This window comes from Cryptomeria japonica, chromosome 7 (assembly GCF_030272615.1).
Source record: "Cryptomeria japonica chromosome 7, Sugi_1.0, whole genome shotgun sequence".
NCBI classification, from domain to species: domain Eukaryota; kingdom Viridiplantae; phylum Streptophyta; class Pinopsida; order Cupressales; family Cupressaceae; genus Cryptomeria; species Cryptomeria japonica.
In genome coordinates, this window is record NC_081411.1 from 603,541,808 (window position 1) to 603,685,986 (window position 144,179).

A 144,179-nucleotide genomic window follows, 5' to 3' on the forward strand; every position below is an offset into this window, starting at 1 on the left:
TCATAATTATATTCAGATGCTCAAGGGAAGGATCAATAGAGGATAAGTCCTTCCACTGGCCTAAATTCTAGTAGTCAGCCACAGTAGTACCAAATTTTTCCTTATACTGATCCTGAAACTTGCCCCAATCAGGATTGTCACTAATGGGAGAGTCTAACAACCAAGTGTCTTCCCAAAATTTAATGAAATTACCCCTCCCCACCTTCCATTTCACTCATTTGACTATTATATCTCTAGTTCTAGTGACATTTTTCCAGATGTTGGAACCAATCGAAATATCTTCAGCCTTGAGGAAACTATGAAGGGTAGGGAGTTGTTTATACTTATTGTCCCATATCAATTTCCATTCTCCCTCAGTATTATAACCTCTCCATATATGCTTAGCCATGAGAAACTCATTCATATCTCTGATTCTTCTAAGACCAAGGCCTCCTTTTCTTATAGGTTTGCACACCTTATCCCATGCAATCAAATACATTCTCTTCTTTTCCTCAACACCAGTCCAAAGAAAGGTTCTTTGAATTTTTTCAATAGCCTCCGCAAACTTAACAACGATTCTAAAAAGACTGTTAGCATAGAGAGGGATACTCTGAAGAGTAGATTTCAGAAGCTGGACCTTTCACGCTTGGCTAAGAAAAGAGCCTTTCCATCCATCTAACTTCTTATGAAATTTATCCACAAGAGCACCCCAGAAGGTATCAGGAGGCGCCTGACATAAAGGGAGCCCAAGATAGGTGGTAGGGAGATTCCCAATTTGGCTACCCAAAATGTTACTAATCTTTGTCTATCTTCTCTCTGGAGTGTTTATGAAATAAACAAAACTTTTAGACCAGTTAATCAATTGACCAATAGCAATCCCATATATGTCCAAAGTTTTCTTTAAGCTTCTAGAATCTTTCACAGAAGAATTCCCCATTATAATTGAGTCATCCACAATTTGTTGATGAGAACAAACTTGGTTAGCAAATGAAGGTTTAAGCCCTCTAAACTCTCCCTTCTCAACTAGTTTTCCAATAAATCTGCCCAAGCATTCCGCCATGATTATGAAAAGAACAGGGGAGAGAGGGTCCCCCTATCTGAGACCCCTGGAGGACTTGAAAAGGGGGGAAGGGGACCCATTGACCAGCACAGAAAAAGAAGCAGAGGAAACCAATTGCATAATTAAACTAATGCTTCTAGAACAAAATCCAAAGGCAGAAAGAACAGTCTGCATAAAGCCCCAGTCGACTCTATCATAGGCTTTAGATAAGTCAATCTTCAGAAAGAAACCTTCTTTTTTAGCCCTAGAAAGAGAATGAATGTTCTCATGGACCGTGATTATCGAGTTCAAAATTTTCCTACCAGGGACAAAACCACTTTGCTCGGGAGATATGATAGAGGGGAGAAAAGTCAGAATTCTAGAGGTCAAGACTTTAGAGATAATCTTGTACAAAGAATTGCAGAGGTTGATAGGTCTAAAAAGATCCATGGAGTCATCTCCCATCTTCTTGGGAATAAGAGCAATGAAAGTACCATTCAATTCTTTCAAAATTATCCTAGCACCAAAGAATTCTTTCATAGCACTAGAAACATCCCTTCCAACAATATGCCAATACATTTGAAAAAAGAACATATGGAAACTATCCGGGCCCGGGGCCTTATTACCTTCAAAAGAGTTGACAGCTTTCAAAATCTCATCATTAGTTGGGATAGCAGTAAGATAGGAGTTTTGATCATCTTCCAAGATAGAAGGGATGTTGTCCATAAGGTCCCTTTGAGCCTGAAGGTTTAGGTTCTGATCCTTAGTCAAAAGATTGAAGAAGAACTCCAGGGCAGTCTTCCTTATAGAATCTTCATCATCAATAGTTTTTCCATTGACTTTAAGCTGAGAGATCCTGGTGATAGCTTTGTGTTTCAAAGTGGACATGTGAAAGTATTGTGTGTTTCTATCCCCCTCCTTCAGCCAGATGTTTTTCGGCCTCTGTTTCTAGAAAGTTTCTTCTTTGGCTATGATGTCATGATATTTCATAAGAATCTCGTCTTCAACCTCTCTAGAGACATTGTTGTAGCCATTATTTTGAATCTCATATTGGATATCTTTCAGATCTAAGAGAATGACGGCGTTGGAGACAAAAATGTTCCCAAAGGAGTCCTTATTCCATCTTTTAACATTGTCTTTCACAAACTTCAACTTTTTGACCACCTTATACATAGCATTTCCTTCAACTCTAACCTGCCACCAATCCTTGATTTTTCTTTCAAGGTCTGGGTGTTTGGTCCACATTCTTTCAAATCTATAAGGGAAATGCCTCCTTCCCTGCTTGGGATCAATAGTAAAAGATATGAGATAATGATCCGACCCGACCCTGATATGAGCAGATAAAGAACAAAAGTAGGAATTAAACCAGTCATGAGAAATTAAATCTCTATCAAGCCTGACCTGAATTAAGTCTTCACTACTCCTTCTGTTGGTCCAAGTGTATTTAACCCCTTGCAAGTCCAGATCATGGAGAGCATGGTTAATAATGAACTCCATCAAGTCCAATCTGTTGTTCAGATTGGTTTGGCTCCCTCCCTTCTTCTCATTTTCTCTCAGAAGGGTATTGAAATCCCCCATGATAATCCAACTATCTTTTGCAAACTTACTTCTGAGCGAGGATAGGTTTCTCTAAAAAACACTTCTACCAGCTTTGGTGTTAGGGGCATACACATTAGTCAAGACCCATGAAGTACCATCTTTCAAATGCTTAAATCTAATACAAGCCAAGTTGTTATCTTGAATCAACACCTCTCCCTTAACATTATTATTATTATTCCAAAAAGTAGCTATACCCCCAGACACCCCTTCAGAACTACCACCACTAACTCCCCCATTACTGAACATTTTCAGACATTCAACCTTCTCCCTAGATATTTTGGTTTCCTGAATCAAAATAATATCCGAGTTTTTCTCTCTACTCATACTTTTTATTAAATCTTGTTTATGAGGATTATTCAATCCTCATATATTCCAAGAAATAATCTTCATGATTTTTTGGAAATATCTGCTTCAAAGATGGCTCTTTGAGTGCCATCTGCTAGATTCTTGCTAGTTTCCATGGTCCTCTTCTTTGCATTTGAATATCTTACAGGTGATGTGTGCTGAGCCCCCACATCCCCTAGTCTACTTCTGGGGTTTCTGGTAGTCAGATGGTTATTATAATTATTATTGTTTTTTTTTTGTTCTTGCCCTTTCTATTGTCCTCCAATATTTCTTCCTCTGCCTATTTTGTCCCACTCTTTCTCAGAGCCTTTTTTATGTCTTCTTCATTTCCCCATATTGGAGAATTTTCATACGGGAAAGTCAGCTTGACTTGGGCCGGAGAAGCCATAGATATCTTTGAGAGCTCTTGCTCTAGGATATTATCATGTTGAGCATCTTGAAACCAACTTACTCCATTTTCTAACCCAAAAGAAATTTCTTCTTTGTTAGGAACCTCTCCCTCCTCCTTATTATCCTTGGTTTGACTATCTCCCTTTTCCATCTGACTACTTTCCCGCTTCTCACTCTCAACTATATTATGATTTGTCATGTCCTTTTGATTATTTAGGTATTTACATTGTGAGTTCTTCTCTCCATCATTAGAATCCCTTCCACTTTTCTCCTGCTCATTTTCCTGTTGGGAAATCTCTTGCACTCCATCCACCGTTTCATTTCCCGATTCCCTGGCTAGTTCCTCCTCATTTCTTTCAATCTGGGATTGTTTCTCCTGATCCAAACCATCAAAAGTAGAAGCTTTCAAAGATTTTTCTATATTATTATCTGGGTTCATTTCCACCTTTTTCCAAACCTCGGTTTGGGTTTGAGGTTTGGATTCTTTGATTGGGCATTTTTTAGCCCAGTGCCCAACTCTCTTACAATGAAAATAGGCAAAGGGAATAGATTCGTAAACGATTTTTTGCATCCATTTGCCAAGTTTTGAATCTATCTCTATCTCCTCTGGCATATCCGTATCAGGCCCAACCCCTACACAGATTCTGACATAAATGAGTCTTCTTCTGGACGCTATCACCGGGTCAATGGAGAGAAGCTCCCCGAAAGCATTAGCTATCCCAACAAACACATCTTCCTCCCAAAATTCCATTGGAAGACCTGGAAGCTTTATCCAGACAGGCACTTGGACCACAAACTCATCATCCAGAACTGAGTTAGGGTACCATTTCTGGATATACATTATATATTTACCTATCGTTTAGGTTCCATTGCAGAGGATTTATTTGCAGTCTTCCTCACATGGGAAGGAAAAGGAGAGACAACCTTTATTCATAGCTACCACATCCACCTGGCCTTTCAGATTCCATTTTCTCAATGAATCCACGAACAACCTCAATGTTAGGTCTCACCCCAATGAATTTGTCTATCAGGGTACTTTCCATCCGAACAATATTATGATCTATAATTTGATTAGGAATGGAAATGGCATACTTTCCTTGAGAAATATTCGAGATATTTTTGACAGGAGGCAAAGTCGACTTACCTTTGGGTTTGATGCCAAACAGAGAAGCCCTTTTACCAATCTTCTCAGGCCTATCACTGTCCAAGGGTCCATCGGATCTGGGACTCCCACCTGGGCCCCTCAAGTCCAAAGGGGCATCGAGTTCCTTATCATCTGATCCATCCCCCTCCAACGGGCTGGAGAATCTGCCTACTACTTGTTGTTCTGATGCTGCTCTAGGTCTCTCGCTCAAAATATTTAAATTTTGGGCCTGTTCATTCCCTTTGTCCGCTCCGCTCCATAGTTATTTAGTGCTTTGTGATTTGTATAGCAATTTTGTTACTATATTGATATTTATAAATATAAAAAAATACTTTTGATATAATTTTAATTTATTTAAGCACTTAAATTTTAGAAACATCATGGAATTGAAAGCTAAAGTTTATATTATTTTATTGTTAGGGGTAGAGGTCAATTTAGTTTAGGTTTTAAGGTTTAATTTGGTTTAATCAAGTAATTTATTTTAAGTAATTAAATTATAAAAAATATCATGGAATGGAGAATTGAATATAAAGGCAACAAATATATATTTTTTAAAAACAACAATTTTGTTGCTATATTGATATTTGTAAATATGAAAAGATACTATTGACATAATTTTTTTTATTTTTAAAGCAACTAAATTTTAGGAAAATCATAAAATTGAAATATAAAAACATCTTTATTCTCTTTCATTAGTTTTTAACATAGCTTCAAAGAAACATTTCATATATTTTTTCAAAATAATAATTTTATTACTATCTTCATATTTATAAATATAAATAGATAATTTTGATATAATCTTAGTTTATTTTAAATCATTAAACTATAGAAACATCATAGAATTAAGAATTGAATGTAAAAGAAACAAATAGATATTTTAAAAATGACAATTTTGATACTATATTGATATTTATAAATATGGAAAAATACTTTTCATAATATAATCTTAATTTCTTTTAAGTAATTAAATTTTAGAAACATCATGAAATTAAGAATTGAAAATCAATAATTAGTATTTAGAATTTGTATGATGATAATAACTTTCCAATTAAAACAATTTAAATTTTTGTTTGAAAGAATGAATGAATTTTTTTAATATGAGCATTACTATTCTATTGAATGAATATTTTAGAATAATTTTACCAAAAAAAATTGTATGTTTTTTATGTTTTACTTGTGCAAAATTTTTATTCGTTTTTATCTAGATGTTGATATGTTTCTTGATTGAAGATGAAAGCGATCATTATCAATTGCATTTACAAAATCAACATTATCATCAATTATATCTATAGAATCAAGATTATTACCAATTACATCTATAAAATCAAAATTTTCATCCAAGTTTCTCAGTCTTTCCATATTCATGCATATAACAAGACTTGATTAAAAAATAAAAGTTAAGTGCTTTTTCTAAGAAGGTGATATTTTTTACCTCTTTGCTAAGGAACTTCCACTTGCAAGATATGCTATAATACAAATGACTATATGATTATAAGAGGAATTAATGGCCTTCTATGCAATTAAATTAAAATATGTTTTGATTACCTTCTTTGATTTTATCAAAGATCATCACACACAAATAAATTTTTAGTTGTCTTTGGAAATGCAATTCTAAATAATAATAAAAGACCTAAGCATATAAACTATCTTCTCAATTTTCCTATCACTTTTCAAAAGATATAAAAAAGAGTATAATGATATTTGTATAAATGCATTGGTGACAGTTAGAGCTTTGTTGGGTCTGTGAGATGTTATCTCTCTTTGTCTCATCCCCACCCATAATGCTTGAAAATAAAATAAAATATTAAACAAAACAACATATATTACTCTTGCTATGTTGTTAAATCAGGCTTAGAACCCCACTTTACCAATCAATAGAACAATGGTCACCTTGTATTCTTCCTAACCCTCACCCTATGTTTTAAAAGAAACAAGTTTAGCAATGTTAAATTGTTCCATCCCCACCCATTACGTACAATAAATTTATATTGTCTCATCCCCACCCATTAGATTGTCCCATCCCCACCCATTATGTATAATTTTATAATTAATCAAAATATATTTAATAAAATATAATAGATTTATAAGAATTAGAATCATATTTAACATTACAATTGCAATTATGTACAAAACTAAAAATGCAAGTTGTTGAATGTTTAAATAAGGATGAGGTCCCCCACTTGTGATAAGTCAAAAGTATTTACCCCTCTTAAAATAAATAATTAAGTCAAGAGCCTTCCTACAATGGCACCAAAAATATTGGTTAACATTTTAATTTTTGAGTAAATTTGGCATCTATTCTCATGTTTACTAGTTGGTAGTTGATTTTTAAGAAAAAATCAAACTTGGGTAAAAGCACAAAATTGTGTCACGTTTCAGGTCAACTTATAGTACATGTCAATTTAATTTTTTCTAACTAAATTTTTTTTTTAGTTAAACATATGGTCTATAGAGATTCATTATAGCTATCTTATTTATGGGCCACAATTTTTCCAATAAGAATTGTCTACTAAATGTCTATTTTATATCACTTGGGTTTAATTACCAATTTTTTTTATTTTTTATTTTTAAAACTCGATGTTTCAACAACTCCCATTCTTATAAATATTATTTTTTTGAAATGTAAAAATATCCTTTTATAGATCTATAAGTGAATTTTTAAAAATATTATTTTTAATTGAAAGTAGGTCGTTAGCACTAAAATATAAGGTTGATTATCTTGTAAAGGAAAACTACTAAATTTTATTTAAAAAATTTGAAAAAAATAAATGTACTAGAGAAAATAGTCTATGTGAAGATGATATAATTCTTTTCTAATTTGGATAAATAATTAAGAAAAAAGGTGGCGCCAAATGGAAAGAGTTATATTTTAGTACACACAACTTTTCAAATTTATTGAAAAATATATATACATAAAAAAAGTTAAAAGTAAATTTTTGCACTAAAGTTTCAAGTTATAAAATACACAAAAAAATATACATTTTATTAGTTTACATCATTTCAAAATTCAAAACATATATTTCATGTTTTGTTCGTTCATTTTACAAAGTTGAATCAGCATTGGTCATTTCCTTTATAAAAGTGTGACACACCTTTGTGCTTTTACCCACTTGCTTACATGAGGCGAGTTGGTCGGCTGAGTTGACAAGTAGCTCGTACTATGCTTGTTCGCATGAGATTTGGTTGGCAAAGTAATTGTTATGGTGGTGGCAAAGTATGTAGTGGTTTTTGCAATTGTAGTGTACCCATAAATGGTTCTCTTAGATGAAATGACTCTAAAAGAAGAAAACAAGTAATATATTTTTCACGCAGGTAGGTATCTTAGTGATTTTTGCAAAGAAAATCATGCTTCATATTCATGCAAGGAGAACAATGGATATTGACCAGTATTTAGCATTGTGTGATTTCACATTTTGTCTTTGCAGCTATTGTATTACTCCTAAATCATTATTTTTTATTTCAAAATTTGCAACAATAATCCTCCTCCTCCTCCATCCTCTCTGATTTGCATTCAAGATGCTCTCAAAGTTGTCATGGATAGGCCAAATTTAGAGGAATCATTGCTTAGAAATAAACTTAATATGCAAATCCAATACAAAATGCATGCAAAATGTGAACAGAATAAACATGCAAGCAAAATGCTACGACTACATAATATGAACATAATAGATTGCATACTTGATGCACTAGAAGATTTGAAATGTGAATATCATATCATTGTCGAGGTTGCATGAATTCACCCACAACTGCAAACACAAAATGTGAAATCATACAATGCTTAATATTTGTGGTATCTAGTGTTCTCCTTATGTGAATAAGAGGCAAGATTTTCTTTGTGAAAACTACTAATATAGGTGTGAATAATATATTACTTATTTTCTTAATTTAGCTCATCATTTCATCTACAAGAACCATTAATGGGTACATTACAAATGCAAAAACCAATACATCACTACTGTGCCACCACTGTGAAAACTACTTGGCCAACCAACTCTCATGGAAATAGTGTAGCACTCTACCTACCAACTCATCCAACCAACTCACCTCATGCAAGAAGGTTTGAATTTTTCTTAAAAATCAACTGCCAACTCAACAAATAGGGGGAATGTTGGTATTTTGGCATGGTTTTGTCATTGATGTCAACACCTATCAACACTTATCAACTCTAGCACCTTGGAGGATCAACAATATTCACCGGCAAGCAAGTGACTTATGCACAGTCACCGATATCTGGTACACCGACAGGATATAATGTTCACCGACACTTGGAATGATATGGAAAACACCCGGTTATGTCGAAGACATTGTTTAGACACTTTGTCTTGGAGATTTGTTCATTGGCATATTCGTATTTGCATATTTGTTGTTACCAACAAATAGGTCTAGGTTATGCACCGACAAACTTATCTATTCCAGATCAGCACGACACGCTTTGGAGATGAATTTGTTGTTATTGTAAATGCATTAAGCCGACATGTTGAATCGGATATTACATCGGCTATTGATTTACTTGTAATGTTTTATTATAATATCTTTTAGAGCCGACCTACTAAAATTGGTCTTAGGTTATGGTATATATGTAAGAACTTATTTGTAAGATCGATAAGTGATAAGGATAAGGAATTGTAAGAAGGTATATGCGAGAATAAGTAGAGCTATACACACAAACATCATTTGAAGGTGAAGCAAGGTATTTGTAAAGATAATCAGAACTACACCGGTACTGAATCCAACATATGAAGATGCTATTTTGAGCAGTACATTCATATTAGATTTAACCATCCAATTGTAGTTAGTGTGACTCCTATTTGTGTTTGAGTAGTGACCTCTAGGTGCTTAATCTTTCTGCATGTGCAGACCCCATTTGTATACACATACTATCTACAGTAGTATCATCTGATTGTGAGTAAGGTTTCCCACCATGGTTTTTCCCCTTACAGGGTTTCCACATACAAATATTGGTGTTATGTGTTGTGGATGTTATTGTCTTTTTGTTTCATGCATTAATCTTTACCGGTACTGTAATTAACTGATAAACTGTCTACTGGCATAAAGTTTGGTTTACCGGTATTAAGCATTAAGGTTCGTAAAATTGTTTTTGGTTTGAATTTATTTGACAACTGATTCACCCCCCCCCCCCCCCCTCTCAGTTGTCTCGGGGACCTAACAATTGGTATCAGAGCTTAGTCCTCTTTTGCAAAAGTTTAACAACTTGAGGAGATCCAATGTCTACTAACTATTTCAGGAAGAACAGTCCTAAACTTGATGGAACCAACTATGGCATATGGAAGATCAGAATGGAGACACATTTGAATTGCATTGGAAAGGACATCTGGGATGTTACAAAGAATGGCTATATCGCTCCTACTCGAAGTCAGCCTAATCCACCTACCTTAGAAAAAGATGAGGAAAATGATTGCAAAACAAGAGAAGCACTTTTGAGCGCATTAATAGACCAACAAATCATGGGATTATCAGATAGGTCTACTGCTAAAGCTATTTGGGATCACTTGGAAACATTGAATGAAGGAGATTCCACAGTCAAAATTGCAAAACTTGAAAGCTTCTGGGTCAGGTATGAAAATCTGAAAATGGAAGAAGATGAAAGGATTTCTACTTTTATGGAAAGAGTAAATGAAATTGTTTTGGGTATTAAATGTTGTGGAGGAACCTTAAGTGAAGATGAAATTGTTTTAAAAGTTTTAAGAGGATTGCCACCGACATATAAAATGAAAGTTACTGCTATAAATGAGTTGAAAACAATGCCTAATACATCAGTAACTAGGGATACATTGATTGGAAAACTTTTAGCTTTTGAAATTGAGGAATTTGGCCCTGTTGCTACTATAAACATAGATTTAGCTTTTAAGGCATCAACATCATCTGTACCATCATTTGATAAGTCTGATTGGAAAGCCTTTTATACAAGAGAACTTGAGGAAAGCAGGAGAGAAAATGAAGAACTTGAAGAACTTGAAGCACTATTTGCAAAAAAAATGCCTAAAGGTCCAGTTGGAAGTAAGTATAAAGGTAAAACACCTTTTAAATGTTTTAACTGTAATAAGATTGGTCGTATGGCTTCAAGATGCCCTTATAGACATGCTAGACTAAGAGAAGAAGCTAGAAGAACATACAAACCTAACCCTAAATATCAGAGATACAAATTTAAGAAGAATAAAGATAAATCTTGTTATCTCGCTGATGAAGGAGTCACTGATGATTCTGATGAGGATTCGATAAACAATGGATGGGTTTTTGTTGCTATAACAGAAGATCAACCGACACCTACTGTTCAATCGGTAGAGCAGGCCCTGGTAGCTAAAGTTGAAGTTAAGGATGAATGGATCATTGATTCAGGATGTTCATATCACATGATTGGTGATAAAGGTAAATTCTTAAACTTTCAGGAACATAATGGAGGTCTGATAAGATTTGGAGATGACAAAGCTTGTTTAATCAAAGGAAAATGTACAATATCTCTTGATGGAAAACATAATACTGACAATGTTTACTATGTAGAAGGTTTAAAGCATAATCTTTTGAGTGTTGGTCAATTAGTTGAAAAAGGATTTCAGTTACAATTCAAGAATGGTAAATGCAAAATTATGAACCGAACAGGTTTGGAAATTGCAACCGGTAATCAAACTAGAGGTAATATCTTTCATTTGAATAACAGTGAAAAGACATGCTTGATTGCACATATTGATGAAAGTTGACTATGACATAAGAGACTCTGTCATGTAAATTTTGATTGCATGGTAAAAATCAGTACTACTAAGGCAGTTAGAGATTTACCTAAAATTGTCAAACCTCACAATCCGGTATGTAAGGAATGTCAATTTGGAAAACAATTTAGAGCATCTTTTAAAAGTACTCCAGAAAAATAAAATAATGCTCTTGACTTAATTCATATTGATTTATGTGGTCCAGCTAGAACTAAAAGCTTACAAGGTGATAGATATTTCATGTTAATCATTGATGACTATTCTAGAATGTGTTGGGTTACTTTTCTCAGAGAAAAATGAGAAGCACTTGGAAAGTTCAAACTATTCAAAGCAATGGTAGAGAATGAAACCGGTAAGAAAATCAAATGTCTGAGATCAGATCAAGGAGGAGAATTCACATCTAAGGAATTTAATACATTCTGTGAAGTGAATGGAATCAGAAGACAATTATCAGCACCCCAGACACCACAACAGAATGGAGTTGTAGAAAGGAAAAACAAAACTATCTTGGATGCAGCCAAAAGTATGTTATCTGAAGCAAATCTACCACATGTATATTGGAGAGAGGCAATAAGCACAACGGTCTACACATTAAACAAAGTTCACATCAAAGGAGAAACCGGTAAGACCCCTCATGAACTATGGTTTGGTATTACTCCTACTCTTAAATATTTCAGAATATTTGGAAGTAAATGCTATATTAGAAGAGATGAGTATATTGACAAATTTGATCCTAGAAGTGATGAAGGAATATTTCTTGGTTATTCATCTAAGAGAAAGGCATATAGATGTTTTAACAAGAGATTGCAGAAAATTGTTGAGAGTACAAATGTGAAGATTGATGAAAAGTTTAGAGGAACTTCAAGGTATATAAACTATGAATCGGGAACAAAGATACTGACAAATGAACCTACATTGAATCCACCGATACAGAATGAAGATCCAGTTACACCGGTATCATCTGAAAATTCGACTGTAACTGGGGAACAACAACAAACAAAGACACCCCGATATGTAAGACTGAATCACTCTGAAAATCAGACAATTGGAAACAAGTATCAAGAAGTTATGACAAGAGGAAGACTGACAAATGAAGACGTATGTCTTATTTCTCAAATAGAACAATCATCAATTAATGAGGCATGTGAAGATAAACACTGGATTAAAGCTATGGAAGAGGAACTAGAACAAATTGAGAAAAATAACACATGGACATTAGTTCCTCGGCCTAAAGACAAAAATGTGATTGGAACAAAATGGGTATTCAGAAACAAACTCAATGAAGATGGTAAGGTAATCAAAAATAAAGCAAGACTAGTGTGTAAGGGATATTCTTAGAAAGAAGGAATTGATTATAATGAAACCTTTGCACTAGTAGCTAGAATTGAGGCAGTCAGATTATTCTTGGCTTTTGCAGCACACAAGAACTACAAAGTATATCAAATGGATATTAAATGTGCATTTTTGAATGGAGATCTTGAAGAAAAAGTTTACATTGAGCAACCTGATGGATTTTCTTTGACAAATAACAAAGATATGGTTTGCAGGTTAAGAAAAGCTTTGTATGGGTTGAAGCAAGCTCCAAGAGCTTGGTATGCTAGATTGGATAAGTATCTTTTGAAGATTGGATTTTCTAAAGGTAATGCTGACAGAAAATTATACTTCAAAGTGACTAATGATGACATTTTGGTTATAGAAGTTTTTGTTGATGATATAATCTTTGGAGGAGAAGATGAATTATGTAAAGACTTTTCTATTGAAATGCAACATGAATTTGAAATGTTTATGATTGGAGAGATAAAATTCTTTTTAGGATTGCAAATTTTACAGACTGATAAAGGTATATTCTTGAGTCAATCCAAATACTTGAAAGAGTTACTAAATAAATTTGGGATGAAGAACTCTAAACCGGTAAGCACACCTATGACTACAAATGACAAATTATCACTAAGGGATGAATCTACACCTGTTAATCTGACTAGGTACAAATCTATGATAGGAGGCCTATTATATTTGACACAAATAAGACCTGATATTATGAATGCAGCATGTATTGTTTCAAGATTTTAGAGTAATCCTAGATAAAATCATGAATCAACAGTAAAAAGGATTTTGCGGTACATACAAGGTACTACAAATCTTGGTTTATGGTATCCTAGAGATGAAAACTTTGAATTATGTGCATACACAGATGCAAATTGGGCAGGAGATGTGGATGACACAAAAAGCACCACCGATGGAGCATTTTTTCTTGGAAGCAGATTAATTTCTTGGTTGAGTAAGAAACAAAGTTGTACATCTTTATCAACAGCAGAATCAGAATATGTTGCAACAACAACTAACTGTACACAGGTATTATGGCTTAAGCAAATGTTGAAGGACATAAAGGTAAAATGCAAGGAACCTATAACTATCTATTATGACAACACTGCAACAATTGATATATCTAAGAATCCAGTATTACATTCTAAAACCAAACATGTTTCTATCAAATTGAATTTTCTGAAAGAGAACGTTGAAGCAAAATAAGTAAAACTGGTTTATGTGAACACTAAAGAGCAGATTGCAGATATTTTCACTAAACCTCTGCCTAAAGAGACCTTTGAATATCTTAGAGATCAGCTTGGGGTCATACCCCCATCGGTAGAAACTTAGACAGTTGATGTTTGTCATCAACCGACAGAATTAATAGAGAAATCTTTTACTTCGACTTTGATGTAGAGAGCTACTTCTCAGGGGGAGTAGTTGACATACTGAATTGGTTGGTATTTTATATTTGAACCTAGAGATTTTGTATTGGCTTTGGCATTTGATGTCAAAGGGGGAGAGATATCTATGGAAAAACACATTATCTTTTGGGGAGAGATTATTCATTGGGGGAGAGATTGTTACTTTGGAGAGATTGATTCTGAATTTTGATTTTTAGTTATGATCTCTTTTTGGGAGATTATTGGTTTATTTATATTTGGCATTTCTGTTTTGGCACGTTGATGGTTTTTCCATCTTGTGTTGCCATCAATGCCAAAGGGGGAGATTGTTGGTATTTTGGTATGGTTTTGTCATTGATGTCAACATCTATCAACACTTATCAACTCTGGCACCTTGGAGGATCAACAATGTTCACCGACAAGCAAGTGACTTATGCACAGTCACCGGTATCTTGGTACACCGACAGGATATAATGTTCACCGACACTTGAAATGATATGGAAAACACCTGGTTATGTCGAAGACATCGTTTACACACTTTGTCTTGGAGATTTGTTCATTGGCATATTCATATTTGCATATTTGCTGTAGGTCCAGGTTATGCACCGACAAGCTTATCTATTCCAGATCAACACGACACGCTTTGGAGATGATTTTGTTGTTATTGTAAATGCATTAAGTTGACCTATTGAATCGGATATTGCATCGGCTATTGATTTACTTGTAATTGTTTTATTATAATATCTTTTAGAGCCGACCTATTAAAATTGGTTTTAGGTTATGGTATATATGTAAGATCTTATTTGTAAGATTGATAAGTGATAAGGATAAGGAATTGTAAGAAGGTATATGCAAGAATAAGCAGAGCTATACACGCAAACATCATTTGAAGGTGAAGCAAGGTATTTGTAAAGACAATCAGAACTACACTGGTATTGAATCCAGCATATGAAGATGCTATTTTGAGCAGTACATTCTTATTGGATTTAACCATCCAATTGTAGTTAGTGTGACTCCTATTTGTGTTTGAGTAGTGAGCTCTAGGCGCTTGGCCTTTCTACATGTGCAAACCCCATTTGTATACACATACTATTTGCAGTAGTATCATCTGATTGTGGGTAAGGTTTCCCACCGTGGTTTTTCCCCTTATAGGGTTTCCATGTACAAATATTGGTGTTATGTGTTGTGGATGTTATTGTCTTTCTGTTTCATGCATTAATCTTTACTAGTACTGTAATTAATTGATAAACTGTCTACCGACATAAAGTTTGGTTTACCGGTATTAAGCATTAAGGTTGGTAAAGTTGTTTTTGGTTTGAATTTATTTGACAACTAATTCACTCCCCCCCCTCTCAGTTGTCTCTGGGACCTAACAGGGAATAAATGCCAAATTTATTCAAAAATCAAAATGTTAACCAATACTTTTATTGCCATTGTAGAAAGTCTCTTGGCTTAATAATATATATCGAGAGATATCCTTCTCAAGGTGTTTATTGCATTTTACAAATTGATGAAAATAGGCACCTCGAGAAGGATATCTCTTGGCTTATTCTATATATATATATATATATAGTTAATTAGTATTAGGGTTAGGTTGTACTAGGGTTAAGGTTAGCGTAAGTGTTAAATTCTAGGGTTAGGATATATAATTAGAGTTACAATTCAAATAGGGTTAGAGTTAGAGATTAATTAAGATTTAATTAGGACTAGGTTCATTAACTAGGTTGAAGTTAGTAATAAAGTTAGTGTTAGTGTTAAATAAGCATAAAGACATAATTAGGGTTAGAGTTAGTTTTTATTAAAGTTTAATTATGGTTAGGGTTTAATTAGAGTTATAGCTAACATTAGGATTTCTATTAGAATTAAAATTAGAGTTAGGGTTTGGGTCCATTCTATTTTTAATGATAACTCTACACCTAATTGGGTCATAACTATACTATACTATTAATAGAAAATTGTTTAAAAAATACTATATTATTTATATTGATTTATTTAATGTCTTCTATGTTGCATTGCTACTAGCTTATACACTGAAGACATATTATACTCACATATGGATGCAAAAATGCTCATCAATAAAACCTAGAAGCATTTAATTTGACATGTTTGTGACACTTAAATGCACAAAAAATAAAAAAATATTGTATTATTGTTATTTTAATTTGATTTAATTTATTTTCTCCTCCCATGCACTCAATTAACTAATTTTTAATTATTAAATGCTAGTTATATCTTCACTTCCACCTCTTTTCATCAATCAATTTGTCTATCTCCAATCAGTTAACTTCATAATTATCTTAATATAATATTATTAATTATGGGGGATTGAAAGTTTCCCTACATAAATCCATTTTTTTGAGAAGAAAGAATATAAAATAAAAATATAATAATAATAATACATTAAAACATAATAATATAACCATTTAATAATAATATTTTATTTTAGTTATTATTATTATTATTTGATGGAGGTCCAGACGTGTGAGCACAACAACCAGCAAGGGCATGAAGCTTGTGAGCACACTAGCCTAGCGAGGGCCTTCACAGAGTAGTTTTTTGCCACTTGATATGTGGGCACAACCTATAGGTTGAAACCTCTTTGATTGGGAGCTAAGGACTAAGAGGTATCCATCCCACCCAATTTGCTCGGGGCGTGATCTCAACCTCATCCCTTATGATGTCGGACTCTTGCGCTCTACAAGATTTGATCCTTGATGGACTCATTTATGACCATTCAAAATCACTAGAAGACCAAGGGCCCATTGACTTAATATTAATTTTTAAGTGGAATAATAACCAAATATGATATCTTTTGGTGTACTTTATCTATATTCATTTAAAGATAGGTATGCTAGTAATATATATAAAATAAGCTGAGAGATATCCATTTTAAGACACCTATTGAATGATACATTGATTAAAATAGATGTCTCATAAAAAAAATATATCTGGACTTATTTTATCTATTATTAAATATATATAAACTAATTTAATTCCATTTCTTTTAACCTTTTATTTAAACAAATGAGGTCCACTTGATATATAAAATTATTCAAAGGAAATGATCTCCAATAATCTCTTTAACTAGGTAGGTACCTTGGTGTCCTGCATGTTTACCTCTTGTGTTACTTGTGTCCTAATATGATTAGAGCTCATTTGCCAAGGAAGCGCCATTCTAAGAAATATTGTTTATGTTTATGTTTATGTGCACTCTGTTCCCCAAAATCGTATCGTGACCGTACGTTCAGTTACTCCTTTTCTTTATCGCTAATTCTCGAGAACTTGCAGTCGCCCGCACGGAAAATGAAAGAAAAGAAAATGAAATCTTCAGTTATGATTGTATATGTACACATTTATGCATGTTTTTCAGGCTGAAAAAAACCTGTTGTAGCCAGAGCAAGAGCAATGGCGGAAAGAGGAAGAAGCAGAAAGCCTCCAGAGGAACCATGGGACTTTTCGCCCATTTACACCAGCAGTTATCACGCCAATCAGCTTCTGAATTGTAGACCAGTTGACGGGTGGCAATGCGGGGGCTACATACCAGAGGACCGGCCTCTGGCCAGAAGTCGCGAGAATGCACTTTTGTCCGCCAGAGTGTATTTGCAGCAGGACGAGGCGGCTGAGTTCAGGTGCTCAGACGACCGCCGGGTAAGCGGGTCTTCTTCTCACGGTAAAAGGGATTTTGGAAGGAGGTTGAGTTATGTGCAGGGTGAGGGTTATTTCACTCGGGATTTTCAAAACCAGAGGAATTCGAGGAGCTGTACTGATGACATTGCTCAGCCCCCTTTCAGCATTTTCCCTGCGAGAGAAAATTCTGAGAAAGTTGATCAGCCAGCTTGTTTTAATGGCGACGATGATGATGAGCTGGAAGAGGGTGAGCTCATTCCTTCACCTCCGAGGTCGTCTTCTTTAACAAGTTCCGACCCTCGACTTCAGACTGAAAATGAGGATGAGCTGGAAGAGGGTCAGCTGGCTCCTTCACCTCGGAGGTCGTCTTCTTTTTCAATTTTCAACTCTCCACTTGAGACTGAAATTGATGATTATTTGGCTCAAAATCTGTTATTTTCTGGAAACTGTAGGGAAAATTCTTGTGCTGCTGATGCATCGCTGATGTCGAGGAAGAGGCTTAAGCGCTCTAGAGATTTCACCTCTTCGCAGTCTAAGAATGGAAAAAAGGCCAGGGAAAGGGAATCTCACGTTATTGTTCTCTGTGGCCAAGGAAGCCAAAGGCAGCGACAGCAGAATTTTCAAAGAAACAGCAATAGTAACACCCACAAAGACCATGAAGAAAATGATGGCAGGAAGGCGGGGTTGATGCTGAGTTGTGGTCTGGATACCGCTTTCGAGAAAGTTGGGCCGGAGCTTAATGCAACTGTGGCGGGGAGAATATATAGCAACTTGGATGAATTGGGGAAATTCAGTAACATTTCTGCACCAAGAAATGTTGGAAATGCTGCCTTGAAGGAATGGAAGCCACTGCAGAAGGAAGGTCATCTGGGCAAAGACAAATCCATAGCGTGTGGGAAAGATGAACAAGGTGTTAATAATGGGGGTTTATCTGAGATGCCAGGAGGGTCTTTGCAAACTTACCGAGTTGCTCACTGTTCCAAGGTTGAGGATCACTGTAAACAGCAGCACGATTTTTCCGCTTACAACGATGTAAGGAGCGAGGTGGACCTTTCTTCGTGTCTTCAGCAGGCTCCTATGGCTGCTCAGAACTTTTTATGTAGTAATTGTGAGAACAGTAAAGGTTTTAAAGAAAATACGGGAGGCTGTTCTGGCACAGATAAAGAAATAGAAAACACTGAAGATATGAGAAATTGTAAAGATTGTGGTTCAATTAATAAGGTGGATGGAACCAAGGGAAAGATGGCAGGGGCGATTACTTCTGTTGAAGCAAATGTTTGTGTGGCGGACCACTTGGGAGTGCGTTCTTCTGGTTTGCCTGTGAAACATGTTTATCCCGACATTGATGTCAGTTTTCCTTCTGTGGCCTCTGAAGACATTGTTCCATTTCATAAATTTATTTCAACAATAAAAGAATGTGATCTACTACGAGATGATTTAGCTAAAAAAAGGGAATTAGGAAGGCCATGCTTTACTGAAGCGACTAGTGTGTCAAGTTTTGTTTGTATGAGTACTGGTGTAACCAATTCCACAGAATTTTCGGATAACCATGACATTAATTCCGAGGCTAAACGGGTGGATTTTAAAACAGGCACGTTAGCCTCAGATTCTCTCGTGGGTAATTTGAATGTTCCGCAGATTGATAAGATGCGATGCATTACGGGGCCAAATGCTTTCAGAGCTTTGAGGGATAACGGTTTGGAGAATGAGGCACAATCCTGCATTAAATTCTCTGGCACCTATCCTAGTGATCGATTTAATTTTCATGATAGTTCATGGAAGAAATTAAAATCAGGACATAACCCAAACTTGAAAATCAATCTCACCCGTGGGTCCAGCACTTCTGGTTCTAATTTTGCAGTGGTAATGAAGCACAAGTGGCAGAATACCGCATTAAGATCAGAAGTGCAACATAAACTATCTGCGTCTCCAAGTAAAAATGTGCATCATAATAATGAGGCATCGCACAACTTCTGTCAAACACAAATACCTCTGAAGCCTTCTACTTCGAGTTTACAAATTCGGCCAAACATAGCAGGTGGTTTGTTTAATAGTATCAAACCTTGGACTTGGACTAGGAGCAATAATATGATTAAACCTCCCGTTAAGGCACCTAATGCAACATGTCTAATGGCCAAAGGACCATGTATTGTCACCGGATCACAAACTGCTACTTATGTTCTTAAAGGAAACACTCTTTTAAGGGCTGCGGAGCCCACCATGAGTTTGCATGACACAAAAAGGAGTGTCTCTGGATGTCTTACAACGGTTCAACAATATCATGTGGAATCTTCTTATACAAGAAATCCATCAACAACGAGGAATGTAGCCAAAACTGTGCCTAGTACCATGACAAAAGTCGTGTCCAATCTCGACATGTCCAAATCGAGTATGGAAAGTTTCCTCCCTCCCGCGGCATCATGTATACCATATGGCACAACATTGCCTGTAACTTGCACTGGCTCTGCTACATCTTTAGCTGAAGCAATGATGACTGAAATTTCCGGGGAAACAGGGGTCCTACATTCTAGACTGTCTGTTTCTGATGCTGTTGATATTAATTATAGAGATTCACAGGGAAAGGTTTATGCTAGTGTTGGCTGCCATGTCACAAGTATTCCTGATAGCTACATACTACGGGCAAGAAGAACTCAAAGTGAGGATTTAATGTCAAATTCCAAATCAGGAATGATAGATCACTTGAAGGGAAAGTCAAACCATACATTTTCTGCTCCAACTTGCAATTCTGAAGACTCAATATATTTCATTAACGAATGTAGCCAGTTACAGTTGGCTAGTCATGGACAAGATCACCACCATGAGAGGAACAGTTACGAATTCTTTCAGAGAAGCAAGCTCACAGACCAAAAAACTGTGACATCACTTAAAGTTTTAAAAGAAACCAGCTTACCTGAATCATTGCAGAAGCGCACCCTTAAAGCTCAACAGAATCATACAAATTTTGTGACAAAGCTTCATAGAGGTTTGGTCTGCCATATTTCATGCAATAATCATTTTCACTAACTTTTTTTTTTTCAATTTTAAGACGAACGCTTTCAAATGATTCCTCAAGAAGAAGAAGGAGACAAGAATATATCACGAGCACGTTCAAGTTGGACTAGGTTTCATTTGGAGATTAATACTTAGGCTTTTGTTTGATTGATCATATGTTTAGACCGAGAGGATCCTCTGTTTGCAAAGTATAGACATGAGAGGCTAGTAAAGATGAAGGTTAAGGTAAGTTTTTAGGTTACCACAAAGTGAGACACCAATTACCCACTTATGAAAGCCCACAAGGGGGTTGTTTTGGATTTATCTTATGCATTTTTCAACTAAATGCACAGACCCAGCTCCCCCTCCAGATTCAAGTCTCTCCCTCCTGTATGGAGCACACATGCCTTCACTGTTAGGTCTACTCAAGTGGTACATAGGTTTAAAATAACAATAAATTTTCAAATTTCAGGATTTCATATTGTAAATCAATAAGCTATGTTTTGTTATTCTTTTTCCATTCTAAATAAGCGACCTACAAAACTTTCCCATTACAAATATTGCTGATGTAAGCGAACAAAGGCAACAGCTTTTAGTATAAGGTTGTCAATCATTGTTTGAGCTTCTGTGGAATATATACCTGATTTCTCGTTCAAATTGTCATAACGTTTGAAGTTTTTCCCTTATAATATTTCTTTAAGTAAGTTTTAATAAGTATGCTAACATGGCCGGCTTATTGGAGATCTAGTGTAGTCAGTCTGCCATTCTCTGTTGAAATTTTTGAATCTCTTTTATATCCTCCTAAGCCATTTCCCTAAGCTTTCTTTAGTTTTATTGTATTGTTATCTCAATCTCTAACATTGACATAGACCATAGCTTTCTAGAAAATGGCTGGTTTCAAGTTTGGATTGCAAACTTGTTGAGTTGCCGGGTATTTGTGAGTGTTTTTGCTTTGTGAGTACTCACAGGTTCAACCCACCAAAAGTTGATGCTGAGTATTTTGAAAAATTTGCTGAGTACTCGACAATTCCAAGTGAGAAACTCACCGTAGATGAGGCAAGTGTCAAGATTACAGCAAAAATGTGGGTTAAACACTCCAAAAACACTTGTTTTTGACATTATAAGCATTGCCTTTTGCGTTTTAAAAAATTATGAAAATGGTGTGTGCCATGAAGGTTTTTGTGGTTTTGAAGGTCTGGTGCTTTGACCCTTGACCTTGCTGGGGGTGTTGCCCCTAGACCCTTGAACCCATTAGAAGAGTTGTCCCAAGTCCTCCACCAAACTCATTTGATACATCATGTAGTTGTAGTTTGCATAAAAGTTATGTTTTTTCAAAAATTTAAGTGCTTTTTAAGTAGCTAAGTTTTTGTCGAGTACTCTCTGAAATGGAAATTTATAGATAAATATAGAACAATACCATAAGGTAACTTTTAACATCAATAGTATAGTAGTTCTTTTTCAATATGTACAAAATTTATAGATAAATACAAAACAATACCATGAGAACAACCGGTCCAGCATCCATGCTATAAATCATGTTAGGTATTTAGAATTTTAGTTGATAGGCATTGGCTAAAGACCTTGCAAATATCAGATGAAGGGATATGAGAATAGATGTAGAATGCTGTGCTTGTGATTTTTCTTCAAATTTTTCGAAGCATGTAATCAAACTATATTAAAAATGTTTAGGAGATAAAGTCAAAGGGCAAGAAATGTATAGAGGGTAGATTCTTTCAAATTATATAATGAATGGTTGTGTCCTATAAGATTTACAGTTTGTTAAGTGTTCGCTGTTTCTGCAACGTGTCCTCATATAATATCATTGATTTGGGATCGGCTACATGTTAATATCAAATTAGTCTTTATGATCAAATAATGCAATGATGGTTGTCTACATGTTATGCTTATTGGTGATATGCTTGCATGTAAACCATTAAAAGTGTCCTTGAGGATGATGTACAAATTGGGTAGCATTTCGGAGATGATTGATCATGACACCAATCCAAGTGTGTTGTATGGGAACCCATTTTATTTCTTTCTTTTGATCATGATATCTATGGAGATAGAAAGAGAGAGAAGGTAAAGATTCAATCAATATTTAGTATACGACCACTGGGCGAGAAATTGCTCATGATCACAAATCAAGATTTGTCTCCTCCTTTTAGATCAACATTTATGGCAGATCTACAAATGAAGTGCATGCTAATTCAATTCACCGATCTATATAAATTCATAGGATTGAGACATGTTGCAATGCCCCTCCAAGGAATCCCCAAGGACATAAGCCTTGAAATCATGGAATGTTTTTCTTTATTGAAACAATTCAGATAAACATTAACATCTTTCAAAAGATTGCTAGCACATACTACAAACATATCACTGTTAATGTACTGTAGCAGCAGGAGACATCATTATTTCCTGCGATGGATGTGTATTTGTCTTGATTGATTTTGTACCTCTCCTTTTATTTGTTTGACAATCTTTATTCAGCGGGTTCTTTCCAAGCTGGAAGCTTTTTGGTTTCCTCATCTACCGTCACCGACCTCATCCTGGCTGGCAGCGTTTCTTTTTCTTCCGTTGAGGTTCATTGGCTTGTGGTCTATGTCGGTTGTGTAACTGACATCTTCTTTAGTGTTTGGCCTTCCGTCTTCTTCTTCGTGAGCTACTTCGGGTCATGTCTTGTGCTATTTATATATATGCCGAGGGACGTAAAGAAGGTGATCAATATTCTGATTTTTGATGATTATTGGTGAAAAAGCTCAGGACTTTGCTCCTGTGACCTTGCATCATCTTCAGTCTTCTGATATAATTATTTATGTTCAGTTGTGTTCATTGGTGTATAAAGATTTGATCTCTTATCATCTTCTTCAACTTTATTTGTAAGCAGTATTTTGATAGTCTTCTTCCATTTTAAGCATTATCAATCATTGTTAGATGATTGTCTACTAAGTGTGAGAGTTTTGTACTCATCTCGAGCATTCAATAAAATCTATTTTTTGGTGTGGCTGGGTTTTTCACCCTCAAGTGGAGGGTTTTCTCAGGATAAATTGTTGTGTATCTTGTTCTCTTAAGTTTTCTTAGTTACTATTATCTGAGTTTGTAGCTTTCTGGTTCTATTTTTAACATGGTATCAGAGCGGGTATAAAGAAAAGATCCAGAACCAGATTGCTTAGTTTTGAAATTTTCTTTATTTGAAGCTCGAGTCTGTTTATTTCAAGTTTTTCCATCATGGTGAATGGACTCAAAGTTGAAGACAGATTGGATGGTGCAGCCAATTGCACTTCATGGAAATTCAGGATTCTTATTGTGCTAGAAGAGAATGATCTTCTTAACTATGTGAAGTCTGTTGTAGATGAACCTTCAGATGACACCAAGAAAGCTCAATGGAGGAAGAATAATCTCATGGCTAAAAAGATTCTAATTGATTCTGTTAAGGATCATCTAGTACTTGTTATATCCAAGTTGAATTCAGCCAAAGATATGTTCGAGTGCCTTCAAAGCTTGTATGAATTCAATAGTACTAGTAGAGCTCTAACATTGAGACGTCAACTCCTTCATATCAAAATGGCTAGAGGTGAATCTGTTGTTTCTTTCTTTATGAAGATTATAGAATTGAAGGATCAACTCAATGCTATTGGAGAGCCTATTGAGGATAAAGACTTGGTTATGCTGGCCATGAATGGCCTTCCTCACTCTTGGGAATCTTTCATTCAAGGGGTTAGTGGAAGAAATGAGCTACCCAAGTTTGATCGTTTGAGAGCTGATTGCATTCAAGAGGAATGCAGATTGGAGGCAAGAGGAATTGAACGTAAATCTCATCATGAAGAAGATCATGTTCTTGCTGCCCATACGTCTAAAAGAAAAGGAAGCAAATGAAACTTCAAAAGGAACAGAGATAGAAATTCTGATTCAGCTCTTGAATCTAAGAGAGGAAAGGACCTCTCTAGAGTACAATGCTTCAGATGTGACAAGTTTGGTCACTTTGCTAGAGAATGTCCTTCTAGACCCAAACCACAAGCTGCAACAACAAATGTTGAAAATGTTTCTCCTCATAGAGAGTCTAGTGAAAATTCAGAGGGGTTCTTATTTAATTTTGGTCTCTCCAGTAATATTCCTATTGAGAGTGATACATTGCTTATTGATAGTGGAGCCTCCCGCCATATTACTGGTTATCGTGAACACCTCTCCAACTTGAAGGAAAAAGATTCTCATCTTCAAGTTATCATTGGTGATGATGCATGTTATTCTGTGAAGGGTGCTGGTACTACTTCCTTTCAGTTGGATTCTGGTATTCCTCTTCTTTTGAGCAATGTTCTCTTTGTTTCTGGTATTAAGAGGAATCTGATTTCTATTTCAGCATTAGAAGACAAGGGTTATCATGTTGCTTTTGTTGATGGAAAAGTTCTTGCATGCAAGAAGATTACCAGCATTCAGTCAGCTCATAAGATTGGTGTTCGACATGATAGTCTTTACAAGCTTTCAGCCCGTCCTATTCAAGCTTTAGCTCATAATTCTACAAGCTCAAGTGAGCTGTGGCATAAAAGATTTGGTCACCTAAATTTCAGAACTTTGTCTTCAATGGGGAAGGTGGTTGTTGGTCTTCCAAAGCTGAATCAAGATCATGAAGGTGTCTGCAAGGGATGTGCTCTAGGTAAGAATGTTAAGAGTACTTTTCATAGTAGTGAAAATAGAGCAAAGGATATTCTAGAGTTAATTCACTCTGATTTGTGTGGCCCTATGTCAGTTGCTTTTCTTAGTGGTTTTTGGTATTATGTTACCTTCATTGATGACTTTTCTCGTAAGTGTTGGATTTATTTTCTTGAGTCTAAAGAATTTGATGAAGTGCTGTCCAGATTTAAAGAATTTAAAGCACTTGTTGAAAATTTATCTAACAAGTAGATAAAGGTTCTAAGATTTGATAATGGGGGAGAATGTCTCTGGTTTTTTTCATAACTTTTGTGTTGAAGCTGGGATTAAGAGGGAGTTCTGTGTCCCTTATAATCCTCAACAAAATGGTGTAGCTGAAAGAAATAACATTTTGTTGAGGCAGCGAAGGCTATGATCCATGATCAGAGTCTTCAAACATTTTTATGGGCAGAGGCTTGCAGGACAGCAGTATACATTCAAAATCGTAGTCCTCATCAAATCCTAGACAACATGACTCCAGAAGAATCTTTTTCAGGTATCAAACTAGACATTAGTCACCTCAGGATTTTTGGATGTCCTATCTATACTAATGTTCCAAAAGAGAAAAAAACTAAGTTAGAACCTTCAGGAAAGAAAGGCATCTTTGTTGGGTATAGTGAATCTTCAAAAGCATACATAATCTACATTCTAGGTCAAAAGCAAATTGAAATCAGCAGGGATGTGTCTTTTGATGAAGATGTAGTGTGCAAGAAATCCAAAGAGTCTAACATGGAGTCTGATAGAGAAGACTTTGAGCCTCCTCAAGACATAGATATGGCTGATCCGGATTCACCTTCAGAGATTCAGAGGGAGAATACAGATTTAGAAGACTCTGTTGATCCTGTTGATCCAATTGATTCTATAGATACTTCTGCAGGTCCCAGTAATATTCCAACTAATAAGAAAAGACCATTGTGGGCTCGACACACTATGGAAGAGGCTGAAAAATATGCAGCCCCTCGTGGCACCTTCAGAGAGAGTAAAAGGCCTCGTAGGTTTGTAGGATATATAGCTTTGATGAGTCACTTTATAGCATCCGAGCCTTCTAATTTTGAAGAAGCCTCAAATCAGCAAGTGTGGATGGATGCCATGATGGAGGAGTATCAATCCATTATAAAAATGATGTGTGGGATATTGTTCCTAGGCCCAAAGGTAAATCTATTGTTTCCTCTAAGTGGCTGTACAAAATTAGACATGCAGCTGATGGGAGTGTAGAAAAATATAAAGCTAGATTTGCAGCTAGAGGTTTTTCACAAAAGGAAGGCATAGACTATGAAGAGACTTTTGCACCTGTAGCACGTTACACTTCTATCAGAACTATTATTGCTATTGCAGTTGTTAAAGGGTGGAAATTGCATCAGATGGATGTAAAGACAACTTTCTTGAATGGTGTAATTGAAGAAGAAGTTTTTATTGAGCAGCCAGATGGATTTGTGATCCATGAGAAAGAATCACATGTATGCAGATTGAAAAAGGCCTTGTATGGCCTTAAGCAAGTTCCACGTGCTTGGTATGAAAGAATTGATCGGTATTTGTTGAGCTTGGGTTTTCTCAAAAATGATGCAGATCCAAATATCTATTTCAAGGTAATTGATGATAAAGCCGTAATTTTAGTTCTATATGTTGATGATTTATTTCTTACTGGAGAGGATGATCTCATTGCTAGATGTAAGAAAGAGTTAGCTTCTGAATTCGAGATGAAAGATCTTGGTTTGATGCATTATTTTCTTGGTTTAGAAGTGTGGCAAAAACCAAATGAAGTCATATTGAGTCAAGGGAAATATGCCATTGACATTTTGAAAAAAATTGGTATGTTAGATTGCAAGTCTATGGCAACTCCCATGGAAGCGAATCTGAAAAAGCTACATGAGGTTGCAGCTAGTTCAGATTTAGTTGATCCTACTATGTATAGGCAATTGATTGGATCTTTTATGTATTTAGTCAATACAAGGCCTGACATATGTTATGCTATTAACACTCTTAATTAGTTTACAAGTGAGCTTAGACAGATTCATTTTGTTGCAGCTAAACATATATTGAGATATGTGCGTGGTACAGTGGGATATGGTCTGAAATATACTTCTTGTGGAGGTGATTCAGACTATGCAGGATGTGTACCTAACAAGAAGAGCACTTTTGATTGTTGTTTTAGCTTAGGTTTAGCTATGATTTCCTGGTGCAGCAGGAAGCAATCATGTGTGGCCCAAAGTACAGCAGAAGCTGAATATGTTGCAGCTGCTACAACAGCTAGAGAAGCAGCGTGGCTTCGCAAATTGCTTGTAGGATTGTTTGGATAGCCTTTGGAACCTACAGTGATTCATTGTGATAATTAAAGCTATGTGAAGCCTTCGCTTAATCCTATTTTCCATGATAGAACCAAGCATGTGGAAATAAAATATCACTACTTGAGAGATATGGTTCAAAGGAAAGTAGTGGAGCTCAAATACATTTGCACAGAAGAGCAAACATAAAACATTCTTGCCAAGCCACTTCCTAGAGTGAAATTTTTTTATTTTCGAGACAACCTTGGTATTGTAGAGATTGATGCTCTTGTTGAGAGAGAATCTCAGCTTCAATGAATCTTTTATATGTTGTTAATGAATTCTTCTCTGTGAGAGAGAAGTTCAAGGTGCAATCCCTTGTAATGCATTTTTCTCTGTGACGGAGAAATTTAAGGTGAAAGCCCTTGAGGGTCTTTTTCACTTATGGGAGTAGCCAGAGTGAATGTCATGTTGAGAGACTCCATGACAACATCACGTTGAGTGACTCCGTGATGAGAGCTTGTGTCATTTCACTCATGGGAGTAGCCATGGTGAACATCATGTTGAGTGAATCCATGATGCGATCACGTTGAGAGAATCCGTGATAAAATTTTGATTTCTTCTTTCACATATGGGTGTAGCCATTGTGTTTTTTACATTGTGAAATTTCATCTTTTGATATCTCCTTTGCTAAGAGGGAGTGTTAATGTACTGTAGCAGCAGGAGACATCATTATTTCCTGCGATGGATGTGTATTTGTCTTGATTGATTTCACGCCTCTCCTTTTATTTGTTTGACAATCTTTATTCAACGGGTTCTTTCCAAGATGGAAGCTTTTTGGTTTCCTCATCTACCGTCATTGACCTCATCCTAGCTGGCAGTGTTTCTTTTTCTTCTGTTGAGGTTCATTGGCTCTTGGTGTACGTCGGTTGTGTAATTGACATCTTCTTTAGTGTTTGGTCTTCCGTCTTCTTCTTCATGAGCTATTTTGGGTCATGTCTTGTGCTATTTATATATATGCCGAGGGACATAAAGAAGGTGATCGATATTCTGATTTTTGATGATTATTGGTGAAAAGCTCAGGACTTTGCTGCTGTGACCTTGCATCATCTTGAGTCTTTTGATATAACTATTTATGTTCAGCTGTGTTCATCGGTGTATAAAGATTTGATCTCTTATCATCTTCTTCAACTTTATTTGTAAGCAGTATTCTGATAGTCTTCTTCTATTTTAAGCATTATCAATCATTGTTAGATGATTGTCTACTAAGTGTGAGAGTTATGTACTCATCTTGAGCATTCAATAAAATCTATTTTTTGGTGTGGCTGGGTTTTTCACCCTCAGGTGGAGGGTTTTCCCAGGATAAATTGTTGTGTATCTTGTTCTCTTGAGTTTTCTTAGTTACTGTTATCTGAGTTTGTAGCTTTCTGGTTCTATTTTTAACAATCACATCCTGTCGTAACTTGACAACGCACAAGCGGAAGGCTTTAGTTCCAAAACACCAACCAACCATGGGGGAAGGCTTTGAACACCTTAGGAATGATCAACAAGGCGTTGTGACCCTTACAAGACTTCACAAGATTTTACAAACTCTTTACTAGACAATCTTGACCATCTCCTTGATCCTAGGTGTGATGATTGGCCTTCTATGAACAAGCCTGATGAGCCACCAAAATCATCCAAAAACTTAACCAACTTATTTTGAAAATCAATACAAGCCCGACGAGCCTCTAACTAATTCATACCCAAATGATCCCATAGGACCCCAAAGTTGGAATGTGTAGGTCAATGGTGATGGTGAAGGTGCCCAAATCCAACACACAACCACGAACTAGGGAGTCTATAGACACCTTGGTACCAGTAGCCAACTTCATCTACCAACTATCACTTTGCTTTGCTGCCACAAGATTTCAACACTCCACAAGGAATGGGGAAAGAGAAGAATTTGAAGCACCAGAATTAAATAGAATGGAAGTATGAATCCTACTCAACACACCTAATGACTTAACCTAGTGCCTTGATGCTCAACTTGACAGTCATCAACTGCTGCAAATACTTTGTGAGATTCCCTAGCATCCCCTACAACTGGCTCTGAAGCCACTTGTCTCTACTACTCCCTACAATTGACCTCTTGGGACAATTCCTAAGGTGTTCAAAGCAAGGTTACTCACCAAGATATGGGACTTGAAGAAGAGGATGATCATCAAGAGATACCTTTTGACACTCACCCTTAGCAAGGTCACTAACTGAGATAGAAAACATTTGACAACCTTGTTGCATGCTCCACTTTAGCCTAGCCAAAATCATATGAAGGGATTGTTGGAAACTTGAGTTGTATTGAGTTGTGTTATCATTGATGAAAACCTTTTTGGTGTTGTCATTGATGTCAGCATGTGTTGAAGATGGTCCAAAAGTGAGTGTTATGAGGTTGTTGTGTGGTCTGATGGTGATGTTGAGGTGTTTCCAGAAGGCTGGTGTAGTGGAAGTTTCAATATGCAAGAAACAATATTTATATGCATGAAAGAGTTTTTAATGTCCCAGTGGAAGAATGCTTTACATTCATTCGGATTGTGAAGATTATGGATTGCAATTCTAGATATAATGTTTATGATCTATGTATGTTGCACTATCAAGTTTTTAGGTCCTTTGTCGCTCAAATGATAGAGTTGGTTGTTGTTTGTGACAGTGAGGTTTCTGTCAGAATTGGTTTGGAGAATTCTTGTTGGTTCTTTGATATATGGAATTAAGTGTTGCAGCTTGGAGGACATGTCATTTAGTTTGTGCAATGTTCTAGTTCAATTTTCTAATGCTAGTTTTATTGGCAAGTGGAGTTATATTGTTTTGTGTTTAGTGTTGTTAGCTAATTTGGATTTCAATTGATTGAGGTGGTGTATCTTATTGGGATCATGCTCTTTTAGTTCGGATATGCATTGGAGGTTAAGTTTGGATGTTGATATGGGTCTCACCATGGTGCGTGTAGATCCGCATTGTGTATTTTGCATTGGAGGATATTTTTGGGCCAATCGATTAACTTGCTTTATTGTTTATCTACATGTTTCATTTGGTGTTGACCTTGGATGATGTGTTAGTGTATGTGGTTTGTTGGAATTGACTTAGAAGGATGTGTTATGTTATGTTTGGGCCCCCTCTATCTCCTAGAGTGGACCACACATGGTATTATTGGTCTAGGTGACTTATTTTATATAATATTGTATATTCCGTTTGTGGCTGACCTAGCTAAGAGTTTTAATGAATTATCTTGTATATATAGATGTGCGGTTGTATGAGTTGGACATGGGATGTGTGTGAGTTGATGTGAAGTGGATGTGAATAATACGCAAACAAATTTGGTGTAGCAGAAATGCGAAAGTTAGTTTGTGAAGAGCTTTGAGATAGTGATTGATGTTAGATGTGTTTGCCATGATATTGGTCGCTTGACATAGTGGTTCAAGGACAATTTCATGATCAAGAAATCTTGTTCATTTGAATTCATTGATCCTCTACACCTACTATAAGGTGTGTTCCTTTTGGCAGTTTGTGCAATCCTTTGTATCTTGCCCTAAGGTTGTGTGCCTTGGTCTTGCAGGTCCTATTAAGGGCAGTGAGCTCCTTGGCCTTGAGCCTAAACATTGTAAACAGTTATTCATATTGTGAGTGTGATTTTCACCGTGGTTTTTCCTTGTTTAGGGTTTGCCACGTAAATCTGCTGTTCATGTGTTTATTGTGTTTGTTCTTTCATGTTTCATAATTGCAATAATAGGTTAATTGTTGTTTGATGTTTAAAAGATCAAAATTAGTATATTTTGAGGTCCGGACTAATTCAGCCCCTCCCCTTTTAGTCTTGTTGTGTGTTGAATAGGGATATGGGTCTCTGGACCCTTGAAAGCTCTACTCTCTCACCAAAATTATCCAAAAACTTAACCAACTTTGCAAATCCTTACAAGCCCGATGAACCTCTAACTAATCCATACCCAAGATGATCCCATAGGACCCCAAAGGTAGAATGTGTAGGTCAACGGTGGTGGTGAAGGTGCTTGAATCCAACACACAACCACAAACTAGGGAGTTTACCACCACCTTGGCACCAGTAGCCAACTCCACCTACCAACTATCACATTGCCTTGTTGCTACAAGCCCACAACACTCCACAAGGAGGGGGGAAATAAAAGAATTTGAAGCACGCGAATCAAATAGAATAGAAGTATGAATTCCACTCAACACACTTGATGAGTCAACCATGGTGCCCTAATGCTTAGCCTGACGATTATCAACTACCGCAAATACTTTGTGAGATTTCCCAACATCCCCTATAGCAGGCTTTGAAGCCATTGTCTCTAACTACTCCCTGCAACTGACCTCTTGGGACAATTTACTACTATGTGGCCTTGCTTGCCATAAGAGTAACATGGTCCTCTACTTTGTCCATGTCCAGGTGTAGGGGACTAATGAAAACTACCTCTACTTAAATTGTGTTGACCACTATGTGTAGGACGATTGTGTTGTGTGCCCTTGGCATGATGCCAACTGCCGTCTTTGACATTCGGAGTACTAGAACCTCACCCACCCTGAGCGGTTTGAGAAGACCTTTGTCTCTGTTGTTGCTATGACTTGATAGGGGGTGCTAAATAAGGAACACAGTTTGCCTCAGACAAAACTAAAGAACGAAGATCACCGGAAACTGGGACATAAATACAACCACGATGTCACAAAAGCCCCATCTGATTCCAAAGAGTGACCTGAAAACCTGTCCTCAAGGGCTCTCCTAGACTCAATATTTGCTCTCACCTCTTGATACCAAGTATCACTAGGAAGTGCCTCATGAATACGGCTCTGCAAATTGACACCAAGGGTAAAAATTGAGATCTCATGCCTCCTACTCAAGGCATTTGTGACAACATTCTTCTTCCCTTTGATGTAGTGCACACCAAAGTCATACTCACACAAAAACTCCATCTAATGGCGTTGTTGGGCATTCAAGTTTGGCTGAGTAAAGATGTATTGTGGACTATGATGGTCACTATGAGGCTCAAATCGATGACCCAAGAGAAAATTCCTCCCATGAATAAGCATGTGTACAACTGCTACTAATTTCAAGTTGTGAGTGGGGTAGTTCAAATCGTTATTCTTGAGCTTACATGATTCATGCAATCACTTGGCCCTCCTGCATGAGAACTGCTCCCAAACCTTCCAACAATGCATCTGTGCAAACATCAAAATTTGCTGCAAGATTTGGCATTGCTAAGATAGATGCACTAGTCAAACACTCCTTAAAATCTTGAAATTCTCCCTTGCACTTCTTTGACCAAACAAACTTCTTCCTTACCTCTAAAGAGAAGTGATAGGATGAGCCAACCTAGAGAAGTCTGTCACAAAGTGACACTAATAGCTTGTCAAACCCATGAAACTACTAACTTCAAAGACGCTTAAGGGTGCTGGCCAATCCATAATAGCTTGAATATTTGAGGTATCCATTGAGATAACCTTGCCAAAGATAATGTGGCCCAAATATCTCACCTCACTTTGGAAAAACTCACACTCCGCCAAGTTGCCATAAAGTTGATGGTCACGAAGACATTGCAATCCCTGATGCAAGTGGACCTCATGTTCCTCCACTGTCCTCGAATAGACCAAAATGTCATCAAGGAAGACAAGGACAAATCAATCAAGGTAGGTGCAAAACATTCCATTCACTAAACTCATGAAAATCGATGGAGCATTCATTAACCCAAATGGAATCAACTTGAACTCATAGTGTCCATAATAGGTATGAAATGTCATTTGATGAATGTTAGCCTTATGAATGTGAAGTTGATGGTACCTTGACTTGAGGTCAATTTGGGAGAACACCTTGGCTCTCCTCACTTGATCAAACAAATCATCAATCCACAACAAGGGATACTGTTTCTTCACTGTCGCCTTACTCAATTGCCAATAATTTATGCACATATGAAGAGATCTGTTCTTCTTCTTCATGAAGATGACTGGTGCTCCCCAAAGGGAAACACTAGGACGATTATTTCCCTTGTCCAACAACTCTTCCAACTTGTTGATGTGTATTTTGTACACGACCAAACACAGAATAAAATACCTAAAGGTACCTTATCCTCTCTTGAACAAAGTTCCCGACTGCTGAAGATCTCGCCGAAGGATCAGTCGAGGCAACTCCAAGGTTCTGCTTTGTAGGATCTCTACTCGTGGATAAGCTCTCCGTGGTATGATGTGATTTTGCTAGAATCACAAGGGGACTTACACTCAATGACCTAAACGTCTGATTTGCTGGAATCCCAAGTCCTATTAACTAACTGGAAGACAAACAAATGACAAAAGATGCAGGGTTCAGGACGTCTACTCTACTACCTAGAATGCAAAAAAATGGATGAATGACTAGGTGGAGTCCTATTGGGCTGGGTCTCACCATCAGGTTGAACAATTCAACACCAACTCAGTGCGATCTTCGAAGGGATGCTTCCAATATGTTCAAATCGTACACCATCTGACAATGATCACCATTCAAGATAATGCATGAACAATAGACGTGTAACGACTTAAGATTAAGCTCATTTTATGCTAGTTGACCACGCAGGGCGCACTTACCATTAGTAAGAGGCTAGTGGTATGGACTAGACAAATTCCACACAGGTGCATTCAACAATTTTCTTCACTCAATTTAATCATCTATCATCAAAAATGAAGATTCAACAAGAGACCATGCACATTGCAAAGAAACAACATATTCCACCATATCTTCAATGAAAAGAAGTCTTTACAATTAAGGCAACAATGTCTTGCCTTCTCTTTTTAATCTACTCTAATTGCTATTCTACTATTCTGGCCTCTATTACTAACTATCAACTATTAGCTATTATTGACTAACTATTAGCCTTTACAAATGAGGAGCCAGGGCTTATATAGTGCCCACAATACAATTCAATGGCTTAGATCAATTTGAGATCAATGGCCAAGATTTTACAATGAAACCCTAATTAGGGTTTGTTACAACAAACTCAATTCTGGCCAATGAAATAATTGCATTATTTGGACACATGTCTTCTCTGGAATATTCGACCAATGGAGAATCGGGGTAGGTACATCGAAGTTTGTGCCATCTCCCATGAGTCGGGTACATTGAATCTGGACACGCTGAGGTGGACCAACCCGACTGGAGGAGTGATGACTGGGATGCCACCTTGTCCGACACTTGGTTGATGTTCAATTTGGTGATGTTTAGAAGCTAACTTTAATTAACTCTTCTGAAACTATTGGCTTCTTCAACGGACCCTTGCTTTAACCTTGTTTGTCTTTGATGTGCAGGATGGATGGTATACCTTTCCTTCAAATGCTGGACTGGAAGAGGTCGTCCTTGATGATGCTGAGCTGGAGAAGGCCGTCCTTGATGACGCTGGACTGGAGAAGGTCGTCCTTGTTGATGCCGGACTGGAGAAGGTCGCCTTTTAACTGCAAGACAAACAAAAAGATGATTAAGGACACATGATAAATTCATTTCAACATAGCATTTTCAACTTAAATCATCAACGAAAAGATATCAACATGAAACTTGCCCAAGATTTTCTCCAGGAACAAACCCTATAAGAATTTTGCCCTGGACCCTTTGGAAGGGTCAGGAGCGAAATTCCAACTTTAGCTCAAAATTCACATTTTTGAAGGTCAAACATCTTTCCAAGGCATTCCAAATAGCTTTTCTCACCCTAGTCCAGGCCTGACTTAGCACAAAATTTGGAGAAAAGGATGGTTTTAGTGTTTTTCGCTCTGGAACCTTTGGAAGGGTTAGGAGCGAAATTCCCATTTGGCTTCAAAATTTGCATTCTTGGCGACCAAAATTCACTCTAAGGCAATCCAAATGACTTCTCTCACCCTTGTCCAGGTTTGACTTTGCTCAAATTTTGGAAGAAAAGATGGTTTTTAGGATTTTCGCTCTGGACCCTTTGGAAGGGTCAGGAGCGAAAATCAATTTTAGGCTCAATTCCTTCATCTTTCATGGTTTCTAGCAACTTAAAGTCACTCTCAGGGGCAACTTCTCCTTGAATTTACCTTAGCCCACACTTGATCTAGCAAAAAAAATTGATAGCAAAGAGAGGTTTTGAGAAAATTCGCTCTGGACCCTTTGGAAGGGTTAGGAGCGAAAATCTCATTCTTGACCCAAAATCATCATTCTTTCAACTTGAAACTTCTTTGCAAGGTAGAATCTCATCCTTCATTGCCCTAGGAACAAGGTTTCATGTCCAAGAAAGGTTAAAAAGTAGGCTTATAAGGAATTTCGCTCTCGACCCTTTGGAAGGGTCAGGAGCAAAATTTCCTTTCCTGGCTAAAATCCTTCATTTTCACAACTTCCAAACACTCTCAAAGGCAAGATCATGTCCATTTCCCCTTTCAACATGCTTTGGACATCACAATTTGGTCAAATAGGGAAGGAAATGAGGTCTAGGAGGATTTTTGCTTTGAACCCTTTGGAAGGGCCAGGAGCGAAAATCATGATTTGGGCTTGATTCTTCCTTTTTCCAACTCAAAATCACCTCAAGAGGTAACTAAACATCATCCTTCACCCAAGGGATAAGGTCTTAAGCCAAAACAAGGTCAAAAGAATAGGCTTGCAAGGAATTTCACCTTCTTGGCTAGAATCCTTCATTTTTTTAAAGCTTTCAAACATTTCCAACGTCCAAACATGTCTACTCTTCCCTTCAAAATGCCTTGCAAATCAAAATTTGGTCAAATAAGGCCAGAAATGAGTCTTAGGTTGATTTTCGCTCTGGACCCTTTGGAAGGGTCAGGAGCGAAAATCTTGATTTAGGCTTTAATTGCTCATTTTTCAAACTTAAATCTTCTCCTGGAGGCAAATATAGATTGTTTTCCACTTGAGGAACCAGGTTTTAAGCCCATTCAAGGTAGCAAATGAGGATTATAGTGAATTTCGCTCTGGACCCTTTGGAAGGGTCAGGAGTGAAATTCCTAATCTTGGCCAAAATCCTTCACATTTCTACATTCCATCACCTCAAAAGGCAGAGACATGTTATTTCCTTCCCAAATTCGCCCATGGAACAAGGTTGGTATCCAAAACAAGGGAGCAAATGAAGCTTATGAAGAATTTCGCTCTGGACCCTTTGGAAGGGTCAGGAGTGAAATTCCTATTTTTGGACAAGATCCTCACTTTTCAAAACACTTCTCAAGGCAAGAATACATCAAGACTCACACACAAAGCCTAATAAACCAACGCCCATCCAAAACAAGGAAGGAAAATGAGAGTTATAAGGATTTTCGCTCTGGACCCTTTGGAAGGGTCAGGAGCGAAATTCCTCTCCCAGGCTAGAATCCGTCATCCGAAGGTCTAAAATCTCCTCTCCAAGGCAAAGTTGCATCAAACCTTCTCAATTATGCCTCAAAAGTCTTCAAACTTGGTCATGCTAAGGAGAAAAATAGAGGAAATAAGAATTTCGCTCTGGACCCTTTGGAAGGGTTAGGAGCGAAATTCACCTTAGGCCATGATCCTGATTTCATTTTTTTGCATTTCTTCATTCAAACAAGTGCTTTTGCCTTCATTCAAGCCTGGGAATGCGTTAGTTCTAGGTTTTGGTCAAAGTAGAATGTCTTATGGAGAATTTCGCTCTGGACCGTTTGGAAGGGTCCGGAGCGAAATTCGCTTTGGACCCTTTGGAAGGGTCAGGAGTGAAATTTGACATTTTGGACTCTCTGTCAGGATCATTTTATGGAATATAACATTTAACACTTATACTTTAAGTTATATTCCATATATACTTTCAAGATGTTTGAGAGTGGTTTCGGACCTCCAGGAGTTATATTGCAAAATCTAGTTTTTGGAGGATTCTTCAGTTTTTTAGACTTAGTCAAATTTCAGGATTAGGACATTCTAGACTTGGCCAAATTTCAGGATCAGGACATTCCAGACTTAGCCAAATTTCAGGGCATTTGAAGATCCGGATGACATTTCAGACTTCATCACTCACCAACTCGACCCAGCTCGGACCTTCAGGAATGATATCCACTCACAAAGCAAGACACAATTAGCAACGAGAGCAAAACCAGGCCCTAAGGAAGATTCTCAAAGAAACCCTAATTCTGGGCCCTGTGGACTCACCCTGGCTCAAGCAAACCCTGTAATCCAATGATCCCCTCGACAGCACTCATCCTGCAAAGGCTAACAGACAAAACCCTAAAAGACCTAGAAAACAAACCCTAGAAAGCAAAAAGCAGGGGTCCTGTTGTGACCATTTCACACATCGCCCCATTAAAATGGGGACCCCCTCTTTTTGCTCGGTTTTGCCTGTTTCTCTCTCTGCTTTTAGGGTTTTGGGTTAGTGAGTTAGTCGTCTAGACTGGGGTTAAGCCTTAGGGTTTCCGTTTTGATGTTTTCAAGCCGGTGTCTAGTCCAAATTTTGAAGATTGTTGAGCTTCCTCTCGTAGGATGCAATTTTGAAAGAAGGTGAATCTGTCAGGGGGTCAAATGAGTTTGTCTAGGTTCAGTCAGATTTTCGAATGCAAGTCCAAATTTTGCCTAAGTGTTAATGATGGAATTATGAATTTTGTCCGGGTGATTTTTGGCTAATTTTTGAGAATTTTGATAATTGAGCCCGAGCATTGGAAATGGCCTAATTTTGCCTTGTGAAGTGACTGAAGTCTTAAAATCTTGGTATTTTGGCCTATGGAAGTGAAATCGCTCTTGTCCCTCAGCCAGGGACCAGGGCGAAAATGATATTTTATGCATCTTGGTTATTAATTTATTTCATTTGTCTTGTGCAGGGTCGCCAGGAGATGCAGTTGAACACGAATTGGAGGTTTTGAAAGATTTTTGAGACTCAAAATGGCAAATTTTTAAAGTTTAAAGTCAAATCGCTCCTGTCCCTCAGTCAGGGACCAAGGCGAAATGACTTACTTAGACCATTTTTGACCTCATTTTGATCAAATTGAAGCATCAAGGACGTAATGGAAGGTGAAATCAACATGATAGAGCGCCAGGATTGAGTCGTTTGCAATAAAAGTTGAACTTTTGCCCTCAAGGACAAAAATCGCTCCTGTCCCTCACTGAAGGACCGGAGCTTGTTTCTCAAAATTTCACTGTCCTTGCAGGACCAAGGCGAGTTTTGGATTGGAAGAGGTAAAGGAGGACATCTTTTGTCCATTGAATATAATTTGAAGAAATTTGCAAACAAGGAAACATGCTATGAAGACAAATCGCTCCTGTCCCTCACTGAAGGACCGGAGCTTGTTTCTCAAAATTTCACTGTCCTTGCAGGACCAAGGCGAGTTTTGGATTGGAAGAGGTAAAGGAGGACATCTTTTGTCCATTGAATATAATTTGAAGAAATTTGCAAACAAGGAAACATGCTATGAAGACAAATCGCTCCTGTCCCTCACTGAAGGACCGGAGCTTGAAATCCAAAATTGCCTTGTCCTTGAAAGATTTGAACGATTTCGCGATTTGAGAAGAACAAGGGAGGTACATTTTACTCGTTGAATATAATTTGATTGTACCTCGAAGAAGAAAATTGGCCCTAGAAGCAAAATCGCTCCTGTCCCTCTGCCAGGGACCAGGGCAAATTTTAATGATAGCTCCCGTCCCTCTCTCAGGGACCAGAGCGATTCCTCCACAAGACAAGTTTTTGGCGAAGTGAAATGGGTTTTTAAGTTTGAGGCAAGTAAAAGGAGGCACAACGAATCTATTGGAGATCATTTGAAGATTGCAAGATACCAAATGAAGCCCATATTTGCCTAGGCGCTCCTATCCCTCTCCAAGGGACCAGAGCGATTTCTTCTTAAGACAAATTTCCCACCAAGTTGGAGCAAGTCGCATGTTAAAGATAAGTGAAGGGGAACATAATGAGTCCGTTGAAGACAAATTTGAAAGTTGGCAAAGCACGAATGAGCTTATAAGTGAAAGTTCGCTCCTGTCCCTCAGCCAGGGACCAGGGCGAAATCAAGGCTATCTAATATTCCCCTCCAAGTTTAAACCACTCCAGGCCAAGGTATCAGGGGGCAATGATGTTTGGAACGCCTCGAAGAGAAACAAAGTTGCAAGGACCGCGAAAAGTGATGGAAATGGTCAAGTTCGCTCCTGTCCCTCTCCCAGGGACCAGAGCGAAATGTCTAAGTATGCTTAATTTTGAGGTGCCACTTCCATTTCAAATGTTCAAAAAGGAGTAAGGAACACCATTTTATACTTTGAAGGCAATTGCAAGTTGATACGAACAAGGATTAGCCCAATGAACAAAAGTTCGCTCCTGTCCTTTAGTCAAGGACCAGGGCGATATTCATAAAATCAATCCTTTTCTTCCTAGATCACGCCAAGGCAAAGTTACACAAGGTTGAATATGTCCTTGGAAGGATGATGGACAAGGAACCAAACGTCAAAAAGTGATTAACTTGAGCAAGGATGCAAAATCGCTCCTGTCCTTCAGTCAAGGACCAGGGCGATATTCATAAAATTAGTCATTTCCTTCAAAAGCTTCGTCAAGCCTAGGCCACACAAGGTTGAAAATGTCATTAGAAAGGTGATGAATGAGGAGTTAATGTTAAAAGTTAGACAATTTTAAGCTAAAATACAAAGTTCGCTCCTGTCCCTCAGTCAGGGACCAGAGCGAAAATGGTCTAGGAGGCATTCGTTTCAAAACATTGAATCAATCAAGCTCAAGGTTCCTATTTAAAATGCCAGTTTCAACGTAGAGGAAGTGGTTTTGAACGTGAAAATCAAGTTTAAAAAGCTAAGGCGCTCCTGTCCCTCTCCCAGGGACCAGAGCGATATGGTTTGTATCCCTTACATCTCTCATGTGTTTGGCGCCAATAAATTTTGAAATACATTAAATGCTTAATTTCGATAAACCTTGAAATATTTAATTAAAATTGGCATTTAATGGGTGCGCACAAGGTATTTAATTAATTAATTTTGCCTTTTAAAATCGAAATAATTAATTATAAAGGCATTTTAATTAATCAATTAATTAAATAAATAAAATTGGAGCGCTTGGGTTTTATTTTCTATATTTTACAAAGTCGGCCTCTATTTTTATTTGAAATTTATTTATTATTTGCCTATTTTCAAAAGTCGGCCTATGGGGGATTGAAGAGGTAAGCGCTTATATAAAGGGGGTGTGATATCTCATTTCAAATCATCATTTAATCGTTCATTTGCATGCGATTTGGAGAAGACAAGGAGAAAGTGCGAAATCTCATCAAGGAAGGGTGCAAATTCGGTTAGAGGTAGAGCGAATACTCTATCATCACGTTGGAGACCCCAAAGGTGGTGAAATTAACTAAGAAAGGCGCCTTTGCTAGAGGAGGACCACATTGAAGACTTCAAACTTCGTTTTTGCCTAGGCGAATTTCCTTATTTTGCATCTTTTTAGAGTTAGCTCTCAAGTGAGGTATGGCAAGATCTCCTTTGTCCAAATTTTGAATTTTGATCGTCATAGTCTTAATCTTAATTTTGAATTTTGAAATTTTGAATTTCCAGTAGCTCAATCGTATTTAGGAAATGATAACTCAAGGACTTATCATGAAGTTTCCTAAATTCAATCTTTAATCTAATTTATGTTTATACATTGCAAAATCTATTTCTTATTATGAAATGTTGTGTAGGTGTTACAATGGCGACCCCAAAGGCAGGAGCATCCACCAGTCGTCCAGCTCTCATGAAGGAAGATCAAAAGAACGAAGAATTGGAGACCAAGATCGTGTCTAAGTGGAGCCACATTGGAGATACTAACTTGGGGAACTTCAGTGTGAAGAGGTTTCGAGAGGTCCCTTACATTGGCAAGCCATCACCTGTCGCAAGGAGAATAATTGAAAGTGGCATTATCAAGGCGGCCGGCTTCCCTCCAGCAATCCAGTGCCATGAGTTGATGATCGAGTGTGCTCGCCATTATGATCCACAGTCCAGATCGATAGTGTCCAAGGAAGGAGACACTTTTGCTTATCTTTCAGAGGAAGCTATCAGTGAAGCTCTTCACTTGCCAAAACATAAAGATATGATTTATGAAAGCTTAGAAGGAGCCAGGTCCATGTACGAAGATGATCCAGACACTTGCCTAAGCATCATCAATAAGAGCTGGTTACTCAAAAGTCGTCCTCGCCTGAGCAAGATTCCGAACACACCACATAGGATCGACTTCCAGGAGGAGTACAGAGATTTGATAACATTACTCAATCGAGTTACAGGGGCTCCTCAAGCCTTCTATTTTGAGAAGTGGATGTTCTACTTCATCCAAGTGATAGTTCAGGGAAAAGGAACAATCCATTGGGTTAGAATGATTAGCCATTGCTTGGACGTACAGTTAAGGAGATTGAAGGCTACCAAGTCTTTCCACATGAGTTCATACATCATATATGCCTTGATCAGGAGCTTTGAGTATGCAGGACTACCTCACAGAGGAGTGATCGGAAGAGGGCCCGGGGAAGTCAGAGTTTGTGATTCCTATGTTCACTTGCATCATCCGCCAGGAAGTAACTACAAGTTAGTCAATGATACCTTCACGATGAACATCACCAGGACATTGCAAGGCGGGATTCACAATCGGCAAGCCATCACCTGTCGCAAGGAGAATAATTGAAAGTGGCATTATCAAGGCGGCCGGCTTCCCTCCAGCAATCCAGTGCCATGAGTTGATGATCGAGTGTGCTCGCCATTATGATCCACAGTCCAGATCGATAGTGTCCAAGGAAGGAGACACTTTTGCTTATCTTTCAGAGGAAGCTATCAGTGAAGCTCTTCACTTGCCAAAACATAAAGATATGATTTATGAAAGCTTAGAAGGAGCCAGGTCCATGTACGAAGATGATCCAGACACTTGCCTAAGCATCATCAATAAGAGCTGGTTACTCAAAAGTCGTCCTCGCCTGAGCAAGATTCCGAACACACCACATAGGATCGACTTCCAGGAGGAGTACAGAGATTTGATAACATTACTCAATCGAGTTACAGGGGCTCCTCAAGCCTTCTATTTTGAGAAGTGGATGTTCTACTTCATCCAAGTGATAGTTCAGGGAAAAGGAACAATCCATTGGGTTAGAATGATTAGCCATTGCTTGGACGTACAGTTAAGGAGATTGAAGGCTACCAAGTCTTTCCACATGAGTTCATACATCATATATGCCTTGATCAGGAGCTTTGAGTATGCAGGACTACCTCACAGAGGAGTGATCGGAAGAGGGCCCGGGGAAGTCAGAGTTTGTGATTCCTATGTTCACTTGCATCATCCGCCAGGAAGTAACTACAAGTTAGTCAATGATACCTTCACGATGAACATCACCAGGACATTGCAAGGCGGGATTCACAATCGGCTATCTCAAGATGCACAAGAGCTTGTAAAGAGGTACGGTGCATGGTTTATCCAATTCCAGAAGTTTACATATATTAGAGTTCATGGATGTCCTTCACCTCCCTACATGTTGCCAAGATATCCGACAGACAGAATAGTGTTACTTGAGGTAACAAGACAGTTGGCAGCTTATGTGAAAGCATTCAGACACAGACATGGAAATGGAGTTCCTGTGCCTATCATATTAGGGAATTCAGTTGAGGTATGTCCTAATGCTCTAGCCATGGATGATGCAGAGAAAGAGTTAGCTTTATATTCATTTTCATTCTTTGCCTTGAGAGAGAGCTTTGATCCATATGGGTATATAGAGGAGACAGTCGGAAGAAAATATAAGCATGAGTTTCAGATAGAGGACTTTGTGATGAATCTCTTGGATGACCTTGAAGTGAAAAGAAAGATGCATTCTAGATTGCCTTTAGACTTTATCAGAAAATGCAAAATTTACAGAGTGGCCGACCAAGCTCAGGATAGTGGTAGACATCTCCAATCATCTTATGATCGAGAAAGCAAATCAGTGAGGCTAGATTGGAATGAACCCGAGGTTGTGGATCTAGATGCTTTGATGGCTCCAGTCTTGTCTTGTACTCGCAGATGGGTTGATGTGCAGCATCAGAAGTTGAGAGAGCAAGGCATATCTATGACTTTCACTTTGGAAGAAAGACCCGTTGAAGGAGGAGCAAGTGTAAGTGAGGGTAATCCTAATCCCAGAAATGCAAGCGAAGGCAACCTTCGAAGCGTAAGTGAGGGCAATCCCCATCCAAGAGGCTCGAAGAGGAAAGAGAGACCTGAGAAAAGAGAATCTTCCAAGGAGAAGCAAGAGGCCAACCGAGATCATTCATCCGGCACATCTTCTCAACCTGAGAAGAGGACACTTGAGATAGAGGAGTCTATGGAATCAATGGTACAGAACGATAAAGAAGGACAGGCACCTCGAAGATCACCAAGTGGGTCTCTCCAAGCTAATGAGCTACATGAAGATAAGGAAGATAATGAAGTAACATCTCCTCTCTGAGAAGAAGAAACATTGCCTAATGAGATACAGGTTAGAGAAACAAGATCTGCCATTCCAGATTGGTTAAAAGAGAGACTAACAAGGGTGATTGTGATAGAGGACGAAGATAATGTGATTGATTTAGAGAGCCTTGTTCGAAATTCTCAGGAAGTGACAGAAAAGAGGAAAGCCACCAAGATGTCCAAGATGATCAGAGATGAGACAGGATCCAGGAAATTGCAGATAGCTACACCAGCAGTGGACAAGTATGAAGGTGAGATCCTCGCAGAAGAATATGATGTAGAGACATTTGAGCTTGGTCCACTCACAGCCGAGCAGACACTAGATGAGGCCACCGATTCATTTGAAGCATTGAAAGACAAGCTTAGGGAAGAAATGGAGAAAAATAGAAAGCTTGAGCGAGAGGTCAGTGCTTGGAGAGGCTACTTTAGCCATCTCAATCAGCCTTTGAGACGTCACGATCCAGCAGTATCTCCTACACAGGCACTTCCCCTTGAATCAGTTGGCGAGCCAGAGAGAGTCAGAAGTTTGGTTCAGCTTATGAGCTCTTGGATTGACAAATCCCATACAGTTGCTATTGAATTTGCAACAAGGATGATGTAGACCATTCACCGAGCTATTCAAGTTCTTGAGGTCATCCACAACCTAATGATAACAGTAGCTGCTTTTGCTCATACTAAGGATGTTATCATTCCTGTCCTGCAAGTAATCAGACAAACATCAAGGAAGGTCCTAGCCCAAGAAAAGATAATGGATGGAGGACCTCATAGTTTACTTCAGTGGTCGACTTTACTCCAGATGAAGGAAGTTCTCTTCGAGGACATCAGTAACAAATGCAATCAAGTTGAAGAGATTATCCATCCGATCCAGGACAAAGTGTTCGAAGTATTATGTGCTATTCTTGGCAGGAGGATTGCAGTTGAGACAGATGTGGATTTGCAAGAATTAGAAGATAGAGTCAAGGTCATCTTTTGCAAAGATGAGAATGATATTACAAATGAGCAACAAGATCAGATGTTTGCCACCATGCTCCTGATTGAGAAGATCAAAGAACTTGAACCTGGATGGGACGCTGCTCTTCTCAAGGCTTTCGATCAGGTCATCCACTTGGAGGAACGAATGAAGAATCTTCCCGAGATTCCAATTGCTGAGATCGAAGGAATCGTGTCTAGATTCATTGCATATGCTAAAAAGGAGCATTGGAAAGGGAATAAGATTCTAGAAGAAAGGTTGTTATAGATGATGTGGCACCTTAATTGTCATTGGTCTACATCTCCTAGATTTTCGTGCCAAATTTAATATTTGGCTATGCATTTAATATTGTTCAGTAAAAAAGGGGCTATTTGTAATAAACCCTAATTAGGGTTTAGGTGTCATAATCTTGGCCATTGATCTTCTTTTTTGATCTGGACCGTTCATTGTAATTGAGGATGCTATATATACCCTCATTTCTTTTCATTTTGTAACTAGAAAACTAGAGATTAAGGAGAAATTAGAAAATTAGAGAGATATTAGAGATTAGCAATTTGATTTGTAGCAAGATTGAGCTTTGAGGAAGGAATTTCAAACAATTGTTGTTCATGATGGCTTTGAGATCAATAGAATATTGAAGTTATGGTGTTTTATTGCAATTCTTATGGTTATCTTCATGGTTGTTCACTTTCTTGAATCATTCTCAATCAAAGTAGTATTTTAGTTTGAAGGATAAAGTGTTGGACTTGATCGTCGGTGAGATTCACTCTCCAAACCACTAGCTTCTTGCTGATTGTAGGAATGCCTTGCGTGGTCAACTGGATAAACTTGAATCACTTAAACCTTCAATCATTGTTGTATCTTGGATATGTGCCTTTGTGGTAGTATCTATGATCCTTAATGAATTGAAAAATCATTTGTTACCTTAGAAGATCGCATCAATTTCAATTGAGTTGTTATTTTATGGCAATATTGAAGTTGGTAGAATCTTGCCAAGTCTCGTCCACATTGAGTCATTCTTAGGGTTAGATTAGACTAGATCTCTTGCAAGCCCTACTCTTTTGATCTTTTTGAGAATTCGTTTAGTTTAGGAAATTCTACTTCGGAAACGTAAGGCCCCTTGATGACACAGCAATCACAACGACCATTGGTGCTTATCCACACGTAGAGACCCTACTTAAAAGAACATTGAAGTCACCCTAACTGATCCTTCTTGCGATATCTTCAGCAATTAGAGATTTTATTCAAGAGAGGATAAGGTACCCTTGGGTATTTTATTCTGTGTATGATTGTGTACAAAATACACGTCAACAGGTCCCCATTTGCAATGGGGCGATGTGTGAATACGTCACAACACAACTGTAGATGAAGCTCACCAAACTCCTAGGTGGTAATACGATACGATGCCTGAGATATGGGCTCTACTCTAGGGACAAGGTTGATATGAAAGTTTATATCGCACTTTGGTAGCATACTTGGGATTTCACTTAGAAACACATTTGCAAAATCTTGAAGAAGAGGATGATCATCAAGAGATACCTCCAGACACTCACCCTCAGCAAGGTCACTCATTGAGATAGGAAACATTTGACAACCCCATTGCATGCTTCGCTTTAGCTTCTTAGCTGAAATCATATGAAGGGATATAGGTCTTTGGACCCCTGAAAGCTATACTCGCTTACCTAAATCATCCAAAAACTTAAGCGACTTACTTTGGAAATCAATACAAGCTTGACGAGCCTCTAACTAATCCATACCCAAGACTATCTCATAGGACCCCAAAGGTAGAATGTGTATGTCAACGGTGGTGGTGAAGCTGCTTGAATTCAACACACAACCACGAACTAGGGAGTTTGCAACCACCTTGGCACCAGTTCAACTCCACCTACCAACTATTGCTTTGCCTTGTTGCGACAAGCTCACAACACTTCACAAGGAATTGGGAAATAAAAGAATCTGAAGCACCGGAATCAAATAGAGTGTTTGTATGAATCCAACTCAATACACTTGATGACTCAACCACAGTGCCCCAATGCTCAACTTAATGATTATCAACCGCCGCAAATACTTTGTGAGATTTCCCAACATCCCCTAGAGCAGGCTCTGAAGCCGCTTGTCTCTGACTACTCTCTACAACTGACCTCTTGGGACAATTTACTACTATGTGGCCTTGTAAGAACCCAACTTGGCTCTCCTCTGCTGATTGTTTCTTTTGAATGCAGTAGATTTGAATTTGTTTTGGTTTTTGAATGTTTATAGATTTTTTTGTGTTTTTTGGTAATAATGAGCAATGATACAATACTGAAATAAACTCCTATGCTTAAAATAATACTGAAACAATAATATTACTACTGGAATTAATTTACGAGACTATCAAGGGAATGTTGTTCTGTTTTATGGCCAATATGCCTGGGAAACAAATTTATTACAATGTAAGATAAAAAACCTGATTTTTGCTGTCCCAGTAGTTGAAAAATCTGCAAACTGCAAACAGTAATTTTTTTGAAAAAAATTACTGTTCACGCGGCAGCAGTCCGTACGGCGGCACTATTCACGTGGTACTGTTCACGCGGCAATGTAGCAATCCGTACGGCGGTACTGTAGCAATCCGTACCGTACTTGTTAATCACCAAAATTTCTTCAATAAATCTGCAATAATTTCTCGTGAATTTATTCTTCAATTCTGCGCAATTAGATGCAAATAAGACCTCTGAATGAAGTCTTCCTGAAACCAAATATCACTGAATATTTCATCAGCTCAGATGGTGAACATTGAAGCAACTACGTCCTCCAATGGTGGCTGAAAACCCTAGTCTCCAGTGCAAAACCCTTTCAATTTCACAATGTCAAAATAAAATAGCCATGCTCTTCTTTCCAAACTCAACGCTATATATCCTTTTTTGCAAGTCGTACCCTAATCCTCTTAATTACAATTTTGCTTGTAATTTCATTTAATTTCACTTTGGGTGTCAAAACGATTTTAATCATTAAATGGGCATTTAATTTTAATATTTCAATAGTCTAGCTCTGATAATTTAATTAAAAACATGGCCCCGTCTAATGATGAGTTGACCCTCAAGTTAAGTGATTATAATATAAAGTCACTTTATAACTTTATTATTAAATCACTTAATAATAAATGCTAAGTCATTCAAACTTGTCTAACTCCACAAATATTTTGAATTTAGCTATGCCGTCTGAAACTGGAGCTCACTAGTTGACCACCCATATGACCGTGATGTCTGCTAAAAATAGCAGGGGTCCATCTCCAACTGCTAAAAATAGCCTGGCCAAGCCAAACTCAAAGCAAAACTCATCATAAACAAACTTTGGCAACCCAGAAGTGTACTCTGCTCTGTCTCCGGAAGATCTCCACGCCAAGGTGACCCTCTATCCAATTCTACTAGCCTATGAGGATCTTTGATAGGCTAATCACAAGCTAGAGTGATGTCTCTAGCTAGAAGGGGACATCACAGTCCGCCCTCCCTGAAATTGCTTGTCCTCAAGCAATCTCAACTCTGGATGCTGTAAAATCTCCTCGCTCTCCCAAGTAGCATCCTCTACTGGCAAATCCTTCCACTTCACCAAATATTCCCGGATGGTACGTCTCCTCAAGTTCCTTTCTCTGAAATCAATGATAGCCTCCGGTATCAAAACAAGTTTTCCCTCATCATCCAGGGGTGGTAGTACTGTAGAAGGCACAATATGATGTCCTAGCGCCTTCTTGAGGCGTGACACATGAAAAACGTTGTGCACCTTGCTCTCTGCCGGTAAATCTAACTCATAAGCCACCTCTCCCACTTTCCTGATAATCCTAAATGGACCATAGTATCGTGGCTTAAGTTTCTCGGCACCACTCTTCTTGAGAGTGGATTGACGGTAAGGCTGCAACATAAGATACACCATATCTCCAACCTCAAAAGTCCGCTTAGTCCTCTTCTGATCTGCATACTGCTTCTGCTGATTTTGTGCCTTAGTTATATTATCCTTGAGAGTCTTAACAATGTCTTGACTCTCCTGTAACAAATCACCTGCACTGGGCACTCTACTGTCACTCAAAAGCAGATCCATAAAATTGGGTGCCTCATACCCATACAGGGCCATAAAGGGTGACATCTGAATAGACATGTGATAAGTGGTATTGTAGCAATACTCACAGAGATAAATCCACTTTACCCATGCCTTCTGTTGCCCTGCTATATAATTTCTGAGATATCCCTCCACCCATTTGTTCACTATCTCTGTCTGACCATCTGTCTGAGGGTGGTAGCTAGTACTCGGAGTGAGCTCTGTCGCACACAACCTGAATAGCTCCTGCCAAAAGTGACTCATAAACCTGCTGTCCCTGTCACTCACAATGCTCCGAGGTAAGCCATGTAATCTAAATATCTCCTTGAAGAACAACTTTGCCACCTGTGTAGCAGTGTATGTAGCAGTGATCGGAAAGAAGTGTGCAAACTTCGTAAGGCGATCCACAACCACATATATGCAGTCCCTGCCTTGGGCCCTAGGCAGTCCTGTGATGAAGTCCATAGACAAACACTCCCACTTCCTATCAGGAATCGGAAGTGGCTGAAGTAAACCGGCTGGATAGGAGTGTTCTTGCTTATTCTGTTGGCAGGTGGGACACTCCCTAACATACTGAAGTACCTCTGCTTTGAGCCCTTTCCATGTGAAGCGCTCTCTAATCTGCCGGTATGTCTTGTAGTAACCGGGATGTCCTGCCATAGGTGAATCATGAAAAGATTTCAGAACCATCCTCCTCACTGCTGATCCTGGAACCAAAAATATTCGCCCTTTGTAAATGATGAGCTCATTCACAAGGGTGTATTTGCTGTCCTGAATATTCCCATCTATGAATCCAGCTGCCCAAGTATCCTTTGCATACTCTGCAAGGATCAAGTGTCTCCAATCCTCCGATATGTCTGTCAATAAGCTCAAATGGGGCCGACGTGATAAGGCATCAACAACTACATTCTGTGTCCCCTTAAAATATGTAATGTCAAAGTCATAGGACTGTAACTTGCTCACCCACTTTTGCTGCCTATCATTGAGATCTCGCTGCCCCAAAGAGTATTTTAGGCTATTATGGTCGGTTTTGATACAAAATTTGCTACCTACCAAATATTGCCTGAATTTAGCCAAAGCATGCATAATAGCTAACATCTCCTTATCATATATGCTGAAGCTCCGCTCTGGCCCTCTCAATTTCCTGCTCTCATAAGCAATAGGGTGCTTCTCCTACATAAGCACCGCTCCAATGCCCTCCTCGGAAGCATCACAGTGTAGCTCAAAAGGTTTGCTGAAATCTGGTAATGCTAACACTGGACAAGAAGTCATCAACTCCTTAAATTTCTCAAAACACTCCTGTGCCTCAGGAGTCCACAAGAAAGCTCCCTTTCTCATCAAATCTGTCAAGGGTGCTGCATGCCTAGAATATCCATCCACAAACCTCCTGTAGAAACCACATAATCCCAAAAAGCCCCTCAACTGTGTAAGGTTCACCGGTGAAGGCCACTCCACAATGGCACGAATCTTTTCAGGATCCATGCGTACGCCCTCTGCACTGATGATGTGACCCAAGTACAACAACTCTGTCATGCCCAAATCACACTTTGACTCCTTTGCATACAAGGACTCTCTGCCCAATATATCCAACACCGTGTCAAGGTGAACCAAGTGCTCCTCCCAAGATCTACTGTACACCAAGATATCATCGAAGAAGACAAGTACAAATTTCCTCAACTGAGGATGGAAAACCCGATTCATTGTTGCTTGAAAAGTAGCAGGTGCGTTAGTTAGCCCAAATGGCATAACTACAAACTCAAAATGGCCACAATGACATCTAAAGGCTGTCTTCTCAATGTCCTGCTCTCTAACTCTGATCTGGTGATAACCTGATCTCAAATCTATCTTTGAAAAGAAGCAAGCTCCATGAAGCTCATCTATCAACTCATCGATCTTAGGAATGGGGTACCTGTTTTTAATTGTCTTCCTATTAAGCACCCTGTAATCAATGCACATCCTCAATGTCCCATCCTTCTTCTTCACTAAGACCACTGAAGAAGCGAAAGGAGACTTACTTGGTCTAATGTGGCCCATAGCAAGTAACTCCTTTACGGTTTTCTCAATTTCATCCTTCAACCTCTTCGGATGCCTGTAAGGTGTAATCATGATGGGTTTAGCCCCCTCCTCTAACTCAATGATGTGCTCAATACCCCTGTCTGGTGGTCTACCTGGTGGAATGTCACTGAAAACCTTAGAGTGTTTAACTCTAAGCTCCTGAATATCAGGAGGATATTCAATCTTCTGTTGTCCCTCCTGTGATGGCATCAACATGCACTCTGCTGCCCACTCTACCTGATCATGTCGAATCAATCTAGCCATCCTCCGGAAAGAAACCATCCTGAGATCACTGTCCCTGATTGCCTTAAGAATATGTGTCTTCCCATTCACTTTAAACCTCATCTCCATCTCCTTGAGGTTAAGAGTGAACTCCCCAATATCATGCAACCAACTCATCCCAAGGACTATATCTGTATCTCCCATAGGCACAACATAGAAATCTGCCTTAAAGTCATAATTATTAACTTTCAATGGGAGTCCAGTGATCTTACGATCACATTTGAGGACATAGCCATCAGCTACCCTCACTCTAATTCCCCCAAACTCCTCTGTTTGTATGCCACGCTTCTCCACCATCCTAGCATCAATGAAATTATGAGTGGCACCTGTATCAACCAAAGTTATGACTCGCTGTCCAGCAAGCACTCCTCTCATCCGGAATGACCCTTCCTGCCTAATACTAGTGAGACGAGCTTCCCTAAGTTGCCCATCTCCTTCCCCATCCTTGGACTCCATTTTAGACAAGTTTTCAGCCTTGTCTTCCTCTTTTTCACCATCTATTTCCTCTATATCAGACTGCTGATCTGAATTATCTGATTCTGATTCCTCATAGTATGCCCACATAACTCTGTTAGCTTTGCCCTTTGGTCTAAGAGGACAATCATGGTTTGCATCATAGGGTCCCTTACAGTAGAAACATAATTTTTTCTTCCTCAAATCATTTAATGTTTCCCTGTCAAAAGGTGCTGGAGTTTTATCTTTAGAATCATTTTTAAAATCAGTCCTCTCTGGTTTTTTATAAAATGGTTTGTTATCCTTACTAGAAGATGCTCCTTTGGACTGAAATTTGTTTGTTGGGACTGCATGTTCCATACTTCTTGCCTTTTTCATAGCTTCCTGTAAAGAAATAGGATCAAATGCCTTTATCCAACCTCTCAGTGGTTCGGATAGGCCCTCAATGAAAAGAACTATCAATCTACGCTCTGAAATGTTTGGCACCATGACTGCCAACCGCTGAAATTCACCAATGAAATACTCCAAGTTGCCTGTTTGTTTTAGTTGTGCTAAGTCCCGGAAGTAAACCTCTGGATCTTTCTTGTCAAATCTTTCAACCAACCTATCCACGAAGTCCTGGTACTCTGTCACCTGATTATGCTGAAGTGTTACCATACCATGGTACCACCAGTCATGTGCTACTCCCTCCAAATGGAAAGTGGCGTATTTGATAGCTTCAATCTCTGTCATTGGCCTCAGTGCCAAAAATGTGTCAAGCTTATGAATCCAAGCTTGAGCTGTCATCTTACCACTCCCATCAAATGTAGGCATAGTAAGCTTGCCTGTAACCCTATTTAGCTCACTATTTTGACCTCTAGGCCTCCTATCCTGTTTGAGTGACCTGTAATGCTCTCTCCTCTGATTAACAAACCTCTCGAATGTCATCCTCTCTCGCACCTGTGGAGTTAATAAATCCCATTCGTCATTCGCAGCCATGAGGATATCTGCGAACATCTCCTCTCCTGGTTCTCCTGTAGGTGCTACCTCAGGCTCATCTCTAATGAAGGTAGGAGGTGTAGGCCTGTCTGCTGTCCTGGAATGAGTCCTCTGAGCTCTAGGTGACCCCACTGCACTCCTGTTATCCCCTTGCTCCTGATTTTGTCTGTCTTGTGGGTTCATGCGCTCAATCATGGTGGTGAGTGCCTGCAAGGCCTGAGACATCTGCTGCTGTCCTGTAGCCATTGCTCTGAAAAATTCCCTTGTTTCTTGCTCCTCATTCCTATTGCCTCTAGGTGGGCTACCCCCTTGCCTGTCACCCATGGTGCCCGGCTGCCTGTCAAATTCTTGTTCCCTGTCAAACAAAGCTCGCCTGCGAGTGTAATATCTGTGAGAGCCAACCTCAGGCGGCTGCATGTGATTGCTAAACCCTCAGGGTGGCAGGATTTAGCTCTGATACCAATGTAAGAACCCAACTTGGCTCTCCTCTGCTGACTGTTTCTTTTGAATGCAGTAGATTTGAATTTGTTTTGGTTTTTGAATGTTTATAGATTTTTTTGTGTTTTATGGTAATAATGAGCAATGATACAATACTGAAATAAACTCCTATGCTTAAAATAACACTGAAACAATAATATTACTACTGGAATTAATTTACGAGACTATCAAGGGAATGTTGTTCTGTTTTATGGCCAATATGCCTAGGAAACAAATTTATTACAATGTAAGATAAAAAACCTGATTTTTGCTGTCCCAGTAGTTGAAAAATCTGCAAACTGCAAATTTTAATTTTTTTGAAAAAAATTACTGTTCACGCGGTACTGTAGCAGTCCGTACGGCGGCACTATTCACGTGGTATTGTTCATGCGGCACTGTAGCAATCCGTACGGCGGCACTGTAGCAATCCGTACCGTACTTGTTAATCACCAAAATTTCTTCAATAAATCTGCAATAATTTCTCGTGAATTTATTCTTCAATTCTGCGCAATTAGATGCAAATAAGACCTCTGAATGAAGTCTTCCTGAAACCAAATATCACTGAATATTTCATCAGCTCAGATGGTGAACATTGAAGCAACTACGTCCTCCAATGGTGGCTGAAAACCCTAGTCTCCAATGCAAAACCCTTTCAATTTCACAATGTCAAAATAAAATAGCCATGCTCTTCTTTCCAAACTCAACGCTATATATCCTTTTTTCCAAGTCGTACCCTAGTCCTCTTAATTACAATTTTGCTTGTAATTTCATTTAATTTCACTTTGGGTGTCAAAACGATTTTAATCATTAAATGGGCATTTAATTTTAATATTTCAATAGTCTGGCTCTGATAATTTAATTAAAAACATGGCCCCGTCTAATGATGAGTTGACCCTCAAGTTAAGTGATTATAATATAAAGTCACTTTATAACTTTATTATTAAATCACTTAATAATAAATGCTAAGTCATTCAAACTTGTCTAACTCCACAAATATTTTGAATTTAGCTATGCCGTCTAAAACTGGAGCTCACTAGTTGACCACCCATATGACCGTGATGTCTGCTAAAAATAGCAGGGGTCCATCTCCAACTGCTAAAAATAGCCTGGCCAAGCCAAACTCAAAGCAAAACTCATCATAAACAAACTCTGGCAACCCAGAAGTGTACTCTGCTCTGTCCCCGGAAGATCTCCACGCCAAGGTGACCCTCTATCCAATCCTACTAGCCTACGAGGATCTTTGATAGGCTAATCACAAGCTAGAGTGATGTCTCTAGCTAGAAGGGGACATCACAGGCCTTGCTTGCCATAAGAGTAACATGGTCCTCTATCTTGTCCATGTCTAGGTGCAGGGGACTAATGAAAACTACATCTGCTCTAATTGTGCTGACCACTATGTGTAGGACGATTGTGCTGTGTGCCCTTGGCATGATGCCAACTGTCGTCTTTGACAACTGGTGTACGAGAACCTTGCCCACCCCGAGGGGCTTGAGAAGACCTTTGTCTCAGCTGTTGCTGATGACTTGATAGAGGTGCTTTGAAGTGAGATGTGTGTGGAAAACATATAGAAATTTATCATTACTACACTAGCAGATTCAAGCATAAAATAGAGCAGATCTTAAGGAGTATATTTGCAGATTTAATGAAGGGATTGTGAGGAATGTTAGAGTGAATTTAATGGCAGACATTATGGCAGATTTATGGGCAGTATTGTAGCAGATTTGTGAATAGACTTATAGTAGACCTTGAGGAGAAGAGAATATCATAAAGAAGGAAGTACATAGACAAGGCAGATTTGTAAGGAAGATATATACATGATCAAGACAGATTTGTAAACTAAAAGACACACCCATTCAAATAGTTGTATCCTTTATAAGAGATGCATCATTTCATGAAGACATAAAAAGATATAAGATTCGAGTGAGATTTGTAGAGATAAGTGAAAGTGGAGAAAAAGATAATACACATACCAGCAAATTTATACACAAAGAAGATATAGATCATTCAATATGCAGATTTGAAAGAGAAAAATATGCATGATTTGAGTGAAACAATGAAGTGAATATAAAGAACACTCAAAGAGATCAAGTGTGGAGAGAATATACAAACATGTGTTGAATCAGATTTGAGCAGATTTATAAAACATATATGAGAGATCTATAATGGATATATATGTGCAAAGATAAGGATAATATATTGAAATAATATGCAAGTGTGTGTGAACATACAAGCATTTTTATATTATTGTTAATGAGAAGAAGAGAATCATAAGGTGAATATATGTAGGAGATAAATAATATCATCATAATGTCCATCATTTGTTGAAGGAGTAATATAGAAGGTAGTACTTTGCTTTGGAAGTAGGTGCTTCCTAAAGGAGAGATTGTTGTCTATCTCTAAGTTGGTGCTTAGCACTAGGGATTGGTGCCTACGGGTTGAGAGGTTGGTGCCTCTAGTGGGTTGGTGCTCACAAATCGAATGAGGGGTTGGTACCTCTAGTAGATTGGTGCCTACAAATTTTTTAAAAAGAAGATTAATAAAAGCAATATTTTTGTCGTAGATTTCTCCTGTAAGTGTTTCCACATAAATATTGTATGTTATCGTGTTCTTCTCATGTGCATGATTATCGATGTGAGTAAATGATGTTATTGTGATTTATAAGTTTTAATTGGTAAAAGTGCATTATATTGATTCACTAAGTAGGGAGTAAACTTTCCAATATTTTTAACATTTTAATCAAGTCTATTTTTCCAAGATACCGATGTGTTAAAACCTTAACAAAACCAACTATTTGACTATCCAAAGAAAACATTCAATAGAAGACTGAAAGTTGAAACAAAAGCATGAAAAAGCATTACAGTGGAGGGACTATACAGATCTAGAAGGCTGGCCTCTAGAATGATCAATTGTACCAACTGCTGCTCTAGTTGATTCAACCCTTTCTACCACTCCAGCTACATGCAACAGAAGACAATTGACCCCACAAGCCTAGTTTGTTTATTCTTTCTTTGCATAAGGTGACATAGCTGCAGTCGGTTGTCTCAGATAGGAGAAGTGAGAAACTTGTCTTGAACAAGAGCTACATGTGATGTCCCCGATATAATTAAATAATGAATCTAATTACTTTATTATAAGGCCCCAAATTTAATAACAAATCTTTCGGGCCCTTTTATTTAATTAGATTAGGCAAGTTTTGGTTGGTTGTGTCGGCCCGTTTGTAATCCTTTGGGAAGTTTCCTGAAGCCCATATATATGGCCGTGTTAGTCATTGTTGTAGGTATGCGAATTTTGGTATTTTTTTCTCTCTTGTGTGAATTCTTGTTGGAGTTCTGGTATCTGCCATTTCGGAGGTGAAAGACCCTCCCTATTGGGTATTTGTAGTTTCGGTGAGATTCACCCCTCAGCCTATTCTGTTTATTTGTACTCATTCTGGATCTGGCAAATCTTGAATCTCATCATTGTTTATCACTCCAGTTGCATATCTGTTAATCCGATACATGCACAAGGAATTCCTAATATTCAGAATTTATTGCTTACGGAAGATCAACCCTTCACCGCACATTCACTGGAGCACACCGTACGGTTATACCACCGTACACCTCACACCTCCACCGTACATCCCCACCATACACCATACTTCCACCGTACACCTCTCACTCCACCGCACATCTCACCAACCCCACCGTACGCCATACCTCCACCGTATGCCATACCTCCACCGTACACCCACCGTACCTTACCACCGTACACCATCTCCTACATCCCCACCGTACATCATCTCCTACATCCCCACCGTACACTCTTATTTGCACCGTATGGTTCCACCCCCTCACCGTACTTAGCACACTCACAGGTCACCTCCACCGTACGCCCTCACCTTCACCGTACGGTCACACCTGCACACTCTCCATATTGCCGTATATTGGTAGGGGAACATTACAGTGGTATCAGAGCTTGTGATCTTCCCAGCTTGTTGTGTAGTGGATGCAAGTGTACACGAGAAGGAGGTACCATTCGGCCGATCGAATGGGGGAACCACAGGATCCTGCAAGAGAAGTCATGGCACTATTAAGGGAGCTAACCAAAAGCCAAGCTCAGCTCAACGACACCCTAACCAGAGGAAAACAACGACAACAAATCATGGAGGAAACCTTACGACAATTGGCCTTGGGAAAAACGTATGGAGAATAGAATGGATAGGGCGATGATTCGGTCACGGGAAGGTCAAACGTCCAACGCTCACATTCACGGCCGCTGATGTTGACTTTTCCTTAGAAATCAAAAGCGCCACTTGGGGAACAAGAGCCCACCTTTCAGGAGATGCAAGCACAATTGAACCAAGATTGGAGGGATGCAAATCTCGAGGGGGACATATCCTTCAAGGATTATGTGGAGCTCCGGATGAAATACTTGGGCGGTAGAAGTCGGGGCCACTATGGACACTATAACCATGACATCAAGCGGAAGGTTGGCAAGATCAACCTGTCATCCTTTGATGGGGTCGGAGCGACCTCGGCACGAGCTTGGGTTCAAAAAGCAGATACTTACTTCGAACTCAACCCGATGCCTGAAGATAAAGCTATCAAGTTTGCAGCACTCCACCTGGAAGGGGTCGCGCATGAATGGTGGCATCATGGAATGGTCACTCTTGGCCATGACCAGAAAACCTCCTATGTCGAATTCACAGAGAAGCTCATAGATCGATTTGACGGGAAGGATCCAGAACTCAATTTCAAGGAGTTGGCGCAACTAAAGCAGTCGGGATCTATGGACAGTTACATCATAGAATTCCAGAGACTATCCGTGTTGGTAACTGACATCTCAGAGCGGAAATTGGTGGTCTTGTTCATGGATGGATTTGATGGAACCACTGAAAGGTTGGGTGAAAGGGTTCAACCCCAGCACGCTCACGGAGGCAATAAAAAAGGCCCGTAACATGGCAACATCTTCTTGTTCCAGAAATTTTGCACATACCAAACCACCTTTCGTTCCGAGGGAGAAGGATAATAAACCCTTTCCGAAGGGGTCATCACTCGATGAAGCCACAAGACAGGAACTCAGAAGGAAGAAGCTTTGTTTCACCTGCAGGGAACCATGGGAACCAGGACACCGATGTTTGGGCAAAGGAAAGATTCACTATATTGAAGTGATGTCCGATGGAGAAGAGGAGCATGAGGAAAGCGAAACCCCAAGGGAAGAATCTACTGAAGAAACCAGCGTGGCGGAGAGAATCTCCACATTGGTACGGAGTGGTGGCGTCATTGCCACACTGGCAAGTACCCCAAGGTGCAGTGTATTTAGAGTACGTGGTGCACTCCAAGGGCAACGAGTTCTTGTTATGCTCGACAGTGGGGCCTCGCTCAACTTCATAAACTCATCACTCGTCACCCGAAGGGGTTTGTGTACAAAGGAGCATGAAGGGTTCGATGTCAAGGTGGCAGGAGACAATCTCCTATCATGCACTCACCTGGTTCCGCAACTAAGCATCACCATGGGAAATTACACGATGACCGACGATTTCTTTGTTGTAGATCTGGATGAAATGGATGTCATATTGGGCATTCAATGGATGGAGACCCTCGACCAGTACACGCAGAGCTTCAAAAGGATGGAGTTCTCATTCGAGGTGGATGGTAGGAAGGTGGTTCTCAGGGGAATGTCGAATGGCAGCCCGAGGGAGATTTCCGCCAAAAGGATGGAAGCCATCTTCAGACATGATGAAGTAGTCTGGGCAGCACATTGCTTGATCTCAACAAAACCTGTGAAAGAGCAACCGACTTACTACCAGGATGAGGGACTTCAGTCGGTTCTGGATGAGCATAGTTTGGTCTTCGCTGATATTCCACCTAGTATACCCCCACACCGAGGGTTTGAGCACACCATCGAGTTGGAGGAAGGAGCAAAACCCGTTATCACCACACCCTATCGCCACCCGAAGAAGTTCAAAGATGAGATAGAGAAAACGATCTAGGAACTCCTCGATGAAGGATGGATCCGGCCCAGTTCTAGCCCCTTTGCATCCTCGGTGGTATTGGTGAAGAAGAAGGACAAAACTCTCAGAATGTGTGTCAACTATCTTGCACTAAACAAGAAGACTATCGAGAATAGGTACCCCATTCCCAGGATCAATGAGCTACTGGACGAACTACATGGCGCAATCTATTTCTCCAAGATTAATCTCCGCTCCGGCTACCATCAGATCCATATGAGGGAGCAAGATGTGGAAAAGACAGCCTTTCGCTGCCATTACGAACACTATGAGTTCTTGGTCATGCCGTTTGGATTAACCAATGCTCCGACCATTTTTCAGTCCTGCATGAACCACATCTTCAACAAGCAACTGCGTAAGTTCCTATTGGTATTCTTCAATGACATACTCATCTACAGCAAGACCTGGGTGGAACATGTGGGGCATTTGGATGAAGTATTGGGGGTTATGGAATCACAATCACTGTATGCCAAAGGGTCTAAATGTGAATTTGGAATGACTGAGGTCCTGTACTTGGGTCACGTCATCAGCGCCCAGGGGGTACAAATTCACCAGGAGAAGATTCAGGCCATTTTGGATTGGCCTCCACCCAAGACTCTCTCCGAGCTGCGTGGATTTTTTTGTTTGTGCAGTTATTATAGAAGGTTTGTAAAAGGATTTTCACAGCGAGGGGCACCACTGACAGATTTGACAAAGAATGGATCTTTCCGATTGAATGCGCAAGCGCAACAGACCTTCGACAAATTAAAAGAAGTTATGAGTACATGTCCGGTTCTGGCACTACTAGACTTCTCTCGCCCTTTCATCCTGGAGTGCGATGCCTCGGGGGAAGGCATTGGAGCGATATTGATGCAAGACCGTCACCCCATTGCGTTCGAGAGTCGGAAGCTCTCGAGAGTTGAGCGGTTGTATTCCATCTACGACAAGGAGATGCTCGCCATCCTACACGCACTGACGAAGTTTCGGTAGTACCTTGTCGAAGCAAAGTTTGTTGTGAGGACAAACCACAACAGCTTGCGATACTTCTTGGAGTAGAGGGATCTGAATGAACGACAACAAAAATGGGTGAGCAAAGTCCAAGCGTTTGATTTCGACATTGAATATGTGAAGGGGAAGAATAACGTGGTCGCTGATGCCCTGTCAAGAAGGCCTGCCATATGTTCTTTATCTCAGATTTCGACGGACTGGAAGGAATACCTGTTGGTTGAATAATCCAAGAACACTTTTGCCTACGAACTGATGTATGGTCATGTGCAGGATGACCGATACAAGGTGGTTGACGACATCATTTATTACAAGGACATAATTTATCTGGTACCCGAATCCAAGATGAAAGAAAAGATTCTGAAGGAATTGCACGATTCTCCCTTGGTTGGACACCCGGGATACTTGAAAACCTACAGACAGATCTGTGAAAGGTTTTCCTGGAAGGGGCTTAAGAACGACGTCCTGCAGTATGTGCGGGAATGCTCCACCTATCAGCAGAACAAATCTAAGCATAACCTACCGGTCGGATTGCTGCAACCACTGCCAATTCCCGACCAGAAATGGGATAGCATCTCAATGGATTTCATTACTGGACTCCCCAGAGTGCAAGGAAAGGATTGCATTATTGTCATAGTTGACCGATTGACCAAATATGCACATTTTTTTGCCATCCCCACAGGATATCAAGCAGTTCAAGTAGCCGAGTTGTTCTTCCCTGAGGTGTTCCGCCTACATGGTTTACCACGAAACATAGTCAGTGACAAGGATAGCTGTTTTCTGAGTACCTTTTGGATGGAGTTATTTTGGCTGGCAGGAACTGAGTTGTCGCCCAGCACAAGCTACTATCCGTAGACAGACGGACAGACCGAGATTGTGAAGAAATGGCTGGAGGGTTATCTCAGGAACTACGTCTCAACTCAACAGAAGGCTTGGGTTCGCTGGTTACATTTGGGTGAACACTGTTACAACACCACTTATCACATGTCGATAGGCATGCCACCTTTCAAAGCACTATACAGTTATGAACCTTCTTCATTTGTTGACCTGGCATTGGGATACAGTCGTGCACCGATGGCCAAAGATTGGCTTCAGGAGAGTTTAGACATCCTGACATCTCTCAAAGACAACTTGCAGAGGGCTCAGAACCAGCAAAAGATGTATGCTGACCGACACCGGATTGAGCGGAATTTTGAGGTTGGTGATCTGGTTTACCTTCGACTTCAACCGCACAGACAATCCTCCTTGAAGACAAGTGGTAAGGAGAAGTTGAAGCCATGTTTCTATGGACCCTACAGGGTGGTTCGGAGAGTGGGTCAAGTTGCATACAAGTTGGAGCTTCCTGAGGGGAGTCGGATTCACAATGTTTTCCACATGTCATGTTTGAAGAAGGTCGTCGAGCAGCGCGTCACAGTGTCCAAGGATCTGCCACCCATCGACGAAGAAGGGAAACTAATTCTAGAGCCGGCGGAGATCATCGATGTCAGAGAAAAGAGGTTGAGAACATGCACAGTCAAGGAGTTCCTTGTACGCTGGAAGAATCTACCCATCGAGGATGCCACCTGGGAAGGTGAGCAAATTTTGGGGCATCCAAGTCTGCAATTGCTTGAGGGCAAGCAATTTTTGGCTCGAGAGGACTGTGATGTCCCCGATATAATTAAATAATAAATCTAATTACTTTATTGTAAGGCCCCAAAACTAATAACAAATCTTTCGGGCCCTTTTATTTAATTAGATTAGGCGAGTTTTGGTTGGTCGTGTTGGCTCGTTTGTAATCCTTCGGGAAGTCTCTCAGAGCCCATATATATGGCCGTGTTAGTCATTGTTGTAGGTATGCGAATTTTGATATTTTTTTCTCTCCTGTGCGAATTCCTGTTGGAGTTCTGGTATCCGCCTTTTCGGGGGTGAAAGACCCTCCCTATTTGGTATTTGTAGTTTCGGTGAGATTCACCCCTTAGCCTATTCTGTTTATTTGTACTCATTCTGGATCTGGCAAATCTTGAATCTCATCATTGTTTATCACTCCAGTTGCATATCTGTTAATCCGATACATGCACAAGGAATTCCTAATATTCAGAATTTATTGCTTACGGAAGATCAACCCTTCACCGCACATTCACTGGAGCACACTGTACGGTTATACCACCATACACCTCACACCTCCACCGTACATCCCCACCATACACCATACTTCCATCGTACACCTCTCACTCCACCGCACATCTCACCAACCCCATTGTACGCCATACCTCCACCGTACATCATTCCTCCACCGCACCTTACCACCGTACACCTCTCACCACCTACACCTTCCCCACCGTACACCATCTCCTACATCCCCACCGTACATCATCTCCTACCTCCCCACCGTACACTCTCATTTGCACTGTATGGTTCCACCTCCTCACCGTACGTAGCACACTCACAGGTCACCTCCACCGTACGCCCTCACCTTCACTGTACGGTCACACCCGCACACTCTACATATTGCCGTATATTGGTAGGGGAACATTACACTACAACAGAAATGTCACAAAGCTGCTCCACCCTAGTTGTAAGAACATTAAATCTTTGTTCAAGTTCTCGAAAGATAGAAACTAATCCTCTAAAATCTACTCTCATGACATTAATAATGGAATTGGATTCTCATAAAATGGAAATGAGAATGAAAACCAACATGCAGGCAAAAAAAAAAATTTGTACTACATGCCCATTTTCAAATTATTGGAGCCCAAAACCTCTAAAATAGTCACTCGCCCCTTAGTAGCATAGAGGAAAAATACAAAGACCCTCCTCCCCACCCCTTTAAACAAAACTCAAAACACTATTGGGCCATAGAGGATGACTAGCCATTCCCAAGATGGTTGGAGGACGGCTTGACGTCCCTAATTTTTGGCATTGATTGGAGACTGTGGGGGGACATTTTTGAGGCATCCCCGAGTCCTCGAAACGTTTTGGGATGGGGACAAGTCTCTGGGGAGCATTGATATTTTCAAGTTCCAAAGTTGGTATTGTTACTAGATTTTCACCTATAGGCTCAATTAGGTAGAGCCACTAAGTTTTTGAGCAAGTGGTATTTCATAGCCTCTCTATGTTGCATTCAATTACAAAGGAAATAGCCTCAAAAGATTGCAAAGTAAAATCATTTCATTGATATAAATGTACGAAGCATAGACACATTAGGCAAGTCTTTCTGAAGAGATGTAATCTTTATTAAAATGATGGAATCCATGTCTCACACAAGGAGCCGTGAGACTGACTATATACATCTGATACTGGTGCAAGAAAGAAATACATAAACATGTATGCATGAGTATAAAAGAAAAGAGAGCATGTTGAGAGTGGAACTAGTCATTGCTTGAATGACTGGTACAGTTGGAGTAGCCTTGATGTTGCCTTTGTATTGCTGCTTCGTCCTTGTTTGCATTTGCTTTCTAGTATCTGCAAAAAATAAAATATGCAATGAGTTAGAACATTTTGTTCTAAGCAATGGCTGATTACATTCCTAACATGTATACTAACACATGCATGTATATGTAGTTCCTACATGCATCAGGTGCATATAATAGCATCACGGAAGATCTCGGAAGAAGCAAATATCAAATCAGAAGAAATCAAATGAATCTTATTTCTAACTTGTTTGCTTCATGTGCAGCTACAGGATACGTTCATTATTTGTTAGTCATCAATTCTATGGGTGGGGTTAAATGTGGCTCCCACAAGGGTTGAGCCCAACTCATATGAAATCAACAAAGGCATGCAGTCATATCTCAGAAAATGTTACAGACAAGAATCAAAATCAGTATGGACAGCAATCATTCACGCCACATGTCACATGTCTCAGAAGATGTATGCAAGGATGTATATATGTCGGAGTAATCTCCATTATGCAGTGAATAGGGCAGCGTAGTGTAGCACAACATGATGACAATGCTTTCATGCATGAGGAGTGTTGTCATGCCTTCAAAGGAATGAATATTTCAGTAAAACATAGTGGAGATTATACTACGAAAAATCTGGCAAATACTACAATGCTCAAGATTAGGTTTTCTTATAAGCCACAAGTACATAGTCACAGACAATTTACAATCGTAAAAAGAATGCCTTGCAATATAAGTAACAGAAAGGAACATCTCAGCCATCACATAACATTATGGCTATCATGAAAGCCTGACAAGCATCACAAAGAAGTGTACATCTTTATAATCTCATGTTAAAGACTTCAAGATGCAGAAGAACAGTAAATGAGCAAGTTGTTGTTATATTCAAAGCAAAAGTAGCAGCAGCAATCAATGTATGGTAGTAAGAAGTAATGCTTTCATCTTTCAGCTACAACAGACGTGAAGGGAGTTCATGCGGTCACATATGGCATATACTTCAAATTTCCCCCAAGCAAAGGGTATAGAACAGCAAAGAACCATTTTTATCGCAGTTATATGAGAAATGGAGAAGTATTTGTTAATAAATAATGAGTTACAACAGTCATATAAGAGACTTATAGCAGCCTTCAGCCTCACGAAGATAGTGAAGTGTCACAGCAATATCAATTTGAGCAGCAGGTCTATGAGTTATGAGTTGGCACAAAGTTGTTTTATAGTGAATATGTTCCATATTCACACTAAACAGGGCAGTCATTGAGTATGCTTTCGAGATGACTTATTAACGAAAGATCTCATGCAAAGAGCATAAGTTTTCTAATAAGGGTTGATGTAAGGGGACAGTGCATTTAATATATACATTCATAAGCTCAGTAGGAGCATATTATAAAGCCAAAATACAGTGATTATAGTCCCAGCCAAATAGCCACTTATAGTCATGAGTAATAACCCTGCAAATCACTGGCAAGAGCAGTCACAGGCAGAAAATAACACAGTTAAAGATTTATAGCTGTCCTAAAGTAGTAAATAAAGAGTATTCTCAGATATAGCGGCAACCTCCATGATCAAAGGACAGTGACCAAGGAGATAAGAAGATATCTTGTGACTGTCACAGGGACCAAAGACAATAACGTTGACATCCAAAATCACATATTTGTTTTTTTAAAAAAAGGACTGAGATTCTAAATCATTAACAATCGACAAGTCTCATGGTTGCAGGGTACAAAGCAAATAATGATCTTTTTATATAAATCAACTAAAATAGCAAGGTTTCACATAAGAGAATTCGCCATAGTGATAATGCTTACCATAAAAAAAAGAGAGGCCTGCACTCTTTTCTCCTCAAAAATGTGAAAAAGTCTAAAAGAGTGTTAAAAAAACCTTGCGATTTCTCTCTGTGGAAAGGATCAGACATGGAGCAAGGGAAGAAATCACGCCCAACACACACAGGAAAATATGAGCAAATATGCCCTTCAAAGATGTCGACGTCTGCATTTTTTTTCTCTCAAAAACAAAGTGCTCAAACCGAAGAATGCTCCCATGGCGACACCTGTGCAGCCTCTATAATCAAAATTTGCCTTGCATCTTCTGCATTTTCTCCCAGAGATGGCTCAAATTTCGCCCAAACCCTAGTTTGTGGCACTCGGCAGAGGTTTCCAGCGACAGAGCAAATGTGAAAGTATCGAATGAAGGTGAAATGAAGAGTTTTAGGGTTCTAGTTACCCTATATGCATTGATCATTACATTGGCATTTTTTTTGCCTTTGTTCTATTTTATTTCCCCTCTCTTATTTGCCCCGTGAAATGCCTTAGGGGTTGAAAGGAATGTATTTTATCCCCTTGTCTATGTTTGCTAAGTGATATATTGTTTTTATCACTTTATATTGGTTTTTTGATATAATGTTTATTAAGTGATATTAATGGTCACTTAATAAATATTTCTTTCATGAAGACATTAGAGCATAGGTCCTTTAAATGAAATATATAATATATATTAATTAAAGCATTTAAAAAAAAATTCATTTAATTAAATAATTTATTTTATTTCATCTTTATATTTAAAATCAAAATACTAATAAATGGAATAATAGAATGTTTGTTAAAGTGATAATAATAAGTCACTTTATTAAATAGTTTTATTATTATTACATTTATTAGCATTTTTGACTTTAAATATAAACATGAAATAAAACAAATATTTAATTAAATGATAAATTTAAAAAAATCACTTTATGAGATATATTTTTATTTTCATTTAATTGGGAAGTCAAGGGGGTATATCTTGCATTAATGAAGGCTTGTAGGCTTGTCAGGAGATATTTTGGGGCATTTATGGTGCAATTAAGAGCTTTCATGGCAGAGCATGGGGTGGCTTGACTTTTAGTTCAAGTACTTTCAGTTTTACACTTGTTTTCGACCCTAAAAGTGAGCTTTTTAGGTTGAATTCAACCAAGTGGTTAGGGTTTGCTTGGTGGGATGCAACTGTTGGAAACGACATATATTCTTCCTTCCTTCTTCATTAAGGGGGTTCTTACTTGTTCATTTTCCTTGGCAGACTATAATTTCATAATTCTTTCTACAAAAAATGAATGATTTTGTAACACATTTTCATGAATAGTACAGATTGGTGATACCTTTTTGCAGTAACAATTAGCTCATACCTTCCCATTTTCTTCTGTTATTGTGGGTCCTTATTGTTTAGTGCAGGGTCTTGTGAGATTCTTTGTCCTTGGAGCTGTATTTTTTCATGTTGGTACCTTTATGCAGGAACATAATCATTTGCAGGTTATAAGCTGTTTTTCAGTAGTTATCAGTTTTAGGTTGTGAAATGGTTCTTTCCTCTTAGGACTGTGATTATCCAGCCTCCATATAAATCACTGATGCAAAGGTTATCTTTTTCTGGGTTGTGAAAGATAACTTTATTATTACTGTCATATTGTGTGTCACTCTTTTTTGCTTTAAGTTTTTTCAACATATCGTCTGGCATCACCTTAGGGTTAGATTTTAATTTTATGTGTCCTCTTCCTTACTCTTTTCTCTGGAAAAAAATTGTTAGTTTAGGTGAAGTACTCAGTTAAAGAACCAACTTACTCTGGAGGTTCACTTCTTTTTTAGGTCACCCATAGCCTTGAAGTGTTCCCATGTTTCAATAGGTAGCTGAAGTTCACAGCTTTAGTTAGGGTGCTGACTTTATTGATAACATGTATTGTGTTTTGACATCTGGTCCTAAAAACAAAAGAAATGCCATGATAACACCTAATTCTGCACCCAAGTTAGACTTCACTACAATAATATTTTAGTTCCCTTGGAATTTCTGAAGGACCTTCAAAATTTAATGGAGGTGTGTATAATGTAGATTATAAGGTGGAGATTCTCAGATTCCAAAGGATACAACCATTGTTCTAGAAAAGTAAAAGCCCCATATAACTTCTAACACCACCATAGATATTTAGTAAAGGAATGTTTAAATAATAGATCTACATGGAAGAAAATTCAACATTGCTAGGAAAAAAATGTTTGAAATTTCTCTGCATGTTCAGATTAGGCAGCATTTATTCCTTGCTCTTTAACATTTAGAAAAGTAAAAGCCCCATATAACTTCTAACACCACCATAGATATTTAGTAAAGGAATGTTTCAATAATAGATCTACATGGAAGAAAATTCAACATTGCTAGGAAAAAAATGTTATCCCCACCTAGGATAAGAGGGATAGTAGCTGAGAAACACAAGGAAAATCATGTTTATTCCAGGAGAGTCAAATCTACTCCCCCTGCTCTTGGAGCTCATACTACCCCAAGAGTTTTAGTTACAATGGTTCGTGCAAGAAATCAGCCATTTGTGGCATTTAACCAAGGCAGTCCACTTAATTTAACTCAACATGATCCAATTCCTATTGCTGCCTTGAAGAGTTTGCTTTTAATGGTGAAGATCAGACTACTCCAGCAGAGCATATAAAAGATGTGGCAAATCTGTGTGGTGTCCACCATGTGACAGAGGTGATTGTTGCAATCAGACTGTTAGCAGCTTCCCTCAAAGGGAAGGCTTTGCAGTGGTTCAAAAGCCTAGCAGTTAACTCCATAGACACATAGGATCATTTAGGGGAGGAGTTGTGCAATTTCTTCGAGGACAAATCAGACCATTTGTCGCTAATGGAGCAGCTGTCTACAATAAAGAGAGCTCCTCATGAGGTTATGTTAGATTTCAGCCATTGTTTTTAGAAGACTTGGGATAGAATCCCACAAATGGTAAGACCTATTGGTGACCATGCTTTCTTGTATTATTTAAGAGCTTTGAATAGTGATATCTTGGTCATGGTGCAATCAATGGGAGACACTTCTTTACCCCAAGCCTATGCCATAGCTATTAGAGCTGAGAACAGTCTTATACAGGCTGGTAAAATTGCCCCAAGACCTGCTCTACCAATTTTTGCTACTATTCAACCACCAATAGCAATGCAAGTACCTCCTTTAGCTGTTATCCCAGCTGTACTAGCATTGCTAGCACCAAGTTCTCAGTCTGTTAGACAAGAGAACACCTTTCCAACACAATCCAATGATTTAGAAGAGATTAAGGGATTGCTGCAAACATTTGGCAGCGAGATTGTGAATCTGAAAAGGCAGCAAAACCAAAATTATAGGCCAAATACAGCCCCTTATCAGGCCCCTTTCTAGCCAAACAGACCTCAATACTAGCAAAATCTTCAAGGCCAAAGACCATTCATGAATCAAAGGCCATTTCAGCCTTATAATCCAAATGCTTGAAGTACCTCGAAAGAATTGGTCCCTACGCAAAACAGTTTGTTGCATGAACTTGAATGGTGTTTTCCATGCAATCTACCTAATGATCAGGCCACCAGTTCTAATGGTTTTATCAACCAAGCGCTTATGTTACAAAGTGCATCTGCTGTTCAACAAGTTTCAATGGATGATACAGTAGAACAAAATGCATCCCTATACTTGGATATGCAAGGAGAAGTGTCCCTTCTTAACTTTCAGAGGGAAGAATTTTGTGGAATGAACAACCCACAAGCACCAAATCAATTACATAATGATGTTGCAACGTACACGAGGTCAAAAAGGAGAGTTTTGGATGATGGACAGCAAGCAGACAGTGGTGTTTCTCAGCAGAAGCACATTCCAAACACCCACCAAGGGGCTGCTAGCTCATCTAATGGACAAAATATCCCATTTTTTGCAGCAAATCAAGCTGCAGAAAGTACAGAACAGCAAAAAGATCCAGCACAACCAGCGCCTGTAAAAGAAAAAAATGTTGTTCAAAAAATTCAGAACAAGGTAAGTGTAGCTACCTTTAATATCATTGATCATATGAAAAAGGCTAATGTTACTTTGTCTATGTGGGATTCATTAGCTATCCCTGGTCAAAAGAGTTTCCTACAATCAGCCTTGTCAGATGTCAGATTGTCACATGAGTCCACCAATGAACAATCTAGAGTGATGCTTACCAATGTTTCCAAAACAAGTATTGAACAACCGGGAAAGGAAGTCAAGCCACCTCCTTTTTATGTGTCTCTAATCATTGGTAAGCACCTAGTCCACAATTGCATGATAGACTCAGGAGCTAGTAGCTCCGTAATACCCAAACAAATAGATGACAAGCTAGGAGTTGAGTGTAGTCCAGTTGGATGGTATTGCTGTTAACATAGTTGGTGTCGTCAAAAATCTGAGTTTGACATTACATGCATGCCCAGGTTTTGCTATTCCGCAAGATGTCTATGTCATTGACTTACCTCCCTACTTTGCTATATGTTTGTCCTGGGATTTCATTGCCAAGATCGGTGGGTATTTATCTTCAGATTGGTCCCACATGTTTTTCAGGACAAGGTATGGCACTAATGTTACTATTAAGTCAGAGGCTATAGCAAATGATCATATAGAACCTTATGTACCCCCTGCCATAAATGCTAACTTGTTTATTCTTGACAAAGAGGAATATCCTATGCAAAAGAATTGGATACACAGGTTGATGGTATTCCTGACATGATATTGGATGAATGGGCAGCTGAGAATAGTCAAGATTTAGTGAACAAACAGCTGCAAGAGCTTGGTTTTGGTTTCTACTTGATTCACGAACTTGATACCTTGCTTCCCAACTTGGTAAAAGTTGAAGTTTAGCAATCAGATCAGCATGATAATGAGGTTTGGAAGTTATTTTTTGATGGTTCTAGGAGTTCAAATGGTTCAGGAGGAGGTTGCATGCTTGTATCTCCTCAAGGGGAAAATATTATTCTTCTTTCACGTTTTCATTTAGCTATACTAACAATACAACAGAGTATGAATCGCTGGTTCATGGCCTATTATGGGCAAGAAAGAAGAAAATTAGATGTCTCCCAAGTTTTTGGAGATAGTGAACTCATTGTGAATCAGGTGTGAGGCCTTCATATCACGGAAAATGATGTTTTGAAATGCTATAAACATAGGGTCTGGGAGCTGATAGAAGAATTCTATGCATTCAATTTGTTGTCTATTCCGAGAGGTAGGAATAAAAATGCTGATAGACTTGCTGCCATAGGAGCACAGTATGATATCCCCGATAACATGAGTAGTGACAACGAGTAGCAGTATGTGAAGGTTGTTGTTAGACCTGCAATCCCAGATAATAATGTTTTTTGGCAAGTTTTTGAGAATCACCAACAGATTGTAAACTTTATAAGGGAAGAAGCTGAGTTTTCATGCAAAAATCAGGACAGATTCCAACAACAATATGAAGATCAGGTCATACAGCTGAAAAGTAATAAGTTGCCCAAGGGATTGGTCACCTTGGAATCCATCTTCAATTCCGACGATCAAGTCAGGAAAGATAGGTCCAGCATTCAAATTTGATCGGGACCACTATGAAGAGGTTGAGATTTCAAAAGGTAAACTTCTTAAACTTGACAAATTTCGTATCAAAGTGAAAGATCCCTGATGGATCTCTTTTACCAATCTGCTGTAATTTTTATTTATTTAAATTGATTTTTCCTGCTTATTAATATTTTCTTTCAGAAATAGACAGAAGTTGCAGGAGGGTTGAATTCTTTTTGTATTTTGATGATTTTTCAACAAGTAAATAATGAAGTACAAGTACGTGAACAAAGTATTGAAAATGAAGTTCATATACAGCCAAAACAAATTCGATTCAAGGCAGATTTCTGAATATAAAATCAAATATTTGACCAGATGAAGATTTCCAATAATTTCAGGAAGATTACAATCAGGAATAATTCCAACCTGGATGCTGAAAGAGTAACATAACTAGGAATGAAGTTGTGGCAAGATTCCAGCCCTCCAAGTGCTGCACGTGGGAAGGAAAGTGGCTGCCAGGTACAGCCGTACGGCTGCCAAGTACACCCAACTGGTTAGAAACCCCAAACCCCACGCTGAACTTTGTCAGAATTGCTGAACCTCCAGAAAGAATGCCGTACAATCTCCAAGATGCTAATAGCTGCAAACAAATCCAAACCACTGTATTGGGGGCTACGTCCCAAACAGGCAAGGCATTGGGGTTGGCGTCCCAGATGCTGAAAAGCTCTTCCAGAGCCAAATCTCAAATCCAAGATGTAAAATGTGTAAAAGATAATCATAGAATGAAGCTCCTATCCCCTTATAACCCCTCTCAATTGCAAATCGAACCCTAATTGTCTCCAAGTGGCGTGGTCTAGTGGAAATGTTATAATTTCTTATTTTAAAGTGGTCATGTTACTAGAAAATGACCTTTTTCCCCATAGACAGAAATCCGCTCACTGAATTGCCCTGAGACCAAAGAGAAAGATTTAAAGAATTTCAAGATCTTTCCAACGAGCTATCACACAATAGGATGCGCATCCAGATGAGACCAAAAATCCCCTTATTACTCCAAAATGGCTAACAACTTAGCCTTATTTAATTATTAAACGCTAACTTAGGAAATATTAAAAATATAACCCAAATAGCCACAAAATGCCCAACTGACATTACAAACCCTAAAATCATCCTGTCACCTGTCTGTGACTGAAGTCGGAAATCAAGGATTCACTGGTAGTCTCATCCCTAAAATCTAGGGATGTTCCTAAAATTTAGGAAACAAGCCCAATCTCTTTGAAACTGAAACCATCTAAAAGGTCATGAATAACCTCACGACTGGCAACTGTCACGACCTCCTAAAATTTAGGGATACCCCCTAAAATCTAGGAACTGCTCCAAACTGGCTCCAAACTGCCTGTAAAGCCAAAATCCAATCACTATATGCACTGAATGAGTCCCAATCAACCTCTGCTAGCCTACGAGACTCCAATGATAGGCCAACTCCTCCGTCTCCGATGTCCACTCTAGAAAGGGGACATGACACAAAGGAAAAGAAGAAGCTTTTATATCCCTTTGTCAAGAATTTAATGATATATTTGCTTGCTAATATTCTGATTTGAGGGGGTTTGACCCTAAGCTTGCACAACACACAATAGAACTCGAGCCTAATTCCAAACCAGTAAGACAAAAACAGAGACCATTAAATCCCAAGTTAGAGCCCCTGATGAAAAAGGAATTAGACAAGCTGATTGAGAGTGCTATAGTTTTTCCCATCTAGCATACTTCATGGGTTTCAAACTTAGTTCCTGTAAGAAAGAAAAATGGTGAAATCAGGCTCTGTGTAGATTTTAGAGACCTTAATCGAGCCTCACTGAAAGACCATTATCCTTTACCTTCCATGGAGAAGATTCTGCAAGTGGTTTCAGGTTCTGAAATGTTTTCTCTACTGGATGGTTTTTTTGGTTATAACCAGATTTTAGTCAAAGAGGAGGACCAATATAAGACAACTTTTACTACTAAATGGGGTACCATGGCTTATAGAAAGATGCCTTTTGGGTTATCCAATGCAGGGGCAACTTTCCAGCGAGCCATGGATATGGCTTTTCAAGGCTTGATGTATAAAATAGTACTGGTTTATTTAGATGATATCACAGTTTTTTGAAAGGAAGCAAAGGATCATCTAAGTCATTTGAGGCTAATTTTCGAAAGGTGCAGGGAATTTGGTGTGTCACTTAATCCCAAAAAGTGTGTGTTTGCTGTCCATGAGGGCAGATTGCTTGGCTATGTGGTCTCCAAACACGATATTACTATTGATCCTGAGAGAATAAGTGCCATTTTGGCCCTTACTTTACCAGCACACAAGAAGGGTCTGCAAAGTTTCATTGGAAGGATTAATTTTGTCAGGAGATTTATCCCTGATATTGTAGATTTGTTAAATCCTCTAACTGCTATGTTGAGGAAGAATATGTCTTATAGCTGGACTAAGGAGGGCAAGAGGAGCTTTGAGATGATTAAAGAAGCATTGGCTGCTGCTCCTACGCTTGTGAATCCTGATTTCTCTAAGGACTTCACTTTGTATGCCTATGGTAATATTGATTCTGTTTTTGCTATGTTAGTTCAGCAAAATGATGAGGGTTCGGAGCAGCCTTTGGCCTTTTTCAGCCAAACCTTAAAAGATTATGAGCTGAGGTACACTTTTGTTGAGAAACATGTGCTCGTTGTTATAAGGAGTTTAAAGAAATTTAAACACATGTTGTCTAACAATAGGATTAATTTGATGGTTGCTCATCCGAGCGTAAAAGAGTTTTTGTTGAGCAAAGATTTCAATGATAAGAGAGTTGGCTGGGTAACCAAGGTAATGGAATATGACGTCAAGATTCAGGTTACCAAACTGGTTAGAGGCAAAGGTTTGTGCCAACAACATGCCGATGGCATTTCTAGAACACCAAAGCATGAACATGAGGCTGTTCTAACACTTCAAGATGACGAGCAAGCGAATGTTTTAGCTCCTACTGCTGATTGGGTGCAGGAAATGGTTCATTTCCTGCAAACTGGCGAATGTCCTACGGTTTTGGACAAAGCTAAAAGAAGGTATTTCAGATTGCAGTCCATACCTTATGCACTTCTTAATGGTGTCCTATTCCGAAAAGATTTTAATGGTGTATTGTTGAGGTGTATTGGGCCTGACCAAGTAGAGAAAGTTTTGCGTGATTTTCATGAGGGATCAGCTGGAGGCCATTTTTCACCAAGAGCAACAACTCTTAAGGTGATGAAGGGTGGCTATTATTGGCCCACATTATTTAGAGATGCGCATGTATGGGTTAGGAAGTGCAAAGAATGTGCCGTGTTTGCTGGCAAAGAGAGGTTGGCAACTTTACCTTTGTAGCCAATTCAGGTTGAACAACCCTTCATGAAGTGGGGTTTGGACTTTATTGGGGTGATAAACCCTCATCTAGTGCTGGCCATAAGTGGGTACTTACAGCCACAGACTATTTCACCAAATGGATTGAAGCAGTGGCAATCAAGGAGGCCACTGAGTCCGCTGTTCTAAATTTTTATGAAGATCTGGTTGCCAGATTTGGGGTTCCCGAGTCCATCATTTCAGACAATAGCCTCGCTTTTGTTGGTCTTAAAATATCTGATTGGGCAATCAAGAAGGGGATCTACCTAAATACATCCTCCAACTACTATCCGCAAGGCAATGGCCAGGCGGAGTCAACCAATAAAAATTTGATCAGGATCATAAAAAAGACCATGGAAGGTAACCAAAGGATCTGGCATACTCAATTGAAATCAGCCTTATGGGCTGATAGGATCACTCCGAAAAGGTTCACGGGGAAGTCACCTTTCATGCTGGTGTATGGTAGGGAAGCAAGGCTTCCTATCTCATTCGATCTTCCAGCACTTGATTTAGCCAATGAGCTGGACACACTGGAGGAACACCTTTTAACGGTGAGATTAGTTCAGTTGTTTGAGCTAGAAGAAACTAGGAATGATGCTATAACGAAGATAGAGCAGCATCAGGCTCAGATGAAGAGGTCTTTTGACAAAAGAGCGCCTCCAAGAAATTTCTAGGAAGGAGACAGTGCTGAAATGAGACACTCTTAAAAGAAGGCCTGGAAAGCATTCCAAATTCGATGCATTTTGGAGCGGGCCTTACATCATTTCTGAATGTAAACAACACAACATTTTCCAGCTCTCCAAGCTGGATGACAATATGGAGCCAATCCTAGTCAATGGGATTCACCCCAAGCATTGCTTTTGAGGTATGATCAACATCCTGTATATACTAGAGTAGGTTTTTGGTGCTAAATAAGTGCTGCCACACAATAGATTAGTTGTTGTTTTGTTTTCCCTAAGCACTTCGTGCGCAGTTAGTTGTTAGTTGTTTCTGGTTTTGTGGAGGTAAGCTGCTGTAAGGTGCTACGGTTCTGTAAAGTAGGCACCCATCATACGAAAGAGTGAATCATAGAGTCACTATCACACATCATGCATGTCTGCATCACAAAACACTAACAACTCTCAGAGTTTTCTAAGGTGTGTTTCATAGGAGGTACTTTGTTGCTGCTCTGTCCTAATCTATCAATTACACATGTAGGATTCATGACAGTAAGCTATCAGGGTCACTGCCATAAACCACACACCTATATTCAATAGGTTATTACAGTTTTAGAAAAGGAAAGTTTTTGTAGTGCTGTGAATGTGTTTTTCAGCTTTCAAAGGGTTACAGTGACTCTGTGCCCAATGAAATAGTCTAAGGCAACTGGTCATGATGTTTAGCAGGCAAGCATATAGAAGAAATTACCAAAAATGTTACCAAATTTTCACCTACAGGCTCAATCAGGTAGAGCCACTAAGTTTTTGAGCAAGTGGTATTTCATAGCCTCTCTATGTTGCATTCAATTACAAAGGAAATAGCCTCAAAAGATTGCAAAGCAAAATCATTTCATTGATATAAATGTACTAAGCATAGAAAGATTAGGTAAGTCTTTCTGAAGAGATGTAATCTTTATTAAAATGAAGGAATGCATGTCTCACACAAGGAGCCGTGAGACTGACTATATACATCTGATACTGGTGCAAGAAAGAAATACATAAACATGTATGCATGAGTATAAAAGAAAAGAGAGCATGTTGAGAGTGGAATCAGTCATTGCTTGAATGACTGGTACGGTTGGAGTAGCCTTGATGTTGCCTTTGCAAAGGTTATCTTTTTCTGGGTTGTGAAAGAGAGCTTTATTATTACTGTCATATTGTGTGCCACTTTTTTTTGCTTTAAGTTTTTTCAACATATCATCTGGTGCATCACCTTAGGGTTAGATTTTAATTTTATGTGTCCTCTTCCTAACTCTTTTCTCTGCAAAAGCATTGTTAGTTTAGGTGAAGTACACAGTTAAAGAACCAGCTTACTTTGGAGGTCCACTTCTTTTTTAGGTCACCCACAGCCTTGAAGTGTTTCCATGTTTCAATAGGCAGCTGAAGTTCACAGCTTTAGTTAGGGTGCTGGCTTTATTGATAACAGGTATTGTATTTTGACATCTGGTCCTAAAAACAAAAGAAATGCCATGATAACACCTAATTTTGCACCCAAGTTAGACTCCACTACAATAATATTTTAGTTCCCTTGGAATATCTGAAGGACCTTCAAAATTTAATGGAGGTGTGTATTATGTAGATTATAAGGTGGAGATTCTCAGATTCCAAAGGATACATCCATTGTTCTAGAAAAGTAAAAGCCCCATATAACTTCTAACACCACCATAGATATTTAGTAAAGGAATGTTTAAATAATAGATCTACATGGAAGAAAATTCAACATTGCTAGGAAAAAAATGTTTGAAATTTCTCTGCATGTTCAGATTAGGCAGCATTTATTCCTTGCTCTTCAACATTTAGAAAAGTAAAAGCCCCATATAACTTCTAACACCACCATAGATATTTAGTAAAGGAATGTTTCAATAATAGATCTACATGGAAGAAAATTCAACATTGCTAGGAAAAAAATGTTTGAAATTTCCCTGCATGTTCAGATTAGGCAGCATTTATTCCTTGCTCTTTAACATTTAAATTTTATTAACTGTTTTTGAAAAGTAGCTTGCTTGTGTACATTAAAAATATTGTCTACGACAGCCTTTTAAAGCGATACAGCATCTTGAAACTTCTATTCATTATACCAACCTGAAATTGTAAGGATTCATTCAAGCAGTTTTCCTTTGGATTCTTCTTTAAACCCATAGTGTATTTACCAAGTGAATGGCAATAATCTAAACTTTTGTGTTTAACCCAAATAGCTTGGTTTGCCAGGTTATGACAAAAGCACGAATTAGACGAAAACTCCAAGAAAGAAGTCTTGTCTTAGTGTAGAACACAAATTCAAACTTTTACCCTGAAGATGATAGCTCTTTCTGCTCTTAAAAAGAAAGTATATATCAAACATTTTTCCTAAGATACTGTTGCTTGCTTGCAGTTTTGAAGCAGAAAAAATTGGCCACTTCACTATCATTACAGGGTCCAACTCTAAATACTGGCTATCCTCAGTCTCCAAGATTGACACTATTCCAGAGAAATAAGATAGTGACATCTCTTCTTCCATGGAAGAGACCTGTATATGTAGCAGCTCATTCAAAAAGAATCAAATATGTATCTAAAGTCAGAAAAGGTTTAGTGCATATACTTGCAAGGTTTGAAAGTGTTGCATTTCTATATCTGTTCTTATATCAAATGAGTATCTCATATATTTTGCAATGAATCTTAAGAGATGAATTTAGTTCTATCCTGTGAACTTTTACAATCAACAAAGTAAGCAAGCCATGTGATATACTGGTTCTTTATGGTTTCAGTAGGAAGTTACAGTGCCTTCAAAACAAACAAGCTCATTACTCAAGATCAGTTGATGGGTCCTCTTTGCACCACTCAGCGGCTTCAAGTCTTGGAGGATCTAGCTTAAAATGGAATCAGTTTAATGATAAACACTGTGAAAAGGATAATGAAGTAAGTTGTATTTTTCTTGTGTGCTGATGGATTAAATTTTGTCAGGTATTCAGATAATTAAGTCCTAGTTTTTAGTAAGCATCAGTAATGATATATGTTTGTCATACCTGTTTACTAGGAAAGTACTATGTCCACTGCTGCAGTAGAGAAAGGGAAAAGAGAGGATAAAGATGATGTTTCACAGGATGTAGTTGTTGATGCCAAGGAGAAAACAAAAAAGCATGTTGCTTGTAAGGATTACCAGAATGTTGAACTACATGCACACAAATAATGAAACCTGCAAACTTGCATTTCTTTGAGCTTCTTCTGGATGCTGTTCTTTTAAAATTTGTTTATCTTCTGATGTGTGCACACAGTTTCTATGTTTATTATGTCTTGTTATTCTATATTCTTGATTTGTTCTCTCATAAAATGACATATCTTGTTTAGGATAGCATGGTGTCTTTGCTGGAATGTTGAACTACATGCACACAAATAATGAAACCTGCAAACTTGCATTTCTGTGAGCTTCTTCTGGATGCTGTTCTTTTAAAATTTGTTCATCTTCTGATGCGTGCACACAGTTTCTATGTTTATTATGTCTTGTTATTCTATATTCTTGATTTGTTCTCTCGTAAAATGACATATCTTGTTTAGGATAGCATGGTGTCTTTGCTGGTTTGTGTCAATATAAGATGGATACATTCAAGAAGGCACTGAAAAGAATGATTTAGTTTTCTGTTTTTTAAGTGCTTATTAACTTCAAAATCTTGAGCTTTTATTGACTTTTACTTCCATCTTCTTGAGCATGTTTCCTGTCCATGTATACTTAATTTCCTGGCTTTTGAACTTTGAACTATAATTCTCTGTTTCGTACAATTTGACTTTGTTGTGCAAATCAATTTTTGAATAGTTAGATGTTAATTTTGGGGAATTGCAGATGAAGGATCTAGTTGCAACAGTGACACTCTGCATACTAGATGTACAACTAGTACCCCAAGAATTTTCACTTCAAGGAGGCTGTCAACTAGTGGTTTCAAGTAAGTGAAGTTATTTTCTGAACGTAAGCATACATCAAAAAAGATATTTGAAATTATGTCAGTCTTTTTTTAATTTGTGAAAATAGTTAGTCATTTCCTTTTTTAAAGTAATAAATCTTATATTAATTACATTAATGAAAAAAAAGGTTACAACAGCTGAAAGTAGTATTAAAAGGATTTCTTTCTATATAAGCAAGGAAAGTGAGTACCTAAGCTTGAGACCCTATGGGCAAGGGTTCAACATCTATATAAATTCTAGAACCACTCAAAATTTGCTTAGCAAGAAACACCAAATCTTGCTTAAAAATTTTACTACTTGTCTCAATAGAGTGGGGTAGCATCCCACAAACAATGAAAAATGATTTGTACTACCAATTTTTATAACCTTGATTTTATGACTAGATGGTTTAGCAAAGCCTTAAAGAATCTTCCGCCACTCCCCACTACCATGCCCCCCAACTGCATTTTGAAGCATGTTGCTATCACAGTGTTATGCCATGAATACCTTTACCGTTGCAGACACATCTTTTGCCACATAGCTGTAGAACTCTTCCCATTAGTCTATTTCCTGTGTTGTTGTGTAGCTAGGCCGGATCCCTTCTAGGGCCGACCTAGTGCACAAAATGCCAAGTGACTTGTCGGCCTTGGCATTTGAATATCTCAGTTGTATGAGTTCAATTTGGGGCAGGCCCTATTTGGGAAAACCACTTGTGTGTAACTTGTGATTAAATTAAATGTAACTTGCAACTAAGGGAGACTCATATGTAACTTGTAATATATAAGTCTAACCCTATCCTTGGCGCCAAAAGGATATGGCCGACTTGAGGTCCATTAGGAGGTATTGATTCATATATATGCAAGGTCATGAATTGAATAACATGAAGGACATGTAGTGTGCTCAGGGGTGATGATAAGAGATTATCGTCTATAGTTGGGAAGGCAACAGATCTGATGTTTGCCTATGGTTAACGAGCACTACCATAAAATCAACATGGTATCAGAGCGGGTTCCTTCTATAGAGCCTAACCGCTTGAAGGTAGATCTTGTGCTTTTGTGAGGGATCTGAAAACAGAGTTTCATAGTTTGGATTATGTGTATGTCTGGCACGCTTTTTGTGGTTACTGGGGCGGTGTGCGCCCTGGGAGTACAAAATTGCCATTTGAAATTTTGAGCCCAAGGCTTTTGCCAGGGTTGGAAACTACCATGGAAGATCTGGCTATTGATAAGATTGTTAACAATGGTGTGGGCCTCGTTCTGCCGGAGCGTGCTGCGAAACTTTATGATGCATTGCACTTGTATTTGTCCTGGGCAGGGATCGATGGCGTGAAGGTCGACATTATTCATATTTTGGAGTTGCTGAGCAAGGGCCTTGGTGGGCGGGTGGAACTGGCTAAGGCTTATTTTAATGGGCTAAGCGAGTTCATGAGGAAGTACTTCAAGGGAAATGGAGTGATTGCCAGTATGGAGCACTGCAACAACTTTGTGTATCTGGGCACTGAGAAGATCACCCTCGGCCGTGTTGGACGAATCAGAGATTCCATTCAAGGAAGGAAGATTGCTTGCACTTCTTCGCAGAGGAAGAATCAACATTCAGGGGAATTCTGACATATCGTTGGAAGTAATCTTGGACGAAGAGGTCAGGAGATTGATTTTAGCTCTAGAGGGAGCTTGTTGCTTTAGCTTTAGAAGAAGCCTGACATTTCACCTTTAGAGGGAGCTTGAGGAAGCCTAACATTTCAGCTTTAGAGGGAGCTTGACATTTCAGCTTTAGAGGGAGCCATGTCATCATGAAAATTTTGTTAATGAGTTCTTCTCTGTGAGGGAGAAGTTCGAGGTGCAATCCCTTGTTAATGCATTCTTCTCTGGGAGAAGTTTGAGGTAAAAGCCCTTGTTCCACCCTCTGCGAGTAGGTATGGTGGATCCACCCTCTGCGAGTAGGCATGGTGGAGATGCATTCTTCTCTGGGAGAAGTCTTGTTGACATGTTTTTTATGACTACGTGGAACACAGAATAAAGTTGCCTAACGGTCACTTCACTCTCTCTTGATCAAAGTGCGATTGCATGCTAAGATTGCACGAAGTTCAAACAATTGATTCCAAGGTTCCTTTATGCTACGGACGTGACTCAGTTGGCTGATGTGATTGTTGGTAATCCAAGGGACCTTACGTTTGCATCATTCTTTCACTTCTTTGTTGTGGCTGGAACTCCATCATTGGATATGGCAATTTTGCGATGCTGCTGCTTCGAACGGACTAAAATGAACTAAAAATAAAGGGGAAAAGGGTTTAGAAGGATCTAAATCTACTCCTAAGGGCAGTGATATCAACAGTTAATGCTTCGGTGGACAAATTTCAAATAAACCAAGCTCTTCTTCGCCAAGTTTAACTACAACTCCGCAAGAACCGGTGCAATCTTCTGAGGATGATGAAGGATTTTCATATTGAGAAGGTGCATTTGAATACCCAACACGACGCAATCCAAATGACTATTCACAATCGAACTTAGCACAAATTTGGTGGCTCTGGCTAACTTTACACTGCAACTTACAATCAGCAAGATGCAAAAAGTATGAACCATGGAAATTCATCAAACAACATTATATTCTCCATTGAAATCAAAGCACTTTATCTAACAACTGAGAAAATAAAATTCTACTCTAAGTGAGGAAGGTGAAACCATGCAAGTTTTGAAAAAATAACTTAAGTGGACACCATTAGAGAACAATGTTTCACTGTTATTTTCTCAAAAACTTATCGCAACAATTTCATACAAAGTCTCCCTCCTTTAAATGAGGGGGGTCACCCCTTTATATAGGCCTCAGGCCATGATTACATGCAAAACCCTAGTTAGGGTTTCACCCTAGAAGATTCTACACTCAAGATGCAACAAGGTGGGAATCAACATTTAGCACCCATTAAGCCCATATACAATTAATTACAATCTTGCCAAAAATGGCACCCATAAAGCATCAATTAACCATTACATTCAAAAAGTGCCCACTATGCAATGAATGTACCCTCATGCAAAAATCGCCCATGATGCCATAAATGCACCATCATCTCCTGAACGTGATGGTTACATGCAGAAGGAATCTACCATAATGCCATAAATGTGGCGACTGCATGCAAAAGATGCTCCATTAATTCTTCATGCAATGACCGGGTCGCCATTTGGTCAAATATTTCGGCAATGAATGCGCCACCATACTGCCATGCGTTCAATAGATCCTTGCCATGCAAGTGGACCCTGTCGTCGTATATCCGCTCCTGCACATCTAGAATTGTTGGAGAGAGAAAATTTGATTCAGGAAGAATTTTCTTGAAGTCTCTTCAACTTTCCTTGCTTGGAGAAGGTTTTCCATCAATTTTCACCATCTCCTATTTTTTAGGAATTTTCCACAAATTAGGGTTTCAAGCCCAGGAGGGAGAGAATTCTCCTTCAAATCCAAATCTGTAAAATTTTTTAAATTTGGTTGTGATTTGATGCTTGAGAATGGATTTTTCAAATTTTTTTCCGGGAGAAATTCTGCTTTTCATTCCTCCTTGACCCTTGGATTTTCATGCCTTAGACAATTTTTCAAGTTTTCAAGCCTGAGCATGGAATTCACTCTTCAAGGCGGAATTCATCACTTCCTTGATTCTCCTTGACTTAGTCATTTCAACATTCTTTCTTTGGCCAGAGTGCAATTCTCAATTGCGAAGGAATTCAAGAGTTTTCTTGGGACCCCATCTTTAGTGCCCTTCATCTTTGCTAGGCACAATCTTGCATTTGTCATGGAATTTCAACATTTTCTCCATTTCCAAGGCATCTTGAGTTTATCGCCTTCCTCCAATCTAGGGTGCTATTTCACCTTGGGCATGGAATTCACTCCTTTTCCATCTCTCCGTGCACATCTCTTTTTGGCGCCCTTCCTTGTCTCATGGCGGAATTTCTTCATGGGGAGGAATTCATGATTTAGAGGACTTTCCTTCATTATCCCTCTTTAGTACCCTCCTTGAGTGTTAGGCGGATTTTTGATGGTGAGGCGGAATTTGGCAATTTTGAGGATTTTCCTTGCTTCCCTTGGTTTTGCGCCCAACCCTCATCTAAGGCGCCATTTTGCATTGAACATGGAACTCCATCCACTTCATGAATTCCATGGACCTTCCATTTTGGCGCCCTATCACTTTCCAAGGCGCAATTTTGACTAAGGGAAGGAATTCATTGATTTGCAATGAATTCCAAGACTCATTGAATTTAGCGCCCTTCATCACCCTAGGGTGGCATTTTGCATGTGCCATGGAATATTGTGGTTTTTTGAATCCTCCATGGCTTTAGGTGGATTTTCACCATGGAGGAGGAATTCACTATTTTTTTTGCTTCTTCCAAACTTGGGTGAATTTCTAAGCTTCTTTTGGATCAGGCTACCATATATGGGTTTGAGGTGATTTCCCGGACTTAGACAAATTTCTCGAGCCTCAGGAATGGGCTTTCAACACTTAGCCATTTTTTGACTCTCTGTCTGCTTTTTGACTTTCCAGAATTAGAAGTAGTCGTGAATGCTTGATCTTCATTGCTTCGCTTGAATGGTTCTATCAAAACAAACTTTCCAAAAATAGAAATTTTTTCAAAACTTCAGTGTTAAACCCCAAGACAGGATGCAAGATGACTTACTATAAATAGAAACTTGCTAAAAATAGTAAGTTTGATTTTTGACCAAATGAAGACATTCTGAGGCTCAGTAAAATCCCTAAAAAATAGGAACTTTCTAAAAATAGAAGTCGCTCCATTTTCACTCAAATTTTACTGGGAGGTTCCTTGAGGGGCCCTGATTCCAGTGATATGTTCAGTTTTTCCAAAACCCTAACAGAAACCCCTAAAATCTAGGACTAAAGGCAAAAACCCTAAAATTGACAAAACAGGCCCTAGACTTCATCAAATTCACTCAAACAAAAAGAAGACTTAATCAATTCAATCCCGCAAACACCTGCAAAGCAAAGAGACTGGAGAGACTATTGTGAAAAAACCCCAAAAAATAAAGCCAAAAGACCGAAGGGGCCTAAAAAGAAGGGGGTCCCCATTTGCAATGGGGCAATGTGTGAAAAGGTCACAACAGGTTTTTCTTAGTATTTGATCATTTAAGGTATTTAATGTAATGTTTATCTTCCATGTTTTGGTGCTCAAGTTGGAGGGAAAGCATTGGAGCTAAAATCAATGTTATTTCACATTCTGTGGAGGTAACCCAAGGGTTGGGGACATTTGGAATGAAAAGTCTTCTTTTTATGCCTTGTTTGGTGTTTAGAGCTCTCTTCATGCCCATATAAACAATTCCTTGGATGCAGAATTTAATAAGGAATAGTTGAATGTAGAGTTACTCTGTAGGAAGAAGAATAGGTTGAGGCATAAAAGGGTTTTTCATAGATAGATAGGTGCTGCGGTGTTGGAGGCAAATAGGAGAATGGAAGTGAATGCATTGCAATCTCATTTATTTGAAGATAATTCATACTTGGACTCTCTTCTTGGTAGAGTTTTTTCCCACAAGGTTTCTCCATGTAAATCCTGTGTTATATGATGTCGTTATGTTGCTGATTTGTGCCTCATTGCTGCTATTCTATGGTGATGTTATTCTTTATTAATTGTCGTTGTAAATTCACATAGGGTAGTGTTATTAAGCATGATATGATGGCCGATTTTTTATATCATAAAGAAGAAGGATCTATGCATATTATTTGCACATTAAGGTAACTTAATTTTCAGATTTGCATATAGGTTTCAGATTCTCATATTGTAGTAGTCTAAGCCTTGTATCTCATCCATTGATTATTTGGATAGAAATTGAATTTACCAACCTTGGGTTTTAGAACCGTGCAAATTTCTCAAAATTTTGTTGGAGTAATTAGGATACCACCTTACTAATTAATTAATCATTAATTAATTAGGTTCTCTATTACTTTATACACTTAAGCTAAACTTAGGAGTTCTTTTCTATATTTAGATTGAGCTAATTAGATTAGAGGGTATACTGTCTCAATTCATAAGATGAGGAAGTTTGTCATCGTCTAATTTAATCTTGACCTAGGGTTTGGATCTAGGGTTTTATCTTTATACTTTTGTAAGCATTCATTGTATTATATCCAAGCTTATTGTATTAATTAATCAATACAACCATATCTACTATGCTTTCTTGGATCAATTTCTCTCTGAAGGTTGCATATCATAATCATGGCTTTTTCTTTTCAAATGTGCTTGACATTTTGGTTGCAAGTGGTTTTTGGGAGCTGTGGGGTTAACTATCAACTCCAACATGTTTATTGGATGTTTTGAAGTGACTTTGATGTGGTTGACCAGTTCATATGTGTTGGGTGGTGTGTTGGGCATGTTGGTTATGGATTTATGAGTCATTAACTTGTCCTAACTTGTTTCCTTGTGATTTTCAGTGTTGCAACAGTCACAAAGATGAGTAATATCAATTTGGTTGTGTTGGTATGCATCTAGGTACTGTTTGCAACTCTTTGGGTTGTGTTCAAGTGAGTTATCAGTAGTGTATCAGTCTGATTTGATAGTATATCAGAAATAATTAGAGACATAGCAGATTAGCATCAACATCTTACATCAACCTTATGAGGTATTCTTCAGTTGAGTACATGATTATATTGACTTATCAATGTTATTTGGCTTTGTTTTGGGTATTGCAGTAGTCTGATTTGATAGTATATCAGAAATAGTTAGAGGCATAGCAGATTTGCATCAACATCTTACATCAACCTTATGAGGTATTGTTCGGTTGAGTACATGATTATATTGGCTTATCAATGTTATTTGGCCTTATTTTGGCTATTGCAGTAGTCTGATTTTGTAATCAGAACTTTTAATCAATTTATATCTAATGTCCCCATTTTTATGCAATGTTGTTCCATGAGCATTAGACCAGTTTTTCGGGTTTTCTCATAAGCCTATTGGTGTGCTAGGGAGAACTCCAAACTTCTTGGAGATCTCAAGTTCGATTTTTATTGGCATCTGATGGTAGCATTGATCTCAATTGGTGATTTCGTTTGCTGTGACGCTTTCTAAAGTATTTTTGAACTCCTGGTGTGTTCTCCAAACTTCTTGGAGAGCACATGTATTTATAGCAAGTTCCCGTTTTGGCATTGAACATCTTTACTCAACTTTAGTTACTTATTGGTGTGATCAATTTTGGTTTCAAGAGCCTTGGTGGTGGTTTCCATAACTTGGACAAGAATATTTAAACGATGCACTAAAATTCTAACATAAATGTTATAATATTTCATTGTAGTGTTACTTTTATAAAGTAACTATATGACACCTCAAGTGGATGACTAGGGAAGGGGAACTTGGACATAAGTTAATTTTAAATATTCAAAAATGACGTTTGAGGGAAAATGAATTATTTTGAATTTAAAATAGGATTATTTTCCTTCCAACTGTATTAAAGGAGGTCTTGGGCTCTCATTTCTACTATGCAAAAGAGTACATTCAACATGATGTTTTTGGATTGAATTGGAGAATTCTTCCAAGAATCGATTGAGGACAAAAACAGTTGTTTGGTTGCAGGTTTTGGATTTGAAAGATAGTCCCTATTTGGTTGGAGTAATCTCACACAAGGGTCACCATTGCTATTGTCATAATTTTAGACGAAGATTTCAAGAAACAAATATTTTCATGGTATTTTGATTTGCAGGTGTTTTGGGTGAATTTACAAGTTTTTGTTGTGGATTTGAAGGTTTTTTTTCAGAGAAAATCGTTGTTGGTTGTAGAAATCATATTTATAGCAATTCCCTAGATGGGTCATACCATCCATAGTACTTGGAAGATGCTGGTAGTGCTTCTTTGTGACCATTGATCTTCCTTTTGGTCCCAACATGTTTAACATTTTGTTTTGGGGCTCTTTTTTTCTCTTTGGTTGCTTCTACTCACACACTTGTTCATTGTCTCACTTTGAAGCTCTCTTTTTGTGTTTTTGACTATCATGTATTGCTACCATTGTTATTATGCTTTGAGGATCGGCTTGTTCTTCTTCTTCATTCGGCAAGCTTCTCACTTTGGGCATGGAAGAGAAGTCTTCTTCTTCCTCTATCTCTCATTATCTCCATAGCATACTCATCAAGATATTGTTGTTGTATCTTTCATCTATTATTTTTATCTATCAGTTTATCTATCATTCTATCTATCTATCTTGGCTATCCATGGTGGAAACACCAAAGCGAGAGTTTGACTATGGTAGACCTCTAAAACACAGCCACAACATTTTCATTCTCATTCGCCTTCGAGTGTGGACCAGATATGAGATTATACTTCTTCCTTCTTTCCTCTTTGTTACTTAATAGATAGTCATATTTACTTCTCGCACTATTATTTCACTTTGTTTTTATTATCTAGACACGTTTCCATCACAGTTTGTGCTCTGTATGGACTTGATGACTCTTCACATAGTATTCTAGCGTGTGGCACTGTCGTCTTAGACCTGAACGTTTGTCCTTAGACATAGTGTCACTTGGTTGTGTCAGAGAAACTCTGTGACACGTTCAATGTCATCTAAGGGGTACCTAACAATCCTAGACTCTGTACTGCATGCCAAATGGAGAGGCTAATTAGTGAGTTCCTGATAGGTGGTCACTCATCTGTCAGAGTGGGTCACTTTTTCCCCTCTACATTTTTGTAAACCCAACGTGAACTCCATTTTGCATATCTTTGGACCAATTTCATGTCCTATATCTTTTTCTCATAATTTTACCTTTGTTTCATTTTTGCATCATCGAACTCAGAGTTAGGTGGTGGCTCATTTGTAAACATGGTTTCTATCACTCCTATCTTGCCCCCTAGCTAGAGGGTGCAAAAGAAAGACATATATTTTACACCTCTAGACGCTCCTTACAGCAGGGAGCCTACCCCATTGTACATCCCAACCAAGATCAACAATCACACTGTCATAAGTGTGATGGTAGATCCTTCATGCCAAGTTGATGTTATCACGGAGGAGGCCTTATTGATCAATGGTTGGCATAGGGCAAGATATGATGAGTGTTGTGCCTTTGTCCATATGCATGATGAGCTTTCCGTTCCACCTCTCAGCAATACCAATTTGATGGTCTTTGTGGGATCCATACAACTACTTTCATGGTTATTCCTAAATCGGACTTGTTCTAGGTTAAGCTAGGTATTCTCTCGCTAATCGCCATTGAAGTAGTCCCTTTAATTGTGCATAAATTTTTGGAGTTTTGTCATGAGGGCACTGTGCATATTGTCCAAGACACTGGATTTCAGTCACTGATTGCCCGTGAGGGTTTTACTTAGACCATTTTTGGCCTACTTCAATTGGGCCTATGTTTTCCCATGGAGACCTATTGTATAAGGTGTAACAAGTATAAGATGAGGGAATGGGCTTCTTGATCGGCCCAACCTGCAATGTCTTTATCTCCTCCTGCATCGGTTTTCGCTCCGTCCATTCTTGTGTTGCAACAGGTTGTATCTCCTGCCCCTTCCTCATTGGGGGTTGAGGTTAAACTTGTTCCCCAGGGTAGACCTCCTCGCTAGCCTAGGACTATATAGCCTCCAGTGGTGCCTTTTTTTCTTGTGTCTATACCTGATACAAACAAAGGAAAGGCATCCACACTAGCACGGTCTGCGTCCCACCCTCTAAGATTTCCATCTTTGTAGATATCCCCTATCCTGCCTGGTATGATAAGGGTAGGCGCTCACCCCATGTTCGCTTGTCTCCATTGGCTCACACATCACAACCTTCGAGGGTACCTCCTGTTCCTTAGACTACTCCTAGAGCAAAATGAGGAAGGCCGCTCTTGGCTATGAATGTGAGGCCTATATCAGTTGCACCTCCTACTTCATCAGTTGGGCCTTCTCCTTTGTCAGTTCTGACTCAGGAGGCCTCTCTCATGGAGCACGATGTTGCTAAGCCTCCTTAGGCTTTCCTTCTTGAATCCCATCTACTTTGGAATCAGTGAGTGTGTGAGCGTAAGCATCATCGATGGATGATGGCCCCATGAGTGTGAGGCTACTTCGAGAGTTGTGAGTGAACTAGTGGTGTCCGTCCTTGCCTTTGTCGTTTCCGTGCCTGCCCCTGCTCCTGTTGATCCTGCTACCCCTACTCCCATTTCATCCTCTGTGTTGTTGCTACCCGCTTGGAGGACTACTGACGAGCCCCGCCCTAAGGGGACAAGTTTTTATCGCTCCCTCCTTGGAGCCTCCCCCCATCACTTCTTTGCCTGATGTTCCTCCATTTTCTCGGGCTGTGGATATGCTACGTACACAGGTAGTGACTAGTGTAGCCTTGTTTGCTCCGCCTGCTTCGCAGCTGCCTCTACATCAAAGTTTTTCTGAGGTACTCGAGCTCGCTATGGTTGATTGGAGGCCTCCACCTTTGCAGAAACCAAAGTGGAAGTTTGAGCAAGGCCCCATGCCTGAGTTTTGTCATTGGAAGTTAGTGTCGGCACCTTTAGTTTCTGTTTCTTTTCCTATCTCTGTTTCAATTTCATTGTCTTCTTCTATTTGTTTTTTTGAGTAGGTTTCGCCTTCTTTGGAGTTTGTCTCTGCCCCTCTTTTGAAGGTCGGTAGTGTGACTCCTGTTTCACCGCCTCGGGCAGACTAACCCACCTCTTCTACTGAGGGGTGTTTGTTTGACTCTTTAGAGGATATCTTGGCGATGTCTAGGATCTTCACATGATTGTTGCCCTTGCAGTTGTCCCTCTTTGGTCTCAACCTCCCTCCCCATATGATCAATATTGGGAGGACGATGACTTGTTGGTGGAAAACTTGTAGGGCAGTGCCTCCTTTCCTTTATCTTTTAGTTAGGGTGTGCTTGTCCGTGCTCCCCTGTCCTTTCTTTATGTGTTTGTTTCCTCTTGAAGGACCCAAGTTACTCTGTTGGTTCTTGGAAATGGGAGATTGCCTATCTTTATGTTATGTGCTCTCTTTGAGGACCTGAGTTACCTCGTAGGTGTTCAAAAACAAGGTATTTTTCACATGTTGGTTTTCAATATCAGAGACGATGCAAAGCGTGGGGTCATTTAGGCTCTCTTCCATGTTGACTCGATTTTTCCTTTCTCTTTGTTTTCATGCGCCACCTTCATATGATTCGTAAAGTTTGGTACCATGATGAAACACTTATATGCAACTATATACTTTCTCATTTCACTGCTATGGGTTTTGACAGCGAATCAGTGGATCTCCTTGTGCCTTTGTGTTTTGTTGATGTTGTGGGTGCTATGTGTCATCTGTTGTAAGGTGACATTGCACAAAAACATCTCATTATGTTGATGTGACACATCTCTCTTCCTTAGAATGACATGTTTTACACATACCATTCCAAGGGGGGGCTTTCATATCTGTTCTTCATATCTCCGTTTGTCTCTAGATTTCATGTTTCATACATATCTGCATTTGCATTCGCATCACTATTATCTTAGTTTAGCTATCTAATGATCTTACCATCTTGCTGCCTTGGTGGGGACCAAACCATTGGATCCTTTTATCTTATCGCCTTGGTGTGGGCCAAACTACTGGATCTTTTTATCTTATTGCCTTGGTAGGGGCTAAACCATTGGATCTTTATTTATCTTATCACCTTTTGTAGGGGCCAATCAACTCTATCTACGGTTGCCCTATCGTATGGCTATCTAGCATAACACAACTTGCTACCCATATTGACGAAATCATTTTTTATCTTATGATCTAAGGTCACCCTATCTTATGGCTATCTAGCATATCTTGCTACCCATATCGGCAAGTTCCATTTATCTATCTATCTATTTATTTGATCGTTATCTGTTATCTTAGTGTCTTCCATATCATTATTTTTTCTTTTTCATTTAACATGTTTGTTTGCAGCAGCTATGTTTTGATGGAACAACCTAGCAGCATCACTCAAAGGTTCAACACTCTTTCTTGGGGGCATCTTTGCACAATTAGAGGACTCTACTTCCCCTTTGTGTTTTGGTAATATCTCTACTTTTAGCTTGCATCATGATGGTAATATTCTCGCTAAAGTGGGGGCAAAATGTAGTGTCACAAATTGCACCTTGTGTAATTCTATGCTACATAAGCGCCTCTATTTTGAAGACCTTGATTGTTTTGTCCTTTTGTCCATATCGCTTGCCTTGTCAGCCTTTGCCTTGTCCTTTTCCCGAATTTGTTGACTGTTTGACACGTAGACACTAGCACGTTGTGGAGATGTCTGCGTGCCACACTAGTTTCTCATGAATCCGACAGTTTGAAGGTGGCCATTTGAGTCTTACACTTGCGCTTGGAAGATGCTTGTAATGCCTCTTCATGACCATTGATGACCATTTTGGTCCCAACATGTTTATCTTTCTGTTTTGGGGCTCATTTTTGCTCTCTGGTGGCTTCTACCCACTCACACTTTTGTTCATTGCCTCACTTTGAAGCTCTCTTATTGTGTTCTTGACTCTCACATATTGCTACCATTGTTATTATGCTTTGAGGAGGATCAACTTGTTCTTATTCTTCATCCGACAGGCTTCTCGCTGTGGGTGTGGAAGGGGAGTCTTCTTCTTCCTCTATCTTTCATTATCTCCATAGCATATGTTAAGGAATCTCGACCAGAGATAGAGAAGATAACACTCTGATAATATTTAGGAAGGATGGACTTTAATGAGATCACTGCAATGAATATGTTTTCCTCCACTACGTATCTATATAACTCTGTTATATTAATCTTCTACGATAATGTCGACAGCTTGCTGGGTCATGAGATTGCCACAGTTATTGATTTCAATTACAAGCAAGTTGTCGACGCCTTTGCATATATAAGGATGGAGAGTCATGTCCATGTGCATGACTTCTATGTGGCATATGTCAAGTAGAGTCATGACCCTACGGGGACATGACCCTCCGTCCCTTGTTCACCGCTGATGTTCATTAGTTAACAATGATGGTGCTCGGGCTCACTAACTAATTCGACTCCGATAGTTATCGGGATTATTCTGAACCATATCGATTATTATATAAAGTAATAAATATATATATACACGTATATATAGATTGCTTCAATCCGAATGAAGCTATATCCTTAACACTCCCTCTTAGCAAAAGAGGATTGAATTTCATAATTGAGTTTTAAGGAACAACCTTCTAGATATACATATTCATTTGACATGATCATTCACTCAGTAACACTTACTAGTGAAATACTTCATATCTCAAGGAGATATGGATTATCTGATATCCAACACTCTGGGACAACAACTACTTGAAGTCTTATCAGATTACAACCTTGATTCTAGTGACACTTGTAACATTGTCATTATCATAGGTGAAATAATTTTAGTATCATGATATCCGGCACATTCCGGGACAACAAATTAATGTAGTCAATCATGATATGATTGTTATCATAATTTCTGACATATTTCAGAACAACCATTTAATGATAACAATTCAATAACTCATAATAGAAAAATTTAGTATCAAGATTTTACGGCACATTCCGGGACAACAACTTAATGTAGTCAATCTTGACAACAGATCAGGCTATTGTGAAAGTCGTCACCTTACAATAGCGATCTTACACTTACATCACATGAAAGATCGTCACCTTTCATGACATAGCACATACATGCAATATTGCATCCAAGTTATTCATGAATGTATCAAATTACATATGAATCATATTAATATCAGAAATTTCCATTATAATTTAGTCATACCAAGTTTACCTCTAAAGTATTCCACTTTCAATTTTGCAAGAGGTTTGGTGAATATGTCGGCAGTTTGCTCTTCAGTGCTAATGTAAGTCAATTTGATAACATCTCTGTCTACCATATCTCTTATGTAATGGTATGGGATTTCTATATGCTTGGATCGATTATGAAAGACTGGATTTACTAAAAGTTTGATGTAGCTTTGATTATCACAGTGAATCACAGTGGGGTCTAGGGGTTTCCCAAATAGTCCAACTAGCAATTTACTTAACCATACTGCCTCACATGCTCCCATGGAGGCAGCCATATATTCGGCTTCAATGGAACTTTGAGCAACTGCTAACTGTTTTCTGCTAAATCAGGATATCATAGCTGATCCAAGACTAAAACAACACCCCGTTGTACTTTTACGATCAATGGAACTGCTTGCCCAGCCGGAATCAGAATACCCTTGGAGTTGTATCTCAACATTTTTATATTTCAGGCCAAGTCCAATAGTGCCACGCAAGTATCTCAGAATATGCTTAGCTGCCATTAGGTGAATCTTCTTAGGTTCGCACATGAAGTGACTTAACACATTGGTAGTGTAACAAATATCAGGGCGAGTGTTTACCAGGTACATGAGAGATCCAATAATTTGTCTATAGTATGTAGGATCTGTAGGTTCTGAATCTACTGCTTCACTTTTGAGCTTATGAAGATTTGTTTCCATTGGAATGGAGAGAGGTTTACAATCCATCATACCAAATCTGGTTAGGATATCAGTGGTGTGTTTTCCTTGATTTAGGAAAATATAATTCTCCTTTTGCCATACTTCTAGGCCTAGAAAATAGTGTAGTAGACCTAGATCTTTCATATCGAATTCAGCCACAAGATCTTGTTTGCATTTTGCAATGAGGTGATCTTCTCCTGTTATCAACAAGTCATCAACATAGAGAACAAGTATTAACATGTCACCATCCGATATTTTGAAGTATATGTTAGAATCTGCTTCATTTTTGGAATATCTTAGTTTGGAGAGATAGTTATCCATCCTTTCGTACCATTCCCTGGGAGCTTTCTTAAGGCCATAGAGAGCTTTTTTTATTCTACACACATAGAGGTTTCTATCATGTGTAGCAAAGCCTTCAGGTTGTTCTATATATACTTCTTCCTCAATAATACCATTCAAAAATGCGGTCTTTACGTCTATTTGGTGTATCTTCCACTCTTTGGAAGCTGCAATGGCAATGATGGTTCTCATAGAAGTATATCAGGCAAATGGAGCAAATGTCTCTTCATAATCAATGCCAGCCTTTAGAGAGAGCCCCCTGGCAACGAATCTGGCTTTGTGTTTTTCAATACTACCATCTGGTGCATATTTGATTTTGAATAACCACTTTGATGAGACAACTGATTTGTCTTTTGGTCTAGGTATAATGTCCCAGACATCATTCTTTAAGATAGATTGGTATTCCTCAATCATTGCATCTTTCCAAGCTTGACATGTTGAGGCTTCTTCAACATTTGATGGTTTGGATTTTGTAAGTTCGGTCACGAGTGCAACATAGCATGATTGACTTCTTGTTTTCTTATTCTCTTTAAAGATTTCATCAGGTTCCACATTATTTTCTTCAATCATCTTTCTTGCCCATAGTGGTCTTTTCTTCTTGTTAGGATTTTTAGCATTCTCGAAATTAGGTGATTGAAGTTCATGACTTTCTATGCTATTCTCCCTCTGATTCTCAATTGTAAGATTTTCATCTGATTCTGTGGTTAGATCATCTTCTGCACTTAGAGAGACTTTATAAGCAGCATCTTCTTCAAATTTGACATCTCTACTGATTTCAATAGATCTTCGTCCTGGAATATAGACTTTGTATCCTTTAGTGGTTTCAGTGTAGCCAACAAATATGCCTTTCTTCTCGGAGGGTTCTAATTTGGTTCTCTTTTCTTTAGGAATGTGAATATACCAGAGTTCCGTGACTCGCGGCGAGTCACACGAGTCAGCGGGCCGGGTGACCTCCGCCGGGTCACGGCGACCCTGACCCGGGCCTGGACGAGTCACAGGGTGTGACTTGCCTGACTCGCCGAGTCAGCGAGTCACCCCCTGACTCGCCGAGTCCGAGGGTCGTGACCCGGCCGGCGTAGCTTGCAAAAAGTGGACGCAAAAACAAAAAAAATACAACACATTTTTATTATGTTTTGTGCCATTTGCCTTTGTTATAACCCTAAAAGGGATTGCCATTCAGTTTTATGAGTGGAAGAGAGGAAGAGAGGAAAAAAGAGAGCCATAGTTTTGCAACCAGCTGAGAGGAAGAGGTGAAAAGCTTGTACAAATCACATTGGGGCAGCACTACATTGAGAGCATCAAGGAGCTCATTTCAAACACTTGTCAACAAATTTGAAAGAGGTAAGTGTTAATTTTTATTGATTATGTTGGTTTTTTTTCTATATTTATGGATTTTTTCATTTTTTTTTTTTTTTTTATTAACTTCAGCTTTCCAAATCTATATTGCTGCTTGCATACTTCAATGATTCAATCACAATGACATAAATAGAACAATAGCATAGCAAACCCTAGACTTTTTTTTTGAAAAAATTGTATACATGTATTTATAATTTTTTCAAAAAAAAATCTAGGGTTTGCTGATTTTTCTGAATTGTTAATTTCTTTCTTTGAAATTTGAAAATTTTCAAGAAAAAACACAATGCACAAATTAGTCTTTGCTGATTTTTTTTAATTAGTTTAAAATTTTAAATTTAAAACTTTGTCAAACACAATGCTCAAATGGTGATTTGTAAAATTGTCTTATTGCAGTAACCCTCACGTTTTGAAAACAATTTTTTTTCCTAATGGCTCATCCTAATCCTCCACCTAGGAAACATGGTCAAAAAGATGAGGCATGGAAATATACTGAAGAATTCCCTGGTAGACAAAGAAATCAAACCAAGTGTATGTTTTGTAAGGAAATTAACCATGGGGGGATAAATAGATTAAAATATCATATTGCTGGCATACGTGGTCATGATACTGAGCCTTGTGACAAGGCAACTCCCGAAGCAATCCGTTTTTGTTACGTCCTATTAGAAAAATTTGAAATACATAAGCAAACAAAAAAAAGACAAAGAGAGGAGTTATGTCATATTGGTTCCCCTCCACCCACATCCGCATTCGGCTTCGCATCCACAGCTGCATCCATAGGTTGTGTTGGAGAGGGTTCTTCTATGCCTCCCTTTCGTCCTAGTGCTTCTGCTAGTGCTAGTACTTCTATTCCTACTCCTAGTCACACTTTTGGTCCTAGAGTTGGAAAATCCAAGATAGACAATTTTTTTGTACCACGCACTACTCTTGGCGCACAGCCCTCGCTTGAGAGCATGTCTTGGAACAAGGAGGTCCATGATGCAGGAAGAAAAGCAATTTGCAAGTTTTGGTACTTCTGCAACATTCCATTTATTGCAGCCAGGTACTTTTTTATTTGATTGTTTTAAATTAAAATTTAAAATTTTATGGTTTGAATTTGAAAGTTGAAATTGAAATTGAACTTTTCTTATTTAATCTATTTCAATTTGTGACAGGTCTCCTTATTGGCAAGGCATGATTGATGCAGTAACCATTTGTGGGCCGGGGTTTAAAGCCCCTAGTGATACTGAGTTGAGTGGCCCTCTCTTGTTGGAAATGGTGGAAGATATGAAAGTTGACCTAGAGGACCACCGCCAATCTTGGAGCCAGAAGGGTTGCACCATCATGACAGATGGTTGGACTGATAGGAGGAATAGAACACTCCTAAATTTTCTTGTTTCCAGCGGAGGTGATTGATCATTTTACTTCTCTATATGCATTGTGATTGAAATTGAATAATTTACATTCTAATTTATTGATAATTAATTTGTTTTATTTTCAGGATCCACCATGTTTTTGAAGTCCATCGATGCTTCCTCACATGTCAAAAATGCGGCATACTTATGTGAGGCTATTGAGGAAGTTATAGATGAGGTGGGGGAAGAAAATGTGGTGCAAGTGGTGACGGATAATGCAGCAAGTTATGTTGCTGCAGGTAAACTTTAAAAGTTTTCTTTTAAGTTTTAACTTTTAAACTTTTAAGTTTTTAACTTCTAAATATTAATGGTAAAATTTCACATCTAATTCTTTAACTAATTTAAAATTGTTGCAGGAAAACTTTTGATGGAGAGGCACCCAAAAATCTTTTGGTCTCCATGTGCGGCCCATTGCCTTGACCTCATGCTGGAGGATATAGGTAAGCTTGGATGGGTGAAAGGATGCGTTGAAAGGGCCAAGAATATATGCAAATTTATTTACAATCATGCATTGGTCCTTAGCATTATGAGGCAATACACGGGGGAAAGGGAGTTGGCTCGTCCTGGTATAACGAGATTTGCCTCAAATTTCCTCACATTGAAATCCTTGTTAAAATCAAAGGCATCTTTGAGGCGCATGTTTGTTGGTGAGGAGTGGACTTCCTCATCCTATGCTACGACCACTGCAGGGATGGATGTAGTAGATTGCATTTTTGATGAGCCAGGTTTTTGGATCCCTTGTGTAGAGATCGTGCAAGTAATTTTATAAATTTATAATATTATATGCATATTTTTGTTTTGTTTGCATTGTGCAACTTTGCAATTTTTCTTATTTTCATGCACACTTGTGAGTTAACTATTTTTGTTTAACATTATTTGCAGGTCACTGAGCCCCTAGTAGTTCTCCTATGAGTTGTTGATGGGGAGAAGCCCGCTATGGGCTACATATATGAGGGCATGGATAGGGCCAAGGAGGCCATTAGATCCATATATGCTGGAGTTGAGGATAAGTATAGGCCCATTTGGGACATAATTGATAGAAGATGGCATAACCAACTTCATAGGCCCATCCATGCAGCAGCTTATTACCTCAATCCATCATTTCGTTTCCGTGCTGATTTCAAAGCGGATGAGGAGGTTCTTAGCGGGCTATATTCAGTAGTACAACGGATGGTCATTGATACCACAGCTACACTTCTCGAGATGGATGCATTTAATAATGCATCAGGGGCAATCTTTGCCAGCCAATTGTGCAAAGAGGGTTGGACAAAATTGCAGCCAGGTAGAAAATTCTAAAGTTTATGACATGCATTTTAATTTTTCATTTTATAATCTACCTTTAAAGTTGGAAATGAGACTAATGTTTTTTTGTTTTCCTTATCTCAGATAGATGGTGGCAAATGTTTGGGCCTTCAACCTCAAACCTTCAAAAAATTGCCATCTGCATATTGAGCCAGCCGTGCAGCGCTTTTGGATGTGAGCGCAACTGGAGCATGTTCGAGCACATCCACTCGAAGAGGCAAAATAGATTGTCTGTGGAGAGGTTGAATGATCTAGTCTTTGTTCATTACAACCTCTGTCTCAGGACCAGACAGATTTTGGACGATGACTCCTCTTCGATCACTCTAGAGGAAGTCGACCCCGGGTCCGATTGGCTCACTGAGTCCACCGATCCAGTCTTCACTGATGAGGACCTTGAGTGGGTTGACCAGGCAGACAGAGAGGCTGAGGCTGTGGCTATGGCAGAGGAGGAGGATAGAGCACGATCAGGCACAACACCTATGGCTACTCAGACTGGCACATCACAGGCAGAGACTATGGCTACTCAGTCATCCAGGACCTACCTTAGACGCCTTTGTAGGAGGCAGATAGACGAGGCTGAGCCTGAGCCTGAGCCATAGACTTGTTTTTTTTTACACTTTACAGTTAGATATATGTTTGGGAACATTTGAAGTCATGGATTTTATATTATACATTGGACAACATTTATAACTCTATATATTATGTTTTCTAATTCCTTCAGCTACAACTTACATTTCTACGCATGTGATGGATGTATGTTTATGTATGTGATCAAATTAGCTTCTATTTGATGATGTTATAGTGTCTTTAAGCTTAATTCAATAATGGGTGTATGAAACAAGTTTTAAATCGTTAAAAATCTCTAAATTTCAAGGGTTTTCTTATTTTGCCGAGTCGTTGCCGAGTCCGAGCCGAGTCACGAGTCGAGTCAGGCTTGCCGAGTCAGAGCCGAGTCCGAGTCTGGGAACTTTGGAATATACACGTGGCAACGAAAGATTCTTAGATGGCTTAAATCTGGTTTATTTCCTGTAAAGGCTTCTTCAGGTGTTATATTCTCTAGGATTGAATGAGGGCATCTGTTTTGAATATACACAGTTGTATTTGAGGCTTCAACCCAAAATGAGATATGTAGATTTTGATCATGCATCATGGCTTTGGCGGCTTCGATGATGGTTTTGTTTTTTCTTTCTGTGACTCCATTCTGTTGAGGATTATAAGGTACAGTACACTCCCTCTTAATCCCAACAGAAATGCAAAATTCTTTAAAATTTTCAGAGATGTATTCACCCCCATTATTTGATCTTAGAGTCTTTATTTTCTTCTCAGTTTGATTTTCCACTAAGGCTTTAAATTCTTTGAATTTTAATAACACTTCATTTGATTCCTTGAGTTTTATGAAATAGATCCATGTTTTCCTAGAGTAGTCATCAACAAATATCACATAATACAAGAATCCCCCTAGTGATGGTAATGACATTGGACCACACAAATCAGTGTGGACAAGTTCTAGTACAACTTTTGATTTGTGTTCACTTGAGGGAAAGGACCCTTTTGAGTTTTTCCGTAGAGCACATCCTTTAAAAATTCCAACATGATCAGATTTTAGATTGGGTAATCCTGTGGTAATCTCTCCTATAGAAGGTAGGGCACTAAATCAAAGATGTCCTAACCTTCTATGCCAAATTTCATTAGAGTTTGATACTTCATGATTTAGTGCTTGTTTTTTAATATTACATAATTTATATAAACTACCATCTCTAGATCCTGTAGAAATAGCATTCTTTATGTTAGAATTTTTAGGCCAGAGCAGAACTTTATCTTCATGGAAGGTGACACGATATCCTTGATCAGCTAGTCTTGAAATAGAGACCAAATTCCTTTTGATACCTGGTATGAAAAGAACATCTTTCAATTGTAATGTAACTCCTGTTCTTAATTGAATTGAGCAAGTCCCATTTCCTTTCACTGGATAGGTAGAATTGTCTCCTATTGTAACTTCTTCAGTTGAGTGGCCTTCAAAGGTTTCGAATTGATCTCTAAATCCGGTTATGTGTCATGATGCTCCACTGTCGATTATCCACATATGTTTGTTTGAGTTTAGTTCACTTGATAAGGCTAAGAAAAATAGAGGATTCTCTACTTCCTTGACTTCAGCTGTGGTAGCTTGAGCTTTCTTTCTTTCTGGACAGAATCTGTGAGTGTGTCCAAATTTATCACACTTGTAGCATTGGATCTTGGAGAAATATCTGCTTTTGTGGTTATTTCCTCTCTTCCGTTTGAACTTCCTTTTCTTCCCTTTGTTGCTTGTGTTAGCATGTAGTGCTTGAATTTCTCCCTCTTTGTTTGGACCCAATCCTCCTATGATTCTTCTTGAGTGCAATCATTCTTGAGTTGATCGAATTTTGGTAGTGTCGGACGAGCACTAATGCCTTGAATAAAGGATTCCCAACTGGATGGTAATCCCTTAAGTGCTATTAGAGATAGCTCTATATCATCTACATTATTTCCAATTGTTGATAATTGGTCTTTCAACTCTGAAATCCTCATGAAATAGGATGTAATTGTTTCTCCTTTGTTCATGTAGATATGCATTAATTGCTGCTTTAAAGTGAGCAATCTGCTTGCATTATATATTTCATATGAGTTTTGAATGGTCTTGAACATATCATAAGTTGTAGTTAGTTTTGAGATGGTTGGGAGAATGTGATCTTTTACGACATCAATTATGATTTTCTTAGCCTTGTTGTTGTGTCTTTTCTAGGTTGTTTTCTCTGGCTCGTCTTCGGGCATCTTAGTATCTTCTTCTATGTATGCATCTAGTTCGAGTTCTTGAAGAGTTGTTGTTATTCGAATTCTCCATGAGACAAAGTTGGATGCGCCTTCAAGTCTATCCTCCACTCTAACACTGTTCACCATAATTGTTCTTAATGCAAGTCTGAATTTTTTAGAAAAGAGGTGTTTCTATTTTTATTATTTCTCTACCAACTTGGCTCTGATACCATGTTAAGGAATCTGGACCAAAGATAGAGAAGATAACAGTCTGATAATATTTAGGAAGGATGGACTTTAATGAGATCATTGCAGTGAATATGTTTTCCTCCACTGCGTATCTATATAACTCTATTATATTAATCTTCTATGATAATGTCGACAGCTTGCTGGGTCATGAGATTGCCACAGTTATTGATTTCAATTACCAGCAAGTTGTTGACGCCTTTGCATATATAAGGATGGAGAGTCATGTCCACGTAGGGGCATGACTTCTACGTGGCTTATGTCACGTAGAGTCATGACCCTACGGGGACATGACCCTCCGTCCCTTGTTCACCGCTAATGTTCATTAGTTAACAATGATGGTGCTCGGGCTCACTAACTAATTCGACCCCGCTAGTTATCGGGATTATTCTGAACCATATCGATTATTATATAAAGTAATAAATATGTATATATATATATATATTTACGTATATACAGATTGCTTCAATTCGAATGAAGCTATATCCTTAACAGCATAGTCATCAAGATATTATTGTTGTATCTTTCATCTATTACTATGTCTATCGGTTTATCTATCATTCTACCTATCTATCTTGGCTGTCCATGGAGGTGGAAACACCAAACTGGGGGTCTGATTGTGGTAGGCCTCTAAAACATAGCCACAACATTTTTCGTCCTCGTTCGCCTTGTGTGCAGGTTGCCGAGTAGATTTTGGGGAGCTAGCTGGAGACTTCAAGTGTGGACTGGCTATGAGATTATACTTCTTACTTCTTTCCTCTTTGTTACTAAATAGATAGTTGTATTTACTTCCCGTATTGTTATTATCTGGGCACGTTTACATCATAGTTCATTCTCTATATAGACATTGCCTTTGTTCGTATAGGATGCTAGTGTGTCGCGCTGTTGTCTTTGACTTGCGTGTGTGTCCTTAGACAGCGTCACTTGGTTGCATCAGAGAACCTCTGTGACATGTTCAATGTCATCCAAGGGGTACCTAACAGTCCTAGACTCTATATTGCATCCCGAGTAGAGAGGCTAATTAGTGAGTCCCTGATAGGTGGTCACTTGCCTATCAGAGTGGTTCCTTTAAGATCATTTTTGAATTCGATTTTCAAATTTGCATTTATGGATGGAAACCCTTGGCTGACAATTTTGGAGAATGAAAACTCTCTTGGAATCTCTTCAGATTTGAGGATGAAAACCCTAATCTCTATTTGGGTGATTCTATACAAGGATTTTGATTATGCTTCAGTTGGATAATGATTTTAATTTGGAAGAAAATTCCATATCAACAACATTGAGAGTTTGAATTGTTTCATATATTGTTGATTTTGCAATATTATTTTTGTTGTGAAAGATTTACTACCATAGCAGTTATTTGAGCAAGAATTTAATATTATTATTTTTTTAATATAGTATTATCATTTTATTATTATATATGCTATTTTTTTAAATTATTATTACACATTGTTAAAACAGCTGCACCTTTTTATAATTGCTAAAAGCCTAAGCACAGCCTTGATTCAAATCACAGCACTTAAGGAAGGTCCATTATGTGTCATATATTTGATGGCTGCATATTAAAGTCTTCCCTCATATTACTCTTTGCCTTTTAGAGGAATAGCAGCATTTCATTATCTGCTAGAAAGGAAAGCTTAGCCTAGTAAGACTGTCGCTTATTATCTACAAGGGAGCTGATAATTGTATGCTGCCGCCAAAATCTGCCGCTTATTATCTACAAGGGAGCTCCCTTAGAGATAATTGTGTCACAAGACTCAAGAGTCTAGAATTGACACTGATTTGAATCAAGGCTCATAATTAAAATGACACATATTGCAACTCAAGTTAAGTTAGATGGGGAATTCCAAGATAACATAAACATATTTACCTAAATCAGCTATCTTGAGACTAGTCACCCTTGGGCAACCTGTGCTTCTACACTCAGTTAATATATCAACCATATCTCAGCACGTTGCAAGATAGTTGAAGCAAAACATGTAATACTGTAATGCCCCCTTTTATAAACACCCTAGGTTTTGCACTAAAATCACAACCCTAGTAAAGTAAGAAATGAAATAGAGATATATTTTACCATTTAGACCCTGCTTGAGATCCCTCAATCATGTTACATATAAAATCGATCTTTCCTACTAGGGTTAGGAACATTATCTTAATCATCATTGTAAATTACATAATGTGCATGTGGGATTCAATAATACTTCCCCTAACAACCTATCCCCATTATGGACTCCCCTGGAACATCATAAAAGGTGCCTCGAGCTTATTCTTTTCCATTAAGCCCAAGAGCATGGAATGACACCCACCATTCGGCCTCTTGGCCCCACCAGGGGCTGCTCTACTTATAATGAGATGGTTGGTTAGATGAAGTGTCAAGGAATCTACTATATAATTTATTATGTGCAATTTCATAATAGCAATGATAGAAATATATAAATATATCTTAACAATAATATGTTAATTACATCCATTTCTACATGGAAGACAAAATAGCAAATCAGTGAGATCATGGTCTATGCATTATGCATTAGAACCAATCACTTATCTTATATATTATGCACAGGACTATATGTTGAATATTATTCATTTATTCAGATTTCTACTTCATCGATATCTCTTCTTATGCTTTTTGATTGCTTCTTTGATCAGATCAGTAAATGCCTTTTTTAATCTGATCTATGCCTTTCCCTCCCCAACTGAAGTTCTGTCCTATATAGCCCTCAAAGAGGACTTAGAGTCACAACTTTTGCTAATAGTATCTTTTCTCATAAAAGATGTGTCTTTTCCAAAATAACCGTTGGTCCTTCACTAATCGCATCTGATGGAAATTAAGTGGGTTTGGTTTAGATATTTGAAAGATCCCCAACTAAAATCTGATTTGGTTTTGCTGATTGTTTCAAAACTTAATCTTTGACCAGCGATAAGGATGATTGAATTTTGTTTGGTTTTTGAATTGTTTCTATTTTTTCATGTTTCTTATGCCTTGTATGGAAATGTATGCAAGAAATACAATGAAAGGAATGACTGAAATAGAGTTTTATATTCTGAGAATTTTTAACAGCAATTATAAAAGCAAATTTTGGAAGCTTCATTAACTAGAAAGAATAAAGTTGCATACCAGGGGGTCCCACGCCTAGCTTGGAATGAGGGTTTTATTGATAATTTGCAAAAATATAGCTTCCAATGCAATTCAACTCCTCCAATGAGGTTTATTCACCATAATAATAATTATCTAAAACAAATTGATGATCAAACAGGAGATCTGAAGCTTATTCCAAAAACTTGTCAGGAGACTCCACCCAAATTGCTTCCAAATCTCTTCTAATTTGCTGATTGCTTTCAAATGTCTTGAGATTTGTCAAAATTGATTGCCAAATTATCTTAGCTATGCCCTGACAATGATTTTACCAACAATTACTGCTTCAAAAGCTCTCCCAATTATTTATTTGAATCTCCAAGCAGCTATGGATGGTATGGCTGACCAAAAATGCTACAAATCTGCTGGAAAGTGTCAACAAACCGCCCAGATCTAAGTATTAACCTCTGAAATTGTAGAATAATCACATATACCCTCTGAAAATGGTCCTCTAGACCTGGTTTGAAGGTTTCCCTGAGTGCTGACTTGATAGAAATAGCTGGGGGTTTGTCCAACTTGCCCAAAATTGAAGGATTTCGTCTCCAATTTGGTCTCCAAACCTGCTGTATCTGCTATGGCAGCAAATTGCAGAGCAAAATAATAAAATTTCCAAAAACATAATGCCAAAGAATTCCACGTACAAGTCCTTATGTTTCCCAATTGCCCTAATTCGAACCCTCATAGCATCTTTTGAGATCCCAAAGGAATCTTTAATTCCTCCAAGGGTACGTACACCATGAGGGGTCCATTAGATATTAAAGTGGGGCCACTTTTTAATAATTTGATGCTTAGGAATATGTGCCATGGGGTATTATTCATAAAGTGTTATTAAAACACATTTAAGTTAACTTTTTCTTTTCTAGAAAAAGTATCTTTAATAACTTTATATTATAAAGTTACTTTTATTAAAATTTTCTATTAATAGAAAAAAGTAACTTATAACCTCTTGTAAGCTTTTATAAGCTTTATAGAATAATTTCCCACCAAGCTCTAAAATTGGCTAAGTACAGCTCCTCTTGGTGGAACAAACATCTCCTAACTCAATCATTTGTCTACGGAGATGACTAACAGGCAAATCTAGGATTCTTGAGATATCACTAGAAAAATGGGGACATTACAATACTATTCGTCATGCTCTAAATATCGCCGCTTGGACAAAATATTGTCCCTCAATTCATGTGACATATATTTTATTCTGTTTATTTCTTACTTGTTATCTCCCCTTACACATCCATAGACTTAGATAGCATAATTGCATTCTTGGTACATTAGTTTCTTGGATCTGAAATTACAAAACGTCATGCAGTCTTATAAATGAGAGGATTTTCTGAGCAATGATATTATATTTATATATATTCTTGAATTTTATTTATTACTTTATTTATTTCTGATTTCATTGACATGTTAATGAATATTATTATTATATTTATTTGACTAAATTTGTTGTGACATGATCAAGGGCATGACAGTCCACCCTTCCCCAGATTGCTTGGCCTTAGGCAATGTCGATTTAATTTTCAAACTGAGTCATCTACCAATATGAGGATCCCCCAAAATAAACTTTTGTTTTTTGTGATGTAATTAACTTCTTTTGTACATTCCAGGATGATTTAGGAATTGGAGGTTGTACACCAAGTGATGTTTCTTTCATTATCTTGGTTATGTCAAGCTGTGCTAACACGATAGACATGCCGGAAATACATCAGGTCTGAACCAAACACAGAGCATACACATGAAAACATGGAGCATACAAATACATACATGCAGACACAAAGCATGCACATGAAAACATGAAGCGTACAAATATATACATGTAGACACAAAGAATACACACAAATATATGTATTGTCATGTTCAACAATCTCATATTGTCTTGCCATTGTCATTTAATCATTATCATATTTTTGGACTGAGTTAATAGATCCCTTCTCATTGACTAGAATGCATCCATTTATTTATCTTTACCCTTCATGCTGGCAGGATCATGGCTCTGATACCATTTGCAATGTCCTCTTTTATTAATGCCCTAGTTTATGCTCTAAAATCACAATCCCAAGTAAAATAAGAAATGAAATAGAGATAGCTTTTACCAATTAGACCTTGATTGAGACCCCTCAATCATGTTAGATATAAAATTAATCTTTCCTACTAGGGTTAGGAACATTATCTTAATCATCATTGTAAATTACATAATGTGCATGTGGAATTCATTAATACTTTCCCTAAAAACCTATACCTATAATGGAGTCCCCTGGAACATCATATAAGGCGCCATGAGCTTATTCTTTTCCATCAAGCCCAAGAGCATGGAATGACACTTGCCATTTCACCTCCTGGCCCCACCTAGGGTTGCTCTACTTGAATGGAACCTTGTGCTACTTGCATCCCTTATATGTATTCTATTCTACCTTCTATAATGAGATGGTTGGTCAGATGAAGTGTTAAGGAATCCACATATAATTTATTATGGCCAATTTCATAATAGCAATGATAGAAATATATAAATATATATTAATAATAATGTGTTAATTACATCCATTCCTACATGGAAGACAAAACAGAAAATCAGTAAGATCATGGTCTATGTATTATGCATCAGACTCAATCACTTAATAATGCACAGGCACTGTATGGTGAATATTATTCATTTATTCAGATTCCTACTTGATCAATCTCTCTTCTTATGCTTTTAGATTGCTTCTTGATCAGATCAGTAAATGCCTTTTTTAATCTGATCCATGCCTTTCCCTCCCCAACTGAAGTTCCGGCCTATATAGCCCTCAAAGAGGATGTAGAGTCACAACTTTTGCTAATAGTATCTTTTCTCACAAAAAAGCGTCTTTTCCAAAATAACCATTGGCCCTTCACTAATTGGATCTGATGGAAATTAAGTAGGTTTGGTTTAGATATTATTCCTCATGCTCTAAATATTGCCACTTGGACAAAATCTTGTCCCTCAATTTGTGTTACATATATATTTTATCTTGTTTATTTCGTACTTGTTATCTCCCCTTACACATCCACGGACTTAGATACCATAATTGCTTTCTTGGTACATTAGTTTCTTGGATCTGGAATTATAGAAAGTCGTGCAGTCTTATAAATAAGACGATTTTCTGAGCAATGATATTATATTTTATATATATTCTTGAATTTTATTTATAACTTTATTTATTTCTGATTTCATTGACATGTTAATGATTATTATTATTATATTTTATTTGACTAAATTCATAGTGACATGGTCAGGGACATGACAAATACCTAACAAAAACATGTAATCAAACAAGGAACACTTCCATCTTGCAGTTACATCATAATTTCAAAATGTGATACCAATCAAATCACATTTAATCATATAACCACATCTTACTGAAGATTATTTACAATGAACATGATCTAAATATCAAAAGATGTGTATTTAATCAATTCACTTATAGTTATTAGATTATTCATAAGGTTGAACCAGAACAATAACTTACTTTGGCATTAACTTATTAAAACAGCGAAGTTAAATAAGCTACATAGGTTTACTCATGAAATAACACATAATCCATCAATAAGAATATAATCACAGGAATGATGATGCTCAAACATCGGACATAGATATCCATTATACACTTGTCAACTAGTTTGAAATATGTGTTGACCCCAGCAATACTACACAATAAGGACAAGGCAAGAGTTAACACCTTACAAATATAATAAAGCTACACCTGGTTAGATATTTCAAGACTGTTATCACTACTTGGGAAGGCCTTTTATCATTTTGAACATTAAAATACCAAGTTACCAATTTCTGCTGGATCTCTCTGCTTAGATGTACCAGTCTGTGATCCTTATGGTTGAGACTCGAGAGGCATTTGTGCTCAGTTCTGTTTGAATGCTAATATGTGCCAGTTTGCAATCCTTAATGTCAAATGGCTTTGTGGTCAGTTCTCTGCCATCAGTCCTCACTGGAATTGCTTTTATAGGCTTGACCTGTAAATCACTTCTGATTCTGTGATGTCCCCATCCTTAACCTAAGAAGAAGATAGCAATGAAACACATATGTGGTCAAGGAGTGGTAGACCTTGAACACCTCAAGGTAGTTAGAAAATTGTAATGTTCCCTATTTATACACTGTCAATTACCAAGAGCAACATCTATGTTACTACCTTTTATCACTATTAATTGAGCATAACTAACTAATTCTTTATAGTATAACTTATGATGCCATTAAAACCATGCCTAAACCTAAACCAATCTGACCCCATTCCCAGAAGAGGGCTTGGCTGCCTAGGGCGCTTAACACCACCTCCTTAATGTAACCCAGATTACCGAAACTCAGTACATTCACCCTTGGGGCCTGCAGCCCAGATTTCATGAGGAGTCCTTTCACCCTTGGGGCTTTCTATTGAAGTGGTTTTAATCTGCCCTTCCCTAGCAGCACCCATCTCCCTTTGGGAATAGAAGGATTAGAATAGGTTTATGACTTAGGACAAGGTTATGGCGATATCACTTTGTACTATCGATGTATATTATGACTGTCATACATATTGCAGTCTATATTAATATTACTATTAAATTCTGCATAAGAACATTATCAGGCTTCATATATTAAACATACATATTAAGCACATCCCCGTGCATACCACCAAGAACAAGGATGTTACTGTCTGTAACTTGATAACAATTCTGATCTGATCTGATGGACGGTGGTGTAACTAGATGCTTTTGATTGCTTTCCTTTATAGCTCTCAATGTGAGGGAGAGCTCACACCTCTTCATTCATGTATGCCCTTTGACTAGAGACACACCCTTTCATCACTAGCACCCTTTGAAAGAGTGCAAGTCTTCATTATTTCTGCCCTTTGAAAGGGACACAGCCTTTCACAATCAGATCTGCATTGTATGCCCTTTGACTTGAGACACACCCTTTCACCATTAGCACCCTTTGAAAGAGTGCAACTCTTCATTATTTCTGCCCTTGGAAAGGGACACAACCTTTCACAATCAGATCTGCACTTCTTATTTAAATAAGATCTGCACTTCTAATTTAAATCAGATCTGCACTTCTGATTCTCAAATTATCCCCCTCTCAAATAAGGCTTTCTTCTCCCTTTTATATCTCATTGTTGAGGGAGTCACGACTTTTCCTTCCATGTCTTTTGACTATTCATTAATTTAATTAAATTTTAATTAATTATATTTAATTATATTCTTTTATATTTTAATTGAATTGTTAATATTTAAATTTTATTATTATTATTATTTATTATTAAATTGTATTTCAAAGTGGGGACATTACAAAAATAGAGATTGGCCAATGGTACATAGCATTTAGAAGTTTGAGTAGGTAGTTTTGCATATTCTTTCAATGAAGTCAATAGCATCAAGATCTTATGAAGGAAAATCGTGAAGCCTTATCAATAAGACACTTTTCCTATCTAGCATCAAGTGAGCACACAAGAGGATGCAATATGGAGATGGGTCAGGATCAAGTGACATGATCAAGGGTTGCAAATATCAAGTACCTTCGTCAGCATAACACCAAATTATGATCCAGACATTAAGTTCACATGATATCAAGTATGACAATCTTTTGGACACCCACCTTATCAACATGTAAATCAAGACTTTACTATTGATTACATTGAATCAATATGATCAACATAATGAATAGTAAATCCATAATTAGGCATGTCCATAAGATGACATCCTTATCAAGATAACTATCATACAAAGGAAGATAACAAAGATAGCATAATCATCCATTACTATCGCTGTGTAATGAAGAGGAGATAACAGAAGAGCATGGTCCAGCATCGATTACCATCGTGTTGGAAGAAGGATTAGATCAGCAAGTCAATGACTATCATAATCATAAATTATCACTTATTGAACTTATTGATGCCATGTAAAGGAGGATTAGTATTGCTTCAAATTAGCGATTTTTTAATCAGATTTTTAGTATTCAATGAACAACAATTATACTTGACATTGCAAAGGCAGCTGGTAAGACATACAAATACAATTTGAATAAAATAATAATTAATCATGGAGGGCAGCGACTAGAGCAAACAACAGATAATAGTGGGAAAGTACAATTAAGACAATAACATTTGTTCATGTAGAGATGCGATTAAGGAAGGGAGACATCTATTCCAAGCAATGAATGCAACTATTCAATACAATGAGATATATAATAAGAATCGATCTCATTTTAAAAAGCACAATCGATTGTTTCTTAATTCTATTCATCCTTATTGGATCGCTCAATTGAGCATTCGCCTTTGGTAAATCTGTTTGCATATACTTGAGGATAGTAATCAGGAAGAGCACCACCATCTTCGCATATTTCTAAAGACCAAATCAGATACAGCAATTGCCTTATCACTATAAGCAATACTGAAGACCTTTGCATACGTATAAAGTATAGATCAGAAACAGCAAGATATATCATCGATATAAGCGATAGAAAGCAGACTTTAGCATATTTCTTATTGTCATATCAGAGACAGCTATAAGCAACATTGAGGAGACTCGTAGCATATCTTATATCAATATATCAGAAACAGCTACCAGCAGTTGGAAGGAAACCTATTGCATGATTCACATTGTTATATCAGGAATAGCAGAAGTGCAGATCGGAGTTGAGTAAAAGATCATCATTGCATAATCCACACAATCCATATCAGAGATAGCAAAGATTTCTCCACCTTATTGCAGATCAGAATATTCAAGATATTCATTACACCCCATCATTCTTGAATAACATATAGTGATTAAGATTAGCAAAGTTATTCATTGACAAGTAATATACCATATAGTGATCAAGATTGTCATAATATAAGTGGTATCAATTGGATAATCATTTGTAATTATATTAAGCGGTATCAATTATTATCAATCAAAGTGTTATAAAAGGATTTTTTAGAGTCCTGTTTGGAAAGAAGTTTCTTGCAATTTATTTTTTGAATTAATAGTCCCTAATTCCTAATAATTAACATAAGGGGACATTACAGATTCTCCATAGAACTTTTTTTGGATGTATCATACTAATCGAACTTATACATATGGAAGATTTCTCCATAGAAGCTGTCAATTGATTCTGCACTGTCGTGCATATGGTTATTTTCATCACAGATTAGATTTGCCAGATCAAATGTTGTTGGAACTTTTTAAAAAAACATTTGTAACTTCATATCATTGAATTCTGTTGATGGCTATCTTCATAGCAGGGTTAATTCTCATACTTCAAATCTGCACTTGTTATACCATATATCACTTAAAATGGGATACTTATTTATTGCTTCTAGTGCCATGGAGGAATGGCGTCTCCGAATATAAAAGGGTATTTATAGTTATTCTCTGCCACCAAAATAAAATACAAAAAGAAATATCTGCATTAATTTAAGAGATACAATATGGAATGAAGAACAAGAACAGACCACAATCCTTTTAAATCAGAAACTGAAAAGGTCCTAAATGAGGTGGTACAAAAAAAATGACTATAAAAATCAGAATTTATCTTGACTCAGAACATGAACAAAATTGGTAATAAAGGCTTTGCACTATTTTTTCTTGTTAGCGCATCTGCAGTTATATTATTCTAGCATCGAATTGCATTACTAGCTAAAATAACCTATTTTTTTAATATGGTAAATAATACTTGTGGGGTGACCTTTGGTTTAGATGCAATGACTGAGGGACTTGTATCCTGGTTTGTTCGTTGGAGTATGCTACATCCAGCAAGTTAGATGTGAATTTGAACACACTATCATGTCTCCTTGGGTTTTAACCTTCCATTCCACTTTTAAGGGCCCAATAATTCTACCACTTGAGCTTATCCCATTTGATACTAGAAATGACCTAAGTTAGAGAAGGAAAAATAAATTTTCTATAAACTTATATTGATATAAAGATTTTACAAAACTGGGCATAAATCAGATGGCATAGTTTAAGCAAGAACACTGTCTTCATCATATTAGAACTAAACAAGCTTTAGTGGCATGCATTTTTAGTTATGATAAAAGCATTTGTTCCCTTTGTTATGGCTCCGGATATGCATATCCCATACGAACTAGTTCTGATTGTCAGATTCACTTTGCCATGTTTATCCGATCTTATGATTGAAATTTCGCATGTGGAATTAAATATCTGAATAGAGTTTAATGTGTTTTTTGGTGGTTTTGAAAACAGATATGTAAAAGATGGGAATGGGAACCAACTTGTTAGATTTTCAAATACAATAAGTCATGCCTTGGCTGGTGAAAAGATTAGATGGAGTTTGCACACTGTAAGATCCATTATGTCTAAGAAACAACAATATTCTCAGTCTTTATCAAGATTTGGTACTTCCAACAAGGAAGTTAGCATATGCCCTGGCACAAATGATTCTGAGAAGGTGGCAATTTTAACACAGTTCCTGAAAGGTACTTGCTCCAATATGGACTGCAGATTGACACACAAGGTAATAGGAATGTTGGATTGGGTAATATTCTAATCAGATCAATATGTGAATGGTGCATGTGCTTAAAATCACTCTCTATAATATAACTTTGACTGGTGGTCTCTTGCATGCAGGTAATCTTAGAATCAATGGCAGACTGTTCACATTTCTTGCTTGGTGAGTCTGTTTGCAGTTTGTGTCTTCTACGTTCTGCTAGCTCTGTAATATCTTAACATGACTTGTGTGATTCACTTCTGGTTTAAAGGAGTTTGTACAAATGAGAGTTGCCCTTACAGACATGTGAATGTGAATCCCAAAGCACCTATTTGTGATGGATTTCTCAAAGGCTTTTGTCCTGACAGCGATAAGGTACCTACTGTTTTATCATCAAAACCATTTGTTTTAGTTACAATGCTTGGTTTAATGTATCAAAAGAAATCCATTGTTGCTTGAATGGATGATCTCTTCAATTTTGAGTGTCTTATTTACAGTAACATTTACAGACCGTCTTTCCCTTCAACTTTAAATGTATTTTGTTTTGTTCCTTTATCCATGTAATTTTCTCATGACCCATTGATTCTTTGCTGATCTCTTCTATGGATTTGGAAAAGTCGAATGCTTATAGTCATGAAAATTGCTAGAAATAGGAAAATTAAATAATCCTGTTCACATTTGAATTTCTACAAATGGGAAAGTCTTCACTTTGCAAATCAATAATGTACAGATTCTCTAGTAATCATAAGTATGACCGTAGTAACAAAAGTATTTCTTGGGAATGAATTGGAAAATTAAAAGATTAAGATTTTATTTTTAAAATTATTTGGGAAAAAAATTGGTTAGGGTTAGGGAAAATTAGGGTTATGGTTAGGAAAAAATAATATAATTGCCATAGAAATCAGAAAACCTAGGAACCCTAATTTTTTTGACCAAAAAATAATGAATTTATTGGGAGAAGTCATGATGTTTTGAGATATTGTGACTTTTGTGGTTTTTCCTGAAAGAAGTGCAAAAAAATTGGTCACATATTGGGTTAATTGTTATATCCATGAGTTTTTCAAAAGATAAAAGCAGCAGGAGGGGCAAGTGACAATTTATTAAGACAATATGTGGAGGGTCAATGCCATTCTATCATTAATAGAAAATGTTCATATGGGATGGGCTACAAGCCTACAACAGTTATGTCAGATAGGAACTGCCCATACATGACCAACATGAATAACAACTTAACACTTAACAAGGCTTATGCACACCGCTTAGCACTTACCTACTCCCATGAAACATAATTGTCTTATTTTTATTATATAACAAGTATACCTAAATAATTAATTATTTCCGTACTTTGATGCCACCTTTAAGGTTAGTTGGCAGCTTTTCGGACTCAACTTGGTTACTGGGGTAGCAGTTAGATAAAGCTGATCAAATGATGAAGCAGGGGCAATCTTGGTTTCTAAAGTGCAGATTTTTGTTCACGAAGAATAATGGGAAGCATATGAATATTATATGGAGACCTAGCCACAATATATGTAGAAGATAAATATACTGATGATGAATCTGTGAGTCGTATTGATGAGAACGTAAATAATTGTTTTGGAGATGAAATTGAATCTGATAGTGAGCTATTATGTTGCTACACGGAAGACTACAAAGCTTTCTGACCTTGCATTGAATTGGATCACATAGTCAATAGTTAGCCATTAGCAGATTCCATAATAGACCAGGGAATGTTTGAACTTTGTAGAACATGAGAATGTATTCAAGTATTATCCCTCGTAACTTTACCAAGTTACAATTTGGAAATGTGCTAGCAAACAATATGCTTGTATTTTCCTTTTATGATAAAGACAACATTATATACTTGCACTCCACTACAATGAAAGTCAATTTGGCTTTGGATGACAAATTTTAGCTTATAGATGTAGGATGATTAGGATTTTGTACTGAAATATGTTTCATTCTACTTATTTATGGATCAAAAAGTCATTGCAGGGATGTTTAAGGGCTCACAAGGAATGCCATTAGGCTCTATGTGCATGAAAATTCTACTAGTACTATGTGTGTAATCATTTTGGTAGAGGCCTTCTTGAATGAACTCAAAGTATTTGGAGAAATGCCGAGCAGAAATATAATGCTAGAAGCCAATATTATCTTGAAGAAAATGACTTTGATGATCCTTGCTTGTGTAGATTTTGGAAGTTTGAATCTAGTTACTATCAAAGACCCCTTCTAATTTCTTTTTACCTCAATTTTGGAGGAAGTGGAAGGGCTCTTGGTTCATTCCTTTTTGGGATGGCTTCTCTAGATTTAAACAAAGTAGCATCACTTTGGAGGATATGTTAAATATAACTTCTGTTCTAGAGAATGATATCTATGTATAATACAATGTCGTTTGAACTATGATGTGTTGAATTCATAAACCGGCATATCGCCTCTCAGTTAGGATTTAATTTTAGTTTCCTTCTCTCTTTTCTTGAAAGTTGTGAAATGGATTTATTGAAGATCCTATGGAGAGTCAGCTTCTAAAATCTTGGAGGTTATCTTGCAAGCCATGTCCCATGTTTGTGAGATTTTTTGAAAAATTCTCTAAAAACTCTTTTGACTTGCAAGTACTCTCGAGTCAAAATGCCTGGCAAGTTACTCACCCAAAAACTCTCCAAGTTTTTGAAAAACTTGTGACAATTTTTTCCTATAAAATTTGTGAGTAAATGCGAAAAATGTGAGTAAATGCGAAAAATCTTGAGTTTTGTATTTAAAATTCGTCCAAATTCATATGTTATTTTTTTCTTGCTTATAGGTAAAAAACGCGATTTTCATTGGTGGTAAAGATTTCAAACCTTAATTTGCTGCCCCTTGAACCCATTTTGGGTGTTGCCCCGAAATCCCCACAAGGGAGCAGCCCCTTGACCCCATTGGGGGCATTGTGCCCAAATCCGCATGAGGGCCACTACCCCTCAACCTCATTGAGGTCTCCACTCCCAAATCACCATTAGTTATTGAAATCTATCAAATAAAAAAATTGATTACAATAAAGGGCTGACAAGGAATTGAGATATAACTCTTGAATGTGCCTACTTAGACATCATTATTGCACAATTTGCCAAAAATATCTTTAACTTATACATATCACATGGCTAGTGGTAGTGGCATTATAACTCATTTAGAGTTGAACTTGTTTTTTGGTCTATGGTATGTATTATATTCTAATTTTGATTTATATATGATGAAGTAATATGCTCAAAAAAATTAGTAATGCGTATTTTTGAAGAATATTTTTTCTTTTATGTATACAAAATGTTTGATAAAATTGCCGATTTTTTCCAAAGTTTTTGCCGAGTCCCAAGTTTTTAAAATTTTTGGGCTTGCCGAGTTATTGCCGATTTGAGTTTTTCAACTAGGGATTTACCATGCTGATGTAGGTTTATATATAGGCACAAATTTAACATCAACAAAAACTATGGTCTCCCATCTAGCATTATGCATGCATCAAAGCACTCATTTTTGGCTTCATTTCTTCCTAATTCTTCTTGGGTCATGGACTAATTTTTTTTGTTGAGCCTTGTTTCTTTTCTTTGGCCTTTTGCTTTAGTTCATTTTCTTCTCATTAGCATGTTCATGTCCCTTCCTTCCTAATGCCTTTTCAAGCCTCCTCATGCCCTTGTCAAGACATGCCCTTGTACTGTCCCTGTTGACAAAAAAACTTTGACCCAAGCGTAAGGTATTGTAGCGTCGTAAAACGTATACCTTTATTAGTGCATCCAATTTCACACTTTCCTAGCACTCATTTTAGTATTTCCCTTTCCTCTATGCATTTTAGGACCTTTACTAATTTAAATTAATATTATGGGTTTTATTCCACTTTATTACATCATCACGCTATTATTTGCACCATTGATTCTAGGTGTGCCCTTTATCATTTTATCCTGATTTATCCTTAATTCTACCCTAATTTCAACTTCTAAGACACATTCCACATATCTATACATTATTGTTTGAGCCAGTGAGTTGGAATTGGCATTAAAACCCCTTTATCTTGCATTCCTTGAAAGTCAAAAAAATGTTGTCGGGACTAGGGCAACCTACCACCCTAGTCTTGCACTTTTTTTCCCCAAATTTCAGGAGGATAATTTGGTAGTCTTATCTAATTCAAATCTCACTCTATGTGAAAAATATCAAATCTAGTTGGCATACAGGTGATTTTAATTTTGAAATCCCTCTATAAGGCATCTCTTTCACATCTCATGCCAACTTTATCATCCAATTCAAGAGCAATTCTTCTTCTTCAAAAGTAGATTTGATTCAAGGAGCAACAAAGTACATCAAGCTGTCTTCCCTTTATGTTTTACCTATGATTTCATTATGTATTTTATGTGATTTATAATGTTATTGCATCAACATATGGAAGACTTATCCTAAGAGCATTGCATCACCTATTGAAGGTATAATCATCTACATTCAAGCATTTCAATTCATTGCCCTCAAAAGGCAAGCTTTCCAATTTGATTAAAGTTCAATTTCAATTCAATTATAGGGTTAATTCCAGACCCGAGGTTTGACTTAAGGCAAATCCCTATGCACATGTAAGAACCCAACTTGGCTCTCCTCTGCTGACTGTTTCTTTTGAATGCAGTAGATTTGAATTTGTTTTGGTTTTTGAATGTTTATAGATTTTTTGTGTTTTTTGGTAATAATGAGCAATGATACAATACTGAAATAAACTCCTATGCTTAAAATAATACTGGAACAATAATATTACTGCTGGAATTAATTTACGAAACTATCAAGGGAATGTTTGTTCTGTTTTATGGCCAATATGCCTGGAAAACAAATTCATTACAATGTAAGATAAAAACTTGATTTTTGCCATCCCAGTAGTTGAAAAAAATCTGCCAACTACAAATTTTAATTTTTTTGAAAAAATTACTGTTCACGCGGTACTGTAGCAATCCGTACGGTGGCACTATTCACGCGGTACTGTTCACGCGGCACTGTAGCAGTCCGTACGGCGGTACTGTAGCGTTTACTGTAGCGCGGGTACTGTAGCAGCAATTGTATTTTTAAATGATTGCTTCAATTCTGATTTTTAATGGCTGCCAAATGAAACTGTAGGTCTGCAATTAATATATATTCGAAAATCTGCATACCCTAGATGTCTTCCCTTCTTTTTAAAGCCCAAATAGAACTCCAGAATGAAGCTCTCCTGAAATGCCAAATTTAGTGGATATTTCACCACCTCAAATGGTTGCAACACTGAAGAATTGTCGCTCTCCAATGGCTGACTGAATCAGAAACCCTTGGCTTCTTCTCCCAAGTTCATAACAAACAAATATCAATTCTCTGGATGGATGATATAAAATGAGCTCTTAAGTCCCTTTTTATTCTTTCTTATGAGAGCTCGAACACTTTCTTGGCCAATGTGGGATTAAAGACATATTCACACATTATAATATTAAAGTGACTTTATTATTATAAAGTTACTTTAGAACTTTATAATAATATTAAAATATTAAATAAATCACTTAAGTCACTTAAACTTTAATATCTCTTGATGTACTTGTCTGATTGCTAAGCCGTCTGAGCCAGGAGTCGACTCTCCCTGTTCTCCATGTGATTGGATGCCTGTCTAAAAATAGAAACCCTGAATAGTGACTTACTATAAATAGTAAGTGTGCCAATCTGAGTCGAAAAACTTGTGCAAAGGCCAAAACCTGAATCCAGCTGAAGAGTAATGTCTCTAATCACCAAATAACTGCCACACGAGGCCCTCTATCAATAATTGTTAGCCTACGAGGGTCAAATGATAGGCTAATTCTTACAAACTCTGATGCTCGCAAAATGGGGACATTACAGCACAACCCCCTTTCTTTACTCTTGTATGCAGCTATAGGTACTTGACAGAGCCAGAAGACCTTAAACAACATTAGGAGCCTGATACAGACCCAATCCTAGACTTTGGACTTGGTTTTTAGGGACCAGGGCATCCTTGTGCCAAGACCAAGGCGCAAGGGCACCTTGGTCCTCAAGATTCAGCACCAGTTTTCAAGGGTGGCTCTCAAGCAGCCTTAGGATCCATATTCTCCTACAGTAGCCTAGCCTTAGAAGACTAGGGCATTCTACCATCTTGGTCCCTACTGGATCAACATCAAATTTCAATTGCAGGTGCACATTCAGATTTCATGCTCAGTTTTGTTCCTATTACAACATTTCTAATTATTTGTCAGTCATTTACAACAATTTAAGTGTTTAATTTCTTCATACCTTAGCCATAGTTTTGTACCACTTCAACACATCTCTATAGTTCATTCACTTTCAATAGCAACGCAGGAATAAAAACCATAGAAGTGTCATTTGACTCTCTTTTACAAGAGTTTGTCAAATACAATCACTCCTCTAGGTGATTTTGTATTCCAATGTTGGTATGAAAGTGGATCTTGGTCTTATGTCCTACCTGGTTCCATTTTCATATTATATAGGTATAATATTCTATCATATGTAGTCAACCTTGGTGTGATGCAATGAAAATTGAGAACTTATATATGCAATATGTATAAACCAAATTATAATGAATTGCATTCATTCATATATATAAATACATGACATCATAATTTTATATACTTTGATGTATTACAAATATTTCATAATTTATTCATCATGCTTCATATATATATATATATATATATATATATATTTCACACTTCCTTATTCTCACATATATCTAATCCATATAATTCCATACATGTTTCCACACTATACCACACCCTTATCTCCCACTTTCCCCCTTTTATATAGCCTCTTAATACCTTTTCATAATGCCTTTCCATCACATCTCTAAATAATAACTCTTAATTATCTTATTCCCACAAATTTACGTTTTATTCTTTAATTATTTACTCTTTTATAGCTTATTTAGGCATATTAGAGGTGTTTTAAGACCATTTTAAGGGGTATATAATGGATATATGGGTCTATGAATTGTTAATGTAGATTAGATTTCTTAGTAGATAAAATAGAGGTGTCTTTTAATTTTATTATCTCACAATTGATAATATTCCTAACCTATTATTCTTGCAGGTTTCTACTAGTATGAAGGGAGATGGTATGTTCACAAGATATATTGAATTCCTAAGTTTCAATAATACTTCAAGTGCTGCTGATTATATCACAAATATCGCTGTGTTTAGAATAAGATCGCTCTTCTTCGAATTGCACTCATTGATTTTGGTACACTCCTCATCGATCTGTTTATGAGTCATAAATATGTTAGATGGGGAGGCACATTGATGGATAGACATGTCTCCACTCATGTGGAGGCATGTCGCTCCACCGATATGTCTGTCCATCTAACATAATCGATACCGATTCATAATCGATGGCATTAGTAAACCGTTTATTGTTATAAACTAATACCGATTCATAATCGGTGGCATTAGTAAACCGTTTATTGTTATCAACTAATACCAATTCATCATCGGAGGTTAACTATTCAGTTAACACAACCGATTCACAATCGGTATGTTAAACTAAAAAGTCAGTTAATCGATACACAATCGATTTAGATAAATCGATACACATTATCGATTCATGATGGATCGAGGAGGATAGTCGATGCTCTTTATCGATAGTAAGTGAATCATACATGATTTTCGATTTTATACTAGGGAGATGACAATCGATATATGATCAATCATTATATCATTTAATTTGCTCATGGAAAGATTATGTATGTATATTAATGTACATAGTAATAATAAACTCAATTTATTATTACTATGTATATTGGTATACATATATGAAATAGTTTGATGATGTAAGTTTTATTCATGATCATATTTATCTGACCGAAGCTATTATCTTTAACACTCCCTCTTAGCTAGGGAAGATAAAATCTATCCAAGAGTATAACACAATAGATCCATTAATTGTGAAGGAAGATATGGTATGACCAAGAATATCAAATTACATGATATTTATTATATCTCCCAATTACCCATATTTATGGTATGTGCACTTGACATCACGTCTCATGATGCCCACCATAATGAATATCAGATCATGGCATATCCACGGATATTAAGACTCATAATATCCACCATGAAGATCTCTTTTAGAGTTATTATGGTTTTATTTAATGATATCAAGTCTCATGATATCTACCATAATGTCTAAGAGATATTAACTATCATGATATGTCCACAGATATCAAGTCACATGATATCCATCATGATAGTGAAATTGATCACTGTAAAGTCGTCACCTTACAATATCAATTTGATACAAGTGTTCATTATTGAAAAGTCGTCACCTTTCAACAATGTTCATAGGGGGCCCATGAAGTCATGGAGTCACACACATGACAATAAAAGAGTTTACACATTAAACATCTTTAAATATTAGTACAAATAAAAATAATTAGAGACTCAATCTCAAATTTAATTTACATGTTCAACCATACCAAGTTTATCCCGAAAGTGTTCAACCTTTATCTTGGAGAGAGACTTGGTGATGATGTCTGTTGTCTGATCACTTGTGCTAATATACTCCAACTGAATCACATTCCTTTCTACCTTGTTTCTAACATAATAAGGAATCTCAAAGTGTTTTGATCTATCATGAAACACTGGATTCACTGAAAGCTTGATGCAGCTTTGGTTGTCACAATGGATGACGATAGGATTTAAGGGCTGTCCAAACAATCCTACAAGCAATTTTCTAAGTCACACTGCTTCTCTTGCTCCCATGGAGGCTGCAATGTACTCAACTTCCGTAGAACTCTGTGCAACTGAGGATTGTTTTCTACTGATCCATGAGATCATTGCTGATCCTAAACTGAAGCAACATCCTAATGTGCTCTTTCTGTCAACCACACTTCTAGCCCAATCTGAGTCAATGTACCTATGTAGATCTAGGTCTATATGTTTGTATCTAAGACCATATCCAATGGAGCCTCAAAGTATCTCAGAATGTGTTTTGCTGCAACAAGATGTATCTCCTTTGGTTCACACATAAACTGGCTAAGTGCATTTACTGCATAACAAATATTAGGTCTAGTGTTGACCAAATACATCAGGGATCCAATTATCTGTCTGTAGAGAGTGGGATTTGCAAATTCTGAGTCTACTGCTGCTTCCTTCAATTTGTGCAAGCTGGTTTCCATAGGTGTAGACATGGGTCTGCACTCCATCATTCCAAACCTATTCAGAATGTCAATAGTATACTTTCCCTGATTTAAAGTGATGCCATCTGCTTGTTGCCAAACTTTTAATCCAAGGAAGTAATGTAGGATACCCAAATCCTTCATATCAAATTTTGAAGATAAGTCTTCTTTACATTGGGCAATTAGGTGATCTTCTCTTGTGATTAACAGGTCATCAACATGTTGTGACGTTTTCACACATCGCCCCATTGCAAATGGGGACCCATGTTTTTTTTGCTCGTTTTGCTCGTTTTCGCTTTGCTTTTTTAGGGTTTTGTTAGTTTGTTAGTTGTCTGGATTTAGGGTCAAGCCTTAGGGTTCTAATTACCGTCTTTTCGGACCAAAATCCAGTCGTTTTTGAGGGCTTTTGAGTTTCCTTTTCTAGAATGCAAATTTTGAATGAAATGAATTCGCTAGAATGGTCTAATTTTCAATTGGAATGTTGAGGCAGAGCTTAAATTTGTCTAAGTGTTGAAGATGAAATGTGAATTTTTGTCCAATTGAATATTTTTGACCAAATTTTGACTTTTTTGAATTTTGATCCTAGGCATTTCAAATGATTTGTTTTCGCCTTGTGAAGTGATAAAATGTGTAAAATCATGATATTTTGGCCTGTAGGAGCAAAATCGCTCCTGTCCCTCAGTGAAGGACGGGAGCTCGTTTTCAAATATCTTACTATTCTTGCAGGGTCAAGATGAATTACGAATTGGAAGTGATGGAGAAAGGCGAGATCTTTCCATTGAATATAAATTGAAGATTTTCATGAGCACAGAAAGGCCTCCAGGAAGAAAATCGCTCCTGTCCCTCAGTGAAGGACCGGAGCTACGATTCAAATTTCGTTTTGTCCTTGCAAGATTTTAATGACTTAGCAATTTGAGGACGTCCAAAGGAAGACGCTTTGCCAAATGAATATAATTTGAGATGCAAAAACGAAGGAGAATGACCTATATTGACCAAATCGCTCCTGTCCCTCTCCAAGGGACCAGGGCGAGGTACCTTGTAGCTCTCGTCCCTCTCCCAGGGACCAGAGCGATTTCCTTCATTATGCAAAATCCAGACAAAGGTCAAGGCAAGTTTACGTTCAAAAACAAGGAAAAACATGAGATAAATGCGTTGAATATAAATTGAAGATTTTTGGGACGTCCATAACAGTGCTAATTGCCTAAATCGCTCCTGTCCCTCAGTGAAGGACCGGAGCTACAAATCCAATTTTGCTTTGTCCTTGCAAGATTTTAACGTCTTGACGATGTGAAAAGGTCCAAAGAGGTACATTTTATCAAATGAATATAACTTGAAGTGCTGTCGGGGAGATCAATAGGATAGCAAGTCCGGCTTGAGTGAAGTCCTGATCCTGAAATTTGGCTAAGTCTGGAATGCCCTGATCCTGAAATTTGACTAAGTCTGGAAACTGAAAAACCTCCAAAAACTAGATTTTGCAATATAACTCCTGGAGGTCTGAAACCACTCTCAAACATCCTGAAAGTATATATGGAATATAACTTAAAGTATAAGAAAGAAGAAACATAGAAGGAAATGTCACTTATACTTAAATGTTATATTCCATTCAAATTGTCCTGATCGAGAGTGCGAAAAGTCAAATTTCGCTCGTGTCCTTCTCCAAGGGTCCAGAGCGAAATGCGCTCCTGTCCCTCTCCAAGGGACCAAGGCGAATCGCTCGTGTCCCTCACCAAGGGTCCAGAGCGAAAATGCTTAGTTGAGCCATTCCTGACCTTGTTTGGACGAATCGAGACATCAAAGGCATGGTGAAGGACGAAATGAGCATGATAGAACATCCAGACTTGATCAAAAAACAATGAAATGATGAAGTTTTGCCTAGAGGGTCAAATTCGCTCCTGTCCCTCACTGAAGGACCAGAGCGAAATTCTTCATAAGGTACGATCTAGGCAAAGATCAAGCAAATTTTATGTTCGAAGGCAAGAAAGGAGGTCAATCGAACCCGTTGAAGACAAATTGAAGATTATCAAACGTCAACACAGGACCAAAATGCTTAAGTTCGCTCCTGTCCCTCAGGAAGGGACCAGAGCGATTTTTGTTATAGATGATTTTCTCGCCAAATTACGACCGATTCCAAGGCATGGATAAATGGAAGGACGCATTATGAACCCGTTGAATATAAATCTGGAAGCTAGCAAAGTGAAGTGAAGCATACAAAGCCAAGATCGCTCCTGTCCCTCTCCAAGGGACCAGGGCGATATGATGATTATATTGCCGTCCCTCCAAGATCAGGACACTCCAAGGCGAAGAACAAGGTACCAAGGACGTTTCGAAGCATCTCCATCAAGCACAAAGTTACAAGGATCGCCACATTGAGGGATTTGCTCTAAAATATCCTAATTCGCTCCTGTCCCTCAGGAAGGGACCAGAGCGAAATTTCCATAAAGACCAAGATTTTGGAAGTTTAACAAGTATCAAGCCACCAAGAGGAATCAAGGGACGTCATTTCACGCATTGAAGGTAATGGCAAGTTGAAGAACGCAAGGACAAGCTTAAAAACTTGAAGTTCGCTCCTGTCCCTCAGGAAGGGACCAGAGCGATATTGATTATATTGGCCAAGTCTCTCAAAATTTACGTCAAGCCAAGGTTTTGCAAGATGGTAAAAGGTCTAAGGCGTCTTTTGAAGACGATACACAAAGATTTTGAACGTAAAATGATCATCAAATTGAACATGGAGACCATATCGCTCCTGTCCCTCTCCAAGGGACCAGGGCGATTTGCTTTGGACTCTTCGTTTTGCTTCAAGTTCATACCAAGTCAAGACTTCAAAAGGTTATACAAGGTCCAAGGCGTTTTTTGAAGATCACATGCCAAAGTTTCGAACGTCCAAACATTGTCAAACATGCTAAGAAGCTCACATCGCTCCTGTCCTTTGGACAAGGACCAGGGCGATCCTATCAAGAGCACTCATATTCCTTCAAGATCAAAGCAAGGTGAGGTTAAGCGAGGCAAGGGACGACGTTTGGAGGACATCACAATGAAGATCGAAGATAAAAGGATGCATATTGAACGTGGAAATTTGAAGATCGCTCCTGTCCTTTGGACAAGGACCAGGGCGATGAACATCCAAAGACACTCATGAACACATGCAAGACATTCAAGCTTGAAGGACCCAACAAACATCGCAAAATCAACGTGGAGATGAGAACTTTGAACGTCAAAATTGCGAGAATCAGGACAAAATTGATGGATCGCTCCTGTCCCTCTCCAAGGGACCAGGGCGATGAGGTACGTATCTTTCACCTTCACAATTTGGCATTCAAACAAACATTTCTGAATTTATTTTAAATGCTAAAAATCGATAATCTTTGAAAATTCAATTAAAATGGCATTTAAAATTTGCGCAAAACATTAATTAATTATTTTTGCCTTGTAAAAAAAAAATCGAATTTATTAATTAATAAACAAGGAAATTTAATTAATTAATTATTGTTTGCAATAAAAATGGAGCGCTTGAGTTTATTTTATGAAGGTCGGCCTTTGTTATTTATTAAAAATCATTTATAATTGCTTTATTATTACCAAGTCGGCCTTAAGGCAAGTATGAGGTGAGCGCTATAAAGGGAGGGTGAGAATCTTCATTTTCATTCTTCATTCACATGCGATTTGAGAAGGTGCGAAATTGTGTTCAAAGTGCGATTTGGAGTTTACAAAGCAAGGTGGTGCCAAGGTTATCCAAGGTGGTGCGAATCTAAAAGTTTCCACTTGAGCGAATTTGCCAAGGCATTAGAGATCACGTCCAAGACTTGAAGGGTGGCGAAGTTGATAAGAGGAACGTTCTTTTGAAGATCACATCAAGACCATCTTATTTCAAATTTTGCCTAGGCGATTTTATTCATTTTGCATTTTAGAGTTAGCTCTCAAGTAAGGTATGGCAAGATCTCTTGTTTTAATTTCAAATTTTGATTGTCATTGCCTTAATTTTGAAATTTTGTTTTTCCTTAGCTCAGTCTTTTTTAGGAAATGATTAATAAAGGACTTATCATTAAGTTTCCTAAAATTTGCTCTCTAATTTATGTTATGTATTGCAAAATCATGTTACTAATTTTGAAATGTTGTGTAGGCATCAAATGGAGGTCTCTTCAAGGAAAATCAAGCCGGATCCAGGACGGTCTTCGCCAGGACGGTCTTCGCCGGGACGGTCTTAGCCAGGACATGGGCGACCTCTTTCAATCCAGCGTTCCAAGGCAAGGTACATCATCTTCCTGCACATCGAGGACGCAAGGAGTTAGAACAAGGGCTCGTTGAAGAAGCAAAATAGTTCCAGATGAATTAATTAAAGCAAGCCTCTCAACGACATCAAATTGAATATCTAGCAAGCTTCAAGTGTCAGATGAGGTGGCGTCCTAGTCATCATTTCTCCAATCAGTGAAGTCCATCTCAGCATGTCCAGATTCAATGTACTTAACTCATGGAAGGTGGCACAAACTCCGATGTACCTACCCCGGCTATCCATTGGTCGATTTTTCTAAAAGGGACATGTGTCCAAGCAATACAATTTTATCATTGGTCAAACATTAAATGTTATGTAATGGTTGTAACAAACCCTAATTAGGGTTTTCATTGTAAAATCTTGGCCATTGATCTTGAATTGATCTAAGCCATCAAATTGTATTGTGGGCACTATATAAGCCCAGGCATTTCATTTTGTAAGAATGAATTTTAGATGATTAGAGAGAGTTGTAAATAGTTGGAAGAGTTAGAATATAGTTGATAGAATAGCAATTAGAGTAGAATAGGAGGACAAGGCAAGAAATTGTGGCCATTGATTGTAAACAAACTCCATTTTCATTGAAGTAATGGTGCAATATGTCGTTTTCTTGCAATTTACATGGTTTCTTGTTGAGTCTTCAATCTTAGATGGTAGATGATTAGATGAATAGAGGAAATGTGATTGATTGATGGTAGAATTCGTACATCCATACTACTAGCAATTTGTTGATTGCAAACTTGCCTTGTGTAGTCGACTGGAATCGTTCAGCTTAAGCTCAATTTCAATTTGTCGCCTCTTCATTGATATGCATCAACTTGGATGGTATCTATGCCTGCGGTGATGACTTGAACATCATACAGCTTCCCTAGAAGATTGCACTAGTCTTGTGTAGATGTTCCATTGATGTCAAAACAAGATCTAGTTAGAGTTTCATCAAAAATCAAGTCATTGCTCCTACATTCTTAGTATTAGGATTAGATCCTCTCTTCGCCCTTATCCTTTTTTCATTCTTTTTTCCAAATCTAAGTTAGTAAGAGCCTGTGTCCAGCAAAGCAGATCGGAAGTTCAATGTAAGTCCCCTTGTGATTCCAGCAAATCACATCATACCACTGGAGCTTGTCCACATGTAGAGACCCTACCAAAAGGAACCTTGGAGTCATCCTAACTGATCCTTCATGCGAATCTTCAGCAGTTAGAGGCTTTATTCAAGAGAGGATAAGATACCCTTAGGTATTTTATTCTGTGTATGATGGTGTACAAAATACACGTCAACAGATACCCAAATCCTTCATATCAAATTTTGAAGATAAGTCTTCTTTACATTGGGCAATTAGGTGATCTTCTCTTGTGATTAACAGGTCATCAACATATAAAATAAGAATTAACATATCACCATCAATTACCTTAAAGTAGAGGTTTGGTTCTGCATCAGTCTTGGAGAACCCTAATCCCAAGAGGTAGTGATCAATCCTTTCATACCAGGCTCTAGGGGCCTGTTTGAGTCCATACAAGGCCTTCAATCTACAAACATGTGATTCAGCCTTATTTATAACAAATCCTTCAGGTTGCTCTAGATAGACTTCTTCCTCAATAGTGCCATTTAGGAATGCAGTCTTCACGTCCATTTGATGGATCTTCCATCCCTTTGATGCTGCAATGGCAATTACTGCTCTGACTGAAGTGTATCTGGCAACAGGGGCAAAAGTCTCTTCATAATCAATTCCTTCTTTCCGAGAGAACCCTCTAGCAACAAACCGGGCTTTGTGCTTTTCAATGCTACCATCTGCAACATGTTTGATCTTGAAGAGCCATTTTGATGATACAACAGATTTTTCTTTAGGCCTTGGTACGATGTCCCAAACATCATTTTTTACAATGGACTGATACTCTTCAGACATAGCATCTTTCCACACTTGATGATTGAGAGCTTCTTTAACACAAGATGGTTTTGAATTTATGATCTCACTCATCAAGGCTACATAGCTAGAGAATTTGTGAGGTCTCTTGCTTTCCTTGAAGGTTCCCTTTGGTGCTGTATAATTCTTGGCTTCCTGAATCATCTTCCTAGCCCAAAGTGGTCTCTTTCGGTTTGCATTACTGGGCTCATCTAAAAGAGCAATTTGATCTTCACTGTCAATTTCTTCAGAAGTCTCCCTCTGAATCTCAGGAGCATGATCCTCTTCCATATTGTCAGGAGGATCTTGATCTTCTATCTCAAGAGAGCCTTTGGATTTCCTGAAGGCAATGTGGAGCAATTTGATCTTCACTGTCAATTTCTTCAGAAGTCTCCCTTTGAATCTCAGGAGCATGATCCTCTTCCATATTGTCAGGAGGATCTTGATCTTCTATCTCAAGAGAGCCTTTGGATTTCCTGAAGGCAATGTCTTCCTCAAAGATGACATCTCTGCTAAGTTCAATTAATCTTTGGCCAGGTATGTATATCCTATAGGCTTTAGATGTTTCACTATAGCCTACAAACATCCCTTTTCTGCCTGAGGGTTCTAACTTAGACCTCTTTTCTTTAGGTATATGTAAGTAGACCGGACAACTAAAGATTCTTAGATGACTTATATTAGGTTTGATGCCAGTAAATGCTTCTTCAGGTGTTTTGTTATCTAGAAGTTAATGAGGGCATCTATTTTGGATGTAGACAGTTGTTCTAGAGGCTTCAGCCCAAAATGAAGTTTCTATGTTTTGATCATACATCATAGCTCTAGCAGCTTCTACTACGGTCCTATTCTTTCTTTCTGCTACCCCATTCCGTTGAGGATTATAAGGTATAGTAAACTGCCTCCAAATCCTAGTATTTACACAAAACTCCTTAAAAATGTCTGAAGTATATTCCCCCCCATTGTCTGTCCTTAATGTTTTGATTTTCTTCCCTGACATGTTTTCTACAAGAGCTTTGAATTCCTTGAACCTTATAAGGATTTCTTCAGACTCTTTACATTTAAGAAAATATATATAGGTTTTCCTAGAGAAGTCATCTACAAATATTACATAGTACAAGAATCCTCCTATAGAGGTTACAGACATGGGTCCGCATAAATCATAATGAATTAGTTCTAATATATTTTTAGATTTGCTATCACTATTGTGGAAAGTTCCTTTTGTATTCTTTCCCAAGGCACAACCCTTGCAAGTTCTTTCATGATTTTGATTTAGCTTAGGCAAACCAATCACCATTTTCTCTATGGAGGGTAGAGCACGAAAATGGAGATGCCCTAATCTTTTGTGCCAAATCTCATTTGAATTTGAAGTCTCATGAATTAGGGCTTGATTGGGAGTAGTGCATTGTTTGTAAAGACATCCATGTCTAATTCCTATAGTATGAGCCTTCTTAATTGTGGAGTTCTTTGGCCATGCTAGAACTTTGCCTTCCATGAAGGTTATCCTATACCCTTTGTCTTCCAATGCAGAAATGGAGACTAGATTTCTCTTTATTCTTGGCACGAATAATACTCTTGTAAGCTGAAGAGATATTCCTGATTTTAAATTTATTGTGCAGGTTCCAACCCCTTTGACTGGGTAGTTAGAATCGTCCCCGATGGTTACTTCCTAATCAGACTTTTCCACCATAGTGTCTAGGTGTTCTCTGAATCCGGTGATATGGCGCGAGGCTCCACTATCAATTACCCAGGTGTTGAGACTGGTTGATACTTGGCTTGATAAGGCTGAATAGAAGACAAACTTCTCGGGTTCATTCTCCATGCTAGCCTTTTCAACTTCAACAATGGAGGCTTGTTGTTTTGGCCTATTCGGACACTTCATGGCATAATGTCCATACTTATGACATCTGAAGCACTGCACTTGAGACATGTCCCTCCTCTTCTTGGAAGAACCTTTTCTATTGGTGCCCTTGTCCTTCTTCCTTTTGAAGTTCCTCTTCTTCCCTTTCTTGTGAGAGTGAGAATTCAACACATGAATGTCTTCATTGATTGCATTTTGGTCAGTCCCCTTGGTAATCAATCTGGATTCTTCTTGAATGCAATCCGTCTTCAACCGATCGAACTTGGGAAGTTTTGAATGTGCACTTATTCCTTGAATAAATGATTCCCTTGATGTTGGGAGTCTATTTAGAGACATCAACGTTAACTCCTTGTTGTCAATTAGATGACCAATTGTGGAAAGTTGGTCCCTCAATTCAGTGATCCTCATAAAATATGATGTGATAGTTTCTCCCTTATTCATCTTTACATGATGGAGTTGTCTTTTCAACGTGAGAGCTCTGCTGGTATTGTTTATTTCATACATGTCTTCAAGTGATTTAAACATGTGGTATGCTGTGTCATACTTTGAAATAATTGGAACTATATGGTCTCTAACTGCATCCACGATCACTTTCATGGCTTTTCCATTGTTCTTGTTCCATTGAATTTTCTCAACATCATCATCTGGTTTAGGTATGTTCCCCTTTATAAATGAATCTAGTTCATTCTCTTTTTAGGTAAGCATGATCCTAAACTTCCATGATACAAAGTTTGCTGCTCCTTCAAGACGATCTTTGAATTTGACTCCGCTTGCCATTATGAAGAAAGGAATGTGATTTTTCCTATTGAGCAAAATGATAGTCTAGATTAATCTACTATCTCAAATCTAATCGGATCTACCTTGACCTTGCTCTGATACCATGTTAATGTAGATTAGATTTCTTAGTAGATAAAATAGAGGTGTCTTTTATTTTATTATCTCACAATTGATAATCTTCCTAACCTATGATTCTTGCAGGTTGCTACTAGTATGAAGGGAGATAGTATGTTCACAAGATATATGGAATTCCTAAGTTTCAATAATACTTCAAGTGCTGTTGATTATATCACAATTATCTCTTTGTTTAGAATAAGATCGATCTTCTTGGAATTGCACTCATTGATTTCGGTACACTCCTCATCGATCTATTTGTGAGTCATATATATGTTAGATGGGGAGGCACATCAATGGATAGACATGTCTCCACTCGTGTGGAGGCATGTCTCTCCACCAATATGTTTGTCCATCTAACATAATCAATACTGATTCATAATCGCGTTTATTGTTATAAACTAATACCGATTCATAATCGGTGGCATTAGTAAACCATTTATTGTTATAAACTAATACCGATTCATCATGGAGGTTAACTATTCAGTTAACACAACCGATTCACAATCGATATGTTAAACTGAAAAGTCAGTTAATCGATACACATAATCGATTTAGATAAATCGATACACATTATTGATTTATGGTGGATCGAGGAGGATAGTCAATGCTCTTTATCGACAGTAAGTGAATCATACATGATTTTCAATTTTATACTAGGGAGATGACAGTCGATATATGATCAATCATTATATCATTTAATTTGCTCATGGAAAGATTATGTATGTATATTAATGTACATAGTAATAATAAACTCAATTTATTATTACTATGTATATTGGTATACATATATGAAATATTCTGACGATGTAAGTTTTATTCATGATCATATTTATCTGACCGAAGCTATTATCTTTAACATGAATGACCCAAATTCTTTGGTGCCTCACAACCCTATTGCTTGCCAATGTTCTGCCTAGGCATAAAACATTGTCTTGTCCTCAAGACAACTTAGTGAATCCACTTGTATCCTTCATGATAACCATTGTCACAAAAGTTTGCACCCTTCCTGAGCTATCAACCCAAAAACCTTGTGAAACATGGAAACAACCCCGAAGTGTGGGACCTTGCGCAAGGGGGTTAAATCTCGGAGAAGGCCGACTTCCTTCTCAATCCAAGTGTAGGTGTTGAACCAACTCAACACTCCAAATTCTACTTCTAAACCTATCCTAATAGCTTGCAGAGGAAAAGGGAAGAAGGAAATGCTAAAATGAAAAGAGGTAATGCACTAAGATAAGATATGTTCATCTCCCCACCTTGAAATGAAACAAAGAACCAATCGAAATACCCTGGAGATGCGCAAACTTCAGTTGCATAAATGACCCCAAATGCATGTATAGATGTTAAAATTTGCTAAATGTCAAAGGGGAGAACATTTCGCACGTCACACTCAAAATCAAGCTAAGACAACATATGCATGAGAGAAAGCTACAAAACATACACTTATAATGAAGGTAAGGAATCATACACAACATGCATAAGTTGAAGAGGCAAGAATGGTGATTTCAATTCAATCTCAAACCAATGGCCAAACTTACAATTGCAGAAATGCAAGAAAATATACAATTCTTCAAGAGAAGTGAAAGAGCATAAGCTAGCTCAAGCTTAGCAGGGAGAGAACCTCTTACAATGAGGCTTAACAGCCTAAATATAGCAAATTGGTTGCTGAAGAGAGATCAATGGTCAAGGAGAGGGAGCCTTGACGTTGGCGTGCATAGAGGAATGTCCGTCAAGGAAGGCAGGGAGGTGCACAAACCTGACATGGTGTGTATGCAAACAACCTGGCCATACCCTAACAAGGCAATACCAAGAAGAAAAGTACTTCTACAAGGTGGATTGCTTGACATTCCAAAGTCAGAGCATGCAGTCCTAACAAGAAGGCCATCAAGTAACCATAAATAACCATGGCCCTGGACTCCACTTGATGGTAATCCTGCAAAAAGCATTAAATGCACCCCTGTAGCTCCGCGAATGAAAGTAGACAAGTCGCAGGGGTTGGTGGAGCATTAAGAGCCTTGAGTGTTGATCACGTCATCTGGAAGTGTTGCTAGTCGTTGGAAGTCGGACGTCGGGCCCTACTGAAAGGGGAGAGGAACTGCGAAGGTCGAGATTCCGAGTTCAAGAAAGAAAAGACCTAGGAATTGGGAATTTCGGGATTCCGAGATTCTGGGTTCAAGAAGGAAAAGGTCTGGGAACTTGGAATTCCAAGATTTCGAGTTCATGAAGGAAAAGGTTTAGGAACTGGGGAATTCCATGATTCTAGGTTCAAGAAGGAAAAGTCTTGAGAACTGGGAATTTTGGGATTCCGAGTTCAAGAAAGAAAAAGCCCGTGAACTAGGAATTTTGGGATTTTGGGATTCCGGTTTCAAGAAGGAAAAGGCTTGAGAACTGGAATTCTGGGTTCAAGAAGGAAAAGGCCTAGGAACTGGGAATTTCGAGATTTTGGGATCAAGAAGGAAGAGACTTGGTAACTAGGAATTCTGGGATTTCAAGTTCAACAAGGAAAAGCCTTGTGAGCTGGGAATTCTGGGATTACGAGTTCAATAAGGAAAAGGCTTGAGAACTGGGAATTCCAAGATTGTGGGATTCTAGATTCAAGAAGGAAAAGGCTTAAGAACTAGGAATTCCAATATTTAGGGATTTCGGGCTCAAGAAGGAAAAGGCCTGTGAATTGGTAATTTCGGGATCAAGAAGGAAAAGGCTTGGGAACTGGGAATTTCAGGATTTCGGGTTCATAAAGGAAAAGGACTAGGAACTGGGAATTTTGGGATTCTGGGTTTAAGAAGGAAAAGGTTTGAGAACTAGGGATTCTGGGATTCCGGGTTCAAGAAGGAAAAGGCTTGAGAACTCCACCTCCTGACAAGACCACACTTAACATTTCATGATTCCATTGGTTTTGTCCTTGATCAATTGGGGCAGCGTTGGTCCATGGAACATATCTCTGATCAGTTCTCATTGATGGACCAAGGATGTCATAAAATGACAACAATAACCATTCTTCCTTAGTAGCAATCCTCTTTATTTTTGTAACATGTTTCCATTGCAGTCTTTGCCATTATTCTTTACTTCTTTTCAGCAGCATCCCCTTGATTCACTTAGCAGCACCCCACCTTGGCGCACTCTATCTCTGCTCAAGCATTTAAATTTTTCTTGATTGCTATCATTTTGTACATATGAATATTTATTCTTGTACAAACTTTTAAACATATATATGATCTTTTGCCAATTGGGCCCATAAAGCTATCCACAATTCATTTTTATACATTGTTTCTTCCATTGTTTATTCCAACACATTTTTTCAAACTGATCCTTTAGTCCACAAATACTACAAGGATGAAGATCCCAATACATCTCTCTACCATTTCCTTTTCTAAGACAATGAGAACATTGCGTTTCTTGAATAGATTTATTAGAATTTGTTGTACATGTAACATCATCTTCATTTCCGTTTCCTAGAACTTCATTATTTAGCCTCACAATTGGTACAATGTGCTTAAATTTTTTTCATATATATCCTATTCTTCTAGTTGTTTTAATTCACATAGTATTGGGAGACATCCCTTTTCATTATCATCACAACTATCGAAACTCATAGATTCAAAATCATCATTATCTTTAACCTTAAACTTTTTACCAAAAGAAGCTTTAGTTATATCACATTTGTTAGACAATTCATTAAATGTTTAATACAAATCATTTGTATCACATGGGAAATTATATAGTGTAGGATTACACCTTAGGCAATGATTTTCCATTTGACATGTTGTAAGCAATTGATTCAATTGATTATTATCTTTTTTCAATGTTAATATTTCATCCTTCTCTAAATTTCTTTTCCTTTTCACATTTTCTATCATCTTGTTAGCCAACTCAATAAAAAAAATTGACTTCTTTGGTAGTTTTCCATTGTCTAATTTAACTTCCTTCAATTCTTGTTCAAGATTATTATTTTCACATGATAATTCATGTTTCTCCTTTTCTAACTCTATTATCCTTGACATAAATTTTGAATTAGACCTTTTGACTTTCATCAATTCTTCTTTCACACTATCTTTTATACATTAAATTCTTATTTTCCTTCTTCAATCTTTTTCCAATCTTTCCCATTGAAAAAAATAATATTAGAAAAAAAAATTTAAATTTTCAATTCTCAAATTTTTGACACTAATTTCTTCCTTTGCTATCATCTTTCTCCTTATGTAACAACAACCAAGTCCGTGCCATGGAAACAACAACAAAAAACTTGACCCAAGTGTAAGGTATAATATTCTATTATATACAGTCAACCTTGGTGTGATGCAATATAAAGGGAGAACTTATATGTAATAAATATAAACCATTTTATAATTAATTAAACACATTCATATTTACACCCTGACACCAAGTTGAACCTCTTATTTCCATCCAAGGCACAAAAGTCTTCTTGGGACACTACACATCCATTCTACTTGGCATCTTCTTTTTCTATTGTGTGTACCATGTTTTCACACTTACCTTATTTAGCTTAGAGTCAATCTTCCTTTCTAGCTGCTATGTTGTTTGACTCTTCTTGGCCTCAACATGGTTTGGCATCCACATGCTTCTCTCTAGTCCTCATTTTGGTTTTGATCCCCTCAATTTCCTCTGACCTCTTGCTCTAAGTTGTTCGTCCTAGCTCTTTGTATGGTCAGGAGGTTGAGGATTTAGTCCAACCTATCATTCTTCTCACTGTTTTCACCACTATTTCTAGTGTTCACCATGGTTGGTTATGAATTGATTCGCATCAAGGTTTGCATCTTAGCATAGAAGATAAAGGCCTTAGTGTTAAAACTAAAGCTCTGATATCAAATGTAAGGTTCACTACCCCAAAACTATATTGCTAATTAAATAAATGCTCAAATTTGTATCAATGTGGGAATAAAATGAAATAACTTAAATATATATATATATATATATATATACAAATAATGATGTACAATTATAAGTAATATACGAGTAATGATATATGAAATAAAATTAATGAAGTCTTTGGCCACCATTGATCCCAACAATCATCCACAAATCTGAGAGACGAGAACATGGCTTAGGTGCTTTTCCGCCCAACTACGAAGCTTATGCTTCCCCAAAATTCTTCATAGTCAAAGAATATCTGACCTTGCATGAAATGCCTATCAACCTGGAAAGAACAGGTAGGATGGAAACCTGGTGCAATCTAATATATCTACATGCATTTCTAACATGAACATGCAATGTCCTACTATCAAGATGTGGCAGAGAATATATATATATATATATATATATATATATATATATAGGCAAACATTCATCTATTTCAATGAAAATATGTGGCTTTGGCCAAGGCTCTTAAAAACCATATATCGGTATGTAGATACTAAAAGGGAGGTCTATTCTCCGTTAGCCCATATTCAACATCCTTTCCCAAGAGGTAAACCAAACACACGCATAGAAAAATAACTACTTTCTTTACAAGGACAATCCCAAGCAAAATATACATATACCTGTTGGTGGACATTTTATCATCTACCAAACACTTAGAATAAAATACCACAAGGATACTCTATCCTCTCCTGAAAAACCACTGCTTATGCTAAGATTGCGAGAAGATCATATGGCGATTCCAAGGTCTATATGTGCGAACAAGCGACTTTAGTGGGATAGCTACTCGGGTAGTGTATGCTGAAAATCTCAAGGGAGACTTATGTTTGTTAATTAGTACCATTCACAAGTTGAACTCAGGCAGATTTGACACTTTGTGCTCTATGTTTTATGGATTTTTTTGGTTTAGGACTAAAAAATAAAAAGGATGAGAGTTTAGGACTTTTATGCTACTCATAAGCTATTGTTCCTATGAATTCAAGAGACAGTATAGATTAGGTGAAACCTAGTAAGGACACTCTGTTTCGCCATGCTTGGACAACTACGTAGAGTGGGTGCAATCTTCTAAGGTTGTGCTTATAATTTTCACACTTTCGAATAATACCAACAATTGAACAATATTATTCTAAGTAGAAGTTAAACATCCACATAAAAGCTCAGACTAACTTTGCATGTTAAACGAAAATCATTCATTCAACAAAAGTATGAGCGAGATATCACTTATCTAAACTATCAAATCTATCATTCATCTAATAACTTGAAACAAATTACTTAAGAAAATCTAATCTAATTGTTGAAGTGAGTATGTAACCATGCAACCATTTAGCAATAAAAAGATTTCAAAACAATACTGATAATGAATATTTTATTACTCAAATAGCTTTGTGCAACAATTTCATAAAACTCTCCACAACAATGAAATGAGAGAATGAGAGGGGTTTATATAGAGTTTTGAAAGAAAAATGAATGGCCAAGATCAATCTTAAGATCAATGGTCAAGATCTAAACAACATAACCCTCGTTAGGGTTTCCCAAAATAATATCAAAGATCAATTACAAAGGAGACAAGTGGAACAAGATGCTATCTTTTAGGATTGCACCCCCTTCTTCTAATATTCGATGAACCTGGACGCAATTTGGTCAATCTCATCCATGGAGATATGTGGCAATAGGTTGACTTTTAATTCTAATCCTTCCAAGTCATTGACACACAAAGCAAAAGTGATTTCCTAGTCTACTTGTTGCTTTTGAAAGGCCTCCCTGATGGAAAGGAGATAGGAGATTTGATATTTTAGCCAGGTGGCTCTTCAAGACCGGTCCTGAGATGGCAAAGCAGATGTCCTGTATTTTGATCTTTAAATTCTCTAACTGCATATCCCTCTCTCAGATTGTTTCTTTTTAAAGTACTTCTGCAACTATAAGGCAAGTCTTATCCCGAATGACCCTTATCTTATCTGCTTCTCTATTTTATGAGCATCAACTTTCACTTTCTCCAAGACCTCATTCTTTGCAACCAGTGTCCAGAGCCAACTATGGAATCATAAGCAGCCCCTACTTCAATTATCTCTTGATTGACCAACTATTGAGATGAGATTCCTCTCAGCTCTCTAAGGGATGGAATGATTCTATCTTGGACATCCTGGAAATCAGCCCATATTTCTGCCAAAGTCTCAATCCTAGAAAGCAAAGAAGAAGTTTGATCATATGCTGATGTGATCCCTTCTATGAACTTAGCTGCTTCTTCTTTTATACTCTCTATCCAATCTCTAGTTTCTTTGGCTGTTACTGCATCTTCCTCAGATGCTTTGACCACCTGCTGTGAATCCAAAAGTAGGAGTCTCTGGATTTGCTTGATTGAGTGGCTTGGTAGTCAAGTGCCAAATATAATCTCTTAGACGTTCCACTTCTTTCTTGTATTCTTTCTTCTTCTCGGTTTCTTCATCCAGCTGTGCCTTTATGGATGTGACTGAATTGTCCAGATCTTCCTTTGCTTGGGCCTTTCTAGTTGGTCCCGGGTCAAAAGTGGTAATTTCATACTCGTGTGGACCAATGTCCCCTTTTGCCTTGTCTACTTTAGGCACTGCAATCTGTAATGTACGATTGCCTGTCTCATCTCTTTAGATGGTAGAAAATCTTTTGACCAGCTTCTTCACAACAGTTTGTTCTAATCTGGCTAAGAAATCAGCCATGTCATCCTCTTTTGGCTCTTGCACTGCTTGTGTGTTCATTTTTAATCTTTCTCTTAACCATGCAGGAATAGTAGGCTGCTCAACGCCTTCCGCTTCTTGGTCATCTTTTGTTTCTTGGTCACGTGCAATTCCCCAGAGAGCGGAAATCATTCCTACTTGAAACTCTCCTTCTGCTTCAATATCTGTATCATGTTTAGACCCTAGGATTTATGTGCCAGTAGGTGATGGTGGTTGTTCATCTTCCTGATGGACTAATTCTGCATTTTCCTCATGAACTGAAGAAGGAATTTCTATTTCAACCAATGATTCATCAATATTTAATATGTAATATGTATTTCTCATTCCTTGATGTGGCTGAACGAGATGGCTCTATCCTTTGCCTTTTTTGAATAGGTTCTTCAATTTCAAATGCCTTTCCCTTCCTTTTGGCATTCTTGCTTGGTCTGACGTTCTGTCTTGCTTCTTCATTTGAAGAATATCCTTCTGCTACTCCCATCAGATTGTAAGTCAAAGTTACATGTTTCTTATTCAACCTTTGACATTGCTGACCAACCCACCACCTGGTATATTTCATGTCTGGTCTCATTAGGATGGTTAAGTCTGCATGATCTGGTTCTGGCCACTTGATATGAGGAAGGGGTGCATGTTCATCAAAGCCAGGCTGAATATGTTCTCCATCATCTTCCAGCTGATCGAGCACAAGGAAAGGTCCAGTCATCCTGATGAAATTGATTGACAGCTTGGAACACATTCTTTTTCTGATATCAAATTCATCTTCCGCATTTGCCCAATAGTCTTCTATATCCATTATATGTTTGAGTCTTTCCTCCTTTGTTGATCTGATGTTATGGTGAGGATCAAAATTAGTTCTGGACTGCTAGAAGGTAAAAGGGTACCATTGCATCTTTAGCCTGGCACTTTCAGCGACTTGTGCCGAACAAGATTCTTCCATATTTCCAATAAAGAATGGAAATGATACAACTGCCTTCTGCCTTGTTCTTTTGAATCTTTGATATGTCTCCAATTGTCTGAGAACTTCTAGCAGGACCATCATGTTGGTTGGGTAGATTGGCAATCGGTAAGGACGACCAGTGAATCCTTGTATTTTGATGTAGGTGAACTTTGGAAACTAGATAAACCAGGATCCGTACTTGCTGATTAAACTTTTTGATTCATGAGAAAGTCTGTTGTGAGTACCTCCTTGCAACATTCCGGTGATGTACATCAGGAATGCATCATGGGCTCAGAAACTCTTATCCTTAAGCTGCAGCTGAGGATAACAATCATATGACTTGAATTCATTCTCCCCACTCCCTACTATGCCCTTACAGATCAGTCCCGAATATCTGTAGCTTGCAGCCAATAGATAGATTATGTATAAACTCATGTGGAATGCCTTCGTCCTATCCAAGTTGATCAACTGCTCATGAAGATTGTCGCTGATTATACGTGACTAGTTGAACAACTTGGTTCCTGCAGTGATCTCTTCTATGTAATAATACATTCATGTTTGGAACAATTGACCCTTAGAGCTGCCCATTGTTCGATTCAGTAGTAGGATGAGATCTCCATATTCTTCCTTGAAGAATGGATGCAGCAAATACTTAGGTACTTTTCCTTGAGGTCTCTTCTTCTCCAGCCAAAACTTATTCACATTTGCAGCACAGAGTTCGGATTGACTATCATAAACCCTCTGGGCTTGTTCCTTAGTCTTATAGGTGGTTTTACTGTGCTTTGGTATGCCAAATGTCTCTTCGATGGACAGTTTTGAGAGATTAGCCAGGACTCTTCCATCTGGTGCAATAATTTCTCTCGACTGTGCTTTACAGTGCAAATCACATTTCACTATCAATTCAGTACAATCCTTGGCTAGTGGAAACCCAGCTGTTTGGACAATTCCATTTTGCATCATCTTGCGAGCAATTGGTGTAGGAATGTGTCCATCATATTCATACATCCTTTTCGTGAACTCCTCCATATCAACATGCTCGAGATCTATGTCGGTGATATTCTTCCATTTGGATTTGATTTTAGATTCCTGCTGCACTCCCTTGCTGGCAAACTTCATTGCTATCTGCAAAACACATGAAACTTAACATTATTTCCAGAATTTAATTCTGATTTTTAATTCTCCTTCCTAAAATTTTCACTTTCATCCTGAAAAAGGGTTAATTTTTTTGAAAAAGTAGATTGAAAGTGAAGTGTCTGGCCAAGAAATTGATAAAAATTAAGACAGAAGGGTGTGGAAATTCAGTCAAATTGAGGTTTTGAATCCTCTTTATGACTGAAATTTACCTCTGATTCTGAAAATCTGTCCTAAAATCAGAGAAAGTTCTTGATTTCTTGACCTCTAACACAATTTTTTACTTTTGGACAATTCTTCAGAACTTAAAGAGAAAACTTCTCTTCAGAACTCTCCAAAATTTTCAACCTGAATAATGAATTGTGAAAGTGAATTGGTATAGAGTTTAGGGTTCTTAAATTTAGAAGTTTTTTATTTGTTTTATTGTTTTTTTTTTAATTTTTAAATAATTTTTTTTTTTTTGTTTTAATCTTTCCAAAATAGAAAGTTTTATTTCTTCTCTCAAAAATTCGATTTTATCCAAGAATCTTCTAGAACTTTCTAGAAATTTTGTATTTTGAAAATTTCTCCAAGTGTTGTAAATAATAATTTTGAAAATTTTGGAAAACAAAATTATCTTCCATGTGATCAGAATTTTATTCTCCTGGCATGGCAAATTTGTCCTCAAATTTGAGGACTTTGGCTAGGTATTTTCACATATTCCATTTATGTCTGAATAATTAGAATAAACTTACAAGGGTTTAGATAATTTCTTCATGTCTTAGGGTTTGTAAAGTTCGGACAATTTTGTCTTCTTGTCTAGGATCGATTCTTCTTATACTTAGTGAATTTTGGGAGTTGTTGTGTTTGCTGTCCATGGTGAATTTCAGGATGAATCAGACAGTTTGTCTTTTTGTCACATCTTTTTGGCAAAGTTTATTCCATCTTTATGTGATGCTTTATTTGTCCAACCCTAGGCAAACTTGGATGATGTCAAATTTTTATGGAAAAGTTTTCATGCTTGTATGTTTTCCTCTTGACAAGGCGAAGTTCTCAATTTTTTGGACAAATTTTGTGCTTGGTTTCTTTGGACAAAATCTTTGGACATGTCTTATTCCTCAACAAATTTTTTGGAAGGCTTTCTTCCTTGGATATGGAAGGGCAGACTTTCCACATCTTTGGACAGATTTCAATTCAAAGAGGTTTTAAAAATTTCCTTGCTGATCATGATAGCAACAGTTGGACAATCTGAATTCATGTCAATTTCTAGTTTATTCTTCCTTAGGCAAGTCCACTTTCAATTTGCTGTCTTGAATGATTTTGGATGAGTTTTTGATATATATCTTCCTCCAATTTGTCTTGTTTTCTCATCAAAGGCAAATTTGGTAAGGTGAAGTGCAGATTTGGAAGACTTTTAAAAACAACATGTGCAGATTTGATTGATCTTTCTTTCCTTTAGCAGATTCAGGGATGAACAATGGTGAATCTTTTTGAATATGATAAGATATAAAGAGCTTTATTTTTTTATCATCAAACCTTCAATCTGCTGTTAATGGCGAATTTGAGGAGACTATCAAATTTATTCCCTTCAAACCCTTGAATTTGCTTTACTTCTGGAAAAGTATTCTGATAATATGATCAGATTTTGGCATGAATCTGATAATCTTTATGCCTGAGAGCTGTCCTGCTTGATTTTTCATTCTCATGGCGAATTTTGAAGTTGGATAATTTGATCATGCATTGAAGCTACTAGCTTCTCTCAACTTTGGCGAATTTTGACAGAGTTTTGATGCTTCCTTCTTTGCTATACGAACTTCTCCTTGGCAAACAAAGTATTAATGAATGGGCATGATGTCTTTATAGCTTCTTAGCAATTTCTAGAAGCTGTGTTTTATTCTATCTTTAGAAAATTGAAACCCTTTGCTTTCTTCTAGAGGTTCGAATTTCATTATTTGGCAAATAATGAAGTTTTAAATGAAATAAAACCTTGTTTTATAATTTTCTTGGATATTTCTAGAAGCTTTATCTTATCCTCTTGTTTGTCACACAAGGAAATAAATTTAGGAAGTTTTAATGCTCTCTTCTAGAAGTTCGAATTTCTTCTTGAAGGCTTCCATCAGATTTTAGCAAGTTTTAATTGCTTTATTCTAGAAGTTTATTTTCTTTCTAGAATATGATCTTGACATGTATTTTTTTAATTGTCTTTAATTGTCCAGTCAACATACTTGCCATCTTCAACTTCTTGGAATGCCATGTCATCTTCCACTTCACCTAAGTAGACCCTACATTCTTCTTCAAACTTTGGCGAACTTTGCACATCTTTCTTGTGCCATTTTTTTTTCTTGCCTAGGCATATTTTGAAAGTGTGATGGACAAGGGGGCCTTTGAAAATTCCTTGACATGTTTGTTTGTGCCTTGGATGAATCTTTGCCATCTTTATTTCATGCCATAATTTTAAGGCGGACTTTGAAAGTGTTGGACATGGTAAAAATTGCACATACTTAGCCATTTTTATGCCTTGGTGTCTTGTTTTCTTAACCTTGAGCAGGGGTTTGTTAACCTTCGCTGTGGGTTAGTTATCCTTCGGTAGGAGTTTAACACTCGTTGGATAATTTTTCTTGGACAATTTTTTAATTGATCCTGCTCAAACTTCTTCCACTTTTGACATCCTTAGACAATTTTAATTGATCATCTGCCATTCTTTTTGCTTGACCTTGAGCCTTGTCGAACTTGTTTGCCATTTTTATTTCTTCAACTTGGGTGAAATTTTCAATGTGCCATTTCACTTGCCTTCCTTTGACTTGGTCAATAGTGTTCATGTCATGTTCATACATTGCTGGTTCATCTGAACAAAAACCCTAATTTGGATTTCCATTTTGCTTTTTGCACTTGGAGACCTTATTTTCGAAATCTGAGAACATGGCTACTGATATTATAGCTGATCTTCTGGAACAAAACCCTAATTAGGGTTTGCATTCTGCTTTTTACCCTTAAAGACATAATTTTCAAAATCTGAGAACATGGGTAGGTATAATTTGGCATGGGGATCAAAACCCTAATCTCGGAAAAAGCAAAATTTTTCAAACCCTTGCTTTTTACACTTAGAAGCAAAAATTTTCGAATCTGAAGACATGGGCAGGATCAAAATGACCTAAAGAATAAAACTCTAATCTTAGAAAAAAATAAAAAATTCGAAGCCCTTCTTTTTATATCTAGAGGTGAGATTTTCAAATTTCGACAAAATGGGTAGTAATAAAATGGCTCAAAGAACAAAACCTAGATGCCAGTTTCAAAAAAGCAAAAAAAAAAAAAAAATTCTAAAAATAGCAGGTTGTCAAAAATGACCCAAAGCAATTGTGATCCTCGTCCTTTAGACCTTCTGAACACTTTGACAACACCTAAATTCAATTCTGAGCATAAATTCTCAATCTGGCTTGAAATGACCTCAAAACTATAACTCCTAACTCTCTTAAAATGAAGATTTATTAAAATGCAGAGCTAGGACAAAACCTAAAAAAAAGCGAAATAGGGGGTCCCCATTTGTGATGGGGCGATGTGTGAATTAGGTCACAACAATACCCAAATAAAATAACTTTTTTTTTTCCTTGAAAAAATATAGATATTATGATACTAAATTCACTTTAATTCATACTTTGATATCATGTAAGATTTAACGTGAATGCATATTACTTTTCATGCAATTATGATATCTACGATGATTCTTTACGCATATTAATCTTCTAATATGATTTTCATGCAATATTTAGTTCAAATACATATGCTATCTGAGTTTATGATTTTCTAACCATTTTCATGATGTTTTTGTAGCAAGGATAAAGATGTTTTAATCACAAAGAGAATGATGCAAGTATTCGTCTCATAAAAATATATGCATATACAAATATAGTGCCTATATATATTAAAAAAAATAGTGCCTATTGTTGTCCTCGTTTTTGGCTATCACAAAAATAGGATAACCCCTACAAATTTTGTCCAATATGTAGCTCATGTGCTCTAAGCACACTTTTCAAGGTAGTCTTTATTCCCCCTCATGTGTGATTTATGACCCTCGATTCTTGATTCAGATATTCTAGTCCTTTTTTGGGTCTTTTAAGTTAGTTTTTGTGTTTTAGTAACTTGAATTACACCTCTTTTGTGTGCACACAAGTGTAAATCGAGGTTACAAACCCGAATTACACATCCCTTCAAAATTTTATAGTTAGGTGCAAATTGGGTTTGTAACCCCGATTTACACCACTTCATAGCCATGCAAAAAGCTCATGTTAGGTGTAGGTTGGGTTAACAAACCCGAACTACATTGTTTGGATGTCACACCTTAGGTGTAGTTCGGGTTTATAATTACGAACTA

The 144,179-nt window shown here is 37.8% G+C and overlaps 2 protein-coding genes across 4 annotated transcripts; both read left to right on the forward strand.

Annotated features, from left to right (window-relative positions):
- Window positions 1-17,167: 17,167 nt before the first annotated feature.
- On the forward strand, window positions 17,168-114,245 carry LOC131043319 (uncharacterized). 2 transcript variants are annotated; one of them, XM_059207605.1, is made up of 10 exons: window positions 17,170-17,918; window positions 18,009-20,539; window positions 77,230-77,443; window positions 77,603-77,753; window positions 77,872-77,983; window positions 78,673-78,772; window positions 111,878-112,148; window positions 112,262-112,304; window positions 112,393-112,496; window positions 114,114-114,245. In XM_059207605.1, the coding sequence occupies exons 1-10, from the start codon at window positions 17,335-17,337 to the stop codon at window positions 114,144-114,146; spliced, it is 4,143 nt and encodes a 1,380-aa protein (XP_059063588.1). In that variant the 5' UTR covers window positions 17,170-17,334; the 3' UTR covers window positions 114,147-114,245. The 2 variants fall into 2 exon arrangements, with proteins under 2 accessions (XP_057832502.2, XP_059063588.1); XM_057976519.2 differs by lacking the exons at window positions 77,872-77,983; window positions 112,262-112,304; window positions 112,393-112,496; window positions 114,114-114,245 and having other exon boundaries at window positions 17,168-20,539; window positions 111,878-112,009.
- On the forward strand, window positions 95,648-97,024 carry LOC131856194 (uncharacterized). 2 transcript variants are annotated; one of them, XM_059207606.1, is made up of 4 exons: window positions 95,648-95,888; window positions 96,001-96,233; window positions 96,327-96,479; window positions 96,597-97,024. In XM_059207606.1, exons 1-4 carry the CDS (start codon window positions 95,650-95,652, stop codon window positions 97,007-97,009), a joined length of 1,038 nt encoding a protein of 345 aa, XP_059063589.1. In that variant the 5' UTR covers window positions 95,648-95,649; the 3' UTR covers window positions 97,010-97,024. The 2 variants fall into 2 exon arrangements, with proteins under 2 accessions (XP_059063589.1, XP_059063590.1); XM_059207607.1 differs by having other exon boundaries at window positions 96,327-96,475; window positions 96,597-96,696.
- Window positions 114,246-144,179: the final 29,934 nt, after the last annotated feature.

Coding starts and splice junctions, on each gene's coding strand:
- LOC131043319 (XM_059207605.1), top strand. CDS start 17,335: ATGGCGGAAAGAGGAAGAAGCAGAAAGCCTCCAGAGGAACCATGGGAC. Junction 77,444..77,602: donor TTAGTGCATATACTTGCAAG/GTTTGAAAGTGT, acceptor TTATGGTTTCAG/TAGGAAGTTACAGTGCCTTC. Junction 78,773..111,877: donor CTGTCAACTAGTGGTTTCAA/GTAAGTGAAGTT, acceptor TTTTGAAAACAG/ATATGTAAAAGATGGGAATG.
- LOC131856194 (XM_059207606.1), top strand. CDS start 95,650: ATGCCTCCCTTTCGTCCTAGTGCTTCTGCTAGTGCTAGTACTTCTATT. Junction 95,889..96,000: donor ATTCCATTTATTGCAGCCAG/GTACTTTTTTAT, acceptor AATTTGTGACAG/GTCTCCTTATTGGCAAGGCA. Junction 96,234..96,326: donor TTTTCTTGTTTCCAGCGGAG/GTGATTGATCAT, acceptor TTTTATTTTCAG/GATCCACCATGTTTTTGAAG.